This window comes from Gavia stellata, chromosome 22, assembly GCF_030936135.1.
Source record: "Gavia stellata isolate bGavSte3 chromosome 22, bGavSte3.hap2, whole genome shotgun sequence".
In the NCBI taxonomy this organism is placed as follows: domain Eukaryota; kingdom Metazoa; phylum Chordata; class Aves; order Gaviiformes; family Gaviidae; genus Gavia; species Gavia stellata.
In genome coordinates this window covers 6,147,670-6,284,690 of record NC_082615.1, presented here as the reverse complement: position 1 = coordinate 6,284,690, position 137,021 = coordinate 6,147,670, and the positions used below count along the sequence as shown (strand labels likewise).

At 51.0% G+C, this 137,021-nt stretch overlaps 10 protein-coding genes across 12 annotated transcripts in view; 2 read left to right on the top strand and 8 right to left on the bottom strand.

Moving 5' to 3' along the window:
• Positions 1-2,411: 2,411 nt before the first annotated feature.
• Positions 2,412-10,687, bottom strand: WBP2 (WW domain binding protein 2). Of its 2 annotated transcripts, XM_059828153.1 has the most exons (8): positions 10,629-10,687; positions 8,664-8,772; positions 7,977-8,112; positions 6,293-6,385; positions 5,875-5,991; positions 5,526-5,648; positions 4,225-4,301; positions 2,412-4,053 (listed from the first exon to the last, which is right to left on the bottom strand). In XM_059828153.1, exons 1-8 carry the CDS (start codon positions 10,685-10,687, stop codon positions 4,000-4,002), a joined length of 768 nt encoding a protein of 255 aa, XP_059684136.1. In that variant the 3' UTR covers positions 2,412-3,999. The 2 variants fall into 2 exon arrangements, with proteins under 2 accessions (XP_059684136.1, XP_059684137.1); XM_059828154.1 differs by lacking the exon at positions 5,875-5,991.
• A 5,065-nt stretch (positions 10,688-15,752) lies between these two features.
• TRIM47 (tripartite motif containing 47) lies at positions 15,753-23,345 on the bottom strand. Its single transcript, XM_059828130.1, has 6 exons — positions 22,638-23,345; positions 20,606-20,701; positions 19,816-20,046; positions 19,033-19,228; positions 18,259-18,333; positions 15,753-17,010 (listed from the first exon to the last, which is right to left on the bottom strand). The coding sequence occupies exons 1-6, from the start codon at positions 23,343-23,345 to the stop codon at positions 16,385-16,387; spliced, it is 1,932 nt and encodes a 643-aa protein (XP_059684113.1). The 3' UTR covers positions 15,753-16,384.
• Positions 23,346-25,348: 2,003 nt separating this feature from the next.
• TRIM65 (tripartite motif containing 65) lies at positions 25,349-29,777 on the bottom strand. Its single transcript, XM_059828131.1, has 6 exons — positions 29,321-29,777; positions 28,730-28,825; positions 28,422-28,655; positions 27,759-27,930; positions 27,350-27,430; positions 25,349-26,011 (listed from the first exon to the last, which is right to left on the bottom strand). Exons 1-6 carry the CDS (start codon positions 29,765-29,767, stop codon positions 25,479-25,481), a joined length of 1,563 nt encoding a protein of 520 aa, XP_059684114.1. The 5' UTR covers positions 29,768-29,777; the 3' UTR covers positions 25,349-25,478.
• Positions 29,778-31,726: 1,949 nt separating this feature from the next.
• On the bottom strand, positions 31,727-36,389 carry MRPL38 (mitochondrial ribosomal protein L38). Its single transcript, XM_059828227.1, has 9 exons — positions 36,323-36,389; positions 35,913-36,092; positions 35,157-35,285; positions 34,866-35,074; positions 34,421-34,493; positions 33,828-33,873; positions 33,288-33,446; positions 32,756-32,892; positions 31,727-32,388 (listed from the first exon to the last, which is right to left on the bottom strand). The coding sequence occupies exons 1-9, from the start codon at positions 36,387-36,389 to the stop codon at positions 32,252-32,254; spliced, it is 1,137 nt and encodes a 378-aa protein (XP_059684210.1). The 3' UTR covers positions 31,727-32,251.
• Positions 36,390-37,005: 616 nt separating this feature from the next.
• On the bottom strand, positions 37,006-53,771 carry FBF1 (Fas binding factor 1). Its single transcript, XM_059828020.1, has 31 exons — positions 53,744-53,771; positions 53,035-53,155; positions 52,530-52,557; positions 51,797-51,838; positions 51,375-51,465; positions 50,882-50,942; positions 50,295-50,339; positions 50,011-50,155; positions 49,357-49,437; positions 48,427-48,546; positions 47,406-47,553; positions 47,046-47,179; positions 46,504-46,606; positions 45,983-46,372; positions 45,211-45,288; positions 44,825-44,919; positions 44,054-44,112; positions 43,287-43,331; positions 43,061-43,195; positions 42,758-42,858; positions 42,099-42,305; positions 41,481-41,588; positions 41,027-41,166; positions 40,606-40,724; positions 40,352-40,474; positions 39,780-39,965; positions 38,861-39,037; positions 38,531-38,668; positions 38,295-38,427; positions 37,797-37,921; positions 37,006-37,207 (listed from the first exon to the last, which is right to left on the bottom strand). Exons 2-31 carry the CDS (start codon positions 53,035-53,037, stop codon positions 37,124-37,126), a joined length of 3,444 nt encoding a protein of 1,147 aa, XP_059684003.1. The 5' UTR covers positions 53,038-53,155; positions 53,744-53,771; the 3' UTR covers positions 37,006-37,123.
• Positions 53,772-55,763: 1,992 nt separating this feature from the next.
• ACOX1 (acyl-CoA oxidase 1) lies at positions 55,764-76,474 on the bottom strand. Of its 2 annotated transcripts, none has more exons than XM_059828183.1 (14): positions 76,360-76,474; positions 74,840-74,999; positions 65,779-65,939; positions 63,911-64,018; positions 63,263-63,382; positions 62,577-62,692; positions 62,218-62,387; positions 61,728-61,890; positions 60,822-61,012; positions 60,395-60,574; positions 59,650-59,755; positions 59,419-59,562; positions 58,353-58,559; positions 55,764-57,326 (listed from the first exon to the last, which is right to left on the bottom strand). In XM_059828183.1, the coding sequence occupies exons 1-14, from the start codon at positions 76,472-76,474 to the stop codon at positions 57,276-57,278; spliced, it is 1,992 nt and encodes a 663-aa protein (XP_059684166.1). In that variant the 3' UTR covers positions 55,764-57,275. The 2 variants fall into 2 exon arrangements, with proteins under 2 accessions (XP_059684166.1, XP_059684167.1); XM_059828184.1 differs by lacking the exon at positions 65,779-65,939 and adding an exon at positions 68,879-69,024 and having other exon boundaries at positions 74,825-74,999; positions 76,360-76,468.
• A 2,242-nt stretch (positions 76,475-78,716) lies between these two features.
• Positions 78,717-81,318, top strand: TEN1 (TEN1 subunit of CST complex). The gene is made up of 3 exons (XM_059828035.1): positions 78,717-78,805; positions 78,928-79,085; positions 80,412-81,318. The coding sequence occupies exons 1-3, from the start codon at positions 78,720-78,722 to the stop codon at positions 80,546-80,548; spliced, it is 381 nt and encodes a 126-aa protein (XP_059684018.1). The 5' UTR covers positions 78,717-78,719; the 3' UTR covers positions 80,549-81,318.
• A 1,984-nt stretch (positions 81,319-83,302) lies between these two features.
• Positions 83,303-87,778, top strand: CDK3 (cyclin dependent kinase 3). The gene is made up of 7 exons (XM_059828034.1): positions 83,303-83,430; positions 84,386-84,463; positions 84,907-85,027; positions 85,551-85,721; positions 86,152-86,253; positions 87,052-87,255; positions 87,653-87,778. The coding sequence occupies exons 1-7, from the start codon at positions 83,303-83,305 to the stop codon at positions 87,776-87,778; spliced, it is 930 nt and encodes a 309-aa protein (XP_059684017.1).
• A 4,921-nt stretch (positions 87,779-92,699) lies between these two features.
• Positions 92,700-117,883, bottom strand: EVPL (envoplakin). Its single transcript, XM_059828211.1, has 22 exons — positions 117,810-117,883; positions 111,560-111,659; positions 110,896-111,050; positions 110,107-110,230; positions 109,333-109,458; positions 108,993-109,031; positions 108,076-108,237; positions 107,373-107,480; positions 106,596-106,691; positions 106,020-106,145; positions 104,939-105,085; positions 104,639-104,793; positions 103,023-103,120; positions 101,987-102,168; positions 101,031-101,209; positions 100,450-100,588; positions 99,676-99,869; positions 99,009-99,159; positions 98,336-98,419; positions 98,140-98,250; positions 96,992-97,084; positions 92,700-96,149 (listed from the first exon to the last, which is right to left on the bottom strand). The coding sequence occupies exons 1-22, from the start codon at positions 117,881-117,883 to the stop codon at positions 92,700-92,702; spliced, it is 6,093 nt and encodes a 2,030-aa protein (XP_059684194.1).
• Positions 117,884-128,938: 11,055 nt separating this feature from the next.
• Positions 128,939-137,021, bottom strand: part of SRP68 (signal recognition particle 68) — a 12,682-nt gene continuing 4,599 nt past the window's right edge. The window contains exons 8-15 of the mRNA XM_059828297.1: positions 134,158-134,256; positions 133,775-133,839; positions 133,304-133,463; positions 132,508-132,602; positions 132,135-132,264; positions 131,626-131,701; positions 130,732-130,784; positions 128,939-130,262 (exon numbers count right to left, since the gene is read on the bottom strand). Coding sequence (XP_059684280.1) covers positions 130,035-130,262; positions 130,732-130,784; positions 131,626-131,701; positions 132,135-132,264; positions 132,508-132,602; positions 133,304-133,463; positions 133,775-133,839; positions 134,158-134,256 — 906 coding nt within the window. The 3' untranslated portion in view covers positions 128,939-130,034. The remainder of the gene's footprint in view (positions 130,263-130,731; positions 130,785-131,625; positions 131,702-132,134; positions 132,265-132,507; positions 132,603-133,303; positions 133,464-133,774; positions 133,840-134,157; positions 134,257-137,021) is intronic.

Sequence of the window (137,021 nt, the reverse complement as noted above, 5' to 3'; positions counted from 1 at the left end):
CAGTTTTTTTGCATAAGATCTCAAAACACTTTAGAAATACTTCGTTACACCACACTCCCGTGAAGGAGGGAAATAGCCGCATATTCAGGGTGGGGAAGCAGGCACAAGGTGCCGGGAGCCACTTCTCAAATGAAGAGCCTAAGTCACATCAAGGAGACAGAACTGTACACGGTGGCAGAAAAACTCCCTATGCCAAAAGGTTAACTGGATCCACCACTGTTCCCTATGCCCCCTCTTTTTCTTTGACAGTATAATACCATCCAAATATTGGAATTTAATGGTACTGATCTAGCTTTCACATGACAGCCTTTCTGCTGCACAGCTGATTAATCATTCAAGCAGGAACCAGATCTGGAGACATATTAATGCACAACATTTCCTCCTGCCCTACTCCCACCCCACTTCCAGAGCAGCAGCAGACTTTCAATTGTACTTCCCTGCCTTAACATTTAAAATGTTCTACGCGAGCAGCAGGACCAGCTGACCCTTCCACCCTCTCTAAGCCCTTTCCAAAGCGGAGCACAGCTCCCAGTTCCCATCAGGGCGATGGCAGCAAGTGCTGGGTATCTAAGCCAAATCTGGGTTTTCAGGTTTTAGTGAGCGAGGCAGTGATTCTCACTGGCATCTATCTGGCCAAAATCTGCTCCACTCAACCTAATACCTGCATGAGCCTTGCTGATTGTGTGACTTCTGCAGCCTTTTGGCCCCACAGCTTCAGCGTTCCCAAAACATGCTTTACTTCTCATCAGCGTGCTCCAAACGCACGGAGAAGACCGTGATCAATCTCTTTATTTTGGCTTGCTCCTTCTCGCCTTGCCATAGACCATGCCAAGCTCCAGCCTGGAGGAACAGGGACATTCACCAACAAACCAATGTAAAAAGCTCACAGCTCAAAAGCCACTGATTTAGCTCACTAATACCCATGTTGAGGAGGGGCATATTTCATTTATCCCAGCCTGACTCATCGTCTCAACATATTTTCCTTTTTCCAGGCAGCAAACCTCATAGTCTCTCTGCAGATTTTACCACTTTTCCGCACTAGCGGAAGAGACACTCAGCTTGAACCACAGAGCCAAGTTCTCATCAGAGCAGGTATCTAAATGTTTCTTCTCTCAAGCACACTTGGTTGCAGAAAGATTTAAAAAACTCGTGGGTTTGTGCTGATTGTTGGCATGAGAGCTGCACAGTGAGTGGTGCTGGGCAAGAGACTTGGAAACTTCGTGCAATCTGTGTTTTTTAGGATTATCTGCCTGGTAGTAGAGGGTAACTGGGAGGGAGCCATTTTAAAGCAGAAGGGAGTACAGAGAGGTTTCTGCAGCATCTTACAGTTGGACTGGTGTGATTGAGGAAACCTCGGTTTGAAGCAATTTAATTCGCAGAACAGGATTTATTAGGTTCCTACTCTGCTGTAACATTTTCTCTCTTAATACTTTCCTTCTCCACCCACCTCTTGCTACAGAAAAGAAACCCAAGTGGCTCAGCCAGCCTTAAAATGCAGTAAAACAGCCACGTGGGAGGACGCGAGAGTCAAAAGTGATGTAGGAGGAGAGCAGAACCTGGAAGATGTCCACCCCAGCTGATCAGGGAGCTCGAGAGAATTAACATGGCTAGTGGCAGCTGGGAAGAGGAACAAAGCCAAGCAAGGTTTGGATGTTACATGTGGAGCAGCGTCCGAATAACTTGTGTTTGACACATCAGTGCGAAGCGGAGGGACTCATCCTATCTCAGCAACCACAGGACCAGACCCCGCATGGAACGCCTCCTCTCCTGCCCTGCCGAACCACCCCGACACACCAAATTCTGCTCACGTGTAAGGAGTAACAGCTCTCGCACTGCTGCTGGAGCACAGCCGGGAGGAGCGCTTCGTGCTGCCGGAGTAACAACTCCTCACTTTTCCAGGGACAAGAGCTATGAGGTGGACCACACCACCTTGGAGAGTTCAGACCTAAGTGAGCAGAACTACCCAGGCATCTCAGCACACTTAAAATTATAAAAAACCACCAAAACATTATGGATTCCTTCTAATTAGAGACAGATTTTAGAGGCAACAACTACGCCGTGTACCTCAACTACTTCTTCTAACAATAGGTTGGAACTTTTACAAGGACAATTGGTCTGGAAAAACCACCTGGGTAACATATCTGGGTAAAGTGTTAAGCAGCCGCCTCACTGGTTTACAACAGAAATTGCGAAATGAGCGTTTGTTAAAAGGTTTTGACATCTTATTTTCATTTCAGAAAATCAGTCAAGAGAAATCAAGTGACTAATGTCACCAATGAATAGCCAAGAACAAAATCCAAGTGATTTTGCTGTTGTTTAATTCTCCCTCTCCCCATCCAAAGCTATTAAGTCACCATCAAGTTTGCCCACTCACACATAAATGCACAAACACCCTAAGTTTTGAGCTGATTTCTCTTTACTTCACAGTCTTGGCAAAACAAATCTGCATTCAAAAGTCATTTCACGTTAATATATTAATCAAACATTTTCAAAATAAATACTTTTTTCTTAAAATAACTATTTCATCACTGCAATAGCAATTCTAGAAAAGTCAGTGCACAGACAGTAGCAATTTGATTAATCAGCTAGACTCAAACAAAAAGAAAACAGGAGGTGGACCTTTTTTCTCTCCAAGCAGGCTGCATGCAGCAAGTCTCAGCAGTTTCCTAGCACACGATCTTTCTTCACACTTGCTGGGAAGGATTTTCTCTCTAACAGATGCTGTCAGAAGTCAGTGAAGTCTGATTTGTGCAAACCTTTGTACAATGCAAAGTTTTACCACCGGGTTACTGATCAGTCCTGCAGAGGTTCTGCATACTCGAGTCATCGCTAATGAAATCACTGAATCAATGCTACGGAAGGAAAACGCTTGAACCCTCAGTCCAAGGAGCCCACGTTCAAACTACTGGGAAGTAAATTCACAGCTGATCCAGGAACACTAACGGCATTAAACACCACTCAAATGAGCAGCTCAGTTATACCTAGAGGCTTATTCCAATGTTTTGCATATTCTCTCAAGTGCTTCCAGGGCAGAAGTAAAACAACTATTTTCTCCTCATTAGCTATTAATTCACCAGTTAAATCACAGCAGCGAGATGCTTCACTGGCCAAAAAGCATAACTTGTGTTACAGCAGAGTAATAAAAAAAGTGCATTACAGACTATGAAGGGAATATTCAGGACTTAGTGATCTCAAACCCACATATCTAACTGGAAAAAAAAGACAACAGAAAATTGATGTTCCCATATGATCTACAACTAGTTAGATGCTACTAATCAACCCTGTAAAGAGTAGTATGTTTTCTTAAGAAGGGAAGCTTGTCAGCATCATCATACACAGGGCACAGCAGGGAAATCTGGAGGGCTACGAGATTATTTGCTACAATTGTCAGGAATGACTTCACTAAAAAAACCAAGAAAGTTTAATAGCTATCTGGAAAATGTAATAGATATCTACTTCCTTTGAGATCCCAAAGGTTCCCTTTAAAGCCCTTTCTCAGTAGCAGAGGGAAAAGTTGGATGTGATACTCTGGGTTGAGAGGAATACCCAGAGACATCCCTGTGCCCAGAGATGCTCCTGGCTGCACACCAAGGTAAATTCAAGACACACCCCCATCCCCCAAAAGCCTTGGTTTCCATGTCAGGAGCATGTTAATGATCAGTTTGGAGTAGTTGCTTTCTCTAAAGAGGTATAATTTAAGTATCAAAAGAAACAGATGTAAGAGAAACAATCACAGATGAAGAGAACCTCCAGTTCTAGCGATGCCGCGCACAGGGAGAGGGGAATACTGCAGTAGGACAGCAAACCCTCAGAGCTCGGCAACGTAACCCAGGCTGCTGAAATCTCTCCCCTTGCTCTGCACTCATCTACCACTAGAGTCCATGAAAGCTATGTGCCTTGGGGGAAGGCTCTACTCCTTAGTGCTATGGACCATGCCCCAAGATTCTGCCAAAATGGGAAGTAAAAAAGCAATGAGTTGTGGAGAAGTTCTCTGTTAGCTTATTGGTTTTTCTTGTCCTCTGGTGGGAAGTATGGAGGAGGGGGTGGCTGGTCCTGAAATAAAGACAATAAAAGAATATAAATTCATGGCTAAGGGGAAAAAAAAAAAACAACAACAAAAAACCAAAATCAATTCAGACAAACTTTGCTGTGTCACTGAGAAAAAGAATTGCTAAATACACACTTGGGCTCACACTGCAAACCCAGAATGATACAGGAACTTACCGTGGGCATATAGACATTATGTGGGTTGACTGGGCTGTAGTAAGCACTGGCGGCGGCTTCGGCAGCCTTCGCTTCAGCTGTCACAGAAAGAAGTTACAGATTTGGTGACACACAGAGAACTTTAACAATCAAACAAAACCTCCACATATTCCTGGCCATCAAGCGTTACTAACAGAGCACTATTTGACGAACGCTTGAGTTGCAAAATAGCTACAACAAACACAGCAATTGAGCATTATCTCTGCCAAGTACTAAAGATTCAGTTGCCACAGGATTGTCAAGTCAGAAGTGAAACAGTCCCAATACTTAGTTTGGAAATGTCACCTGGGACTTGCCTGTTAGCCAACATAAATGCTAACAGCTCTTTTGCCTAAATACAGACAACAGCCCTTAAAAAGGCAGTCAACAAACCATCCTTCTTGGGAGAGAAAACACAAGACGAAACAGAAATCAGCCCAAGTTTATAGCAGCTCAGGGGATTCATAGCTTAAAGATGGTAATTTGTGAAGATAATCCAGATCCTCTATTTCTGCAGAATACAGAAATCTTGCACAACCATCTGGATCAGTGCCACTTTCCAGTTAATAGTTCAAAGACAATTGGTTGTTTATTTAAACAAAAGAGAGAAGTTAAGGATATTTGTCTGGATAAGAATTTATCTGTGAGAGTTCTATGGTTGTGTCCAACCACAAAAGCTCACCTTTTGTGGTTTTTTTCTTTGTTTTTTGGCTTCCCACACCCCCCCCCCGACACGCAGACCTTTTAAGACTATATTCAAAATAATTTTGATAAATCCCAAATGAGTGAAAACAAGACTGACTTTTCCCCAGCTTCTCTCCATTATCTATTCCTCTGTTCCATATTGTTTAAGCAAAACTAATCAGATTAGAGTGAAATGGGGGAAGGGGGAGCAAATATCAGCAAAGCCACATTTGCTAACTAAAATGGACTAGAAATGTATTTCACCATCAATTTCTTTTTATTCATCTAACAGAGCAAGATTACTACAACAGGAGAATCACAAACTGTATTTTTTCTGCCACAAGAAGAATAAATCCAGCTGCAAAATATCCGCTAATGGTATCCACCCTGGAGTGAATCAGGCTGACCTCCAGACTGAGACAGATATACAAGGCTGGAGATTAGGGGAGCTCCCTGATCCCTCTCCTAAACAATTTTAACTTCTAAGTGGAGCTTCTAAGTTGACTCTAAGTTCCCCAAGAGATAACAAACAAGAAACAATGTCTGTTTCATGGGAAACAAAACTGTTGCTAGCTAATTCACCTGAACACACTTCTTACCTGCGGGAGTGGCAGGCAGGTCTGGACCGCTGACAGGGGGTTCCATGGGTCCCGGGTATGGCGGGGGTGGAAGCTGCATGTAACCCATGTCTCCATCTACCACAGGAGGGCCAGGGTAAAACTCTGTCAGGAAAGAAAATAACACAGCAAAAGACTTAACTCCTTCGGGTGGGTCACAGCATACAGCCGAAACACGCCAAAGGCAAATATAATTAAGCTCAGAAACAAAAGTTGCACAAGGCATCAGATCCAATCTAAAAGACTATGTAAAATTTATGTTTCTTCCCCTTTTTACCTATTATAACTTTTGCTAACTAGAATGATCCCCATCCTTAATTCCCAGACTTACCAGAGGGAGGTGGTGGGTATGGATAGCCCCCATTAGCTGCAGCTGGTGCGAAAGCATAGGATCCATTTGGCATATAGGAATAGCCGTAAGCTCCATTGGGTATTTCACCTCTGGAGACTGGAAAAGTAAAGATAAAGTTGACCTCACCAAAACATCAAGCCTGCATCAAATGCAGCTGAAGACATCAAACAAACTTAAAAGAATCCTTATCTGAAAAACAAACAAGCCCCATCCCAATAAATCTGCTGTTCATCAGATGTGAAAAAAGTCTTTTTTAAAGCAAGCAAGTTCCAGATACAATCTGACATTCCCATGGATTTGAATCCAACGTGCTGCAACCTAAAACTGTCCTTACTGCGAGATGAAGGCCTCCTGAAACCTCAAAACAGTCTGGCAGACACTGCCAGACTCCCCATACCTTGCGATGCCACCTGCAGCATGCGCTGCCCAAACTCGATAGCACCCCCAGCTGAAAAGGTCATCTTGAACGTGGCAGATCCTTCCCAGCCGCCTGCAAGGAGGAAAGACAGAATTCAGAAGCAAGGAGAAGCCATTTTGATGCTATTTAGCTTCAATGCTTTATCTACAGATGCCCTGTATATAATTATTTAAAGAGCTTATCCCAAAAATCCAAGAAAAAAAATGCAGATAAAGTGGCAGAATTACCCTATTATCAGAAAAATTCACATTGGGGTATTTTCAGGTCAAGAGACACCTGAAAAAGAAACATCAGTGAGGGAGACCTTCAAAAGCTTTCTGAAGTTGTGCCTGTTTCCACACCAGCTGCTGACAGACCAAGCTATCAGAAGCGCTGGATTTGCTCTAGCTTTGTATAAGATTAGTGCAGAAGACAGGGATTTTGTTAATCCCGATTGCTAAAAAGCCTTTGCAACTATACCTAACTGTCAGCTATAAATTAGTTTGGGAGTTTGAGTGCCCAATGAAGCAAAGAGCTTAATGAAAAACATGGTCCACATAAATCCATTAGAGTCCATGGAAGATATTTCAAGTCAGGATAATAATAATAGAAAAAAAATTAGTGACATCTCATATTACAGGCTAAAAAAGAAAAACACGCACAGCCCAGAGTCCCAACAATGCATCAAAGCAGAAGCTGTGTCAGTGCTGAAACAGGGACACGTAGATTAAAGAGCCTTTTGAGCTAAACCAGACTCTCATGGCTGTTAAAGCAACATCCTCATTAAAGAGATGGCCTCTGGGGAAAATTCACAAAGATTTAGCTAAAGTCATTTGCCTTTCACACAGTTTACAGAGTTTGTCATTACTGCTCAAGCTTCCTCTCACACTGGATAGTCCCACTTTGCTCCCATATTGAAGCTACAATGCTGATTTCAGGATTATAGACTGAAGTCCCCTAAACATTGCACTGTGATTTCAGTGCCACAACTAATAAACTAAATCAAGCTGGGGATGAAAGAGTTTACTGAACTATGTGCCTTTTGTAAAAAGGGGAAGCATAAAACAGTGATTAAAAAAAATTCTTTTTGAAAATGTCTACCACAACCAGCTCATTGAACATAATATGAAACCGCCCCTTGAAGATTCCCTAATTTCAAGACAGTCCGTTCTCTTCTGAGTGTCATTTTTACTGCTGAGAAGCACTATAGCAACAGCATTCCTTTCCTTAAATTGCACAAGAAATTGATGATGGAGAACAGCGCTCTGGAGATCTGCACCTGCAAACCCAAACAGATCCAGAAAGGATCATGAGTCTTTGGCATAGGAGGACCTGGATGCAGAATTAACAGGTAACCCCAACTGACCAAAGCACAATGACATCCTCTCCCTTGCCGACTCTGCTCCAATGTTTACTCAGTGAGATCACTTGGCTGATTGAACTTAGTATTTTGCACAGAGGGCAGGAATGAGATTGGTTGCAGAACAGATCTGTTCATTGTAGCTGTACAGGGAGCAGACAAGGGGAGCATGTTTAGCTGCTAGTTTCAAGAAAGAAACACATTTTAGCAGTACTGTAAAAACCCATTTGGTCGGTATCCAGTTTTGGTTACACCGGATCCTTACTTTGCTATGAACTGTGTAGTTGAACTATGATACAGAACATACATCTGTACTATACCTACCTCCTGCCTCTGCTTTCACTGTACCCTTGATATAATTTGCTCCAAAGACAGGCTGCTTAATCTCACAATCTTTCAACAAATAAAAGGGCATCACGAAAGACTGCATAGCATCCTTTCCCTTCGATACAAAGATAACCTGAAAAGAAAATAGCATTACAAAGGGTATTTAAAACAAACAGGAAACACAGCCCCGATTCATTATCTGAAGAGACTTTGACAGACTGAAACTCCCTCCCACATCTGAAGCTCCTTGTCAGTTCTGCAAGCCAAAAGCTACACAGAACAGCCACAACGGTAAACTGGAGCCTCAAGGCAATAAAGCCTTCCAGGAAGACAGCCCTTGCTCAGATAATACTCCTCCCAGCTTCCAGAGAACTTGCTGCTCTGCACAGCTATGATTTAGTAGCTGTGCTGTTGCATTCAGCATTTCCAGACCATTGTTAGTTTCCAATCTTGAAAGTGCCTGATGGACTAAACAGCTGCCTGTATAAGAACTAATCAGATTTGTTATCTTTTGACAAATAGACAGGATATGCAATGAATTCATAATGCTCCCCAGAGGGAAAGGATGAGACATACTTCAAGGGGTAGTAGATTATCCTGACGTTCATGCATTGAGGACGTTTAAATACAGAATCGCAAAGAGCCCTTATCTCCTTACACAAGATAAAGCCTTTTACTACTTACTCGGTAGGGAGTCAAGAAAACACTCCCTTTCTTGGTCCCTTTGAAGGCATCTGGCATAGGTTCAATATCACTGAAGGTAATTTCTATGTGATCATAGGTCATCAAAACACTGCAAACAAGATGAGAGGAGAGACACGGTGTTACAGTGTTCCAGCTCAAGGCAGAAGTGCAATACGCATGTAAGTTTACTGACCTACCAAAACTGCCTTTAACCTCAGGCCAGTGCTTGGCAGACAAGATCAGCCTGGCTTTCATTTTTTTTTTGTTGCCAGTAGCAACTTAAGTAGTACTGGCTGCTTGTTCTCAGCCTTGTGTTCCCTCCTCAGTGTGCTGGCACAGCTACCACTGTCTACTTCGCCAGGCAGTGAATCTAGTCAATTGAACTGATCAAGACCTCAAGACATATATATATATACACACACACACATATACACATACATACACACACACACACTTTAGGGGTTTTTTAAGTTGTGTTGCATTTCTGCTGGATCAGTTCCCTAATTTGGTTCACCACAAGTAACACAACAGAGGAAGGACCACTGAAGCAGGAACTGCTCAGGCTGCCTTATGCAACACGGCTGTTGAAGGTCTAACCGCAGCTTAAGCACCTCTGTCACAAAAAACATGCTCAAGAGGAACTCCTCTTTCTTGTCACTAGACTTCATTAACCCATATTGTCTGCACTGACTCCTTAATTCCCAGTTAGAAACTGACCTGATTAAAACCAGGGCAATACCCTTGCATGGATACAGCAGGTAACTTGTATTAACATAACAACATCCACATTAGGGACTCTAATCCCTAAAGCTGGAGTAAACTCCACCACCTTTATCTTTGGCAGCTTACATGTTACCATACCCAGCCATTCGCCTTTCCCTTCTGCCAGCAAGTACCCGTCCCTCCAGCACAAGCTCCAGAAGGGCACAGGGGCCAGCAGCTCTGTTCAGGCTACAGCGCATCAGCTGAATCAACCACCGCAAGCAGCCTGGGCTGCCACGTGAGAGACAACCCCTCATCCAAGGCAGGCTGACAACTGGGAACAGCAACACGTTAAGCTGCCGCAGTTGTTTGCTTCAGTGAACGCAAATTTAAGCCCCAGAGTTGATCCTACTAAATTCTTTAAGAAGGGTCACATCCCAGATGGAAATCAGGAGCAGGATTCCTATACCAATGTTTATCCGGCCTCATGGCAAGAAGCCCCGAAGAATGAACCGTTCCTTTGTCCCAGAAGCAGGTGACTGCCACGTCAGAACAAAGCAGGCTGGCAGACACAGAGGGTGAGGACAGCCCATTACCATGCAGACAGAGGCAGCTCTGTGGAGGCTTTCAGTTTCCATGGTTATATTCCAGCACCTTTTTCCAACACTGTTGCTGCTTCCCGAACACACCGAGGGGGTGTGTGCGCAAGGAATCCAGCAAACCAAACCGGGCAAGTAGCTTAGCGTTTCCCAAGCGGGCAGCTCTTGAACAGAGGCACACTGCAGGTGCAGCATCCCAGCTCTCCAGCAGCACCGGGTGGCGAGAGAAGGATGAGGCTTGGGTCCAGGCCAGAATCACCTGGCTGGGGGCTGAGCTCTGCCAGCCCTCACTGAGCCCTCGGGAGAGAAGCTGGGGACAGCAGTAAGAGCCAGCAGCAGGCGGGGGAGCAGGCAGGCTGCAGAGGGGAGCGGGGCGGGGGTGGAAGGAGGGGGCGGCCCGGGGCTGAGGCCCAGCAGAGCTCCCCCCGGGGAGACGCAGGGGGATACGTACAGGAGCGGAGGACGAGCCCAGCCGCGCGGGCACCGGGAGGGTTAATCCACCCCCCCAACACCCCCCCAGCCCCTCGGCACCACAGGACCGGCGGCGCCCCACCCCCCTCCCCACACAACCGCTCCCGCTGAGGGGAAAAGAAGGGGGGACGCAGCTCCCCGCTATCCCCCGGCGACTGCGGCCGGAGGAGGGGAGAGGGGGATAGCACCTCACTTCTCGCTGTTGTTAACGATGACGCCGCCGCCCTCCGAGTGGTTCCTGTTCAGCGCCATGGCCGCCGCCGCCTCCTCACAGCGTCGAGCCAATCTGCACCTGCGCGGGAGAGGGGCTCTTAGCGTCACGGCGGGAGCGAGGCACGACGGGACGGGCCGCGCGGTGCGTGCTGGGAGTTGTAGTCGCCGGACGGCCCGCCGGCCGCCATGACACCCCCCTCCCCGCCTCAGCAACTGAGGCGGGACGGGGGGAGGGTGTGTGTCATGGCGGCCGGCGGGCGGCCCAGGGACTGCCCGGTTTGAGGGGCGCTTCCAACCCCGCTCACCACCTCCATCGCGCCCCCAAAGCCCAGGGGCAGCAGGCCCACCCGCTGTTGCGAGCTGCTATCCCAGGCCTGACGATCCCTGAGGAGACCCGCAGCCTCTGCTCCTGCCACCATTTATAATCAATACTCATTTACTGAGCTCAAGCCAGCTTAGGTTTTATTAAGCTTCCTCAGTTTTCTAATACATCAGAGTAGGGGTAAGCCAAAGAGCCAGTCTCCTTTTTGGGAGAGCTCTCTAATGTGTTTATAAACCCATAAATCATCTGTTTATGTGTCCTGCTGACCATATATAATGAAATAATTTAAGTTATTTAGAGCCGGCCTGACCTTGGCAGCGGTTTTTCTGGCTTTTCTGCTGGCAGGGGCGCTCCGGGGCAGCGGCGTTTCGCGGGTGGGAGCACCCCGGCGGCATTCACCTCGACGTTCCGTTTTACAACGCTGTATTTTGCTGCGGTTTGCACCTCATTTTTTACCCTGAAGACATTTCCCGGCCGGCTCACTAGCGGATAAAACATTTTCCCTAGGAGGCTGTCCAGTTTTACATGCAAGAAGGGGCCGTTTGCACATCCCATGCAACCACAAGTGATTTTTAACGCTGTTTGGCAGGATCTCCCAGGGAAAAGCCCAGAATTAAGTGAAATGGAGACAAAATTGGAGTTTCAGGAGGCGGGCAGGGTAGAATTCAGATGTTTGGTAGAGCAGAATAAAAATCATCCCACGTACCTGGTGGTACTGCACATAAAATGAGGCTTAGCCCCCTTAAACAGCGAGGGTGCTTGCTCCCTTTCCAACAACTTTTTATTCCATGTTTGAGGCACGTTTTGTGTTTCACACAGTTGCAAATGGATTTTGAGCCCGTCATTGGCTGCTCTCCATGCTAGAATCAATCACATCCTAAAATTACCCCTTTCAATTGGAGAGCGTTAAACTGGAAGGACTAACCAGTCACCCTATAAACAACTCGGGACCCTGTCTGTCTGCCTGTCTGTCTGGAGGGAATCTGGGAAAATACTTGCGGCATTTGCAGAGCTACTGTAAGGGTATAATCTCCTGCCTCCAGGTGCACACGCAGGAGGAACTCTTAAAAAATTAACGATCGCATAATTTCATTAAAAATAGGAGCCCTGCCAAACTAATCAACTGTTTTGAAGGGCTGCTCACATCAATAACTGACAACTGTCTATCAGTAATATACAAACATATATTAAGAGCATATATTGCCCTAAATTACATCTTTTTTTTACCCTGTATTATATATTTTTATATGGATTTGAGCTTTTCCTTGCAGCGTTTGCAGCCCAGCCCCGCCTGAGTGCCTGAGAACCAGATGGGGTGTGGGGGGGGAAAGCAGAAAAACTGCATGATGGAAACCAGATTTAAATAAATGCAGTGACATAATCTGTATGGTTCTTGGCAAGAAAAGAGCAAGTTTGTGCTTTTCATATCCGCTTTTTCAATAAGCTGTAAGTTTCCCTTTTAAGAAATGGTTATAACAAACAGTCCTGATTCCTCTCCTATTAAAGTCAGTAGCAGACACCCACTCGGCTTCCACCGAAGCACCCAGCTGAAGCATTGCCACCCCGCATGAACTAAGACTCGCCCAATAATGTTTTTCTCCTAGCTCCAGACGGTATTTGGTATTAACAAACTCAGCCTTCATTTAAAAAAATGTGCCGGTGTGAGTGCCAGCATGCGTGGGAAGCTCTAGACCTCCTCCACATAGAAAACCTTGGAAATTTATAGTCTAAAAACTGAAAACACTAAGGAAAGAGTGCCTAATCTGTTCATCTTTGTTATTTCTAAGCCGAGGACTGAGGTAGAAAAGAGAACTGAGACAATTCATTGTTTTGAATTGCCCAGGACTGACAATATTGTTATTGGATTTTAGAATTCTTCCGCTCCTTTTGCAGTCGAGCAATAAAAATGTGTATTTGGCACAATTCCCTTAGACACACTTGGAAAATAAAATCTGTGTTATTTTATGCCAGATGTACTGGACACAGAAAAATAAACATGAGATAATGGGGCAGCTCTAATGGTTTGGTATTTAAAGGAAAGACAACCCAAAGCAATGTCTGTAGAATATTTAATGGCAAATCGTAGTCTCTAACATCATTATATTATTCTGTTACAGTTTTTTCACACACTGTAAAATACTCTACAGTAACTATATTTAAAAAATCCTAATTAAAAAGAGGAACACTCTGTGACAGCAGAAATAACTCAAGGGAACATGGAAAGGTTGTTTAAATTGCCAAGTGCTATCTATCCATCTAAACTCACCACACACCGCATTTAGCCCTTCGTTTGCAGCAAAAGCAGCGATCCAGAGCTGGCTTAGTGCACATTTCTTAATCATTCCAGTTTACACCCCAAATTGTTGGCAACAGAGAGCAAACTCTGGTCCAATGCCCCAGGGGGATTGCTCCTGTCTTAAACGGGTCAGAATTTGCTTTATGCCCTAAACCGTGAGGATTTATAGCACTTCCAACCAGGATAAAAGCAAGCAGCAGGAAGGAGAGGGTTGGGTAGCACTTCCCAACTGCATTGCATCTACAGGAGCCCTCAAAACCCACCGTAAAGCCGTGTATCAGCATCCCAGCTCTTGGGGCAGAGATGAATTAAGCAAAAGCAGCAGCAGCACAACCAGAAGCAAAGCCTGAACACCAGATGTGTCCTCCTGAGCGGCTCCCATACGGTTACAGGACAGAAAGGGAAGGACATAGGATCACTCCGAACCATTCCAAACCCTGAAGGAGTTCAGAGACTTGCGTCTGTGCATTGGGCAACACGGAGAAGGGAGAGATGCGTGGCTCGAGCATGGGTTTCCCCACGGAGCAATCAATCTGCCTACGATGAAACGAAATGGGGCAAAGGCCCAGATCCACTGTATTTACTCTGGCAAAACTCCTCGCTGCGAACGGTAGGAATTTTGCCTGAATAAATGAGATTTAGGGCCCAGACAGAGCTGAGATGGGAGCCTGCATGTGAGATCTCTTCCTCCAGGCGTGCAACAGAGATCAAGGTTACCTTCCTCTTCCTCTCAGGACGTGACCACGCACGGGCTGTTGCACGTCTCTACCTTTCTTATCTGGCAAGGCATTTCTGATACCAAGTCCTCCCTGGGGATAAGAAAACAGCACCGACGCCTGCGCTATGTCACCGCTGACATCCCGCGCAAAGGCTGTTTTGCAGGAGAGCGACTGGCGTGAGTGAAACAAAGCGGTTTTGAGGTAGGAGCTCAGGGCATGGGGCGTGAATTCCCATCCGGACAGAAGTCCAGGCAGCATTCCCGCTGGCCGGCAAAGGCCAAGATTACATCCGAAGATTTCACTCTGGAAGCCCTACCTCCCCTTTTCCCACCGCCTGCAGTATTTTAGAGGTCGAGGCATGCGGAGGAGGAGGAAGAGGAGGCATTTACAGGCACATCCCAGCGGTCCCCCTCCCAGACCGACTCACCAGCCCTGCCCTGGAGAGGGGGCGGCTGCATTTGGACCCTTCAGCCCCTCCAACCACAGCCCACAGCAGCGGAGGTTTGCTGGGGACCGGCACCTCTTCCTGCGCCAACGGGAATTGGCAGCGCTGGCAAAGGAGTTACAGTAAAGGAGCTCTCTTTAAGCCTCAGTGTTTATGTAAACGTGGCTTTAACTTTAAACCTCTCAGCTTTGTGGCTGCCTTTTTATTCACATTCACTTTTTTCCCTTGGCTCCTCTTGAATATACCACTATGATTTCCAGCTTATCCTTTGAGGAATATATATATATTTTTCATATATTTAGCTAAATGGGCCATTTTCCATCCCTGCTGACCATTGATGCGTCATCACTGACTCACTCACGCCAGCGAAGAACCTGACCCAATATATTTTCTCTCTAGGTATATATTACAGAGCACTACGATTCTGTAAAGCAAGCTTCGGGAGGTAGGTAGCAAACTAATCTCAGAAAAAATAAACTTGTGGAAAAGCACGCTGCACTGAGACAGGGGCCGCACTGTGCTGCCCTTACAGGCGGTATTTCTGTACTTTTCTTCTGGAAAAGCTCCCTTAGGACACGTGAACTGGTGTTTTTGGCTCACAGCCTCAAGTTTCCACCTTTCCTGGAGGGGACACTTGCTTGAAAGTATTTTTTGTTAATTGTTACTTATTGCCAGAGTCTAAAGGGTCTCACTGACTGATGCTGCAACTTTTATCGATGCACTCACGGTTGTCCCTAAAACAGACCATTTGTCCCTGGGACATACAGCACCTCTTTGTCATTTAAAAAACTCTCTAAGCTAAGGGATACATTTACAGCTCAAGTGTGCCCAAGGTACTTTAAGAGTTAGGAGTTTAACAGTATTGAAATCCCCTAAAATGGTAGGGCCATCAAAAACGCAGGGGGAAATCTGGCTGTAAAGCTTCTGTAAGCAGTTCCCGAGGAACATGTTTACTAAAAGCACATCCTCAAAACTGTTTTGTGCTGTTCGCTTCACCATCTCAAGGCAGGAATGGTGCTACTGCTTCTCGGCAGGAGGTTTCTCCCCTTTCCCAGCTGGGATTTTTGGCTGTGGTGAGGAACAGCCCCGTGGTCATGGGGCTCCAACACACACCGGACCATGGCTTTTCCCAAATGATCCTGGCCACAGAGCAGCGTTCAAAATACCCACCGGCCGCAGCGTGAGGGAGGGCAAAGATCCTCGTTTCACATTTCCAGCACTAATGGGTGGTCACCCCTGCAGGGAGAGATACTGCATCGCCGCAGCATCACCCCTGCACCCAGCCGGGCTCCTCTGCATCCCACCCACCCCAGAGCACCCCGCTCACCCATCCCAAGGCACAACGGTGATGTGGGCACTGGGGAAGTGACCGCATCTGCTTTGGGGGTTCGCCTGGTCCATGCCGGACTTGCTACTTCAAAGGCACTTCATAAGGAGCAAGCGCAAGGTGTTGATGAGCCAGCGCTTTAAAAAAGCAGCAGCAGCGACACAGAGACTGAGCTAAGGCACAAAACGGCGCATCTATCCAAGTCACCAGGGCGGTGCGAGCAGATATTAAGAAGAGGGACTGGGCAGCCTGGCAGCTGGCCAAGATACAGCTTCAAATCTACATGGCACTTTTCCTGAGCAATGCGCTTTACCAAGAAAGGCTGTATTGCAGTCCCTGATGTCCAGAAAGGGAAACTGAGGGGCAGGGAGCAGCACAGAGACTTGCCCAAGTTCGCTCAGCAGCCCAGCGGCAGAGCCGGCACTCGGATCCAGCTCCCTCCTGGCTCCGAGCCCGCGGCTCTGCCCGCCAGACGGCTTCATCCACCCCTGGGTCACCAATAGCACAGAGCGAGGAGGGAGGGCTGCCACAGAGAAATACAACACTACCAAAGAGAAGCCGTGACAGTGGCAATATACTGCAGGAGACACTCTTCTGGGTCTTCCCGTGCTCCCGCTCTCCAGGCAGTTACCTACGCTTTAGCACCGAAACGCAATCTTTCTTCAGCGGCCCGATCTGCAGGTGGGCATCGACACTCTCCAAGAAGAAGGCTGGTTTCAGCTTGCACAAGAAAAGAGAGGCAAATTGGTGGTTGATCTTGTTCTGGAATGGGTCAAACTGACCCTTGGCAAAATGGGAGACCTTGAGCTGCTGCAGGCAGGTCATCTTGGAGTCCTTGACTCCGTAGAAGGTCAGGGCCTTCTCTGAATATTCCAGGAAGACCCCAATGGTGTGGAAAAATGGCTGCTGGATGACAGACTCAAAGCCACCAAACCACGCCACGTAGTTCTGTCCGTTCCACTGCAGGCAGCAGGACTTCTCGTTCCGCCCCAGGCGCCCACGGTTGTAGGACTCCCGGGGGTCGAAGTCCTCAGCGATGACGCCAATGCTGACCCAGCCGTCGATGAGCTCCACCTCCCAGTAGTAGTTGCCCCGGTTCATGAGGTTCACACCCAGCACCTGCTCGCAGTTGATGAACCGGGTTGGGCTTTCCGGGTAGGGGATGGGGCACAGCACCCGCTTGGCCCCTTTGGTGCCAAACAGCTGGATGAACTTGTCGGCCGTGTCACTGTCCAGGTCAATGATGAAGGCAACTGTGTGGGGCAAGAAGGAGACATGCGGATGAAGAGGGAAACAGGAGGAAATCCCCCGAGCCCTCCCCGCTCTGATCCCCTGCTCCAGCCTTCGGCGATTAGCATGATCCTTTCTGACTTCCACCATCACCCTGTCCCCTTGCTTTTAAATCCCACGGCCAGTTTCAGCCAGTGAGGATGAGAGGCTGAAAGAGTTGATACTCCCATAAGCAGGATGAATACAGGTAACCAGGCAGAGGAGAGAGCAGAGGGGCTGCTTGATGAGCTCAACCATGATACCAGACGTTGGAGAATGCAGGTAGAGTGCTAGCAGGAACATCCCATACAAAAGCAGGTTTCAGGCAACCACAGACAAACACAGCAGGGAGGGACCCCAGGAAGACAGAAGAACAGCCAGGCATGTCATGGCTACAAACCAACTGCTCCTTGCGGTCGGCTCTCACTGCACTACGGCTCCCATGGGAGCAGAGGCAGCCCCCAGCGCACGGAGCAGCATGAGAACCGCTGCTGGATCCCGAACAGAGGGGATGTCCAGCAGGAACAGCCCTGGACACGAATTGCTGCCAACTGCATTGCAAGTCTGAACCCACAGTGTGTCCAAACCCTACAGCAGTGGCACAGCACATCCCACTTGAGCCCAGGCTTTGCTGCCTGGCTCCCAGCGGGGTGCACCGGAGCCGCCGAGGCAAATCTTGTCCTCTGTGGACATCACAGTAGGTGACCCCACATCCCCTGCAAGGCTGTGGGGGGACGTGTGGGGTGTTGGAGCCCAAGCCCAGCCCTGCACGCTCCAGCCTCAGCCCCTTCTGCCCCACTGTCTCTGCTCAGTCACTGAACTGTCCCTCTGCTTGCTGCCGCTGAAGCTGACCCTCAGCAGTCCGCTGCTCTGCAGCAAACAAAGCAGGTGCACAAACTCTGATCTAATTTAACGGAGGATCCAATTCGTCAAGGGCTGGAAGGCAGCAGAAATTACACGGTACGCCTGCAGCCCCCCTGGCAGCTGGTCCAGCAGAACCACAGACAAGGGAAAAAAAAAATCACCTAAACAGATTATGACCGTTGTCAGGAAAGCAAGGAGGCTTCCTTGTTAGCTGAGCAGTATTTCCTCTGGCGGCGGCAGCGCTCCTGCCAGCCGTCAGCTTGGGACCAGCGCCGGCCAGGCACGCGGGAAGGAGCCGGCCAGCCGGGAGAGAGGAAAGGGAAGATGGACCTTAGCAACAACTGTCAAAGCAAAAGCCCTTCGCTTACATTTCAGGAAGTAATCACGGCTCTCCAGGCAGGCAGGATTGTTTGACTTGTCTGGAAATCGGGACTCGGCCAATGCTGCAGAGACAGGGACAGAAGGGTTTGCCATCAGCGAAGAAACCAATGCCACAAACGAGGGTGTTACTGGAGCATCACCCATCACCCTGATGGTACCCAGCTACTGTGACCCCCGAGTCCCAGCCGGCATCCCCAGGTCCCTCTGCACATCCCTGCCAGCTCAGACACGAGAAAGGACAGATGCCACCTCTGCCACCCCAGGGAGGTGGGTGGGGGGGCAAGGAACCGGCTGCAATTCCCCTGGGCATCTGAGAAAATAAGAGAGGAGAGAGCTCAGGCTAAATGAGAGAGCGCGGGAGAAAGCTGCAGCGGTGGCTTTCTAACCCTGGCAGGTTTGGGAGACCACAGCCTGCCCCATGAAGAGGATCCTCTATCCTGTGAAGAAAGATTCCCCTTTCATGGGAGGCCACTTTGGCCACTTGCCCCCTCCCGCAGGGCCCTGCCTAACTCCCAGGCTGTTTGTTGCCTCTCCAGCCTCTGGTCTCCGTGGAAAAATTCATAAAACCTCAGGGACAAGGCATAAGCCCAGACAGGGATTGTGCAATGTGCAGCACAACTGTGCCGGGCAGCTTCCAGGGCTGGAGTGAGAGGGGCCAGTGTTCGCAGGAGCCATCGAGCCTGCAGGCATCTCCCCCCTGTGCAGGGAGGATGGAGGGTGATGGGGTGACCTCCAGGCAGAGGGACTGGGTGAATACAAACCTTCCTCCATCTCCTGGAAACGCAGCCCATCAATTCCTTTCCCCTGCAAGTGGTCCCACTGGTTTTTGCAGGCAGCGGACAGCACATCCTTCACGGCACCCACAGCTTGAGTGCATTTGGTGAAGTTCAGCTCGTTCTGGAAGCTCGGAGACGGGGAGAGGTTTTCTTCCATGGCTACTTTTAAGGCCTGAAATTCCTGAGCCAAAAAGACAGTTTCAGGAGGTTTCAAACAAGCCGAAGTTGTCTCTTGTTCTGCAACCCCACCCTGCCCCGGAGGATTTGGGAACTGGCAGCTCGCAGGACTTGGCACAAGGACAGCCTTGCATAAGGGAGGAGCGCGCTTTCCCGGCCACGCGTTCCTGGCGCCTTTTCTTCGCTCCCTTTCAAACCTGGGCCCAGACTATGTCCACCTCACATGGAGCAGCACCTCCTCCCAAAAAGGTCTCCTCTTGCTGGGCTGCCGGGGAGGGGGTATGCTGGATGGGGTAGTGGGGCACCCCAACCTCTCACTCTCTGCCCCCCACACCTAGGCACCCAGCCCGGGCAGCACATCAGCTTCTCCCGATTCACGGCCAGGATGGGGGGTGAGGTGTGACGGAGGAGAAAGTCTTGGCCGCCCAGTCCCCCTGGGAGTGGGGAGGGGAGAGGACTGTGCCAACAGGAGTGAGACTCTGCAGCCCTCACATCCCAGGGCTCCTGGCACCCAGGTCCACGTGAAATGGGACAAAACCCCAAAAGACAACTTTATCGGCTCCTTCTCCTCGCCCCATCCCACCCAGGCACCTGGAGGAAGTAGATGGTGTCAGTGCTGGGGACGTTCTCCAGGTTTTGCTTGCACTGGGCCAGCTTTGCTCGCCTTTCCTCCTTCCAGCGGAGATCGGCCTCAGCTTCCCCCAGCATGGAGCGCTCCCCGTCCTCAATGAAACCAGCCACCTCCTTCTGGAAGGTCGCCAGGACCTCAGACGCTTCTGCAAAGAGCTTCTCGACTCTTTCCCTCTCCTTCGTGGCAGCACCCTGAGCACAGGGAGAGAGGGGTCGGGGTCACCTCCTGCAGCTGAGGGTGCGGGAGAGCACCCTTGTCCCCTGCCCAGCACCCAGTTCTCAGCTCTGTAGGGTCCCCCTGACACCCCACAATCCACTTCACCCAAGAGCTCAGAGCACTTTACAACCCAGGTGTCAAGGGACCTGGCTGGGCATGGCCGCTTACTGTTCCACCACATCTTGTGTCCCCAGGTGGAGAAGTGACATGTTTGCACAAGGGCCAAAGGGGACTAAAACCCACCGTGAAACTGGGGAAAGAAGGTGCAAGAGCCAGCGGATGCCCTGGCACGGTCCTTGCCCCGTTTCTCCTTCCAGGTTGCAAACGAAAGCAACCAGAGATGCTGCGAGGGTTAGCAGAGATGAGCAAGAATCCTCAGGGATCCTTGCCAGGGTCACCATTGCTTTACGAGTGCTTGCTCCCCTGTGAGCACCACCTCTACAACCCATGTGCCCCAAAAGCTCACGGCCCCTTCACCTCTGCTCCCCAGCCCACCAGAGCTGCGCTAACGGAGCAGAGCCATCACAGAGTCACCTTAATGAGCTCCACCATCTTCTTGGCCTGCGCGATGGTGACTGCCAGCTCCTCCAGTTCGTTCTCCACATCGCTGAGGAATTTGGCTTGTTGAGCCTGCGGATGCAAAGGACAAACACTAAGCTCTGCCCCCCGATCCCAGCGGCAGGGAGGCAAGGGGGGACCCAGCCTCTCCCTAAGTTCAACCCACAGCCCCCTCTCTGACCATGACCTTGCTATCAGGCTTTGGGTGAAGGGTGCAAGGGGAATTGCGAGTTGTTTTCCCGTTTTCCTCCCCTGCAACATCCAACCTGCAAACATCCTGTCTCACTCAACTGGAAAACTAAAGGAGCAGCTGGGCTGCAAAGGGTCGTGCCCAGCTCCACAGTCTCCACTCTGGTCCCAGCGAAAACGAAACAAAACAGGGATTTGAAAGCAAAACCATCGGGCAGCGTTTGCAGCAAGCACAGCTAAGCTTCATGCTCTTAGTGTGTATCCCAAGGCTAGGAAAAATCCGCCTGGGACTGGTGCGGAAGCTGAAAGGCAGACCTGGAGCACTCGGAAATGCAGCGCTGAGTCCCCTGGAGGTTTCTCGTTAGGAGCAAAGCAAACCAGCTCGGGAGCACGGGGTGCTGCATGGCTGCAAAGGAAGCACCGTCCGAATACGGCGTTTCCTGACACTATTGTTAGCGCCAGCCATTGCCTGTCATGAGGACGGGCTCCCTCGGGAGCCAGGAGGGCATTGCACTCCCCAACTGGGGCAGCTCCCCCGCCCCGATGCTCAGCCCCCCATCCCAGCTCTCTGTCGTGCTTGTGCCCGGTGAGGGGGGACAGGCGCTTTCCCCATCCATCCTTCCCACCCCGCAGCATGAGGGCGGTGGCAGAGAGCAGCCGCAGAGGTCCGAGAGCTCCTTGGGGCTGGGATCACACGCACTTTCTATTTTAAGGTGCCTGATGACTAATAACGCCAGTAAAAGGGTTTTCCTGCAATCCCAAGAGCCCATGAGGGAGCAGGAGCTGGCTCGGGGCTGCCGCTGTGCTCCCCACCAGCATATCTGCAGTCCCCAGGCTCTCCCCTGGAAAAAGCAAACCCCCCCAAGATCTCCAAATGCCCCATGCTGATGCGGGGATGCCACCATGCCGCAAGCCTCACAGGCTCCCATCTGCCTGCAGCCCCGCAGAGGCCCCACACACTCGAGGCAGCAGTGCCCAGGAAGGCAGCGATGCGTAGGGCTTGGAGCCCCGGCTCCCGGGGAGGCTCGTGGGTGCGAATCTGGGAGGTGACTCAGCCGCATCTGGGAATGGGAGTGATGGAAAAAACCGCGCTGCCAAAACGCCAGGACACAAAGGGCTGGCGGAGTGGGAACGGCGGCCGGGCAGGCTGCCAGCGCGCCGAGAAAAAAACGTCTTGACGAAGCTGTGGGAACGAGACAGAGAAGACGGGTGCCCCGTGACCGCGGGGGCGGCCACTGCCGGGTGTCCCAGGCACCCTTGCCCCCAGCCCTACACCCATGGGGACTGCGAGTTCGGCCCCGCTGTGGGACCAAACCCCACGGGCTGGACGGCAGCGGGTCTGCTCCTAATGTCTGTCCCTGTCTGCCTGTCCTGTCCCCACCCCACAGGGTGCCCTGATGGCACAGCACCCTGTCCCCCCATGCCAGGGTGGGGTCCCCTGTGGGGACAGGGCTGCAGCACCCACCCCGCACCGGGCGTCCCGCCAGTGCTGCACCTCCACACCTCCCACGTGGAGATGAGGTCCCCCGTGGGGATGTGGGTGCCACATGAACGCCTCCCAGGGGTGCCACACCTCACCTCACCCAGGGTGCCCCACCAGCGCTGCACCCCATATGGACGCCCCTATGGCAGGGTTAGGTCCCGCGTGGGGATACGGCAGAGCACCCTCCCCACCCAGGACACCCTGCCGGCACTGCGCCCCATACGGACGCCCTCACGCCGGGGTCCCACCAGCACAACGCCCGCCCCACCCCACCCGTCGGGGCAAGCCCCGCGTGGGGACCTCCGCGCACTGCACCCCCCGCCCCACCCCACGCACCTCCTTGTGCTCGCGCTCCCGCTCGAGGGGCACCACGTCGTGGGCGCGATGCTCGTGGGCGCGGCAGCGGGCGCAGACGCAGGTTTGCTCGGCGCGGCAGAAGCCGTCGAGGGGCTGGAGGTGGCGGGGGCAGAGCCCCTCCTCCAGCCGCCGCAGCGGGGCTACCAGGCGGTGGGCGCGGAAGGCGGCGGCGCGGCGGTGGGGCTCCAGGTGGGCCCCGCAGAAGGAGGCCAGGCAGACCAGGCACGATCGCGCCGCCGCCACCCGCGACCCCGCCGGGCACACGTCGCACAGCACGGCCGCTCCTTCCTCCCCCGCCGCATCCTCCTCCTCGGCTCCCGGTGCCATCGGGGACTCGGCGGCTGGGGACGGGGGGGACGAAGCGGCGGCGGCCGCCAGCAGCGGCAGCACCTCGCAGAGGGCGCGGTTCTTGCGGAGCCGCAGGGCTGCGGGGACGGGCTCCTGGCAGAGCGGGCAGCGGACAGCCCCGCCCGCCCCGCCGCTGCCGTCGGGGGGGCCCTGCCGCTGGCGGAGCGCCCCGAGGCAGCCCTGGCAGAAGTTGTGCCCGCACGGCACCGTCACCGGGTCCTTCAGGAGGTCGAGGCAGATGGGGCAGCCGAAGGGGCCGTCGGGCAGCCCCGGAGCCGCCAGCGCCAGCCGCAACGCCGCGGCGGAGGACGGCGGGGCGCTCCCGGGCGCGCTCTCCATCCCTCAACGCCCCGACCAGCCGGCCCCGCCGCCCGCCCCGGCCCCGGCCCCGGCCCCGGCCCCAGCGGGAGGCGGGCGGCCGCCGCGCCCCGCCCGCCCGCTCCGCCTCCCCGCGCTCGGAGCCGCTGCGGCTGCCGCCCCGCCGGGGCTCCGCTCCCCGCAGTTGCTGGGGGGGGGTCTGCTGCCTCCGGGGGGGCCTGACCCCCCCCACACCTCCCGGGATCTGGTCCCCAATCGCCCGCCCCCCTGGGGAGGGTCTCAGCCCCGGGATCTGCTCCTCCCGCCGGGCATCTGGTCCCTCTCCCCAGCGTCTGCTGCCCCCCCCGGGGGGATGCCACCCTCCTGAGGATGTGCTGCCTCCCAGCCAGGGCTTACTACCTCCTAAAGGACCGGCCCCGCTGGGATCTGGACCCTCCCCAGGGGTCTGCTGCCCCCAGAAGTAGCTGCTGCACACCCCCAAATCTCCTCCAGTCCAGGGAAGCTATTGCCGGCCCAGTCCAATCCCCCTCCCAGGGGTCTGCTGCCCCCCCACAAGCATCCCCTGTCCCCCGGGATCTGCTGCCCCAGACCCTGTTGCCACTCCACTGCCCCCCAGGAGCTGCTCCTCACCCTGGGGCCACAGGGAGGGTCCTGAGCCCCCCCACCCCATACACTGGTGCAGGTGCTTTCCTGCCCACCCTCGTGCCCATGGACCCACATCAGACATTCCCATGGCCAAAAAGAGGTGCAGTGCCCGGGTCCTGGCTTGGTCCCTGTCCCCTCTTCTTCTGGGGCCCGGCAGGAGCTGGCAGGCACCGGGCAGGGATGGGGCTGGGGAGTCACCAAAGTGCTTTCGGTCTGAGGATCTGCCGGGTAAACACGGGATCTCCGGACACCTCCTGTGCAGGGTGCACGCACAGTTTTTTGGCTTGGATAAGCTCCCAGGTCCATGCCGGCCCAAGGTCCCACCCAAGGTCAGGGCTGGGAGGAACAGGGAGGTGCGGAGTGAAGGAGGAAGCACGGCAAGACAAATCACATCTGTCTGCAAAGACAGGGATTGATCCTTTTAAGCCTTTTTCCCCAAAGGGAACAAGCTGATGTGATTCATTCCCCTGCACATCTCCAGCACCTTTGAACCCAGTGCCCAGTTTCGCCCCCTTAATCCTCACCAGCATCCCTGCAGGGGCAGCGGGAAGTGCCGGACCTGCAGCCTCGCCCTTGGAAAAGCTTCAATCAAAGTTTTGGATTTTCTTTTGTGCCAGATCAACCTCGGGGCAGAGCTGTAGGAAACCAGGTTTCCTTATCGCAGCGCTACTGTAAATAAAGCACCTTCTAGTTCTGCCGCCAGCTGGTCACTACATGGGGCTGCTCCCCACTGCCGGCCCCGCGAGGACGCGGAGGGGCAGGATGGGGCCCTGCAGGGACGGGTGCAGGAGCAGGGGCACCCAGCTCACCCCCCCCCAGTGCTGCTTGGTCCCATAGCTCCCACAGCACCCACCACCACTGAGGTCAAACCAGTAGGAAAGTAGAGCTTTATTGGGGAAAGCAGCTTTGTACAAAGAACGACTGCTGTGTGGCACCCCAAACATTTGCTCTGCCGTGTCCGAGAGTGGCAAGAGGGGACCGGGAGGGTCTGGGGGAGCAGGACCTGCCTGCATGTGGGGCTGGGGGAGCACAGGGCTCCCTCCACATTGCTCCACAGCATCCCGTGGCTGCAGCATCCCGCTCTGGGGTCCCCCTCGCCCCTAATCTTCTCCAGGCTCAGGAGGTTTGGCAAGGATAGGAGAAAGAGGAAAAACCTAATTCTTTTACACTCCCTACCCCCCTCCCTCTCCCCGTCTGCAGGGGCAAGCACCCGCACGTGCCCCCACGCACGGCAATGGTGGCTTCATCGCCACCGGCGAGTGCAGGACCCTTAGCCCTGCATCCCTGCCCCTGCCCTAAGTTCTGTCACCAGCATGGTATTTGCATATGCAAATCAGACAGGTTAATTTGCATGTCTGTCCTCATCAGCTCTCGTTAAAACACTGCACCCCACTCCTGCCTTGGCATCAGGGTCCCACCTGCACTGTGACAGCTCCCAGCTGCGGCTTGGCGATGGCACCAGCCTGGGGCTTGCTGGCTCGGCTAATGGAGCAGCATGGTGGCTCCGGCTCAGTCCCTCCGGCACAGCGTCACCGCTCGCCCCTCGCACAGCCAAAAGACAGGATAGAGCGGCTCAGTGAAGACATTGTGGAAGGAGTGGATGAGCTGTGTCCTCTCCCCGAGGCCATAGAAGGAGAGGAGCCCCTTGCCGTAATCCAGGCTGACCCCCAGGTTCTTATAGAGCCGCTCCCGGATTTTCTCCGCCTGGCCCTTGTGCCAGGCCAGGTAGCAATCCTCCCGCACCTGCAGCCCCCATGAGCCCCCATCCAGGCCGATGTTGAATTTGTGGCCCTGCTGCCATTCCCGGGGGAGGCTGCGGTAGGTCACCCCCAGGATGACGGAGTGGCTGGAGATCTTCACCTCCCAGTAGTGGTGGCCATGGCCGTAGCCCTGTGTGCACAGCACCTGCCAGGGCTCGAAGCGGGGTCCCTGCTCCTGCTGCCTGCAGACGGCACCAGGGCTGTGCTTGGCTTTCCGGTTACCTTTTGACAGCTCCAGGTACTTGTTGGCCGTCTCGGGATCGAAGGTCAGGTTGCGGTGGTCTGGGAAGAGCAACGGCATGGATGGGGCTGAAATGCTTCATCAGACCTTTACGCCCTTGGCGTGAGTCCCCCCAATGGTGATGAGGTTTAAACTGCGTTGGGCTGGCTCCCAAAATAGAAGGGAACAAGTTGTAGCATGTTTGGAGGGGAAGGGGAGTGGGGTGAGATGAGATACCTGCCCGTCTGCTAGAAGGAACAGAAACAGCCCAGAAAATAGCTGGCAAGGCACCAAGACGCGACGCTTCACGCAGTGCTTGCACAGCCCAGCTCACAGCCAGCAAGCAGCAGTGGCTCTGTGGTCATTTTGGAAGAGATGTGCTTGGTTTAAGAGCAAAAAATATGAGTGTGGGTGGGGAGAGGGGGAGAAAACTGGGCTTTAAGTGAGCAAATACGGTATTGCAGGGAGTTACTCTCTGCATGGGCTGTGATAACTCCTCCTGCCACAGGCAGTCGCCAGCTACCAGCACCTCACCTTCCTCCCGCAACAACCCGGACCGGCCGGCTACGCCAAGCTCATGCCTGCTGCTCATAAATAACATTTTTTTTTCCTGTTAATAACCCTGAGAACGTTCTGTGGGGCTTGATGGAAGGAATCCTTCCAGATCCCATAGGCATCGATCGCCTCCCTGGCAAGAGCAACGTGACCAACATGCCCTAAACATTATCCAACCCTCTTCCCAATAGGGAGGAGATGGGAAAAGGACAGTTGAGGAAATCCCTAAGGAATTGGAGTGGGATGGGCCCAGGCAGGGAAGAAGACATGAAGGACTGCGGCTGGGAGCACTGGGGCTATATCCCTGGATAGAGAGCAATGACTGCAGGCCGGGCTCTGGACGGGTGCTGTGCCGTGCAGGGCAGCTGGGGCAGCCCACGACACATCCCTGTGGGTGCTCACTTGCTAGCTGCTGACGTTGCCGGCCTGGGGGAAAGTGCTGTGTCTAAACAGGGGTCGTCAGGAACAGGCACATCGCTCCTGTCCAGGCGAGACGCCCGAGGTGGGTGAATAGGAGAGGATGGAGATGGGGCAAGATTCGGGGCAGCGCCTGACCCAATGCCGGGCACTGGCAGCCCCCGTTTCCACAGGAAAGTGTTCGCTGGTGCTGCTAATCCCCCTAACGAGCCCTTTTCTGGCTGCAAAGTATCCCCCAGCCCACCCACTCCGGCCCTACAACACCCTTCTCCGCACTTAGGGAGGGGGATTGGGAGAGCCAGGGAAGGAGCCCCCATCACTGCAGCCACGCCACCCTCCTCCCAGGGAAGAGCCCGGCTTGGTGAAATCTCTGCCTGCTGGGGACCCCGGCGGGGTGCTGTCCCCCCAGACCCCCACATGCTCCTCACCCTTCAGAAGCTCAGCTCGGAGCTGGCACTCAGGGAGAGGGGCCACCACCTTCACTGCTGGCTCCTCGGGCTGCATTGGACCTGTGGAGGATCGGAACAGGTATTTTGAGTGATGCCACCCAAAAACTTGTCCCTTCCCAGCTTTGATGGGAGGAGGAGAAAATACATCACATGCAAGCCTGGGAGCGGGCACGTGCCACCACGGCTCAGCATTGCCAGCAAGGAAGGACCACAGGGAAGCCACCCAGCTCATCCCACCCCATTGATACTCATCTGCTGAACAGTAGCTATGTGTCCCATCCCAAACCCCGTGCCCAGCAGCTGTGTCCCCAGCGCGGTGACACCGGCCAGGCTGTGGTTCAGGGTAACTTGGAGCCCTTCAGGGTGGCCCTGCGAGCGGAAGGGTTACCTTGGCCAACGGGGTCGGAGGCTTTGTGGGCCACAGAGCCAGGCAGGTCCTCCAGCAGGAGCCTGGAGAGGTCGGTGAGGATCTCGGTGATGGGCTTGACCATACTGGCTACATCAAACTCCACGGGGAGCTGTGCCTCCAGGCTCCCCGGAGATGGGAGCAGGGGGAACTCCTGCAGACAGATGCACAGACACCCGTGCACCAGGCTGGGAAGGATCAGCAGCTCTGGAACTCATCTGCACACACCGCATCTCCCCGGTGGGTGATGGGGAGATCCCCAAAACATCTGTCATTAGCTGCGGCTGGCACATGGGGTCAGGGGACAGTTGCAGAGGGAGCATGAGGCTGCAGGGAGCAGAGGCACTGCAGCACAGGACTTTGCTTTTTGCTGGTGGTGGAAGAGCCTTGCTGAGCAGTTTAGGGGTGGGAGACGCTGCTCGTGGCCCCGTGGGTAACACCATCCACTCCGATCCAGCATCATCCCCCCAGCTTTTCAGTAACCCCCCTGAAAGCAGCTCTTCCCCGCAGCCCCATGCCAGCCCTGAGCCAGGCTGAGGATGCATCCTCCCTGGGGAAGGGGTCGACCATGTCTCTGCCCTCACCGAAAGGGCGCAGAGCCAGCAGCACCCAGGCACGGGGAGGGACACGACGCTGGGATGGTACCTGGAGGAAGGTCCTGTGGTTGGGGCAGGCCAGCAGGCACTGAGCCCTCTCCCTGTGCTGGCCGAGGATGTCCAGGCGGTCCTTCAGGAGGCTCCAGTCCTCTCCCACGCGCCCCAGTGCCGCCGCTTGCTCTTGCTCAATCCTGGCCACTGTCCGCCACTGGCAATCCTCCAGGGCTTCCCTCAGGAGGGCAAATTTGCTCAGAATCACTGATTTGAGCCTCTCTGAGGAGTCCTGGGCAGGGAAGAGCCATGAGACCCAGTACACTCCCACCCACGTGCCTGGCACAGAGGTGGCCGCGGTGTTACCTTGATGCTGCGCGTTTGCTCCTCCAGTTCCTGCATCGCCCGCTCGATCCTCTCTGATTCCTCCTGGGCTTTGTCCAGGGACTCTTTCAAAAGGGCCTGTGACGGGAGGCACCAACACCCTGCAGTGCAGCACGCTGCTGCCCGCCGGGAGCCCTCTCAGGACTGCAGGACAAGGCTCACAGGGAAGGAGAAGGCTTGGGAAAGGGAAAGGCTGCATCCAGGGTCACTGAGAAGTGAAACCTGTGCTGTCTTTCACCCCTTTTTTGGCTGTTTCCTCTAGATCAGGGGGTCACAAACATATACGGCACTGTTCATCTGGTGCTGCTGGATTTACCCAGCTCTCTGCTGCTCCCAACAGCCCCCAGTTTCTCGGGGAGCAGCCAGGCACTGGTGGCATCTCCCTGGCCGGAGCGTGTGCCAGGCCCCTGTTCAGCTGAGGCTGGGCACAGCTCGGCACACGGAGGCACATCATGTCCCCACAGCAGGGCAGAGGACAGTGGAGGTGGATGTTGGGCAATGCCTGAGCTGCCGTGACTCCCCCTGCTCACCCCTCCCCTGCTGTCACCCCAGTCCTGCCACCCACGTCCCCACCTGCTTTTTAGAGCGCTCCTCCTCGAAGAGCACTCGCCGGTGCCGCTGGCACTGCCGGACGGTGCAGATGCAGCAGATGCACCGCCGCTCATCCTCACAGTACAGCTCCAGCGGGCGCCCGTGCTGCGGACACAGCTCGCCGTGGGCCACCTCACACTTCTCTGTACCAGAGACCCGTGCCTCGCCATCCCGCGCCAGCTCCACCACATTGCACAGGGTGACATTCTTCTCCAGGTCCGGGCACCGCTCAAAGCCCCGACGGCACTCGGGACATGTGTAGCCCTTCTCAGCCCCATCGGGTGCCTGCTCTTGCTTGTGCCAGTGGTCGCTGATGCAGCGCTTGCAGAAGTTGTGCCCACAGGGCAAAGTCACGGGCACCCTGAATAGCTCCAGGCAGATGGAGCACACAAGTTTCTCCTCCAGCTTCTGCGAGACTGCTGATGCCATCTTGCCTGTGCCAGGGATCGGGGCGATGGGGGAAAGAAGCCGGTGAAAGAAGCTGGGGAAATAGAAACTCAGCTGTTCAGAGGAGGAAGAGATGGTGACGCTAACTCAGAGGCGGGTCAGGGCTCCGAGCCAGGCATGTCCTTAAAGAGACACCCAACGGATGCCCCCTCTCAGCCCCTTGGCCACGCTGGCTGGGCCACATGCTGGTGAGATGATGGGGAGGGTTGGACCTGCTCCCCCCAGGGACAGGGAGTGCTGCGAGGTACACCAGGCGGCCCCGGAGATGATGAAACGCTGCAGCCACAGCACAGGGAGACACATACAAGAGGCTGACAAGGTTCAGAGCAATGTGTATTTCTGTGAGTGCATTTGCACGATGTATTAATTTGATTTGACTCCTTTTTTGCCCTTTGGGGGAACCTCCTGGAATCCTCACCTCTGCCAGGGCTAGGCCCCCAAGCAGAACATGGCAGTCCTCCCTGGCAGAGAGACCACAGTACAGTGCTCCTGGCATCTGCCAGCCTGGGAACCAGCACCCACCACCGCTGCAGCCATTTGTCACCTCCCTCTGCAGCAACGAGGGCTGTGACGCATGCCAGCAGCCAGCCAGGGCCACATCCCGCCCTTGCATCCTTCCATTTTAAACTACAGGTCCTGCTGTTTGCACATGCCCCCATGCACACCCACCACTCCTTTTCCTACTAAGTTCCTTGCAACACCCGTGAACATCAGTACTCCAAAACACAAGAAAGATGTCATCTGGGCAATCAGTCCCTGCTCAGGTGGCAGGTGGAATCTTCTGCCCAGAGGCAATTGCGGTGCCAACGCACTGCGTACCTTCACCTTGTCTTCATACAGTTCAGTTTCAGGAGAAAAAGCTCCCAACCTTCCAGTCCAAACCTTATCTCCTGACCCTCGCAGACGTGCTATCGCTATTGCGCACACTCCCAGGCAGCTGAACGCCGGCAGAATGACCGCGGTTTGCAACGGTTCTGCAGCCTCCCCACGAACGCAGCTTTACTTTCCCCCTGCACAGGCAAGGGTGAGCGGGAGGAGGTCTGTGCTGCAGCCGGGGCGCTCACGAGTCACCCCCCAGACCACCCCCGACCTCACGAGGTGACTTGGGATCTGTCACAACCCCTTGCATGTGCCAGCACAACTTCAGCTCCCAAAACATTTCTTTGGCCTGAATCTGCAAATTCCGACCAAATATTCAAAGCTCAGAGTGGGGTGTAACACGACTTGCATGTCTGCCTGGATCCACAGGACACCTACACTCCCACTGCAGTCACCTCACCAGCTAATTCACCCCGGCTTACACCAGACCCCAGAACCCTTCGGGGTGGGAGGAAAGTTCAGGGAGCCCAGGTGTAGCTGGTAATGGCCCTGAGCAACGGCAGTGAGGGGGCATTCAGCACAAGAGCCTCTAGCAAGCAAGTGAGGTTATTTCCTGAGGAAGGGGGGATGCTCAGATAAAATTACTGGGAACAGGCCACTGCAATTACGCGAACATGTTGGTAGTTGGGGTTTAAACACATGCACGAGGGTTACATGAAGAGCCTTGCAGAGCAGAGCAGAAAGCAGAGTCTCTCCACAGCTTGGGTACAGGACTGGCAGCAGCAAAGCGCCAGGCCACCACCGTGCATCTGCCCCAACCCCGGCAGCTCTGCAGATCTGCTTTTGCTCCACCTATCCACACCGGGTCCGTGGCATTCAGGGAGCAAGGGGAAGGAGACAGAGGTCCACGTGCTTGGCTAGCCATTGGGAGAATGTGGTGCAGGTTTACCATCTGCGTAGCTGCACTCTTCCCGCCCTACAACATCTAAGAAGGGAAAGAGACCTCAGCCAGGGCAAGGGCTGCCCTTCTCCCCGGCACCCTGCTGAACTCTCCAGCTCTGCACCAGCTGGCTGGGATACCAAGCTCTTCCCAATAAACAAGGCAGCGCCACCAGCATCGCTCAGAGTGTGTTTAATCAGACCCATGTCTTTAAGAGGACAGCACAAATGAAAGCTGACAGAGTCCTGAACCGCAGCGCTGTAAGAGGAGGAAATCCAGGATGGCCTGGCTCTGTTTGTTCCATAAACAGGCAAAAGGAGAACTGTGATCCTTGCAGAGCAGCAAGGCAGTGCATCTCTGGAGGGACTCTACCCTGCCACCCTTACTGATCACCTCTGCTACAGAATCAGTAGCAAGATTTCAGCCTGGCCATAGATTTGCTTTCATCTATGAATGTCCTCTTTAAGTAGCCTTTTGACCACACAGCTGCCAGCACTGCAAAGGCCTGTTGCCCCCAGCTGCATGCTTCCCAGCACTGCCAGCACAGGGGAACTGGGAGCCAAGGGGTCGAGACTTTGTCTTTTCTCTCCAGAGGTGCAGACAGCTCCCAGCCTGCTCAGCTGTGTGAATGCAGGGAAGCCGGCAGCCCCATCTGCCTGGCCAGCATCGCAGTGTACACCTGAGCACCTTGAGAGGAGGCCGAGCCCCTAGTAAATGCCGTAGGTGGGCTCCTCGGTGTCTCGGTATCTGTCCAGGTACCTCAGAGGCTGGTGTCGCGGGAATTTTAACTGTGGAGGATGGTAAACAGGCGGCCGGACAAATTCAAACACAGGTTCTCTCATATCTGTAAAGGGGCAATACAGAATGTTAGCAAGATGGCTCAGACCCAAACCCCAGGCCCTCTCCTTCACCAGCAAGGGCCCCCATGTGCACATGTGGTCAACCATGCCCTGGTGAAGGCTCTCTTGGTGGAATTTTAAAATGTTCGTTCAAAATGGCCTTTTAGAGGTTGTTTCCTCAGACTGCCGTTAGTTTGGTGGAGGACGGCTTGCTAAGCACGCGGTCTGTGCTGTTAACAGATCCTAGACAAGTGCCAGGACCAAGCAAGAGCCTACAGCCACAGCTTGCCCACTGACCCTGCGCGTTACCCGCAGGGCCATGTCCCAGCCCAGACGGGCCCCCTCCAGCATCCCACACGCTGCATTTCTTACTGAGAAGCTGATGGAAGACCCAAGTAACGGAGCTGTCCCACTGACACTGGAAAAACGCCAGCCCTGCCGGGGTCATTGCATCCTCGTGCTTTCTATAGAAGTCAAACGTGTTAAAGGTTCGCATCTTGAGGCTATGGCTGGAAACAAGACACAAGCACAAAAGCTGAGGTGAACCTCTTTTCCTGCAGCACCCTGGCAGGCAACTACTTCCCCACATCATCCCAGTCTATAAAATAGAGGTAGAAAGGAAGTCACTAAAAAAAATCTCCCAGCTTCTCCAGCTCTGCGCATATTTCTGCCCCAGGCAGGAAAAAACACTTTCTTAACAGCCTGGTTTAAAGCAACACGACTCCGCAACGCTTGCAGGGTTGGGATTGTGGCTTCAGGTGACACACAAACTCAAAGCAGCCCTGAACAACCCTGCAGATTAAAAGGAACTGCTCTCCTACAGCAGTAACAAACATGTCATCGTAACAAGCATTAAGAGCCTAGCCAAGCGAGCGCAAAACTGCCCACTGAAAGCCTGAATTACCATGGCATCGGCCGAACATCCTCACTGAAATCTATGGGGCTGTCTTGCTTGAAGAGGAGGAAGATGAACCGATGGTAGCCAGTTCCCATGGCAGGGAAGGGGGGCAAGTAATGGCAGATCTCCTTACCCGACTTTACATCGTTGCCTGGGATGTTTGTCCTGAACACAAAGAAATTTACTTCATTATATATCCATTCACTTCCCTCCATCGGGACCAGCAGATTCACCCAGGATTGCAAATCACCCTGTGCTACGTTTATTGTGACTTATACCCTGTTTGACAAGTAGAGGCTGTTTTCACTGGAAGAAAAATAACACCCCGTGTTTTGAATGCCAAACAACAGCAACACCTGGAACTACTGCATCTTTAGCAGGACCCAGAACACAGGGGTAGAGAAGCTAATGGCAGGAGCACCAGAGAAAGCCATGGAACTGTTTTAGCAAATGCTTATTCCTGAGCTCTGCTGGAGCAGTTTCTGCCCTCTCGGCCTGGGCTTTCCCTGAGCCACGCAGTGCATAGCTCTAATGTGCAGTACTCACACCAGCCAGTGGAGGTACTCCGAGTCCGTGTCTCTTAAATGTCCATCTGCAACAGAGAAAGGAGACATAGTGACAACCTGGTGTTTCCATCAATCCCAAAATGAGAACACCCAGACCCACTTTGAACAGAGGGGCTAGCTCGAGACCTCCCAGCAATCCTTTCCCAGCAGAAAAGTAACTTATTCTTATAGGATTGAGATTAAAATGAGAACTCTACACGTATAATTCCAAGATTAAAAGGACTTCTTGGTCAGCTGCTTCACTGTGCCTTGGTTTCCCAGAGTGAACAGCATCAGCCAACCTACCTCCCAGGCAGACTGCTGAGGGAGAGAGGAGTTTGGGGGTAAACAAAAGATGGGAGTCAGGGAATCGCTTCCACTACGCTGCAACGTATGTCCTGTTGCGTCACTGTCCCATCTCTCAACTGCTAGGGATTTGGGGAGGCTACAATCTTTCCTGCATACGTAAAACATCCCTACTTAGAAGATACCACATCATCTTTGACTGTGCAGCCAAAAGAAACAGGAGGTAACCAAAAGCAGAGTGAAACAACCCCGTTTAAACGTGTTCTTTTTACAGAATCTGCTACTCACCTGGATTTGTGAGCAACAAAGTCCAGAGAGAGCCTTTATCTGCCTCATATGACACTGCAGGGGGACTGGAAGCCTAAATGAACAACAGAAAGAGAACGTAAATCACTCGAACAACAGGTTCTATTAAGACCAGGTCATGATTTCCAAGGCAAAGAATATGAACTTGTCACGGGCACAGCACAGTCCAGCCACGGCCACGCCACTGAGTAAACCAGCTCCACCTGGAGAGCCCCCACAGCGTTAATAAACATCAGCCTGCTGACAGACAACAATCCTGTTGCAAAGATGTGTCTTTATCACATCCAAGAAACATATTTTGTTCATCACAGAGGAGATACCCTTCTAAAAGAAATCCCCCAGAACAGACAATGCCAATCAAAAGCATCTGTCAGAAACACAGAGCCTTCCCATGGGGTCAAGGTTGTTCCCAGATCTCCTCACACACCTCTGAAGGAGTCACCATGTTCCCACAGTAGACTGGCACGAGGTGCTCGTCTTCTTGGCTGTACTCCACCCTCAAGGTGACCCAGGGGGTGAACGTGGCCCCCTTGAACAAGTCACGAAATATCCCGCAGTGCTCTGCCACACGCTGCTTGTGGAACGGGCCGCTGGTCTTCTCCCACTCAGCTCTGACTTCGTCGAGGGGGATCAGCACTGCAAGGAGAGAGAAACGCTGCAGGAGGCAGCTGGGGACCCAGAGCAGCCGGGGCAGGGAGGGAGGCGGTGGGGCACAGACCAGTCCGGAGTCGCGCTGCTCTTTCCATCTCAGCATTCTGGCGGTTCTCCCTCAGAATCTTTTTTCTTTCCTTGATTTCCTTTGCTCGCAGCAGCTTTTCACGTGGCAGGCTGATGTTGGTCTTTGGCTCTTCAGAGCGGGGTGAAAAAATCACATGTGAAAAATGTGAATACCCCAAATACCCAAACACAAAACCCCTGCAAAATTGTTAAGAGCACATGAAAGAGATGCAAACCTCAAGACTTACAGGTCTTTTCCAACCTTAGTGATTCTGTGATCAGAGACTCGATTTTACCACCTCTGCCTTCCTTCTGCACCTCCACGCTTCTGCTCCCTCCTCCTCCCCCAACTCATCGCACCCCCAGACCCACAGGTTTGCCGGCTGGCGAGCAGGTCTGGTCTCTGCGGCTGCTCAGTGGAGCAGCCAAACTGTATTATTTGCTGCAGGTCTAAAGCTCTAGTTCCTGGTCTGCTTTCTCTGATACTACTGGGGTTCCAAGGAATCACTCCTTTACGCTGCTCCGTGTCTTTTGGCGGGTCCTGGCCAGCCTCCCGTCTCCCAGAAGACTGCTATCCATTTCCCCTGAAAACATTTGTGCTCTGCAAACTTTTACATTGGAGAAGGGCCCACCTCGTGCTGAAGCACCTCACCGGCTCTTTACAGCGCGGGTTTTGGGGCAAACCCGTGGCCCCAACAACAGCTTCCCTGACCTTCAGCAGCAAAACCCTGCACGGTGCAGCTCCTTCCATGAGTACCTGGCTGGGGGTTGGTGTGCTGCCGGTACGTCTTCCACCAGCGGGGCTTCCTGCTCTCCTTCTCTGCCAGCTTGAAGTAGCGAGTGAAACTGCGGTATTTTTCCAGCGCTTCCAAGTTGCTGACGTCAATATCCTCGTTGGGCATCGGCCCCAGCGGGGCTGCCCGCTTGCAGAGCGCAGCTGGAAGCGGAGAGAGTTTCCGTTTCATACGGAGAAGAAAAACGTTAAGGAACGAGGCCGAGAGAGCCCGGGCAGAGCGGGAGCGCGGTCCCGGGCCGGAGCCACCCCCGCCAGGCACGCCTGGGGAACCCAGGCGTCCGAGAGCGTCCCCGTACCACCCCCCCTCCGGCCCCAAACGGCTCCCACTGCCCACCCGTAGGGGAACCGGGGCTCGCCGGCCCCTGTCTCACCGGCCGTGCCGAAGGCCCGCCCGCCCCGGACGCCGCACAGCGCCGCGCTCAGCAAGGGCGCCGCCATGGTGCGCGCCTCCCTCAGTGTAAGGCCCCCGTTACCATAGCGACAGGGGCTGCGCCGCGCAAGGCCCGGCTTGGAAGGCCCCTGCTGCCATAGCAACGGGGCTGACTCACGCAGGGCCTGACTAGAAACGTCCCCCCCGGCCCCAGAGGGACTGCCTCTTCCCTCGCCCCGGGCTACCCCTCCCCATCTCCGCCATCGCTCCTCTGTCCCCAGGGCAGAGCCCGCTGCAGGGAGCGAAGCGGCCCTGCTGTCACCCCGGGGCAGCAGGGAGGGGAGGTGAAGCCCAGCACACCAGCCAGGTTTCTTCAGAAAAAGGCCCAAAAAGGAAAAGCTGGAGCTGCCGGTGAGCTGTGGAACATCCTCGGGGTGCTGGTGAACCTCAGCGCAGAGCTGTGTCAGCTCGGCCTTGCAGCTCAGCCAAACCCCGGTGATTCCCGCCTGACGCCTTTGGGTGCCCAGGAGCCCGGGACAACTGCCGCCCAGCAGTGCCTGCCGGGGGGCCAGGGGCACTGGCCCTGAGGGGTGGAGGCCAGACAAACTGTGGCTTCACAGCCCGCGGGGATGGATTTCACACTCTGAACACTCCAAGATTGGTTTTAAAGAGAAGGACAGTTCCTCAAGTAAGAACTGGGATTATTTATTGTTTGTTCTCCTCCCCCCTGGGGAGGGCACAGCAGCCTCTTGCGAGGACAGACACAGCCACCCCTTGGGTAGTGCGTAGGGATGCCACCTCCTCAGTAGGACAGAGATGAAGTGTTGTAGGATGCTCTCTTCAGGGTCTCCAGGAAGAACTGCTCATCTTCTAAGAAATCGCGGTCCTGAGAAGAGAGGGAGGGATACCAGAGAGTGCCACAGAAATGCGGTCACAGTCCAGGAGGTCGCTCGTGAGCGAGGAAAGTATCCCAAATCCTCCTTCATGCAGTCAGCAGTAGGCAGGTACCCCTCCGTGGTAGCCTCTGGGGTGTATGGGCTCCCCCCCAGAGCCCATAATCTCACACTCTGAGCGAGACCCACAGAGGAAGCCTCAAAGAGCATCCCCGCCTGGGGAAGGACCCAGCAGGGAAGCAGGGGGCTGACGGGAGAGGATGGGGACATCACAAAGGCAGAGCCCAGCAGAGCTGGCTTCGCCCACCCAGGGATGGGGTGAGGAGAGGTGCAACCCCATCAAGCCAAGGATGTTATTGATGAACCTGAGACAAGCTGTGACGATCCACCCGTCCTTGCTTCTGGTATCACTCCTCTAGGTGCCCATGGCTTCTGCAAGCCCACCCAGCCCAAGCGGCTCAGTAATGATCTTAGGAGACACCCCACCCTGTGGCTATCAGGCTCAAATCAGGCTTCACCCAGCCCTTCTCCCACCCAGCTAGTTCGAAGCCCCTTCCAGCCCCAGTCTCCTCACTGCCTTACCTGCTGGGCCCTGTGCTTCAGCAGCAGCAGTTTGGTGTAGAACTCGGTGGGGCTGGCCATGGCCAGGGTTTCCCTGCTACTCCCTGGGCTGTGTTGAGGGAGCACCCTGACGGGAGGCGGAAAGCCTGGAACAAAAGCCTGACTGTGTGGTGCCGCCGCCATTAGAGGAACTGCAGATGGAGACAACAGAGCATCCCTTTTTTTTTTTACTGCCTGCATGTCCCTGCAGCAGGGTCCCTCCCCAACCTCCCAGTGCAAATGGGCTTTAACCCACCTGCCTCTCCCTTCCTGCTCCCTCTACCCCTTCCTGGCACTGCCCCAGCTCAGAGCTCTGCTGAGCTCCTTCAGAGGACAAGGAGGCCAACTCACATCTGAGGCTCGTATACAGGAGAACTAAAACAGCCCCCAGGAACATCCCAGGCCTCCTGAGAAGTGGAGTACAAGTGCAGCTGCCCCTCAGCATGTCCCTTCCCATCAGCAGCATGCAGGAAGCCTTACACAGTGTGCTGGAGAGGCCTTTCATAGGGGCACTGAGGTCCTGGTCTGCGGTCAGCAGCATCATGGGGCTGTTGGGCAGCTCCTGACATAGCTGTTCAAGCTGTCTCCTCTGGTGAGCCATGCTCAGCCGCTCCTGCCCCGTCCCCGGGAGAAAGGGAGACAGAAGCTGTTGGCAAAGGTTCAGGCCCTTGGCACAGCAGCCCCAGGCCGAGCAGGGAAGGCGAGGGGGTATTTGCCTGGTGCAGACGCTGCTCCTGCTGCTTCAGCTGCTTCAAGTGCTGCTGCATGACCTGCAGCCTGGTCTGATGCTTGGACTCCATCCTGCATACCTCCTGCAGGGCTCGCTCCCCTTCGTCATACTTCTGGGATGAGAGCTGCAAGGCAGAGCAGCTGGGGAGGCTGGGGACAGGGACGCTTGCTGCCCCGGGGCAGGGGCTCTTTTGTGCATCCCCTTATTCCCCTCTGGGGTCAGGATTAGGATTCACAACTTTGGAAGGGGTGTGAAACCCCGGCTTTGCTGCTGGCCTGCGTACAGCAGTGGATTGCAGCGCAGATGCTCCACTTACCTTGGTCATGCTTTTAATCTCCTCCTCCTGCTGCCGGATGCGCAGCGCAGCCCCTTTCACCTTCTCCTTCTCCAGCCTCAGCTCCTGCCAAGCCTCATCCAGCAGCTCCCTATCCCTCGCCAGCTGCTCCTCCTTGGCATTCAGCTCGCGGCCCCGGATCTTCAGCTCTGCCTGCTCCTAGGATGGGCACAAGGGAAAACGATGCATTACCTGCCCTGTCCTGGACACTATCTCATGCCTTCCCAAGTGATGGGAGAGATCTGCCCCTGTTGAGCTCCTCACGTGTGCCAGTTTGGGGTGCAGAGCAACACCACCAGGTACTCAAGCAGTGCCCTCATCCACCCACACTTGGGGACCAGGGCTGGCAGAGCTGGGATTGTACAGACACACCCACACTCCTTTCCCAGAAAGGACGGAGCCCCTCACCATGCTGCACGCTCTAAAACATGCTCAAGGCACAGTAGTTTGTCAGCAGTGGAAATACCCAGCCCGACTGTTTATTTTCCAGCCTGGCAGCCCTTAAAAATGCAGCTCTGCCACACTGTCTGTACCACATATCCCCTCTGGACAGCCCCAGGGGGGAGCAAAACTGGCTCTGGACTTGTCCCCCTGGCATAGGGAGGTTTTCCTTAACCCACCATGGGGGTTTTCTCTCACCAGACTTACAACAGAGGCGGCTGTGCCTGGTCCGGCTGCCCAAACTCATCACGGGCAAAGGGGAGAGACAGAGGCGACTGATGCTTCAGTCAACATCTAAAACAGGCTGGTGGAGGCTGTTCCTGGAACAGCCTGATTCTCGCCACCCCAAGTGACATCTCTGTCTTAAACACCTGAAGGCAGTGCTGAACTGTGGGCAGGACCCATCCGTGAGCCTGCCAGGTGGTGCTGGAGGCCCTGGGAAGGGGCTCCGCTGCGGTACCTTGGCCAGGCTCATGATGGTGACCTCTCTCCGGGAGTCCATCTGCAGGGCTCGGTCCATGTCACGCTCCATCCGCTCCTTGCTCAGCTGCTGCTGGGTGTGAAATTCAGCCCACTCGGCCGCCAGCTTCCGTCGCTCCTCTGAGCACTTCTGCATCACCGACTTCTGCTCCTCCAGCAAAGCGGTCTGGAGAGCACCGCAAGAGAAAGAGAAAGCACTAAGTCCCATTCACCATAGGATTTTTCTCCTTTAACCCATCTCTGCCACTAAATCCCATGCAACATCTAGAAGCTAGTTCAAGCCGTGGTGCCTCTCCTGCATGGAGAGCTCTGACCCCATGCTCCTCGAGAACCAACATGCATCATGCACGCACACAGCAGCCTCTTGCATTCGTGTGCCAGAGGGTTGGTCTGATTGCGATTCACTGTGCAACTGGGTGTGGGATTAAGGAGGCAGATGAAGGATGCTGCAAGCCAGCACCCAGCTCTTTCCTCCACCACACGCCGCAGTGCAGCCCCGGTCAGATTCACAGCACATGTGAAAAGCACCTGGAAATGTCCGCCCCACCTCACCTTCGCCCTCTCCAGCTCTGCTCGCTCCATGGAGAGCTGCTGGGTCATGACTCGCCGCTGCTCCTCCAGCGAGTGCTGCAGCAATTCCACTTTGGATTGCTCTGCTGTTGCCCTCCATCGCTCCTGGGTCCGGACACAGAGGAGAGACAGATGCCATTCACAGGCTCCAGGCCAGGGACCTCCAGTGGGCAAGATATACGCCCCATACCCAGACAAGAGGGCTGACCCGGGGAGAGGACTCAGTGTGGGCTCACCTGCTCCAGCAGCCGAGTCTGCTCGCCCAGCCTGGCCTCCATTTTGGCAATCATCTCCTGGAGTCGGCTCCGCTCCTCCTCCATGTCCCTCTGCTGCACCGACAGCCTGTCCTGGAGCACTGGGGAGAGACAGCAGCTGGGCCATGAGCAGCATGAGGTGGGAAACCCCCTCTTGTCCACACCATATTCATGGAAAAGCTGCATGCATTGGTGCTCATCACCTTCTGCACATCCCCAGGACATCAATTTATAAGAGGGAGAGCCTGAGACGTCCAGTGACCAAGGCAGGCAGGGCTTTGCCAGCCTGGGGGCTCCCTGCCTCCGGCTGACTTGGAGCCCAACTTTCTCCCTGTTTTCTGGGTGTCCCCAGCCTCGGTGGGGATCCCGCAGCCGTTTCAGCACAGAGGAATAGCAGACGTACCCTTGAGCTCCTTGTCCTGCTGCCGTGCCCCCATGGCCAGCTCCTGGGAGGTGATGTGGTGCATGGCCTCCACCTTGTGTGAGAGGTCATGCAGGTCGCTGGAGACCTTCTCCATCTGCTCAATGACGCCATTCAGAGACCTGCGGAAAGGAGCGAGGGGAGGGTCACCCCTCTGGGACACGCTTCATCTCACCGCGAAGGAGAGGGGGATGTGTGGTGGGCCAAAGGCTGGGCAGCCCTGCCCCGAACCTCTCTGGGTCATAGCAGACCAGTAGGAAGATGTAGCTGCTGCTTAGGGGAGTACTGACAGATATTAAACAGCTCAGCATCCCTGGAGGCAGCGGGTGGGAGAGAAGATGACCCCTCGTTGTCATGGTCTGAGGCTGGTTCCTCGTAGGACAGGGAACACCACGGCCAGGGACCAATTTGGGCTTATGACATTGGCCATTGGTACCTGGTGTGCGAAGTGGCGCTGGTCACCGCATCGATCTCCTGGTCTTTCAGCCGCTTGAGCCACTGGAGCTGCTCTTCGTGGTCTTTGCGCATCTCCTGGACAGATGTCCTATGGGACATAGGGAAAGGAGCCCATCAGGGGCTGTTACAAACTGGTGCTCCCCATGATGGGCACCGTGGATGAAGTTTGGTCGTGGGGTTGAAAAACAGGTCCCAGGAGCTGAGCTGGAATGGTGGTCTATCATAGGGCATCCCACTGACAGGCATCCACGTTTGGGATGGACCACATTTGTGGCTTCTCTACCAAAAAATGATTTCTCATTGACCCAAACTATGTGGACATCAGTGACTCACTAACCTGAATAAAAGGGATTTGGGAAAGATAAAACACTGAGTTCAGCATCTTTCAAAATACAACACATTCACTCTGAAATGATGGCTCCAGCCAGCTCTCCCTGTGTCCACCTACAAAGCAAATCCCCATCCCAAAAGCCACCAAGCTGCTCACAACCCAGTGATTCTAGAGTCTGATTTCTCCTTTCACCATGTCCCCTTCCCTGGTTCCTTTGCCAAAAAAGGGGAAGTAGCCCCAAACATGTGCCACTCATGCTGCTCTCACCTCTGCAGCTTTCGCAGCCGCTCCAGCTCCAGCGTGCTCTGCTGCTCCAGTGTGGCCAGGCGCTGCTGGTGCTGCGCCAGCAGCTCTGCCCGTGCCTGCTCCGCGTCCTGGCTCTGTGACAGCAGCTGAGCCAGCAGCTGCTCCTTCTCCTGCCGCAGCCTCTCCTCCCGCTGCCTGTAGGTCTCCTCCACCACCTTCACCCGGGTCCTGCCCAGAGAGGTCACAGCAAGGAAGAAGTGTTGCTTTGATGGCAATACCAGGCACTCTCCACCCAAAGCGCACGTGGGGATTTAGGAGCAGATCGGTGTTGCTGTGTGCATGGGGAAACCGAGGCACAGGGTGCTTCACTCTCCACAGTCTGAGCCCTGAACGCTCCTACTACTGCCCAGTGTGGTGCCCTGGTTGGGGACGTGCTGGCAATGGGACTGCCCCCTCCTCCTTGTCACCCATGGGACAGTGTTGGTGAGAGTGGACCCCCACCTTGGCCCACCTGCAGGGCTGCTTTCTGCCCCCACCAGGTCCACATCAACATGGCTCTGTGCCTGCCTGCCCCAGGGATGGATTTGGGAAGCACCCCAGCACTTCCACCCCAGGCAAGATGGACAGGGCTGTAAGCAAGGACCTGACAGAGGAGGGGAGCACAGGCGAGAGCCTGGTACCTGTGGGTGCTCTCGAGGAGACGCAGGTCCTCCTGGTGCCGCTGCTCAAGACTCTCCAGCAACAGTCTGTGCTGCGTCTGTTCCAGCTCCAGCATCCGGACCTGCCGGGCATGTGGGGAGAAGGTCCTTGTGCCGCCCCGGGAACAGAGCTCCCACAGCAGCATTTGGTGGCAGTAGGCATCTCTGGACAGGGAGGTTTTTCCTTTCTCCCCTGTCACCCTCATGCTACTTGAAGCAGACATGGCTTCTTCTCCCCTGCCTGGGTCACCCATGGTCCCCCATCCAGCACGCGATGGGGCTCACCTGGCTCTCCAGCTCTGCCACACGGGCCTGGGCAGTGAGAAGCGCTGCCCGACAGCCTGATGCATCCTCGTAGAGCTGGGCTGCGGGAGTCCCCAGCCTCCTCTCATGCAGCAAGCCCAGGGCTGGGGGCTCTGCCTATGGGGATGGAGAGAGAAGATCGAGGCCCTTCAGGATCAGTGGCTCTGTGGTGTGGCCATCAGCCCCCAAAGGAAGGCACATGCCTCACCTGCAGCTGCGGGGCAGTCTGGAGATGGGCCCTGGGTGTAGTAACCTGCAGAGACACAGGGATGCTCTCAGAGAGGTGAAGCCCTTGGGAGAACACCTCCCAACCTGGGAATGGCAATCTATCCCCACCCTACTGGGGTCCCCCCCTCTACCCTTCTCCAGCCCAACTCCATTGCTGGCCTGGGTCCCTTCTCCCCAGGTGACACTCAGCAGCCCCTACCCCAGACACAAGCGTGCTGGGAGACAGCATGTGTCCTGCCACCCGGGCAGGGCGAGGAGGCCCAGCTAGATGAGAAATGGAGGCTTGAAAGACCAAGCAAGAGCTGCCCTCTCTGCCAAGAGGCTCCAATTCCCCTTCAGTTGTCTAGAAACAATCTCAGAGCATCTTCACCACTATACTGGGAAAAAACAGTTGAAGAAAAAGTCCTTTATCAACTGGAGTCTCTGTTGTCTAATTAATATAATATATATATGCCCAGGGAACTATGTAAATGCTGCTCAGGCAGTGCAGGGTTTTAAATGCACATGATTTACAAAGCATCCATAGCACATGTGCTTTGGCCTGATTTTTACAACTTATGGCATCTTGGGGCTCTCCAAACACTTTGCATCCATGAACACGGGCTCCCAGAGATGCAAAGCAGGGCACGTCCTTCCTCCTGCCAAGGAAGCATGGGCAGAGTTGGATGCCAGCAAGTTGGCAGGGGAGGGCTTGCGATCATCACCCTGACCCCACATCTCCTGGGGACATGGGACCAGCAGACCTACCTGAGGGAGCGGGGCAGGGCCCTGCGGCTCCTGCTGTCCTGCGAACAAGGCTGTGGGGACTGAAAATTGAACAAGTCGGTGATTCAGACATGGTAATGGGAACCATCCCCTCCCAGAAGGACGAGGGCCTGGGTCTCCTGGGCAGAGCGAGAAGGGTCCTGCTCCACTCCAGCGGCTGGTGATGGGGACGGAGGGTCAGACAGCCTTGTCCATCCCTGCACCCTTACCCCACCCCATGCACAATGGTGGGACTCTGCTCTGCAGAGTAAGTCTGAGGGTAAAGCACAGCTCCTCCTCCATCTCCATCACCTAGGGAAGAGGCTGGGTCCCCTAAACCACTTTCAATGGCTTCTGAACTGGTGCACAGCCTCAGCCCAGGGCAGGAGGGGGTTTCCAGTACACAGCACGAAGTGGGATGAGTGTGGGGGCAGCAGGAGAGAAGGGGGAAGAGAGAAGGGACAGCATGAACTTAGGCCCACCCACTGCTCAGAGAGAGCAAGTCCATTGCAGCCCTCTGAAACCCCAAAGGCAGCACTGCAGAGCTCAGCGCGCCCCAGCCCTATGTCCCCACCACACCACGGAATGGGGATGGTGGGATCCTGCAGCTCGGCAGCTCGCTCCAACAACGGCCGCTCAAAGCCTGGGCAGCATTCTCATGGCCAAGGGCGATGCTGTGGCTCCTGCCTTTTTTTTTTTTCTTTTTTTTTTTGCAGGGCAGGAGGACCCTCTCTGCATACTGCTGCCCAAACTGTACAACCACATGAAACGCACCCAGGGCACTAGCGTCTCCGGAGGGATCCCCCTTCACAGACTCCGATGGGTGAGCTGAGGCTTGTTTCGCGGTGCTGAGCCAGGGGACCGGCTGCCTGCATGGGCACAGAGACATGAGTGACGCACAGCAGTGTCACAGCTCAGGGAGAGGCACACAGACATTATCTGGCTTGGCATTTCTTTAAGTTTAAAGATTGGCTGTCCCACTGTGATCAAAGAGGCAAGAGCCCGAGGATCCTTCAGAGCTGCCTTCCCTCCCAGTTACAGAGGTCCCAGACCAAAGTGATCACTGCTGGCTACCAGTCCTCCCCATTCCCCCATCTCACACTGCTTTCTGCAGGACATCTCTCCTGTGGAGGATGCCTGACAGGCAAAGGAGGCCCTACCTGGAGCTGTCTGCGCTCGCTGCCTTGTCCTGCAGGGCAGCTGCCTGCTGTGGTGCTCCTGTGGAGGCGGCTGGCTGGCTGCAAGCAAAAAGCATCCTATGTGGGAGAGCCGCAGAGGCAATGAAAGACAAGATCCTTTCCCCTAACACCAGCTCCTGCCTTGCAGGTGAAAGCCTCTGTCCCACTCAGCTGCGGCAGGATTCAGCCTTTTGGCTGCAAGGGGAGCAAAGACACCTCAAAACCTCCATCACTGGTGTTCTTCCTTGCTGCATCCACCCCCTTTCCCTGGGCAGCAGCAGCCCTAGCTAACACACCCCTGCCCATGACACACGGCTGTGTATCTGCAATGACACACGGCTGTTTATCTGCAATTCACTTCTGAATCCTATTCGAATGGCACAAGGCTGAACCTGTGTCTGTGTAAATTCCACGGGAGGAGCTGGTTTGCCTGGAACTAGGAGGAATGAAGGGGAATGAAGGCAGGAACAAGGAGTACGGCAAGAGCTTGTGGGGGTGTGCTGATCCAGGACAGCTTCGTGGGACCCAGGGCAGTGTGTGCAACCTTGGCCACAACTGGAAGGAGAGCCCAGAGGTGTGATGGGACTGCAGGCTGGATCAGTGGGAGAAAGTCCTGCGTTATTACCCCAACCTGAGACAAGATAGTGCTTAAAATTAATTTCTTAAACCTGAGCCAAAGGTTTCTGAGAGGCCCTGCTGGAGCAGCTACATGTGGAGCAGATGGGAGCGCTGAGGCCATCAACCGTGCCTTTACCTGACGGGAGAGCGGGGATCCAGCCCTTCGCCTGGGGCCTCTGAGGGCTTGGCACTTCTTTCCTGGGCCTTCGCCTGTGCTTGGGCTTTCTTGCGAGACAAGGCAGCGCTCAGCCAGTTCTCCTCCTCCAGCGGGTCGCCTTTAGCCGCTGCCTCCCCTGCAGCCGGCGGCTGGCTGGCGGGGCTGGGCCGCCCGGCTGTGGCAGGGCTGGGGTGGCTCACTGCAGGACTGGCCTTCACTGGAGACGACGGCTCCGAATCCATAAAATCCTCATCTTTTAAACCCAGCCAGTCGCCTCCAGCCCTCCTGCCCCGCACAGGGCTCTGCCTGGCTGGCTGAGGTTTGGAGTGGGGTTCTGGTTTCGGTTCGCTGCTGTTCTCGGCTGAAAACCTGTTGCAAGGAGAAGCAGTCATATACCTGCCTGTGAGAGGACCCCAGGGACCCTGCCTGCGAGGGGACCCTGCCTGCTCCGTGGCAGGGGCAGCGTGGCTGGAACAACAGACACACACGGAGCACCATACCTCACTGACGGCCTTCTCGACAGCTGGCCCTTGGGCGTGGAGGCCACCGTGGGCTGGTAAGCTCCAAAGACAAAATCCTCCTTGTCCCAACCCTCTTCCTTCTCTGTTCAGACAAGCAGCATTGAGTCAGCGCCCAGAGGAGCAGCCGGCTGCAAAGACACCAGCCCTCCTCCTCCCCTGCAATTCCCACTGGGATCACTGCCTCTGGGAAAACACAGTTGGAAACCTCTTCCCTGGAAACCCGCGAGCAACGTGCCTCCTCAGTGTGGCTGGGAAAAGCGTCTTTGTTGGGAATCAGCCCACGTCGGAAGGCAACTGAGTTATGGCTACTGTGCAAATGCTCCCAGGCTGCCTTGAGGGCAGAGTACATCACTTTTGCATTAGCCACCTTGCCCCCTGCACTGAATGACAGCCTATTAGCAGCCCTGCTCACCACTACAGAAAGGGTATTTCCCCTGCAAGGGCATTAGAAATCAATCTCACTCTCCCAAACCAATGCTGTCACTGCTGCAGACCTTCCCAGCGTCCCTGGCTGTGCTCACCTGGCTGCTTTTGGTACTTCTTATCCAGTTTGAACTCCCTGTGCTCTCCCATGCCTGGCTGTTCCAGGATTTTGGCCACAGAGCCTCGTCCCAGCAACTCGTCCAGCTTGGAGCGGGCTGGTCGGAGCTCCTCTCTGTTGGGGACACAGTGGCAGATGGGTTTCTCCAAGAGTCAGGGCTGTTCCTCGCCACACAGCCTTGCCAGGGTGCTCTGGCTCTTCTCTGTGAAACAAGGCTGCTCTTGCCCATTTCTGGTACCCTCAGGCAGAAGCTCCAGCATCCCCCACCCAGCACGGTGGCACCATCTCAATGCACAAACCATCTCCTGCTTTCCTCCCACTGCCTTTTCATTGTCCTTACTCTTCTGCCTTCTTTCCCTGCTTCTCATCTCCTTTTGGGCCATTGCCAAATCCCAGTGCATCCATCAGGTCGTCACCATCATCTTCAAATGTGAGCTGCTCCCTCCTCCGGACCGGGACCACAGTGTGCAGGGGTGTCTGGGGTGGCTCTGTGGATGGGATCACACGTGGTAGGAGGTTTGATCAGGGCTTTTTTTTTTTTTTTTTTTAACAAGAGATCAAAGCAGCCCTGCCTGCTCTTACCTCTCAAGACCATTTACAAAGTCACTTTTAAATAACTCTTTTCAGTGACCAAATCTCACATCAAGCGACAAAGTGGCAACACACTCCTGCCTGGTCTGTGGCCATGCATCCACTGACGGGACATTGCTGGGTGTCACTAACACTGGGGTTTCCAGCTCTGGCTAACGTCAGGAGCTTTTTTAGCTTTGCAGGTTTCCAATCAGGTAATTCCTGTCCCCCTTCGTCCAAAGTCCCCACTCCACCAGTGCAGCTTAGTCCTTGCCCTAACCTACCAGCTGCTACTTGTGTCCAGAGTGGATTTATTGGGGTGAAAGGTGATTTTAGGGGACTATCAGAGCCATCAGCATCCCTCCTGCAGGAACAAGAGGGATGAGTGCCTGTAACACAGCCAGAGTGCAACTGGATCCCACCCAGAGGTGCCCCAACTGTGGTTTGGCATGGGCCTGTGATGCTCTCAGCCACTCAAATCCTGACCCACAAAACTTTTTCTCATTTGGCAACGTGTAAAACAGGCTGGATGAGATCGAAGGTAAGATCTGAGCCTCCATTCCCAGAAAGGAAAGGTCAGTTCTGTAACGTGTGGCACACTGGAAATATTAAGGCACTCGCTAAGCTGTGTCACAGTTAACCCTGTTACCAAGTTGGTCTATAAATGAACATACTGGTTAATAAAAGATGGGACCAGGTGGCTTTCAATTTAATGTTTCGACATCACATAAGCTAATCGAGGCTGCTGATTCACTTAATACAAAGAGGATGCATCGAACAACCCTGCTTACCTTTCTCTTTGCTCAGTTCTGTTTTTTTCTCAGAGCTGCTTTCAGTGCGTGTCGGAGCTGGCTTCTTAGAAGCATCCTTCTCCTCATCAGATAAAAGCCCTGCCAAAGGATCATCTGAATCTGGGAATTACCCCATAGGGGCAGGAGAGGAGAATAATAATAAAAACAAACAAAACAAAAAAACCAATGTTCTTTAGAAGAACAGTTCTGTGCTAGGCCAAGCACGATCCCCCACCACGTGCACGTGGGGATAGGAGATCATATCTGCCCAAAGCCATGAATGCATGCAGATTCTGCAGGGACCTGGGATACCCTTGAGTATCCCTGAACTTCAAACACTCAATAGCTACATTTCTGTTCATTTTTTCCATATTTTCTTTCTCCTAGAAGAAAATAACTCAAAATTTGGGTGCTTTAATGCTTGGCCACTGTTTAGGCAATGGAAAAGGGGAGAAGAAAGCCCACGTTGGAAAAGGGGAGAAGAAAGCCCACCTAAATCACTTAAAGTCAATTAGTGATTTTAACACTTGGTTAAAGCACAGGCTTTGACAACCAGATCTCAACTGTGCCAGGAACCCAGTCTCCCTGTTTGGAACTTGGACAGAATCCCCCCCCTCCCCAATACACGGGTCTCCAAGTGCTACAGACAGTCACTAAAAACCAAAGCACAGGTGAAAAAGCAAATGCCCTCAGGACTCATCTCCCAGCCCCGTCCTGGGGAGGGCCTCAAACACTGCGCAGTCATTTTCTTTTCCTTTGGTCACCTCTAAGGGATTAGTTTGCACCAGCATCGTAGCAGTGAAGGACTTTGTATGTCATTAACCAACGATGCCTTCAGTTAACAGAAGAGGCAAGCTATGGGCAAAGAGCAAGAACAGAGTCCTCAGCTGCCCCCACGCAACTATGTGCTGAAGTGAAGCGAGATCCTACCTTCAAAGTTAAATTTCTTGTACTGTCGGGGAGCAGGGGAGGAGGATGAGAGCGACTTCTCCATCGCAGGTACGGACTCTCCTAGAAAGAGAGGCCACAGCTCTCAGAGAAAAGGTGCTGTAGAGATGTCTCTGTCCCACCCTGGCTGAAGGTCACTTTTCTGGTGGCCACCCCCTAAAAGCACATATTGTGATACACAGTCTCCCCACAGCCCTACAGGGTGGGAATCTCTCTGGAGGGGTATCCTTGCAAGTAGAGAAGGAGAAATGGGCCTGGGGAAGAGCAGGACAGTTTGGGGACCGGCATATCTTAAATGCAACACCTCTGGCTCTCCTTCCACACAGATCAGGCAGATCCCTGGTCTTCGACCTGCACCAGGGCACGGCCAAATGGTGTCGGGTGGGAGGTGGCAGTGTGGCGGTTGTTGCTGCTGACGTTAGCGATGTTACCACACCACAACAAGAGGCTGGGCCAGGGATCTCCCAAGGGAGAACATATGGCCAGAATAACACTCTGTGTCTGGGACAGCCCCAAAAAGGACCAGGAAAAGGATTTTAGGGAACAAATCTACTTATTGTTCCCTATCCTGGAAGAAAATACCCCCTGCTCATTTGGAACCAGGCTATGAAAAGAGCAGCAGAATCGCCTTTTTACCTTCCTCAGGAGCTAGCAGCTTCCCTGTGGTTTTTACTGCTCCTCCCGAGGAGTTACATTTCCCAGGACCTTTCACAGTTGTCTTCCCTGGCCCAGAACTGGGTTTCGGTATTCCCAGGAGTTCAGCTTCCATGTCGTCCATGTCCTGGAAAGCAAGAGGACAAGGGTGGGAGCAGGGTGAGTGCTGCTAATGCCTCAGTGCTGCTTCTCCCTTTGGAGGCTGGTGCTGGAGGCCATGGCTGCAGCACATGTGAGGCTGAGATGAAGGATATTTATGCACTTACCTTCAGGGTCTGCAGCTGAGCTTGTGCATCAGAGGCACTAGATCTCTGCATGCCAAGGAGGGCAGAGATCAGAGACAAGCAGACTTTGGAAACTCCTCACCCCTTGCTTCCATGCTCTGGCCCCTGGTTCTCCTCATTTTGTGGAATGGAAGAATACATGCCCAACTCCTCCTGGTGTCCCCCTCACTGGAAACCCCCTGCACCTTGATTCCTTTACTGAGATCCTGCTGCCTCAGAAGAAGTGTCAGGAACACCCAAGGCCATTGCTTTGCGTGAGGGTTCTTCCTATGACCCTTTATCCAAAGCGCACCCAGGAAGGCTGGGCTGCAGCACAACACGCCCCGCTGACTTCGCTCCATCTCATCCAGGGCACCTGGAAGCCCTTCTCCCACAATCCACACACGCCCCTGTCCTGTCTTCCTCACCCCACAGTGATGCTGGAAAGGGGATACCTCTTCAGCCAAACATCACAGTTCATCCCTGATATCCCACTGCTGACTTGGATGGAGTGACACCAGGAGCAAGCTTGGCTTGGCTCAGCCCCAGCCCTCAGGACACCCAGGCTCTCTCCCAAAATTTGGGCTCACCTCAGCAGCTTCCATGTCCTTTGCAGGGAGTTTGCTGAAGAAATCATCCTCTAAAAAGGACCTGTGACACAAGCCCAGGCGTTAGCAGCACCACACATGAGCTCGGCAAGGGCGCAGGGAGACGCAGCGGTGGAAGGAGGAGGGAACCACACAGGCACACACCGCAGTAGCCATATCATACAACACAGAAAATGAGGCTAAAATAGCACCGGGATAAAAGATGGTAGTGCTGGGACTGCTGTATTTAGGCAAGCAACTGTTATAAGGGAGATTTACAGAAGAGGTACAGGGCTGGGGGCACCCAACTCTTGCTGGAAAGCTTCAGGCTCTGGGCTCCCAGTTCCCAAAAACATCACAGGTAACTCACTTTCCCAGGCAATCATTATCGGGGCAGGGAGCAAGGTGGAGAAGCCAAGGATGGGGCAGGTCAGAAGGACTTGGAGAGCACAGAGAGATCTCAAAGCAGGGGAGGCTGTGTCTGAAAGGCACTCACTTCTTGCTGGCCTGCAAGCTGGTGCCCCGGGCTCTCCCACTGCTGCTCCCGGCTGGCTGGGAAGCTCTGGCAGATTTAACAGGGATTTCATCTGGAAACAAGACAGGGAGAGATTAGGATAATGGACACAGGCATATTCCTGTCCCAGGCACTCCAAAGGGGGATTTGCTGTCTTCTCATGGACCACAGAGGCTTTTAATCAGAGACAAACTTCACCTCGCCTCCCCAAACCGATGTCCAACCTATTCAATGGCCTCTGACTCTGGGAAACCCTGCTCTCCCCTCTGCTCCCTGCTTCACCCCCCCTCACAACTGGAGCCCCTCGGAGATCAATGGCTGTTGCACCAGCACCTCTTGCTCCCAGGAAGGGAGTAAGAGTACGAGGATGCTGCCCTTTCAGCTGCAAAGAAGGTTCATTTTACCATCGTATCCCAGGAGGTCACCAAGCACATCATCAATAGAGCCTGAAATGAGACAAATTAAAGGTGTTGAGGCAGGTGAGCTCACCAAGCAGGTGTAGAAAAGCTCCTCATTTCAATATGGCTTATTCTTTTGAAATCCCCAGAGAATAAAGGTTTGGTCCCAAGCATCATCAGTGTAAGGCCTTCCTTGCTGGTCTAGAGACAACTGCCAGAACTTGATCCGGTATTTTGTGGATAAAAGATTTGGCTTCACTTAGTCAGAAATGGAATCTCTATCAAGTGAACCAGCTGCTTTCTATTCAGTTAGTCACTGGCCACAGGCAGCACTTAATCTGCAAGCTCTCACCCTGCAGTATCTCAGAGCCCCTGGGCAACCCCAAAAGCACTGCTTCAGTATTAGGGGCTCGAGGAGGCCTCTAAACAAGCAGTTAGGGAGTAGGTGAGGGGAGGAACTGAAATAAATGCATATATTCTCCCCTGGACTTAGGAAAGCCCACAAGAAAGGAATATAGGACCCCAATAAGCAAATCCACTTGATGTGCGAGGCAGGTGAATATCTCTGGTTCAGGAATGACACGATGCACTCAACTGCATCTTTCAGACAAGGATCATGAAACATTTCAGTAGCCAGGACTGCCACCTGATCCCAGTGTCCCCCCTCCTCTGTCCCACACGTTCTCAGCAGATCAAAACACCTACGGACAGCGAAAGGAAAGCACAGGAGCGTACGTACCTCTTAAACTTTTGTTGGATTTTGTAGCCTATGGAGAAAGACAAATTCCCTCGTTAGAAAACAAAGCAAGTCTGATCTGGACCCTCTCAAAACACTAAAGCCAAAGGCAGGTTTCTCCAGAGAATCCCACAAGCAACAGCGAAGCCCTCCTCCCACCCACACTGTTTGGGAAACGGCACGTGGAACACAGGGGAACCACGGAGACATTTACAACTTCTGAGACACCAGTGAGCACAGCCCCTCCTGACTGCCAGCTGGGGAGAAGCCTCCAGCCCTTGGGATCACTTCTGCCTTCGAGCAGAGGTGCCGGAGCATCAAATTTGGATTTCTCAGACCTGCCTTCGAGCAGAGGTGCCGGAGCATCAAATTTGGATTTCTCAGACCCGCCTTTGAGCAGAGGTGCTGGAGCATCAAATTTGGATTTCTCAGACCCGCCTTTGAGCAGAGGTGCCGGAGCATCAAATTTGGATTTCCCAGGCCTGCCTTCGTACCGTATCGCACTCACCATCGCAGGATCCCAGCCTTCCCCTGCTCCAACGAGCCCGTTTACAGATTCAGCCTATCTCCACCTCCACGTTGCGGGGGGGGATCTAACACCGTTGATCACATCCACACCAACCTCCTACCTGCGGGGAGAGGAGGATTTCCCGACCTGCTGTTAAACGGACATCCCTCTCCTGCTCTCCAGCCTGCCAGGCTGGCTCCCTGCCGCTCTAAACAAGGCTCAACCCCAGTCTTAAAACAACCCCCTGTTCCCCAGAACAGTTTTGAGCTTCTGCAGCGGCGCCCATGGGGAGCATCTCACCCACACCAAGGAACGGCTCTGCAAAACACCCGGAGAGGGAGCAAATACCCCCCGCGCCGCCCCCGGCGCGCTGACCCGAGCAGAGAGCCCAAGGGGGGGGTCCCGCTCCGCCCAAAGCCTGGGAAACACCCCGGGGGCCCAGAGGGGACGGCGGGGAGGAAACGGCCTCTCTCTGGGTCCGGGGTACCCAGGCGGGGGGGGAACGGCTGCTGCCGCGGGGCCCAGGCAGAAAACAAAGCGGAGGGGCGCACGCACCTCTCGGGGTGCGAGCAGGACGAAGGGACCCCCCCGGGTTTGCGACCAGCAAGGCGGCCACCCTCCGCGCCCTGTTGCCATGGCAGCCGGTGCCCTCCTCACTCCCAGCATCTCCCCCGGTCCTCGTGCTCACCGCACCCGCAGCGTCCCGCACCTGTAGCACCGCAAGCCCCTGCCCGCAGCAGCCCCCCCGCCCGCCCCGGGGAGGCCGCAGGCCCCGGCTCCCGCCGGCCCGGGAAGGCCCGGGCCTGCCCTTCCTCTCGCGGGGCGATGGGAAATGTAGTCCCCGCCGGGACGGGAACTACAGCCCCCGGCAGCCGCGGCCCTGCTCCCCCCGCAGCTCGCAGGAGGGGCTCGGGCGGTGCGAGGTGCCCGACGGCTGCAACAGCTCCCCCCGGACACCTTCACCCCCGCCGCCGGGCAGGAAGGGCTGAGAGCGGCGGTAGGATTGTCCCGTTTCCCCACGGGGCCTCGGGAGGCTCCTGGTGCCCGAGGACACCGGGGGACGGGGGGGTTCGCTGCCCCCGGGCGGTACCTGCTGGCTTTGGCACAAATAATCAGCCTCACTGGGCTTTAAAGCCCTGTCTTGGTGTTTAATTGATAAAGAGTAATCACAGTCCTCCTTTCGAGACACCCAGAAACCTGTTCAAGCACAAGGTGCCAGCCAGAGGCCAGGCACGGGGCGGGGGTTACGGATCCCCTGCGCCAGGGAAGCGCGGCAGCCACCCCTTCCAGCTTGGCCGGAGGAGACACAGGCTGGGAGAACTCAGCAGATGAGTTAGCGACTATTGCTCCAAAGGGGCAAGATTCAGCAAATCCATCCACAGCAGCAAGGTGCGCTGGCACTGCTGGAAACAGCTAATTGGAAACATTAATTGGTCTCTTCTCCCAAGTGACTAGCGACAGGACAAGAGGAAATGGCCTCAAGTTGTGCCAAGGGAGGTTCAGGCTGGATATTAGGACAATTCCTTTACGGAGAGAGTGGTGAAGCACTGGAAGAGGCTGCCCAGGGAGGTGGTGTGTGGAGGAATGGCTTAGTAACAAGGGACACGATCTGATTCCCATGAGCAACCCAGTCTCTGATGAGAGGGAAGGCTCGGAGGAAACCGTTAACTGTCCTTGAAAGCCTGTTGTGATAAGAGACAGTGGAATGGTAAACAAGAAGAAGGAGCTACATCGATGAAGAGCAGAAGTGCTCCTGTGCGTGCACAAGAGCACTGTACCAATCTCACTCGCCGCCTTGGCGCGTGAACAGAGGCTGTAAGCCAATCATACAACTGTTGCGGACGCGTGTTCTTGGCATCTGTCTATATATACTCTGTAAGCTTGAATAAAGGGGAGAACGACTATACTCACATTGAGATTTCATCGTTACTCCGGGTGGTTCTCCCACTCCAACAGTGGTGGAATCACCATCACTGGAGGTGTTCAAGGAACATGTGGACGAGGCACTGTGGGACATGGTTTAGCGGCCATGGTGGTGTTCGGGCAATGGTTGGACTTGATGATCTTACAGGTCTCTTCCAACCTTAGTGATTCTGTGATTAGAAGTTCAGGTTAAAAAAAAAGCAGCTCACACTTACCAAAGCCAAGTACAGGACAAAACCAGCCCTGCTCCTGCCTTGTTTGCTTGTACTTGAGTTGTTACTTCCAGAAAATCCTTGGGGAAATGTCTGCCTTTGAGATTTTATAACCTGTGGATCCATCTACCAGCAGCTTTCACCATGCATGCTGCCAGTCCATGTGAGAACACAGGCTCCTTCTAAAGTCTTCAACAAAAGGTGGCATTTTTAAAGAGTCCATTGTTCAAATCAGACTGGAAACCATGGCCGCACACTGCTCATTTCCGTACTCTTCATGCAGAACCATGTAGCTTACAAGTTTAATTACTTGATGCAGAAATCACTTCTACTTTGTTACTTTAAATGACAGCCACTGAATGCAATGCACAAAAGACATTTTGTCTGAAAACACATTTTTGTAATTTATTAAATCTGTACATACAGTTAGCTAGTACTGTTGTCATTAACATATTTTTAACCTGCTCCTCCATCATCCCTCCCCAGGTCAACAGTTTGCTCTACTGAATAAACAGAAGGCAGAGCCGTTTGCCTCCTTTGGTAGCCTGAACAGCAGTGGTTCCATTCAACCTGAAAGACTCAGCAGCCAAAAGGCAAGTTTGATTATTTTATTTAAAATTAAACATTTCTTTCTGTTCAGCTACTGCACGTGGAGCCAAACATTGTGTCTGATCATTGTTAGTGCCAGGAAAAACTCCTCCACGAAAACTGATCTGAAATTTAAAGAGACTTTAAGAGATACCAAAGTTGTCAGAGAAACAGCTTCTCAGATGTTGCCTCAGAACTGCAGGATTTGAGTTTATGCTGAAGCTTTTTACCATTTTAAGCTCAAAGTTGCTCTTATCTGTTGTGAAGGGGTTTTATTGTACTGGACACAGTTATTGGTGTTGAAAAACAGCAATGATTTTGCATAGTTGTAGTTGGACTGATTTCACTGGGCATCAGGAGGTTCTGTTAAAAGCTAAATCTTTCATCTGTTAATCCATACAGCACTGTGCAAGTCCCAAGTCAATATAAAAACAAAATTAAGCAAATCAGAGAAAGCTCCTTGGAAATGCATGGGTAGGAAAAAAAAAAATCTAGACACTTCACTTGGGATTGTCGTTTTCTTGAAGAATGCCTTTAAAAACCAGAAGAACATCCCAGAACAATCTGAAGACCCAAGGAACATGGTCAACTGATTTCTGCCCTCAAACACTGGCTTCATCATTCCAGGTAAAATTTGCGGTTTCTACCACTACATGTGGTTTTTCACAACAAATCACCATAATTAACATTCGTAAAGTGCTTTGAGATAGTGCTACAAAAATACTAACAGTTAAAAGAAGGGCAGAACATTTATTATCAGCACCTAGCTGATTTTTACTACTTGGTTTTTTTCCTCAGAGCAGCATCATTATATTCTCCTTTGACTTCCTATTAACAAAGAGTAAGGTGCCAGTGTTGGAGATGGCACACAGGCAAAAGGAGTTTCTGCAGGGCAGTGAAAGGAGGATGTATTGGAAAACATGAAGATGTCTTCCGGAAAGATGAAGGAAGCAGAGCTCCTGAGAAGGATGGGTATTTACTTCCCAGCAACATCAGGAAAGAAGTGCCACATGCAGATTCATGTGCACAAAACTATGCAGGATGCTTTAGACAGCATAAATATTTGCCAAACAAGGAGAGAGGTGGTGCTTATCTTATATAAAAAAAAATTAAGACATTGATGCTTTTTGGGGGGACGACATAACTGCTCATTAGAAGCTATTGCCTGAGGGCTGTTAACTACTTAGTAGTAAAATCCTGCTACCTTTCCAGTTGACAGTAACTTCTCTCTAGTTAGCAGCTTCACAAAAGCAATCCTTGTATGAATCCATAAAGCTTTCCCAGGTTTTTAAAAGGTTAATTTTACCATTATAATTGCACTTTAAAAACAGACATCAATCCCTAAGCACTCGCTCCAAACACCACCTCAATTTATAAAAGTGGAAAGAAAGGCTACAATTATTCACTGTCCTACAGCTACCAGGATTCGAAAGGTTTGATTTTAGGTGCCTGAAGAAAGGATGCAAACACTCAGTTTTCACATCAGGAAAAGTGTGCATTTTAAAAAAACATCAGACTTCACAGCTTGGCTTGCATCGGCTTCAGGTGTTTGTGGAAAGACTCATGAACCTGTAAGAGGACAAGACAGTGATTACAACAAGGTCAGGCCTAAGCTTTAAAATAGTTTTAGCTCTTTACATCTTGCAGTGTGTTTTTATACTAAGTAAATTTGAATCAGAGGCACTTTGGGGATTTAAGAACAGCCAGCTAAGTCCTGTATTTGAGTGTCTATACGACACAAAGGATGAGAATATAAGCCAACGCAAATAGCTTCCCCACTACTGTTCCTGTAAGAAAAAAGAATGCAAGACATCTTATAGCCATACAGGTAAATTTTTGGCATTTCAATTCAAAGAAAACTGGTAGAGGTCTCCTAAGGGGACTGTAATGAAGCTCCTAAGCCCCACTGACTTCAGAAGCACAAGAAATTGAGCACTTTCTGGCAGGATTTAACTACAGTCACAGTCTCTGGCAGCCCATCGTAGCAGATAGTCTGTCCAAATCAAATAAAGGCAGTAAAGGCCACCGAGACAGGATTTAGAGTTCTGTTTTGGCTGATGGAAGAGGGACACTGACTGTTCTCAGCTCAGTTTCTTTTATTAGCTCAGCTGTAGCTACAGCCTTAGGGCAGATATGCAACACCTGACACTTAAGTAATACATGAGAGCAATTTATTTTCTTCTCCAGTCACTACTACTGCCTGAAGGCACTGAAAGATTTGCCAGAAAACTGGTAAGGCTTTCACAGCTACTGTCACTAAGCAGAATTATCAGCAAGTGATAGTTTCTTTTAAATTCAATGAGATTATTCAATTGGTTCTCTAGGGAGAGTATGATTTCCTCCCTTAACTGAGAAACTCAATAGTATCCCAATAGGGATGCACGTGAGGTACACATGGGAGAGTAATGGAAAAGAGTATGGTGAAAGCAGAGGAGCAGAAGTAGGCTGCTAGTTTTGGTCTATTACCACTAGTGACTTTTCTCCCCAATTCATCAATTACATGCTGAGATCACTGCATCAAAATTAAAAATCCCTAAATTGGGTTATTTCTCTGGACACACATGACCTAAAGATGAAGAAATAAAGTTTCTTTACCTCTGTTTTGTTCAGTGGCGATTTCTTTGCCCACTCAAACATGTTCTCGTAGACATTGCCGTCATACCGGCCAAGCACAGATCCAAGATGAACGTCATGGAAGTCAAAGGAGTCTACCAGCGCTACTGCGTTGGGACGAATTATAGCTAAGAGCTCTTTCACACGCTGGTTCACTTGAGTAATTTGGGCATCAGTCAGAATACCCGCCTTAGAAAAAAAAATAAAAACGAGACTCTCAGAAGAGTATGCAAGTCGCAAGAACCTTCCCTTCCCCTACGGTCTAACATAAGTCAGCCTTCCCCCACACAAAAATGCAGCAGTTCATAAAACACTAGGGTTTTTTTTCTAAGTGCTAAGTAATCAAATTGGCAATTTGCTATAGTGTACAAGCAAAAGGATATGCCTAGTATAGCCCACCATACTGCCTAGCTATTTAATCTTTGATGGGAGACTCATTCTTTAGAGTGCCTGTATGTTAACTTCAGTAGTAAGTTTTCTTGAAGAATGTGTATACTAAATTCTTTCTGGTTTCAGGGAACTTTCTGGTAAGCAGCAAAGAGGAAAATGGGAAGACAAAACATACCACATCTGCCTGAAGACAAAATAAAACACTGCTGCACAAACACATTCTCAAAGAAAGAATGAAGAGTAGAAAAGTAATGCCTAACAATTTAAACCCATTCACTGAAGGATGGGTTAAGATTTGGAGTACAATATCCCCCTTTTGTGCACTAATTTACAAATGCATACAGCTCTCAGAGCATGTCTAACTTACATCTCCTTTATTAACTCCTTGGTTTTTAGCAAACAACACCTCGTCACCAACTGGAAAACACTTAAGCTAACCTAGACAGATGCCATGTTGCCATTCATCATCCAACTCTGCTTCTGGCAGATCACAAGGGAAACTTGACAAGAGCCTTCCAGACCTGCACCGCTAACGGCCTTCTGGAAGTCACCAGTCAAGACCTTACGCCTAAGCATTCGTGCAGCTTTGCATTTAAAGGATCTTTGCAAACAATGACTCCGGCTCTAGAGATTTGAAGTGTTGGAGAAAGACACCAACCTGCAAGAAATCTCCTGTGTTCTTACTGATCCCATACAGTGCATACAGAAGACACAGCTCAGTCATGACAGCACGGACAGCTGCATTACTGATCTCAGACAGCTTTGATGTGAAAAGCTTCACTATCACATAGTGACAGTGTGCCTACAAGAAATGAAAGGGAGGTGAATCAGGTTCATGAAGAGATGAGAAGCTCTTATAACCTACTTCTTTATCAGGCACATCACTGACCTCAGATGCTCGCACAAGATCAACAGAAGTTCTGTTCCAGGCATCCTCCTTGCTCTTCCTGTGGTTCAGTTCAGCTTGCAAATTCTTTGCTGCAGCTTCTACAAGCCTATTTCATAAGAGGAAGAAAAACAGGTTATGCGGTAACACCCCATTAACAAGATTATGTACACTGAATTCATATGAATTTCAGTCTAACACATCAGAAGAACTCGGAGGTCATGTGCCACAACTGAATACATTGCCTGGAGTGAGCAGTTGTGGCTCTAAATCCCCTATCATCACTGCTGCAGCTAGAACACAGCTACAGAGAGGTAAGACATTTGACAGCACAGATGTGGTGGCTGAATACTTACGTGTAGGTTCTGTTCTACTCTCACACTTCCTTCACAACAGACTTTAATACCAGGATTGTTTCCTTCCAGATAGGTCTCTGAGCAGTTTGAACAATGTTGGTGTTTGTATGCTCGAATATACTTTACATTTAAATAAGAAAAAGATATTTCAAAAAGGAACAGAGCAGAGTAACTAGGCTATGCGTAGGCTGTATGTAGCCTCTGGTAACCTCAAACCACTTAACACTGACCCAACCTAGTAAAGCATGTCACTTCTTGAAAGCAACACATGGAGCGAAGCTTCGCAAACCACATCTTCAGAATCTAATATGAACAGGGCAGCACATCACTACCATCTCCCAGGACACTCAATTTTATTGGTGCTTGGATCAGTCTAGTAAGTGTGAACTCACCGGGCAGCACGTGCTTTGTAGGCGTCTACCAAGCTGACTGGATCGTTGATCCGCACAGTCACAGTCCTAGCAGCCACGTGCTGTGGCTGAATGCGTTGCCTGGAGAGATCGTTAAGGTAGGACACCATGCCAGTAACCTGCTGCCCAGAACTAACTTGGGTGTAGCTTTTGACAAGGAACCTGAAAATAGAGACAACAAATAGCAACTCTTGCTCATGAGTTGTTTGAATTGAGAGAAGTCATCTTACCTAGGGTCAGAATAGCGAAGAACAGTTGTCGGCATATATTCTTCTGTCAAAAATAGGGCAAGGGACAGAAACATGAGACACCAGTTTCATGGTAATATGGGATACTCTTCTGCTCATCGCTTCAGCTACAAAGATCGTAATGCCAAGGCAAGAGCGTCTCTGGACAGAAGCTACCATACCTAGCTGTCTGCAGCATCATGACTGTGTTTTCTCCCTCATAGGTGCAGGATGGGGTGAATGTGACATAGATGTCAGGAATGCCGCTGCAGCGAGAGTAGCCATGCCCACCACATGCCATCCGACATTCCTCAATGCCAGCATTGGCAGTCCAGGAAGTGAACGCCTTCAGCCCTGCTGTCAGTGCATGGAGCTGATGGACAAAAGCAAAGCCAGTTTAGATGTTTTATTTTCCATTCTTAGCTTGCACACATACATGCTACGTTCTGCAGCTCCCAGGAAAAAAAGTAGAGTCAACACCATCCTTCCAGTGCCCCACAGGGTCTTGTTTTTCTTGTAAGGACTCTTTTCTGAGCCAAACTATTTATATGAAAGCCTCTATACATGTAAAGATTTCTTTTGAGTACCCCATCCTTTCTGTCTCTACACATTACATCCAAGGCGGTTTTCAATTGCCTATTGTCACATTAGGTTCTCAGACAGAATCCCTAACTGAAAACTGACATTTTGCAACCCTAACCCCTCAGTATAGTACTGGTACCTTTGATCAACACACCAGTTTTACCCTCATGACTTGGAAGAACAATCAAGAAACTACAGCACGAGCATAAGACCAGTCTTAACTCCGCTCCCAAGCGATATGCCACCACTTCTGGAAAGTCGCCTTTTTAAAAAAAAAATATATTCACAGGAGCTTTCTCCCTGTGCATTACTCCCTATTTTTTTATAAAGGGCTGCTAAATGAATAGTGCAAATAAAGAAATAAAAGTCACCAGCACATACTGAGCTTGGGATCTCTGAATCTATAAAGAATTACAAGACATCTCATGAGTGAAAGGCAAAAAGCCTTGATGCTTTTTCTCCCATGCTGTAAAGAAACCTTACATAAAATCAACAGAGGACACTACCTCTGGAAGCTCGCTCAGATCCCCTTCATTGATGTCTCCACTAATACGACGATAGGTGTCTTTTATGTAGGCTCCCACAAAGTGAAAAGCATATGCTGTTGCCAGGAGAGGAAAGAGTTTGTATTGTTGGGTCTGATAATCCAAGATCTGGGGTTCTGGTTCCCTAGAGCAAAATACAGATGAGTTAGTACGCCAGTGGCTAGCAAACTGCCGTGAAGTCCTATTCAACGCTAAGTAGCTTCTCCACTTGGATAGTACAAGCTGCATCCGTATCAAGTCAGACTATCCAAGACCTTACAGCAAGAGCCTCTGGCAGGGGGAAGGCATTTTGGCAGTCAAGGATGAAAGATTACTCACTTCCCACAGTGAAACAGTGTTTCGAAACTATCAAGCGCCAAATCAAACAACATCAACCACAGTCCCTCTTCCCTCCAGTATTTGGGAATCTTCCCTCAGCACTTAGGCTGCTCTTTTATTTCACTGCACTTACCCTGGCTTTAGCTCAGACTGGTGTCTCACTGCGCTATAGCGGATGGCAATGGTACAAGCCCGGGACAGGGAGCGAGCTGAATCGCCCACAATGAGAGATCGGATGAACACCATGGTCCCGTAGGTTAGCTTGTCACTAAGTGGTTTCACATAGGTGCCATCTGGTTCAACCTACCAAAAAAAAAATGTAGCCTGTTGATTTTTAAAGTTTCCTCCCTTTTACATGTTCACATCTCAAGCTCTAAACTCGTCAAGTAGCACTTACAAGCAACCTACAATCTTGTTGATACGCTATTCAACCACACAAGAGCATTTGAAGTGTCCATTTCCAACAGTATTTGCTCAAATTTACTGCTTTACCTGGGCATATTTCATCAGCATGTTTTCCCGAGGAATTCTGAAGTTCTCCATTTTCAGGTAGCCATTATCCATTTCATCATAACCAAATTTTGGCCCAATGTCACCCACTGTAATACCTGCCACAGAAAAAGCCGCTTGCAGTAAGAAGTAGGAACTAAACACCACATGAGAGGTTCAAACCTTCTCCAGTAAAGAGACTAATTAGTTTTCTAGCAAGTCCTGGCATTGCTACGAGTAACAGCTAATGAAGACCTTAATCTCTTTGATGGAAAAGTGGACATCAGAACATAGGGATCTTCATAATTTACATGCAGTCCTACTATCCTGTCCCCAGGGGAGCTGCCTCTAAAGATCATCCAGTTCACTTCTAGCTAGAGGATGATGAAAGGTATTATTTCCCCTTCAGAAAGCAGAAGGACATGCTGCCTCACAGAATGCATAGCTGGGAAACACTGGGATGGAATCAAATCCAAACCAACCTTCACACTGAAAGTGTGACATGAAAGATGACTTAGTGGTAGTTCAGTCATAAAAGACTCCTTTAAGCCCTGTGACCTACCATCTACTCACTGAAATCAGCTAGTGAAATAAGCCATGTACATTAACAAGACACATGGCAGCTGTATATAGCTGGGGACAGATCTAATGTATTCCATGAGTGCTAAACCCTTAACATTAATTTTTACCTGGCAAAGGTTCGTGGGTGCCCAGCTGCCGTATGGGAACAATGAAGGCATGCAGCCCTTTGCACTGGCCCTGAGTGTAGAGCTGAGCCAGAACAATGGCATGGTTCGACGTCTTTCCAACTGCAAAAGGAGTGGGAGTCAGAAGGAAAAAAAAAAAAAAAATCAGTCAACATACTCATATACACAGAGTGTCCTTCCTTAAAGCAGGATCTGAGATTATCTAAACCAGATCATGTGTTAGAAAAAGAGATTTACAACGCTGGTTATCATCCAAATTCCACAGCTAGACAAACAATATTGCTCAAGTCAATGAAAGCTGTACAATACGATTCTCTTGACTATACAATACCAAGTCCTTGGCAAATCTGCCAGTGGAGCTGAAGGAATTATAAAGATTTTGATACGACCAATCAAAAATTGCACCAAATTCATACAGTGAGAATGATTCTGAGAAACAATTCAGAGTACACAGAAAATTAAAAGTTTTAGTAGGCTCTGCTAAGTCTGTTACTTGTGCAAGAGTAACTGCCTTTCAGCCAACTCTTCGGATCAACTTTCAATCATCGTTCTGTAGATACAATACACAACATCACCTCCCTAAGTTTTTCCATATATCTTCCAGATTTAGACACACAGTGATGCACTTACGTCCACCTGGCCACCACTTAATGGAGGTCACAGTGGGGCTGTTGAGAATGAATTCCTGGGTAGCAGGGTCATAAGTAGCTGTAGTTTCTAGACCCCGAAGATGAGTTCCTGAAAATATGCAAACACATTGTTGTGGCAGAAAGTCAGTCACAGAACAGAGACAAGGACAGAACTGGACAATGAAAAGTTGAACTCCAGTAGTAATGTACAAATTTTAACTTGGCTTTTAGTCTATATAAAGGACTAAATATCAGCCAATTAGGGAAGAATAAGTGAGAGTGAGACCACATTCTGGGACCTGAAGCCAATTCTCAGAAAGCATGTTGGGTTTTTTTCCCCAGTGGTCTAGGACTAGTTTTCCAAGCACCTCCAATCTGACACCTTTTTGCTATTACACGTCAGAAGCCCCTTCTCAGTTAAAAAGGTCCACAAAAACACGGTCACCTGGATTTCACTAAAACTGCAATCTGATTAAATTGCAAAATAAATATACTTTTCAGCCACAAGATGAAATAAGCAGTGCCAACCATCTCTGCATTCCCTCATCAGGCCTACATTTTCCTCACTTGATGGAGCAGTCTCTCCCAAATGAGATCATCCATAGCTCCAAGACATCAAGTAATGGCATGCATATGCTAGGGTACTGATGCAGGTAGATGAAGAGACTGCAAAAAGATGAAGGTAACAATTCCAGGAACAGTCTTTGTCTTCTGCCCCCAACTCTGTACTTCACACCTATCTCAGCAGTGGCACTGTCCCTGCATGCATTAAAAAAAATAAAATAATCACCTGGCCTACGCTTAAACTAGACAAGCTGTGAACACTCCTGATAGACTGACAGAGCAAGACAGAGCCAGTGACTCTACACAAGAGCTCCAACATGAAAAAGGATATCACCTCGATGCAACCACGTTTCCAAAGCGTGGAGTTAATAGCAGACTTCCACAGGCAGCTTAACACAGACTTACTTTGCTGGTAAAGGATCTTCAAACCTCACTAGTTGCAAGATATTCTCCACAGACTTGCAGTTACTTTATGCTTCATACAGTCTCTACATTTCACTTCAGCACAAAGGTGAATGCTGCTCATTTTTAGAAAATAATTCTCATCTGCAACTCTCGGATGTCAAAATTAAAGTTTCCCAAGGCATAATATCCTCCCTTTGAAACGCGGATTAAAAGTGTTGCAATCACAATACTGCTGGAGTTATCAAAATCCATTTCAAAGCTTGAAAGCAAAGGAATAGCAACAAAGAACAAGTCTACTTGAGACAGAGAATTAAAAAAAAAAAAAAAAAACAACATTTCATGGTCCAATTAAGAACACCACATGGGAGTGAACCGGGGGACTAAAGCTCCCCACAAAACATGAGCATTGGAACCAAATAATCCACATAATCTCTGATCCAAGGTCAGTCCCAAGGTGACAAGCAGCTCTTACTTTTTTTGGCATCTCTTTCAGTACCTTAAAGCTCTCTCCTTTTGTCTTCACACTGAATGTTAAGTGGAGCAAAGCAGAAATCACACTGGAAAGAATGGTTAAGTGTAGCAACAAACAGATGTCATCAAACTGACATCACCATAGCCACATGCAATAACCTATATTGCTTTGAGTGGCACAACAGGAGCACTCAGTATGCTTAGATATAGAACTACAGCATCAAACTCTCCCAAAGGAGAAAAAAAAAAAGAACAAGGAGCATGTAGCATAATGATCTATTAAAAATTTCAGAGGCAGTCTGCTTTTCCCTATAGCCACAACTGTACGCGTAAAGACTGTGGGGTAAACACGCACCATTTTTCCCAGGCAGGGGAATCCTTTGTACACAAAGCCATTCTTAGAAATAGCATTTAGTGAATGTACTGTACCATGGCCCATTTCAGTCTGTGCATAAGTGCCAATGATCTCCAGGTTCCAGGCAGGCATGAAGAAGCGATCCTGCTGCTCTGGGGTTGCCTGGGTGAGAAGGGTGGGGAGGAACATGCCCAGATGAAGGTCCAGAGGCTCAGGCCGTCCACGATGAACAAAGCTGTGAAGAAGTGTCATGGGATGGGAGTGTGAAGGGAATGTTATGGGAGGGAAGCAAGCATGAGGAATCATGGTGGAGATTCAGGAAGAGACAAAAAAGAAAAAAAAATGATTCATGTGTAAATCAGAATTCAGCAAGTGTATTTTAGAAAGCCAGAGCACTGTCCTTTTCTTAGGCCTGAATAACAAGAAATTACACTTACTCTGAAATAAACATGCTGCAATGCATTTCCTTCTAATCACACATAAAATGCATTTGCAACATTCCAATATTTTTGATACACCATGATTGATAAAAAAACGATTAACCCAAACCAAAAGACAGACCAGACCTCCACCATGGTTTGGAAACCAGAGCATCCCTAAGTTAAACGGACTGAGTCAGAATGTCAGTTTGTTGAAGATGTGATCTGGCTGGATGAAGCGAGCCTTCACCTAAAGATATAAAGTCCACTTTTCCCCCCCCCCCCCCATGGTTTGAGGGTAGAAGCTGGTAGAAGTCCCAGTTTATCCAGCTGAATGAGCTAGGTTTTCACTGAACTTTCTTTTTTTAAAAAAGGGAAGTACTCACTGTCTGTACTATCTACTTCACTTCTTTTTTACTAAAGATCAGACACAACTAGCGTATATTATATTCCAACTCAACTCTCTTCAACTTTTGCTATTTTTAAAAGCTCTTTTAAAAGGACAGTGCTCTGCATGTGTAAGTCAAAGTCGTGAACATAAACAACTTGGCAAGAAAGCCAACATTTTTCAACCTGTAAACCACCAGCACAAAGTCTCTCCGATTAAACTTGTTTCATTAGAACTACTCTTCCTCCAAGTTCTGTCAAACGCCACTGTTAGGTAGTTAAGTAGTCTATTAAGTTTTTTGATATAAATAATTAAATGCTCATTAAATTTTAAAATATTGATAGCTTTGAGTTTTAAAATAGTTGGGATATAGATTGAGGATCAATACCTTCTGTACAAAGGTTGTCCATCTGGCACATTTATGTACGAAATAATGTAATTGGTCTTTAACAGGAATATATATATTTAAATGAGATATGCATTACAGAAAGAGCACTGATCTGAGCTTATTTCAAACTCAGTTGGCCTTCTTATCAAAGTGGGAAGAATGCATTCTTGTGTTACCTCTAAACACACATTAATATGAACTAGCTCTATCCCTAGAGCTCCCTAAGAACTGTAGTTCTTTTCTTTGATATTCTCAGGCACCTACAAATAAATTCAACCATCTAATAAACCCAGTAGCATGTTTTCTAAGCTTTTTGACTGAACAGTGACCAAGCTCAACAGGGGGCTAATGCGTTATCAGGAATACCAGATTTTAAGTGAGTTCAGTACTGGTGAGAAGTACACAGCTGACAGTCAAAGACTGAAAGAAAATCCTTACTTACTAGCAGTAGCTATAAACAAGGTAGAAACAGTACAGTATTTTCATTACTCCTTTTTGGTTCCTTTTCAGCCCTGTGCTATTTGTGCTTTTTCTTTCTTTTATTTTTTCAAGACATTCACTAGGGAATAGGTTAAAATCAACACAGGCTATCAAGTAGGTACTCACTAAGATAAAACTGAGTAACTACCCATCCAGGCTAGGATTCAATTCAATAATCCAGAGGTCTCTTTCTCCATCACCAGTCTCTAAACACCAGGATTAATTTAAGCAGAGCTCAGTGACAATTACTGCAGAAGCTTTACTGATGAAGTAGTTAGACACTCAGCATTCACAGCAGGAATGCCAAATGGTTGCATTTTAATTATTCAGCATGGAAAGTATATTTACTTTACCATACTGTCACCATATTAGTTCTATTAAGTGTCAAAATACTAATTTTACCATTAAACAACATGAGAACTATAAGCAAACCAGACCATCACCAGGCAAGAAAGTGCAATGATCTAATGTGAAACAGCAAGCAAACCAAATTACTTTGGTGTGGGTGTGTGTCTGATTTAAAGAAGTTGGTCCGAAAAAGCAAACAAGGTCAGCAGGCATTTATTGTTGCCATCCGGTTGTCTCTCAGCTTCCCGTGTTGAGCTAGGTTTGCTTGCTCCAACTGTCCCAAGCAGAACAGATGACACGATTTCCTCTGTTGCATCTTCTACAAACGGTTCGGCTAGCATGAGCAGCTGTAACTGAACAGCCAGGCAATTGGCACTACCATCTAACTTTTGCAATTGTCCAGACTTGTACAGATCATGCTTTCCAAGTTTAGATGCCAGCACAAGCATTGGAGTCTTTGATTTGTTAAACTATTCTTGCTGGTATTTAGCAGTTGTAATTCCAGGTTCTAGGCTAAAAGACTGTTTTCTGATCCATTAAATGTTCTTCCATTTGAAGAAGTAAAAGTAATTTTCAACAATAGTAGGGATAAGATGTTTTTCTTCTTTGAGAGCAAGATCTTTCCATGAAGTTGTACAGCTGTAATGGAGTAGCATCTGGAAAAAAAGTGCTTGGGGCAAAGCGCACCTTACTTTCAAAAACAAAAACGTGCAATCTCACCCTGCTACTTTGCATCTAAAGGCATACTTCTGACCTGTTTACACAGGCTGATTATGAACTAAGAAGTGAGACACACATACCCCGAATTCAGGCAAAAATAAAAACCACAGTACTGTTGGCAGACATGTTCCAACCAGTTCAAGTGAAATTCAGACTCCCAGGGCTTAGAACAACCTCATCATCTTAAAACAAAGGTAAACGGCTACGAAGTCAGTGATCAGCTAAGAGGTGCATTTTGGAAAAGACCAAAACTAACACTGTGATTGTTAGGACGTGAAATGAAGCAGCTGTCTGGCTATAGGACAGGAAACATTAACGGTTAACCAAACTATGTGACCTTTCCCCTTTTAGATTTACCTAGAGAGCATCATCAATTTACAAACTGGAGTTACAGAAAAGAGGTTACCCATCAATCCCTGAAGGGAACTAACCATGTCCCATTTCGGTTTGGGCGTAGGTGCCAATTATCTTGACTCCATGGACCAGAGGCAGCCATTTCTCCTTCTGAGCATCAGTCGTTTGGGTCTCTAAGGTTTTTTGAAACATGCTGAAGTGGAGACCGAAAGGTTCATGAAAACTGCCCAAGCATGTTCTACAGGAGAGAAACAGAGGGATCTGGATCTCAGTCTTACTGATACTGTGATCCTGAAAGGCTTTTCTCCAACTGTAGCATAAGATAAATAACCTCTTTGCCTATTTCAATGTTTTTGTCCCACAAGCAACCTCCAAATATGGAGGCATCAGAGGCAATGCTAATGGGAAAATAAATGTTTCTTTCAGACACTGTATTCACCCTATGAATCCTGCTGTTGCTATGTAACTGAAAAAAATACTGTTCTACAAAGATTCATGGGGAACTTAAAACTGAGGACATGAAAACCAAATTTTCTCCCCCATCTCTCAGGCTTGGGGAGAATAAATCCCGCTACTGCTAGTAGCCTAGAACTAGGCCATATCAGCTAGAAGCACTATGTATTGAAAAAGAAAAGGCTTCTTAGGTGACCAAGTGCTTTTCAGAAGAGCTCGGTATTACCTGTAGCTGCTTCTATCAGCTGTGAGATCAGGAACTCACCTTCAATTAAAATTACTGTTACAGGCTAGTGCTGCAGGGAATGGAAGGAAAATCAGACATTTTAGATGTGTTTCATCAAAACAGAAGTTACTTCATAAGACAAAGCTCTATTAATTTAGTAGCCACAATGGCAGGCAAAGTACATTCCCCATTAAAACAAGCTCCATAACACAAATGGGCTAGAAAGTTTCACTGTGTAAAAGCTATGTAGTAAATGACAGCACCCTCCCTTCAACATTCTGCAGTCTGAACAGTTTTTTCATCTTCCATCTACTGTACACGAATGCTTACTCCATCCAAATTCAAAGATAGAGGAACAAATGAGTGCTCTGCACGAATACCTACATACCTCTCCCACCCCCTCAAGATACCTACAAGGAAAATATATCCTTCCATCTCGAGGTATTAATACCTGTCCAGTGAGCACATTAAAGTTTGTTGCCAACACAAATCCACACTACACAGTGGATGTTACGCATATAGTTTTTCAAATTGCAGCAGCATTTCTGACTGGCATTTTATACCATGCCTGGGAACAGAGGATAAATAATTGATAATTCAAAACCAGATCCCCACACAAACTGTGAAAATCAGCCTTAGGGTGAGAGGAAGCAGGACAAAGCTTCTTCAGCACCACTGAACTACATGTTGAAGACACTTATTTTTAATGGAACAGTTTTTAAACAGACAAGATTGAATGAGCCTTGGATTCTTCCAGAAGCAAAACTATTGTCATCAGGTAATCTAAAACTCGTGATTAATGTATTAACTGTGCTTTAAGCTGGTGTGCATGCAGGTAGCATCTAGAGTTCTTGGGATGAGGGCAGTCAGTCCTCTTACCAGAAAATACTCTATTGCCTACAGCAGCACATATTTACAAAGCAGAAGTTATCAGGGCGACCAAGGGCTTAAAAAACGCTACAAGGGCAGGGAGACAGAATATTTTTCACCATTCTTGTAGTTTCCTACATGGGTTCTTCTTTTACTCCAGGACCCATATAGCAATAGCAGCACCCTCTACTTCTTGCTGCCTACAACACAATTACTGTGCATCTATTCCTTGGGCCCAAAAGGACAAACCAAACAGGAAGAAAAGGAGTGCTGACTTTGAAATACACTGAAACAGTGCAGCTTGGGAGGAGACTGAACAGTTCTTTGTGTATTTTCAGGAGCCATTGAATGAACTTGTGAAAAAGTTGCAGCACATGCTTTGCTGTCAGAAAAATCAGGTCAGACACTGCTGCTTTGAAGGTAACGCTCCAGAAAGAAAAAAAAAATCTTCTTAAAGGTCACACTAGCAACTTTCACTGCCTATCAGTAAGTTTAATTGCAAGTGCCAGGTATTTTATGCTTAACTAGCACCTTCTCTGATAGGAGTAAAAAGAATGACGTTTTACAAGCAGATACTTTAACATCCCTGTGTCAGAAGGTCATACTATTTCACTGACTAAACATGCAGCTTTTTAACAGCTTCTTGCATTAACAAAGCTGAAAGCAGAACTGAAAGCTAACTAATTTACAGCAGAAACTTTTCATCTCTGCATACTCCACGCTGAATGATTAGGATTTTCTTAACATGCCTTTTAACAACTTGAATAAGAAGGAGAGAGAATCCAATTTTCCTCATGCCACAGGGCAAACAGAAGAGGTACTAGCTGTGAAGGGAAAGAAAACCTGTTCTTCCTCCTTTTTCTTTCTCCAAACTCTTACGCCTTCCTCTCCCGATTTCTACATTCCCACTTCCTACACAGCTTGTTGTCCAAAGGCTGCATTGTGTAACTGTTCAAGTACTTTGCTACATCAAGACTGAAAGCAGCTAGCTGCATCTAGCACTAGCAATTTGATCCATCACCAAAGATCGCCTCATTGGTCTGAAGTCAGATTTGCTACAATCAGTGAGTCAAGAGGAGGGCTGCAGTTCCAAATCCACTTATGGGAGAAGGATGTGTAGTAATACACTCCTTTGGCAATATAGATCTTTCCAGATTTCACTGTAACCAATGCCACCCACATAGTAAAAGGCACTCGTATTTGACAAATGAGTTTGATAGCCTATCTATCAGTGAACAGATGACAACGGAAGCAAAGTCTGTGCTTTCAGAGACTCCAAAGCTAAACGAACAATTGCAAAGATATTCTCAGGCTGCAGAACTGGGTCACAGAATAGGGTCATTTACTTTAAAGCAAAATTCGCAAGCAAACTTTTCTCGCTTCTTGCGGTTCTTGAGGTAATTCTCTCAAGGAAGAGCATGAAGGATCCCCTCAGTGGAGAAGGAGCCAGGGGTATGTCTGACCTGTGCTTACTGGGCTTCAGAGTTAACAAATACTATGGTAATAAACTCCTTTTCTAGCTGTATCAAAAAAACCAAGTCAGACTCATCCACTCCAAATTAATTTAGCAGTGGCTAGTAGGGCCCCTACTACAGTTTTTCTGGTTTGATTTGCTGAAAGCTACTCTGTCCTAACTTTAGTGTCAAAATGAGAAGTAGGGACAAATTCTTACAGGGAAAGCACACGTTCATGCAACTCTTCTGAACACAGGAATCATCTGTTGACTTGCAGCTCTCAGATCTTCTCTTCTGTGCCCCAGTTTCTCCCAACTGTTTTTCACCACTTCATTTAATTTTCCTCAATGAAGGTTATTTAAATTTGAAGGCAAATTAAAACTGACCAGATCGCTCTCTTCAAAGAGCTGAATAGCATTACACATCAGAACAATTTTCCATTTTTCACGCTGACTTACATCTTGCTGCAATTAGACTGTACAAGAAATCTTAAATATTGGCACTTTAAGGCTGCTGGCCTTCATAAGCTATAGTCACAGCAGCAGCTGCAGTGCTGACACATGTTAGGACACAAGAAGAATTGACTAGACCAGAAGTAAAATGGCTTCTAAATATATTTAATGGATCGTCTTATGTTTTGGAGTCCACCAAAGCCCTTGTGGAAACAGGAAGGAGGAGCATTCAGTTTGACATGCCACAGCAGCAACACCTGTTTAAGCATATCTCCAGGGCAGCTGAAGGAAGAAGCATTTCTCCTCACCTAGTCATAAATCAAGCTATAAAGTTGGTCAGTCAGAATACAAAGCTACCTAGTGACGTTCTGGTAGTATACAAAAGCTACAGGAAAACAACTAGCTCAAAATTCTCAGAAATTGCATATGTAAATAAATCTGTCCCAGCTGTTTGTGGATAATCACAAGGTGTAAGGGATTACTGGCAAAATATCTTAAGCTTCCATGTGTAAAAATCTGATGGTCAATCACAATGAATACAACTTGACATCTGAATCAAGGACTTCAATCTATTTCAAACTCCATTCAAGGCATGTCACAACACCATATCCATTCAATTTTCCAGTTTCGAAAAACAAACAAACCCAAATACAGTTTCTCCAGGTCAGCTTTTACACAAATGAAGTCCCTTCTAGTTAGCACCATTTAGCATGGTTGGATATGTGATAGAAGTAAACTTAATTTTGCAAGTTGGGTGGAGTTCGCTAAGTTTAAAAAAAATCTTTGACACTCAGCAGGTGAGAATGTGGGGACAGATGTTAAAATGCAAATGAAATCAAAGGATGAACAATAATCCTTTCACTTCTTCCATTTATTAAGAAGCAGTGAGCCAATATCCTCCCTTGAAAACACCAGGCATTAGAGAATTCAAATCAAGAATACTAACAGTATGCAGTTCTTAGAGCAAACAAACTTCACTTGTAGGTGAGAAGTGTACGTACTGTTCTTCATTCTTCTACATGTTATTACAGATGACACTGGAAAATACAGTCAGTCTATAGTAATTGCAATTATCTGTTGAAATCCAGAATGTCTGCAATGAGAATTGACTCTGAAAAAAGCAAGCCTTCCTCATTGTTTCAGTTGATTTGGGATCATGAATTGTGACTAGTCACACCTGACTATTCATATCACACAAGATATGGATGTATTATTTGGTACCTATATGAAAAACTAAGCTTTCATCCATTTAAAGTTAATAATTACTGACTCCCAAATAAGTTTATGGAAAGACAAAACTAGAATATATCATTTGACTATTTCAGAAAAGTCCTCTATTTTTGTAAAATATTGTCAGTAATGCTACCAAAAGACAGCATTTACATTGCAAACTTTGTTGAAGTTTGCCAGCTGGTATACTGGATAGACTTGTCTGAATTTTCTCCATAAAAATAACTGAAGAAACTTCCCTATCACCTCCAACAATCCTTGTGTAGGAAAAATTAATGATTAACTTTTGCCATGCAGTACCTGAATAATTTAACACAGTCACTGAACTTTTTTCATGCTATCATTGTCCACCAATGCCAATTTTCAAAATAACATTTACATTACTCCCACGAAAACTTTCATCACACAGGTCAGCATAGACCAATTTCTTTGAAATTAAAACTACAGCAGACAAGATGATTTCAACTAGTCCCCATATTCATGCTCTGAGGCCAATGACAGCTTTTCTACAAATCCAGTCAGAGGGAGCTTGTGATTCTACCAGTGTATTATTTAAAGCGCAATGTTCATTTAATGTGCCAGAGGATACATTCATGGTATTATGTCCAAGTTTCTAGAGCTGTGCAATCTCTCTGTTAAGCAGTTTCTCTCTGATTATAGTGGAATAAGTTTAATAGAACTAAGGGGAGAAATACATCGAAGTCAGGAACTAAGTTCCCTGCAAGCTAGAAGGAACAAAACTCAGATGTAAAGACAATTTTATTTTTATTAACTTAATCCAAGGGTAATACTATCAGATAAACAAAAGGTCAGATACAACAAAAAGCCTCTAGGTCAAAGGCAACCACTATAGCACCAGGAGCTTGCAGGAGGGAGACAGGACAGATAGCTATAAACAAGAACTTATAAGCTATCCTGGAACATTTTCAAGTATGCCTGTAATGCAACTTTATTAGGTCTAAGTGCAAAGTGAAGTAATCAGCTTAAGAGATTTCATTAGAAGCCACAACCTCATCAGACCTATTCGGATTCCAAATATTTCAGTATGTCTTTTTTACTCCTTTTGGAAAAAAATAATCAGACTACAAGTTCCATTTTTTACTTTCTGCACCATATATGATAAAAAGGGTGTCATTATTAATGGTGCATTTCTAGTCAAAAATCTAAGAAAACACAATATTCAGGAAATCAGGGTTTCATCTGAAATTCACTGAAGCCAATACTTCAATGGGCTTTTGCACAGGTCTTTAGAGTTGTGCTTTTTTTCCCCCCCCATGTTTGCTGTCCAAAGGAAGCTAATGTCCTTGGTGATGATCAAAGTACATACAAGAAGCAAACTCTACAGCTAGGTACCTTTTAAACCAGTAGATCTCCTCTGGATCTGCAATTCCATACTCTCTTAACTTCATCACCATCAGAGAGCTCTTCCTGATGGCTTGCTCATAGCGTTGGCTACGGGACAGGAAGTTCAAATCCTCGTGCTGGAAGTCAGGGTCATTAATAACTAAGGCCTCTGGGGACAGAGCAGAAGAGGAAAACAAACTCAGTTTCCACAAACCTCAACAGACAGTGAGTGAGAAACAATTCAGCATTTTACTTGCTGTACCTGAAGGTACAGATATCAGAAAATTGAAAATAAAATTAAAAGATAGTGAAATCAGAAAGAAGTCAAAGCTCTTGGAGAAAGGGACTCTAGCAACAGGGCACCCTCCCGTTCCACACATAAGCCACATTTTCAGTTAAGAGCACTCTGGACTTGGCAGGAGGTTAATTCACCAATGTGAGACCTGCAGGCCCCTCAATAACAAACAGCCATCGTTACTGCTGGATCAGGCCGCCTCATGAACTTTGATCCCCACACAACTCCTTGCAGAAGAGTACAGCTACTATTCCCACTGTGCTGATTGGAAACCAAGGTACCCAGAGGCCACTGACTTTCTGTGTCCCCTTTGGCACACAAGTTACACAACCATCAGCCCCTGACAGTCCCACCCCAGCGTGGGCTGGGAAAAGAAAGAGGATGGAGGTATTTCATTAATCTCACATATCATGGTAGTGGTGGGTAAGAAACAGGTCATGTTCCTGCTGTTGGGCAAGAGTGTACTAGGAAGGAAAAGGGAGGGGAGAGGGCCCAAGAGAAATGCCCATGGGAAGTGGCCTCTCACCCTTTGCCGGAAGGGGTGAGACAGGGGTAACAGGACACTGCCCTATCAGGGCAACCCCAAATCCTTTCTGGGAAGGGAAGCAGAGGGGGATCAGGGACATAACACTGCTTCTGCTCCCCTCTAACCTATCAGACAAAAATCCCTTCCTTCAGGCAGCCCCCTTCACCCAAAAGCCCTCCCATCACAGCTCTCCCCTCTCCCCAAAAGCCCTCCCATCACAGCTCTCCCCTCAAGCCCTCCCATCACAGCTCTCAGCTCTCCCCAAAAGCCCTCCCATCACAGCTCTCCCCTCTCCCCTCAAGCCCTCCCATCACAGCTCTCCCCTCAAGCCCTCCCTCCTCTACAGTCTGCCTCTCCCTCTCCCCACAGCCTCCCGCCCCAGGACCTCCTTCCCCCCCGGGCCTCCCTCTCCCCACAGCTTCCTCCCCCGGGGCTTCCCACCTTCAGCGTCGTCCCTGCAACTCTCCCCCGCTCTCCCTCAAGGCCCCCTCTTGGGTCTCCCTCTCTCCCCGCAGCCTCTCCCGTCCCCACACAGCCCCGTTTCCCTCTCCTAAAACCTCCTCCTCCCTCACAGCCTCCCCCGAGCCCCACCCTGGGCTGTCTCCCCCTCCTCACAGCCCCCCGACCCGGACAGGCCGCACTCCCCTCAGCGCGGGGGGGGGGGCACCGGGCCGGGGGAGGCGGCGGCACGCCCGGGGCCTCCCTCACCGATCTCCTTGCGGCGGCGGGTGCGCTCGGCGCCGCCGTCCAGGATGTGGGTGAGCAGCTCGGGCTGGAAAGTGGCGGCGGCGCGCTCCCTCCGCAGGTCCGCGTTCATCATCATCGCGGCGGCGGCAGCTCCGCTCAGCTTCGGCCCCGCCACTACCCGCACCGTCCTACCGCCCCGCCGGCCACGCCCCCGCGTGACGTCACGCCCCCGCGACCGGCCACGTGACAGCCGCAGCCTCCCGCGGGAAGCGGCGGCGGAGCGGTGAGCGGCGGGGTGAGCTGCAGCTGGGGCCGGGCCAGGCTTAAATGGCGCTTTAACCATGCATGCAACGGGCTGCAGCTGGGGAGGGCGCGCGTGGCAGCCTGCTTTAGATTGTGCAGTAAACTCCGCCTGCGACGAGCTGCCCCTCTGGCTGCGCCTGCCTTAAAGCGTGCACTAAAGGCATATAACGTGCCGCATCTGCAGCTGGGCATGCCGTGTGCGCTGGGTGTGCGTACAGCCTTTTGCATTGGAGGCTGTGGGTGTGCGTTAAACGGGGCGCGAAGGGGTGTACTCAACAGGCAGACCATGTGCTGCAGCTGGGGCTGGGCATGCACTAAGCAGCGTGCTTAGTGTGCGTATAACGGGCAGCGTTTGGGGCTAGGCATGCGTTAAATTGTGCATTAAATAGCACGTTGAGAGTGCGCATAACATGCTGCATCTGCAGCCAGGCGTTTCGTAGTTAATTAAATAAATAGTTCATTTAATAGAGCATGCTGCATTTGCTCACACATTAAATACTGCATTAGTGCACTAAATCTGCATATAACATGCAGCACTTGGGGCCGAGCGTGCATCAAACGTGCATGTAACGTGCTGAAGTTGCGGTTGTGCATGCGTTAAATAGTGCATTGAATGGGCACATAGTATATTGCAGCTGGGGTTGGGCATGTGTTAAAAAGTGCATTAAATGCACATTTAGCATCTTGCGCTCCTGGCTGATCCCATCCTGCTGCACGGAGTGATTCAGGAGCAAAACTTGAGTGGGGTGGTGCAGAATTGAACCTGCTTTTTTAAATCAGGGTTAGGTGAGGCGGAGATGCAGGGAGCTGCAGAGTGCATGGAGGTGGATTTCCACCTCCGTCGCTGCTGGCTGGGACCCTGCCAAGGGGGTTTCACAGCTCGCCGTGGGCTTGCAGAGCCTTGCACGGGGCCGCGGGGCAGCCAGACCTGGGGTTCAGGCATGTGCAGAGGAGAGGTGACCCAGGATCGCCCTGGTTTTAGTGGCTTCCCGTGGCAGTCCTCCATGGGATGGCGGTGGGGCATTTTGCAAGGTTGCAACCCCCTGAGCGATGCATGGAGTGCCCAAGGGGGACCAAGCATTAAAGCCACAGGCTTGCAGCTCAGCGTGTCCACACTATTGCATAATCAGTATTGGGGGTCCTCGAACCTGTTGGGGTGGCCCCACGTGTCTGAATTGCAGGAGTCTCTGCCGGGGCCATTGTGCAGCTCTTGGGGTACCCCCCAGCAGGGCAAGAAACCAGAGAGAAAAGCAGTAAACGGAGCATGGAAACGCGCCGAACACAGGCATCCTGCAAGGGAGATCGGAGGGAAAATGATGTCAAAAGAAACCACTTTGGGGCACAGCCAACAGCCTCGCTATGGCACTGGCTGGGCAGAATTAAAATCTTGTCAAAGCTCCTCTCCATTCCTGCTTTTCTGTGTGCTTTGCACTGTGGCTGGCCTGCCTGTGCCAGCCCTGCTCCACCACTGGAGCTACCAGGAGGTCCTGGTCCCACCTGAGTCTTGTCTTGGGGTGAATCGTTGTCACTCATTGCTGTCTTCTAAACCCTACTAGACTACCAGGCTGGCTTGTATCCAAGTAATTGTTCTCCAGCTGCAGGATCAGACACTGCCAGAATTTCTTATCCTGCAGGTTACGAACAGACTTGGGATCATACCTTAAATCTTGCTGCATGGTACCCCACCCCAGCAGCTGGGTCTATTCCTGCATCTCAGTCCCTCACACTTTCTGAACTTCTCAATCACCATTTTTCCCACTTGCTTAACCTTTCTCAACCCATCCATAGCCTGGGGGAGACCTGGAGGATCTGGTGGGGCTGCCTGTTGCTGTTCAGGCTGGATTGTGGTAGGGGAAGGTAGCCCCTCCTTATGCCAGGATGCCCAGGGCTTGGCACCTGCACTGAACTGCAAACAGGACTCAGCAGGGAAGCTATGAAGCTCCTGCAGCCCCCTGGATGGGGGACCCTGGGCAACAAAGGTGTTTTGGGGCAGTGTCACCTAATATCTGGATCAGGTACTGGGATGGCATGAACTCAGAGCTTTTGCTTTACTGCAGGCCCAGCGGCGGTTGTGTGAGATGCTGCCAAGTGCTGGTGTCTATTACTTCCCATGGGAGATCAACAGCTCTGTCCCAGATGGGGAGGTGCTGAGGACGTTTGGCAGGTGAGAAGGGTATCCTGGTCTCCTTGCAGGCCAGGCCTTGCCTTCGCTGGCTGACCCCCCTCCCTTTCTTTGTAATTGTTGTATCTCTGCACCGCTGAGCTCCTCAAATCGATCTTTCCCAGGTTATGCTGCTATGACCTGGCCCGGTCCGAAGCCATCCTCATTGCTCAGCACAGCTCAGCTCAGTACCGGGTCTATGTCGACACCAAGTTTGTAGAGCCATTCCAAGCCCAGCTGGGGTCTCGCTACATGGTCCTGGGAGAGGCTGAACACAGGGAAGGTAAATGCTCCAGGAACCAGTGTTCTTTGCTGCTGTTCATGGTTCACCAGCTCCTTCATGGCTCCCCAGGTGCACAGTGAGACAGTACTGAGGCTAGCGTTGGCCAAGGCAGGCTCATCTCATGCGGCTGCCTCCAGTCACATGAGCCTGTGATTTAAGGAGGAGCAGCCTGTCTCTCCCCTCAATGAGAAGAGGCACCCTTATGTTGGTGAAAATCTGGTGCTCTGGCACAGATTTTGTTAGAAACAAGAAGCGCCTCAGCAGCATCGCTGAGCTTGTGAAACCTGTGCTAAAGCCCTCTGGCATCATTGCCAGCCACCACATCGCCTTCGCTCCGAACATGGCTGATTGCAGCAATACCTCATTGTGAGCTGGCCGGGTTGGTCTTTGCCATCCTTGAAAGGCTCTAATTATATCCCTGCCCTCAGACACGGGGCGTGAGGAATGCAGGCAGGCTCTGTCACGCAGGGCACCCTGTTGTCCTTTCCTGGGGTGCCCTGAGCGTTACTCCAGCTGCATGGTGCTTTGCGTGGGGAGTTGATCTGGGCTGGGCCATGGGGTTGTGAAGCAAATCCCAAGTGTTTTCTTGGCCACACCTGATAACAAGCATTTGCATTTGTGCCATTGAAATCCTTGGTGGCATGTGGAATGCCACACTGCACGTGGCATCTAGTGAGTGTCCTGCTAAGCCTCTGCTGCAAAATTCCTTTAGAAAGACATGTTATTTTGGGTCATCACAGCTTAGGAGTGAGTTGTCCCTGTTTTGCAGGGGTGGAAGGGGAGCAGGCTGAGATGGTGGCTGTGTCACCAAGGTTTGGCCTCGTCTGTGCAGCTCTGTGGTACCATTTGAATGCCGCCAATGAACTGTTGGTTATAGTCAGCATCGAGCCTCTTCTAAGCCCAGCTTTGTTCTGTCCTCTTCTTGTCAGCACAGAGGCATTCAGAAATGAGCTTAGACCCATCCCTGATGCTTTTTAAACAGGGAAAATCAAACTTCATCCAGCCACGAAGTAGACATATGCTGCATGACAGGCACTGGCACTGACACGTCTGGTGCTCAGTGTTCCCTAGTGCAAGGAGAGCACAGTGTCAGTCACCAGCATTTTGTAGCCAACAGGGCAGAGGGAAAGCATGTCACTGAATTAACCTGCTCACGGGCCTGCTGCTCACGTCAGTGGAGGCACGTGTCCGGTCCGGTCTCCTGCAAGTTCTCAGGCTACGATTATTTGGCCAGCTGGAGCCATATGCTGACTGAGGGAACCTCTCTGCCTCCGAGCGGCTCCATCTGTTTTTCTTTCTACAGAAACTTCCTGTTTATATTCCCAGGTGAGGGTCCCGTGGTAAAGGCGCGAATATTGACCTGCGTGGAAGGGATGAATGTGCCCTTGCTGGAACAAGCCATACAGGAGCAGAGGAAATACTTCAGCGAGAGGCAGGAGCGAATGGGAAACAGCACGTCCTGACAGCAGCTCTGAGACCAGCCATACGCTGGTCCTTGCACTGCCATTTGCAACAAATATGTTAAAAGTAAATTTAGAAGGTGGGTTTGCAACATACTGTTTTTTGCTGTGGCAAATAGCAAAGTCAAGTCACTAAGCAGGGAAACACTTGAAGACTGTGAGTCAGTATGTGCCTGTGGGTTGTCCATTCATGCCAGGTGTCATCACTGAAAATAGCTTTGGGAAGCAGGTTTGGTTTTTGTTTAAAAGGGTGGTTAAGGAAAGGGAGTGCTTTGTTATATTGGTCCTTTTGTAATGCAAGGCTTGGAGACGTCAGAAGAAGAAGTCTCTGAATCTCAAGTTAAACAGCTCTCATGCACTGCCAAAGCGCAGCGGGTTACCGAGCTGTTGGCAGATTGGAGGTAAAGGGCATTAGCGCAAAGTTCGTTAGCCCTGTGTGGCTGCGGGTCCATGAGTGCATGCGTTCGGTTACTGTGACTCAGCTGCCACACAGGAGCATTCCTGGCAAAACACTCACATATCTGGACTGACTAACAAAGAAACAAGAAGAACAAAGAGTCACTATTTTCAGTAGAACCTGCCTCTTCAGGAGCTGGTGTCCACGGTGGGGGATTGACTTTAGCTCTAAAATAAATATTTGCAGTGCCCTCAGAACCACCACTTGACTTTCTTCCTTGACACAAGTAAGTGTAGGAGACCTTAAATCACTATTTTTTGAAGCATCTAAAGGTTTTGATTGATATTTTCCTAAATAAAGATGAAAAGAGAAGACAGCCTGTCTTTTATTGATTAAAAACCTCTTTCTTGCTAAGACAAATGCATTAGGCCCTGCAGAAACCCCATGGATGATGTAAGAACATTTAGCGATAAACAATTTTCCTCCTTCTCCTAAGTACTCGGCGTGTAAGGAAGTGCTTGGCTTTGAAAAAATTGCAAGAAGAGGAGATGAAGTTACATCAGAGACACTCTGGTTTAAGAAGATGGTGCCAGGCCCACCTAGCAGAATTAAACAGTCAACAAAGAAAATCACTAATGTGAGATGAGAATAAAATGTTACTGCAAGAGAGACAAGACTTTCCTGTGCTATAGGAATCCCTGGACCAGGAGTGAGCTGGGTCTGTGGTTTGTGGGGGAAGTTCAGCCACCTGCACCCTTTTCTGCTTTTTGCTCAGATGCTCTGGTGAAATGTTCAGAAAATAAGGACCGAAGCCATACAATGCACAGCAGCAGATCAAAATGCAACAGGTATTGGCAAAAAGTCCCCTGTTACCAGCAGGCTTGATCCAAGGGCCTGGAGGTGCCTCAGTAATTACAGTGCTTGCTATAATCTTTAATCATAGTTTAGCCTTATGTTTTTCTTCAGTTATGGAGACCCAAAAGCCCTGCCTCAGCACACTGTTCAGCTGAAGTCCAAAAACGTGATCTCAAGAGGCAAGATTTTAACCTGGTTTTGTAAGAGATAACGATGAGTCTGTCATGTTGTGTTTATGTTTACACCTCATCTCCTGTCTGTTCTCCTACCTTCCTCCCTGTGCTTAAATTTTATCCAAATGGCCAGGTTTGCTAGAGATGTTGGGAATATCCAAGGTGCCAGGACTTGGAATATACAAGATACCAGGACTGGAAATATCCAAAATACCAGGTTCCTACCAGCTTTATGAAAAAAACCCACAAACCTAACCAGCCAGGAAGAGGAGAGCAAATTTGGCAATGACTCCAGATGGAGACGTCAGTGCAAACTCAACCTTCACAAGCCACCAGAGAACCCACACAGGAGTTTGCCCTGGCCATATGGATCCCTCTTCAGCCACAGAGCAACCACGCTTTGGTTCTTTTCAAATTGGCAAAATCAGGATCAATTTAAAAAAGGTTTTGAGCTGGTGGCTCAGCAATGGGCTAAATCAGTCTATTTTAGGTCACCTAAAAGTTGGGGTCTACACTGTGGACCCCCACAGCCAGTGGGGTGCTGTGTCCTGCTGTGCCCATGCAGAGACATGGAGCCCACAAGCCCTCCAGAAGACAGTCCCTGTGGCTCTACCTTTCCCGGTGCCACGATGCATAATATTTTTTTAATCTTGTCTTCTGTCAGCTGTCATGTCAATGATTAATCCCGCCCCCCAAGGACATCTTCCAAAAGGCCGACCGAGTGGCGCAGCCCATGGTGGGGAGGGTCAAGGGACAATTGCACAAGACAAAACCAACCAAACAAAACAACAACAACAAAAAACCCCAAAAAACCCCAAACATTTCTGCTGTGTGTTTGACCTGAGTGTGTCCCAGGGAACCCTAATTATGCACCACATCCCCTTGACAACACGCACTGCACAAACGGAGCTGCAGAGCTTCCCTTGGCCCTGTGCAGTCCCTGCTGCCTTTCCCGCAGGCCCAAAGCACCTCTTTACATCCATTTTGCTCGATTTTTGCTTTAGCCAACACACTCCATAACCTTGGTCACAAGCAACTGGTCCCGGGCAGGTGGTGCACTGTGTGTTTGGCTCTTTGGGTCTGCCTGAAGACCCCCAGACACTCACCCCTGTGCCCAGGCAGCCCTGCCTGCCTGCAGCTGCCCCAGGTCAAGGCAGTTCCCTGTGCTGGGGGAGCAGCAAAGGGGGACCAAGACCCCGAAAGCAGCTCAGGGGACACACAGGGAGAGCAAACACCTTCTGCACATTAGGGGTTTTTTTTTTCCCCTTCTTTTTTTTCCCTCAGAAAGCAGTGCAGCCACCCCTGCTGCCATTGCAAGGCTGAGGCAGCGCCATGGAGGCCTTCCAGGAGGTGTTTCAGAAGGTGGAGAAGATCGGGGAGGGTACCTACGGCGTGGTGTACAAGGCTCGCAACAAGCGCACGGGGCAGCTGGTGGCCCTCAAGAAGATCCGCTTGGACTCGTGAGTGGGGCAAAGCCCCGGCCCTGGGTGCTGCCATGGCTCTGCCCAGCCCTGTGCCCACCTGGCCCGCCATGGTGCCAGGCCGGCTGCCTTCTCAGCGCAGCGGCAATAGGGTGCTGAGGCGAGAGGGGGGCGAGGAAGGCAAATGGCTCCTCTGGGGCTGGCAGTGCCATCTGCGGGGAGGCCGACAGCTGAGCCCAGCAGTGCCCCAGCCCCGCCATGGGAGTGATCAGCAGGCCCTTGAGCCCAGCCCAGTGTCCAAAATGGTGCGAGAGGCTCCACAAAGCCTGACATGAGGGAAAACAATGTCTCTATCAGCTCATGCAAGCAGCTAGGGCCTGGCCCGGTGCTACCTGGCCCTGGCACTACGGCCCAGGGCAGGGTGAAGTAGCCGCCATTTTGGGATGTGGCCTCTCCCTCAGGGGTGCGGTGCCGGGGCCTGGTGAGGCTCAGCCTCCTGGCAGGGCCACTTCCACCCCTCCAGGGTGGGGACTGAGCAGATAAAAGCTTATTACTGTTCCCCTGAGTCGGCCCTGGGGTTTCTCCACAATGAGGGGTGTCAGTGTGGACCAGGGGCCATGGTGGTGGGACTGCACCCCATGGCAGCCCCTCAGGATGGTGGAGGCGGCTCTTTCATCTCCCCCACCTCGAAAAAGTGCGGCTTGGGCATTTAAACCGTTGCTTCTCCAAATGTGCCCCCAGGTGCTCCCAAACAAGCTCTACCCCACAGCTTGCACTGTCACTCCCTTCCCTCTCCCCCACGGCTCCATTTCCCCCTGCCTCGCCCCAGCCCGCCCCACGCGCAACTCCATCCCAAACCCGGGGCGGCCGGTGTGAGAGACCCTCCCCTGGGCAGGCAGCGGGGTACAAGGGAAGGAAGAAGGGACACAGGACCCCGATGGGCTGCGGGATCCCGCTGAGGGACAGGGTGCCGTACAGCCCGTCTCTGCCGCAGGGAGACGGAGGGCGTCCCCAGCACCGCGATCCGAGAAATCTCACTGCTGAAGGAGCTGAAGCACCCCAACATAGTCAGGTGAGACCTGGATGAACCCTCCCCACCAGCATATTGATGAGCTCCTGCTCATCCCTGTGGGGAGCTCTGGGTACAGGCAGCAAGAGCGGCCTTCCAGTCCTTCCCTGACTGCACAGAAAGGGGCAAAATAAAGAGGAAAATGCAGGAATCATTTGCACTTCCCTGGTTTGCAGCAATAGCCCACAGCACTGCCACTTTACTCCAGCAACACAGGCTGGTCCAAGCTGCTGCTGCCCCATACCAGGTGCTGCTTTTACATCTGCCTCTCTCTGCTCCAAAGGACTCACAGAGCAGAGACATCTGTGGGAGGAGGGATGTTTGGGTATGCTTGGGTAAAGGTCTGGAGAAGGTCTTCACACACACTCTGTAAGAGACTAACACTCCTGCATAGCATGGATTTGCACACAAAGGTACTGAAGAGAGTGTTTGCACTTCTTTTGCAGGCTCCTGGATGTCATACACAGCCAGAAGAAGCTCTATCTGGTGTTTGAGTATCTGAATCAGGACCTGAAGAAATACATGGACTCATCCCAAACTGGAGAGCTTCCTTTAAGCTTGGTCAAGGTACAGTGTGGAAGGAGCACAGAGAGCCTGTGTCCTTGCTGCCTTCTGCTGGGCAGAGCCAGCACTGAGCTGCTCTTACCCAGACTGCATGTGGAAGAGATTCATCCTTGGCTGGAGGCATTCAACCTCTCAGATCTCAAACATTTCAGCTGGGAAAACCTTCTGGCACTGTTGCTGAGCACATTTGTTTCCCAGCTGTTTCCAGGCTCTTCAGCCCATCTCACTGCAGAACAAATTGCTGTTACGAGGACAACTGAGGGATCTATTGCTAATTGCCTTTGTACAGAGTAATGGATGGGTAGAAAGGACTGCCACTTCTTGGATTGGAGTCTCTCTGTCCCCATGTAGGGTGGGAGCAGTTTGTGTGCATCTCTGAGTAGTGGCCCGTAAGCCTAGTGTTGCCTTATAGCGAGGTCTTTGTTCCTATTCAGGTCTGTAGATGATCCCAAGTGTGTTGGTTCACATGATCCAGCCTTCAAAGTGGTTTCATTGTGGCCTTGTCTGAAATACCTTCTCTCCTTAGAACTACCTTTTCCAGCTGCTGCAGGGTGTGAGCTTCTGCCACTCGCACAGAGTCATCCACAGGGACTTGAAGCCACAGAACTTGCTCATTAACGAAGCAGGAGCAATCAAGCTGGCTGATTTTGGACTGGCAAGAGCTTTTGGAGTCCCCCTGCGCACATACACTCACGAGGTATTGTTGAGACTCCCTGCCACCTGAGAGTGGGGTACACAATCTGTTGTGGGTGAACAACAGCAGCATCACAAGTTACTCATCCATAGCTGAGGCACCGCTGTGCCCAGGCACATGCTCTTAACCTAACCCACAGCTAAGGGGTTACCTTAGGTCCCCACAAAGTGTGCTGACTGCTTCTATCCTAGCCTGCCTGCAAGCTGGGTTCCCACCTTCTCTACATAGGGTATATTTATTTGTTCCAGAGTGTCCTATTGAAGAATGATCTGTTAATCCCAATCTGGCTGTCACTAAGGTGCCTGTTAATTCAGCATAGCCTTGGCACACTCTGATTTGTACAGTTGCTGCATTACAGCTGAGAAGAGAGGACCCCATGCCTCTAGTTTCACCCAGGGAAACTAAACAAAGCTTGTTTGTTGTTCCTTAACAGGTGGTGACTCTGTGGTACCGAGCCCCTGAAATACTGCTGGGATGCAAATACTATTCGACTGCTGTGGACATCTGGAGCATTGGCTGCATCTTTGCAGAAATGGTAGAATGGGTTTAAATAGTCTCTTTAATGAGCAGGGAGGACGCAGCTGCAATGGGAAGTGGGGAAGGAGGGACAGGATGCAGAACATCTGTGATACTGTGGTCCAACCCTGTGCTGGGGTGTGTATTATGGCAAGTCCACCCTGAGGTTTAGCTGATCCTTAGCTGTGGGCTCAGAAGGAAATCTGCTACCTTCTGGGGCCTGGCAGAAGGCAAAGAAGCCTCTGTAGTCAGGCTGCAATTCCAGGTATGTGGGAATGTGATGCCTCTCTTTGCAGAAGGGGTAACTTCAGTCTTGTTGCTGCAGCATTTTGATCCTGGGAGGAGATGATTCTCTTGCAGATGTCCCCACAGTGGGCTGCAGAGAACTAGCACTCTCATAGCATAGCAGAGTGGATCTCCTAGGGATCCATACCCCGCTTTGAAGAGCTCTTGTTATCCCTGCAGTTGTAACAGCACTCTCCCCAGCTCCCAAAGCCCCGGAGCTGCAGATCAGCAGAGCCTGGGCAAATAGGTGGGGAGGGACCTAGCCTGCAAGAGTGGGTGTTAGGAAACTGGAGACAGAGGGATAAGGGACTGGCTGAAAGAGGACAGCCTCAGGGGAGCACAGATCCATGGAGAGGAGCTGGAGACAAGCAGACAGACACCCGTGACTTTCCAACCATTGCTTGGCAGAATTGCTGCATTGTAACTGCCCTGCTCTGTGGAGTTGTTTGCATCTGCCAGGACAAAGGGTTGCTTGCAGCAGGGAATAGGGCACACAGCTGAACTGGCCCTTTTTTTTTTTTTCCCCCCTCAGGTGACCAGGAAGGCCCTGTTTCCAGGGGACTCCGAGATCGACCAGCTTTTCCGGATCTTTCGCACCCTGGGCACTCCCACCGAGGTGACCTGGCCTGGGGTGACCCAGCTGCCTGACTTCAAGGGGGACTTTCCCCGCTGGGCAAGGAAGAAGATGAAGGAAATTGTTCCCAACTTAGATCAAGACGGTAGAGACTTACTAGTGGTGAGTGAGGGCTCAGAACAAGACCTGGGGACAGACAGGACCTTTTCAAACTGGGCAAAGAATAGGGATATTTGGGACTGATCTACCCAGAAATGCATTAGCTGGTCTAGCTCTAACGCTCATCTCTGCTCTTGCAGAAACACCGAATCATTGAATAGGGCTCAGTCCTGGCTCTGAGTGGGGCTGTCAGTGCAGGTTCCTCAAGGAAACCACTGCATCGAGGGTCAAGAAACCCCTCTAGTCTAATCCCCGTGGTGATTTCAGCTGTGGATTACTCCTGAAACCCAGAGAGGGGAAAAGGCAGGACCAACATCTGCATCTGGGCCCAGCCACGTGCAGGTGCAATTGATCATTTGTTTTTTAAAAGCCTAAATCTGCTGGGTTTTTCTCTTGGCAGCAACTGCTCCTGTATGACCCCAGCAGGCGCATCTCTGCCAAGGCAGCCCTTAGTCACCGGTACTTCTTCTGGAGAAGCCCTCGGAGCCCTGAAGAGCGACGTGTGCTGCAGAGACACTGCAGATGAGAAGACGCATCTCTCCCCGTGCACTTGCACCTCTGGGTAGCAGTGCAGGTCTGGTTTTGGGCACTTAGCAGGGGGCTGGCTGGAACCCAGGGTCTCACTTCTGAGCAGCCTGGAGAGGGACATTCTTGCATTTGGACACTCTCAGCCTGTTGCTGGGGGAAAGTTTGTCTGGGTTGCAGCTAGTAGAGCTGTTTTGAAGAGGTCAGGTGCAAAAGGGTGGGGGTATTTATCAGCATAAAACACTGAAATGTAGATGAGAGAGCATCTTTCAGAAGTTTGTCCTTGCATTAGTCAGGGAGCTAAGGTGACACACAGTGATTTCTGTTTCGCCAGCACTGGAGCAGCCCCAGGTCTGTCGGTGGCAGTTTCTGACACCAGGGCGTGCTGGAGCTCCACTTTGGGTAGGGGAGCGCTTCTCTGCTCAGCCCTTTGCTGCTGTTACTAAAGACTGGGCTTGTCAGCACTGGACAAGTCGTTTAACAGAGTTGACATTCTGCTGTTTCACAAGCTGAAGAGCGCTATCAGGTGTCTTAATTTGTGCCTTAGCTGGGACCAAGAAGCTGAAAGATCCAGTTAGCATAAAGCACGTGTTGCATTGTGGCTGGAACCAGTAACAGCTAAAACACTGGCTTTCCATCATGGATCCAGATGTACTGCTGTTTCCTTCACTTTATTGTCTTGGAAATGGTTTTGCTGTTCAAATGTTTGGAGAATTGTCACTAACTTTTGATGTGGTTTTGACATCTTCAATTTTTTTCTTTCAGTACCAAAAAAAAATAAAGGTTTGTAATTTGCTGAGAAACCTCGGTGTTTATTGTTTGGCGCGGCCCATCGGGCTAGTGACGCAGGACAGTCTGGCTGATCCCTTTTTCCACAGAGCTCTTCTCCTTTCATCATCTCCTGCACGCTTTCTTTCATCCCTTCCAGCCCAAATCCTTCGCAGGTGCAGAGATGAGCTCTCAATTCTGTTTTGGAACAAGGGGCTGACGGTTCTGCAGTCCAGTGCTGTCTCGGTATGGTAAGATGGGCTCTCTTTCTATCAGAGGTTACCACAAAAAGTTTAGAGTTATATTCTACTTATTTAAATTCTCCAAAGATTTTTAACTTAGGGAAGCCAAACTTCTGCACTCCTGTTTTTCAAGCATGTGCACACACACGTGCCCTCCTAATAACTGTGATCCTAAGAAGTGATTTCAGCACAACGTGACAGCTCTCCAAAGCTATCACATTCCTAGAGTTTCATGACAGATAAACAATGCACTAAAGGAGAGAGGCGGCCGCACACACATCTGTGGCACAAACCTCCCTCCCCACCTACTAGATACCAGAGAATTGGCACAGAGGAGAGAAACCCTTAGAGTCCCTCCTGAAAAAGCCCCTCTCAGCCCAAGACCTGCCTGTCTAAAGCCGAGCTCTGTTGTCCTTTGGCTTCCTCCATCATTCATTCCTTCTCCCCACCCAACAAAAGGCAGCGGGTGGCTCTGCTTAATTCCTGACATCAAAAAGACTTTTGTCATCTCTACTGTAGCAGCCGCACCTCCTGACAGATCCCCGACAGGGCAACCCTGGGACCTGTTGCTCACCTTCCTCCGGGCCCTGCCACACCGCCGGGCTGTACTCCCCCTGAAGGTTCAGAAGCCGCCAGGACCTGGGGAGTTCACTCACCTCTGCAATTTGCACAAATTGGGTTTTTGGGGCAGGTTGCTTTGCTTTTGAAGCTGTTGTTAGGAGTCATGCTGGAGTGGCTGCCTGGAAAAAGCTGCTCGTGTTCAGGAAGTGATGGTTGTCTGATTGAGCAGGGGAGAGCGGGCAGCTGGGCACACGCAGCAGCCTCAAGAGCTGTGTGGCAGGAAAATTGAAGCCTTGCTGTGCTCCTGCAGCATGTCATGGCCCCTGTATGGTAACACCCAGCTCACAGGGGCACGTTTCTGAGACATGGATGAATTCTGCTGTGGGAATCATTTCCCTGCCTTTGCATACATGTTTTAAAGTCAATTCTTTTTGTACAGACAGTGCTCTGTTGTTTGCTCTCTGCAAACAAATGCTCGTGTTGTACCAGGCAAACTGTTTGCAAAAGAGTTGTTTTCTTTTTAAAGAGACCTGCATTAAGAGATAAGTACCAAGGACATTCATCCAGTCCAGAAACATAAATAAAAATACTACAGCTCATCTAGCCTGACAAAATGAAGCAATAAGCTGAACTTCAAACATTTATGGCCCAACCCCACTGCCAGCAAAGGGAACCAACAACAGCTGTGTCAAAATGACCGCTCTGGGAAAGCCACGATGCAGCACCATCATCCCATATCCAAGAAGGGAGGAAAAGCACCAGCTGCCTCCTCCCGAGCGACTCACAACCCTGCCAGGCAGCTGGGCTCTGGGGAGGCCCCATGGCTGCGTGGTGCTTCCTACGGACACATCAAGAGGACATGAGGTGAGCTGCTTTCTGCAGATGACGACCACTTGATAGCAAAGAAAAGGATTTTTTAGTGGGTTGGGGTGTTTTTTTTTCGGAAACGAAAGGCAGACCAGCCTGCAAGGGAGACTGCTCAGCCAGCCAGACTGCCTCTTAACGCCTTCATCCAGCCCTAGGTAAATACCTCCCACCACGCAGTTAGGGAGCACTTTATCCAAAATGATTAACTGACTGCCTAATTACCAGAACTCCAAGTTCCTTAGTTACAAAGCATTCCTCAAAACTATTTAATCAGCACTTCAGGAAAGAGTCACCACATGAACATCATACTGCTTTAAAAACAAGCACGGTTTTATCTCATTTGCAAGGGGAGCAGCCTTGATGAAGGCAGCCCTACAGCCCAGCACCCTGCCCCACGGAGCCGGGCGAGAGGAAGTCTCACAGCAGACTCACCTGTGGAGCAGAGCCAAGCTGCAGGAAAGGCAACAGCCCCGTTGCTGATGGATCCTCCCTGCTTTCAGCCAGCCGAGGGGAGCAAAGCCAAAGCACAGCAAGGCTGCTCCCAGCAGCTTTAAAGAGCTGGGACCCACACTGCTCCAGGGCTCCTTCGTTGCACTGGAACGTGATCCTCACCAGGCTGTGCTCCTGTGCTCCGAGGGCTGTTGGGCTTGCCCTGGCAGGAGACCAGGACAGGGTTTCTCTCCTGATGTGTCCCCTGGTCCATCACAGCCCAGCTCCAGCCCTTGCTGCTGTGCAGACCAGCCAGGAGGGGGATGCACAGTGCCCCATGTGCCAGCAGTTCTCTACCAAGAAGAAACAGGCTGGGAACGGATGCTCTAGGGTGTGTGGAACAGTATTCCCCATTGAACCAAGAAATTGCCCCATATTGATCATGGCAGCTGAGACGGCCACGGACACCAGCTATAGGCCTGGTAATAAACACAGACCCTGCAGAGCATGGGACAGAGTCTGGGCAGATCTTGGACTAGAAACTTGGCGTTTTCGTAACAGGACTCAGATTTTTAATGCTGAGCACTACCTACCAGCAGGAAGGTAATGGGACCCATGATTGTGCTGAGCTTACCAGCATGGGAAGAATTTCTTCTTGGAGCCCAGACCTCTAATGCCAGCTAGGCTGTATGGAAATAGAGGCTATGCTGCTGCTCTGATGAGGGAGAGGGGGAGAAAACCTCTACCCTTATGGATTATTTTGGGTATGATGGATTTCCCAAGCAGTGGCAGCTAAAAGAGCCCTTGAGAGACAGGGAAGAGCAGCTCATGTCAACAGAAAGCCATTTTTCTCATTCCACAAAGCCAGGGGACTCTCCAGAATAAGGTAGAGACTAGGGAAGAACATTTCATCTCTCATCTCAACAGGGCCATGTGGGATTTAGGACTTGCTCATTTCAGCAAGGGCTGAGCACTGGAAGTGACACAGAGGAGTGAAAGCTTGCCTAAAGAAATAGCAAGTGCAGATTTTCAGGCACTGCTGGGTGGATCCTGCAGCCAAGGCCAAGGGCTGTAGAAAGCAATTTCACATCACCGTTGACTGCAAGCATCATCAATCTGCTACTGAAGGTCATCCCTTCCCTTGCAACACACCTGCCTCTGTACAGGTACAGGACAAGCCCCAAAAATCATCTACTTCAACAGAGTTTGGTATAGTTTTGCTTGGGGCTTGGCTTCCTCTGCCAGCAGCTCAGTGAAGTGACCCAAGTCATCGTAGAGCCAACATCATCACTGCTCTGCAGCCAGAGAAGTACCAGGGACAGGCAGCTGAAGGGGGTAGGGGGGCTGCTGCATTCAGTAGCTGCCTGCACTTAGACTCGATCAAACGTAACATGGAACTGCACCCTTTGGTGACCAAGTCCCTCCTTCAGAGGTGTCCAAATGACGAGGGAGCAAAGTCCCATTGGTTTTCAGTTTTAAAGACAAATAGAACAAAATCTTTTAAAATTTGGACTGACATGCAGAAGTAAGTTTAGGGGGTTCAGTGCTGTGAGACCAGGGGGAGAAAGAGTCTGCAAACCCTTTGTAGGCTGCAGGGCATAGAATTGCATGGGGGGAGGACTAGTCATGCCTGAGGCCACTTTGCAGCCTCAGCCTGCAGAGAAAATACAGCCACAGAGATGCACTTTCTATGTTTATTGCATGCAGAAGAATGACCCAACTGGAAAACACTCTGGCTCTCCCCCCTTTCTGGGCATAACCATGTTTTAACCTACTGCCAGTGGAGTTCTCTCAATCAACCCCCCTTTGCTGTCACAGCAGCACCCAGGGGACTGCGGGGACCCCCGTGTGTCGGGCCCTTACACGCTCACGATCACACTTTCTTCCTCGCAAGACCAAGCTGCGTCGGGAAGCAGAGATAGCTAAGATAGAAGAGTATGCAGCCCTAAATGCTAGACGCTCCATTCCTGTGATCGCTGCTGCCTCCATGTGGAGAAGTGTTTTGAAGGGATGAACTCCTGGAAGGAACCAGATCCAGTACGTGCCTGAACCCATTCAATGCCTGAACCGGGAGAGCCTGGGGGAACGGCTTGCCTGGTGGTACCGCTGATACCCCTCGGACGTGGCTGGGAGCAGCAGGAGGCTGCTCAGTGAATCCTTCTGGCAGAGAGCCATGGCCTCCTTGTAATTTATCTTCTCTTTAGTGATGGGGTCAATGAGATCTTTCTCATAGTTGGACTCATCCTGGAGCCTGTTGGCCAGGTCACCCGTTATCATCCCTGTCTGGGCAGCTTCCAGCACAGGGATGCGACCAGTTTTCTTGGGATCGATGAGCCCTCCAGTTAGATGCTGGACTTCCAGATAGGGGAAAGCGCTGTCCTTGGTCATCCATCCCTTCTGAACTGCTTCCCCCACAGACAGCCTTCGCTTGGTCACTGGGTCCTCAATCCCTGTGAAAGCTTTCTGGGCATTGAGCAGTCTCTGCATGTAGGTCCTGTCAATCAGCCCCCTCTCGATCGCCTTGTGGACTGAGAAACGGTCCCGAGAAATGAGGTCTATGATGCCCCCCGTGGCAGCCTGGGCTTCCAGGAGCTTCTGAGCCGTCATGGGATCAAGCAGCTTCTTTGCAACAGCAGTCTTGATGTTGTACTTGGTGTCAGTGGTGGTGTCGTACACCCCGGCGATGGGGGACGTGTCATCACAGAAGCCCTTCTGCGAGGCTGTGGGGAAGAAGCTTTGGGTTTGGTGGGTGGTGGGTGATGAGACCGGGGATTTAGAGATGATGGAGCCAATAGAGAGGGACGGGGAAGGCTTGGATTCCCCAGCCACCAGCAAGGCGAATTCGGAGATGGGAATCTTGCCATCCCGGTACAGCTGGTACTCCTCCTTTGTGATCCTCCTCAGCCTTAGTGCATCATCGATGGAGTACTGCTTCCCACTTTTCTTGTCAAGGAGAACTGAGACTTCCCCGTTTGGGCCCAGGGTGGTGACTTCCTCCCAGTCACACTCCAGCTCTTGCAGCTGGATGTACTGGCCTCTGTCTATGATACCTCTCTTATAGGCCTCATAAGGGGACATATCCTTCCCTGTCTCAGGGTCCAATATAGAGATCTTGGTGGAGAGGTTTGTCTCTCTCATCTGGGTCTCATGATTGATTTCTTCCCGGTTGACCCTTGACTGGAGATCTCGAATGAACCTCTCCTTGTTGTAGATCTGGTCCTTCTCCCTAAGGATGTCTGCCTCCAGCAGGGAAAACTCATGTTCCAGCTGCTTCTTCTTCTGCCTGTCATTCTCAGTCCGTTGGTTGAGAAGTTTGGACTCCTCCCGAAGGAAGAGGACTTTCTGCTGCTTCTGCCTCTCCAGCTCCCGCAGTTCACTCTCCAAGTTGGCTCTCTCCTGGATGGCCAGGTTCCTGGCTTTCTGCAGTTCCGTCTCTTCACGAGCCCATGTCCTCTTCATGCCTTCAGCTCTCTCGATCTTCTCCCTGAGCCGCCGTACCTCCTCTTCTGCCTTTTGCTTCGACCCTCTCTCCCTGTTCAGCAGCTCCCAGATGCGTGCACGTTCACTCTCCAGTGCTCTGTCCTTTTCCACTCGAATCACCTCCTTGTAGATGGTCTTCTCCTGGGATTTTGTTTTCTGCAGGACATCAACTTGCATGTGCAGGTTCTTACATTCTCTCTGCAAGTTCAGCACCTCCATCTTCTCACGGTCCAGCTCCAAGCGCAGGTTGCTGGCAGACTGTGCGAGGACTGGATCCTTCTCCAACTTGACCACTTCTTCCATAATGATCTTTTCTTGCACTGGGGCTGGGCTCTCCTCCAGCTCCTTTATTTTCAACGTAATTTGTCTCATCTCCTTCTCCAGTGCAAGCCTCTTGCTTCGATCCTCCTGAAAGTTGAGCAACTTCTCTTGCTCTTCCACCAGTGCACGAACCTGTTGCACATCACGTTCCAGACGACGCCTGTTGCTCACCTCCTCGTCCAGACTCCGACTCAGCCTGTTGTGCTCATCTCGGAGCTTTGGATCCTTTTGAGTCAGTATCACCTCTTGGACAACTACCTTTTCCTCTGGCTTTCGCCTCTCCAGTAGCATGTATTTATTCTGCAAGTCATAAATTGCATCCTCTGCAGCTCTCCTCTTTTGAGACATGTTACGCACCTCTTGACGGAGGCGATCAGCTTCTTTTTCCAAGAGTGGATCGTTCTCATATCGGATGACTTCCTTGTTGACCAGCTTGGTTTCCACCTTGGATCTCTCCCTCTTCCATTCATCCCTTTCACCCTGCAGCCTAATGAGCTGCTCTTGGGTCCTGCCGTTGGTGTTCACTAGTTCATTGAGCTGTTGTTTCAGCCTGTCAATTTCTCTAAGAATCTCTGGACTCTTCTCATGTTTTACCACCTCCTCTATAACCTCCTTAAGCTCCACCACTGGTTTCTGTGACCTGAGGACATTGAGCTCTGCTAAGGCCTCTTCCACTTCACTGTCAATCTTTGTCCTTTTCAGAGTAACTTCCTGCAGCTCCCTTTTCAGGTGTGCAATTTGCCGCTCCGTTTCAGGATCCACCAGGAAAATCTCATTGACTCTCTCTTTGACTTCTATCCTTGGTTTTTGCTTCTCTGCAATACTGTACTGGCTCTGCAGCTCTCCCAGCTCTCCTGTAAGCATCAAGTTCTTGCTCCTCTCTTCTTCAATTAGAGTTTTAAGCTTGGAAGACTCTCTCAATAACTCTGGGTCCTGCTCTACCTGCTTCACCTCCTTAACAATAATTTTGGGTTCTGCTGTTTCAATTAGTCTTTCCACATCCTCAATCTTGTTCTTCACCTTCAATATTGCTTCTTCTGCAGATTTCCTCTTGAAGGATTCCTCATCAATTTGTAGCTGCAGGGTCCTAACAGACTTCAGCATCTCTGGGTTTTTCTCCAGTTTGATCAGCTCCTTCACCACCACTTTCTCTCGGATATTTGGCTGCTTTCGCTCCAGCATGTGCAGCTCTCTCTTACGCTGCTCAAGTTCAGAAGCAGCGGCCAAGCTTTCCTGCTGGAGACGTTTGATCTCCTGACGAAGACTGGCTGCTTGGCTATCCAGGCTTGGATCTTTCTCAATTTTTGTGACCTCTTTGGTGAGGAGTTGGGCAGGGACAACCTTCTTCTCACTCTCCATTTGGGCAAGCTTCCGGCTCATCACTTCAATGTCTTCTTGCAGGCTCTGCCTCTTTTTGCCTTCCTCTTCAATCTGCTGCGCCATCTTAGACACGTTGCTCTCCACCTGTGGGTCTCTGTAATATTCTATCACCTCCTTTTCTTCCACTCTTTCAATGGGCTTCTGAGTCTTCAACATTAGCAGCTTCTTTCTGTGTTCCTCCAGGTCCTCTTCAATCTTGGCCACTTTCCTCCTTTCCTCCTCCAGCTGTGATTTCAACCCTTCAGATTCCGTGCTTGTTGTGGCTTTGTTTTCAGACTGCTGGTTTTGCTCATGTACAGCTTCAATGTCCTCATGCACTTCCTTCTGCAAGGGAAAAACAAAAAAGAATTTAAAAAAAAGGCAGGGAAACTGAGTCACTCTTTGAATGTGGTGCGGAGGCCTTTTCCATGACAAGGCAGGGTAGAAGACAGAACTGGTACAGAAACCCCAGGGAGTGTCCAAATAAGGCTGCTTGTAAATGGCAAACGAGAACACATTCCCACCATCTCAAGCAACTGACTTGGTGGGTCTTCCCCTTGTCAGGGAGGTGCTGCAGCAGCCCGCAAAGGTGCTTTGTGCTGTTGTATCTGCAGCTAAGGGAGGGTAACATGGCCAGTCCCTGTTCGTGGTAGCATCACAGAGCTCTCCAGCTTAACGTCTTGTCCTTGCTGAGCCCACTGAATGAAAGCCATCCAGACCAGAGACCTTTCCTACAGGTGAATCCAGCCCTAGAAAGGCATAAAAGTCCTATTGCTTTGAAGTGTTTCCAGAAGGCTGTGAGCACTAAATTCCAACCACAAATCTAGAATTCTCAGTCTGTGAACATTGATTAGATATAGCTGAGAACCGGACTTAAGAGCCCTAATTCGAATTTTTTTCCTAGCGTAAACATTCCCACCAGCTGATGCTTACAGCTTCAGTAAACAGTTGAGGGCCCACAGAGGTGACGAATGCCACAACCTAAGATCAGTGTCAGTGAAACTGTGGTTACTCATGGTCTTTTTCTCACAGGGGTTTCCATTCCTGCCCTTCCTCACACCTGGATGTGGAGTTCCAGGGAGGGGAGGGGGGATCCCAGGCTTAGCAGATTGCTTACAGCTTTAGAAAGATCATTTCAAACACCAATCTGGAGAACTCCAATCTTGCCATGAGCTGTTAGCCCGTACCTTCTCAACAATCTTCTTGGCAAACTCCAGCCGGCTGAGCTGCTGTTTATTTTCTGCTGCCAGCTCCATGTAGAGCTTGGTTACATCATTTTCCTGAAAAAGAAACAGCGTTGAGAGGCTTGTCCCCCTCACCCTGCCACAGCTCTGTTGGGTGGCACACTCTCCCACCCCTCCTTTCACCTGGACGCACTTAGTGTACTGCACTATTCCAGGGATTAGTGTCTTCACATCTGACTTTCTAGAGACACCGAGACACAGAGTCTAAGGATTCACGTAGGAGATCCTGTCCCCTTTATCTGAATGCCTGTTAGATGCCTGCTAGCCTACACAGGGTCCAGACTTCCAAATTCACCTTGGGCCACACATGGATGGCAGCTGGCAAATAGCCCAAGATGATGCACAGGAACTGGGATGTAACTGGGAAGAGCACACAGGAGCTCTGGCTCAGTCCTGTCCCCAGTACCTGCTCACCTGTTCTGCCCAGGCAGATGGAAGTCAGTCTTTAATGCACTACTAAAACAGGTCCCCAGATTTGGAGAAAAGGTGACACAACAAACACTATTTAGCAGTAATACTCAGAAAGGTGGAAAATGACCTGCTCTTTGCCATGCTTCTGCAGGGCTGAGACAAAGGTTTGAGGGCCTCCTCTAAACCCACTCCCAGAAAAAGCATTGGACTCCTCTGGAAATAGAGCTGTTTCTACAGAGACCTGTTATATATTTAAATACCAAGTCATACTCAAATCTCAAGGGAGATCTGCCAAAACACTAACAACCTACATTATACTTGTTGATCCCAAATGCAGAAAATGGGTAAATAAGAGGGTTTGGAGGAGAACATCAAATTCACCTACATCAAGGGATGCCTGTGCAAGCGCACACACACCTAACCTGTAAGTTTTATCTTCACAGACAATATGGTAAGGAGGCATCATCAGCAATCTCAACCAAAGGTACCAGACACAGCCCTAATTCTGGATCTCACGTGCTGCTTTGCCCCATAGACAAAGAGATCACGGATGACATCTGTCCTTGGGATTACAACCATGATCAGCTGTGGCTTTAAAAGTGGATTAAGGCCTTGCAGAGCACATGGGGCTTGGGTAAGAGCTAGGCAACAGTTTCCATGCCTTTGTCTTAACATTTTACCTGGGCCTGGATGCTTTCTTGTAGGGGGGTCACACGCAGCCTCTTTGCAGCAAAGTCAGTCAGGGTAGGGTCCAGAGAAGAGCTGTATTTGCCTGCTTGGAGTTCATAGTCCTGTTCAGAGCAGAAACAGAAGACTCAGTTGGGATCTCTCAAGTGAGACGCTAAGGGTGTGCTACATGGGAAAACCCAGCCGTACATTGAGGGTGGACTGCACGTTCCGGGATAGTCTGACCACTGCGTTCTTCTCGGGCTCCTTGCTTTTGATCTCCTCCAACAGCCTCTGCAGGAGAGACACATGATGTTAAGGACAGATTGAGATACAGCAATCCAGCAATACCCTTGCAGGCAAGAGTGGTAGCTCAGCCTGGTACCGAAGGAAAGGTGGAAAGAGCAAGACATTTAGGAAAGCCTCCTGGGCTTTAAAGGATCTCAGCAGCACTCACTGGCCCAGGACCTGCCTCACTGATTTATCATGAGATAAATACCAGCCAACACAGAGACCTTCACATCTCATCACCTGAGCTAGTCAGTTTAGGATCTGCTCAAGGAGAGAAAGATGCAGGACCCAGATGCAACATCTCAGCCCAAGGTACAATCTTTCAGGATCTGGGTGTGCCCTCTCCGTGGAGAGGATATCAACCTAGGGGTGACTAGCATAGATGACGACAACAGCGCTGCAGATGAACACAGTTGGGCAAGATACATAATCTGTGGGCTGCAATCCATAGTCTCCTTGTTCTAGTTCATTCACCGTGATGGGTGGAGTGCACAACTAGGAGCTGGTTGGTACTATTTTGCATACCATTCACACGCAAATTCCCCCATCCCTGTAAACCGTTACAGATTATAACGCTTGCCCTGGAACATACCTTCTGTGCCTGCAGCTTGTAATTGATCTGGCTTGGCCCATCGGTGGTCTTCACTTGGTGCTTGGGTAGGTTGTTCATCCAGAACATCAGGTTCTCATTGGAGTTTTGGAACTGCTGGTAGGTGAGGCTGATATTTCTGAGGGTCTTCTCTCTGCACAGCACAAAGGTGAACAGGAACATTAAGGGCAAAGGTAAAGATTCATGTGCAAGTTCCTAAAAAGACACTATGATGAAAATATCACTATAACAAACACCAAGATAATAAAAACAAGGGGGTGACAACTGGTCCCTGGGTAGGGAACACAACACTGCGCACATCAGGTTTGCTACTGCAGAGTGAACACAACTTGCGAGTTGAGAGAAGGAAAAAGGCAGGCAACCAGCAGCAATTGTTGTGAGAAGTGTTAAGCACCAGGGTCTCTCTGGGCAGGGTCACTGCGTCAGGCAGAGGCCAGCAGACAGCTACTTCAGACTGCCTTCCTGCAGCCATCTGGAAGCTCAAAGCCTGTGCTATGCATCGGAATGTGGCAACTGCACAGCAGGACAGATGTGGTCCCTAGATGTGGTCAGGATCAGGGTCCCGCAATGAAGAACATACTCTTGGGACTCTGACTAATGCTGGTCTGTGTTAGCTAAGAGGAGAAGGGATGATGCCATAGCTCCTCACCGCTGATCCAGCTGGTCCGCAACAGCATGGTAGCGATCATTGAGGAGCTGCACCTCCCGCTTCTGCCGGGGCAGGTCAGGGCAGTACTCCTGGAAATTGTTCTGCACGGCGCTGCAGCTGTGCTCAGCATCCTTGAGCCCCCGGTTCAGCTTCAGCACACAGTCCTCTTGGGCCACCAGGTCCCGCTTCATCTTCTGCAGGGGAGCAAGACACCTCCAGGTTTGCACCAGTCGATGCACCAACCAGAAATACCCTCCATAACACTGTTACTAACTGTGCAGCACCTGGGGGCTAGTCAGGCTCTCCAAGATAGACATGCAACATGGAAGAGATGGAGCAGTGAGACTTATGCAGTAAAGAAGGTGGGAAGCGAGGTGGGTTGGACGGTGCATGGAGCAGAAGGCAGAAGTTTTGGGGAAGGCAAAAAAGGATCACGGTGAGTCAAGGGTGAGAGCTAATGATGGGGCAGGGAGAATGGGAGCAGGAAAGAATAGGGATGGGTGTGTGGCAGAGCACCAGAGGTTAGATGCTAAGGAGTTCATCATGTATTTTAGGGACCCCAAAGGTAACCTGAGAGGGACAGAGCTTTCTGCTAGCCAGTGAGTGCAGGTCAGCCTGCAACACCAACGTCAAGCCTCCAAGGAACAAGTCCTTAGAAAGGCTTCATCGTTGGCACCTTGAGGTTCTCAAATAAGTTAAGTCCAATTCTCCCCACCATTGCTACCTGAGCTCAGAGATCTCCTTTCCCGAACAAAGAGCCTGATGTTCTCCTACCTGCAGATCGTTGGCCCGATCCTGCAGGGCATTGGGGGATGCAGGAATGATGCTATCCTGAGCCAGCTTGGCCTCAAACGTGCTGACAATCTTGTCTGTGTTCTCAATCTGAGTCTCCAGGTTCAGGGCAGCCTTAGCCCTGGGGAAGGGAAAAACGACAGCACAAGGTTAGCTACAGAAGACCCCATTCTTCTCTTTTTCTCTCCAATCTTGCATGTCTAAGCTTATTTAACATCAGAGCTTCTACAGCATAGCAGAGAACAAGCCATATGCACTCAGAACCCTGTCTTGCTGCCCAGAAGTCAGATGTATTGCATTTCACTGCACACAGCAGAGCCAGGAGACACACCCATCGTGGTGGACTTTCCACAGTGGGGGGATCTGACCACAGATTAAATACAGGAACTCCTTCAGAGGTGCCTTTGATGATGGACGGAAGGTTTCCAACCTGCCCTGGGCTAGATGGACCTCAACCAATGCCCACATAGACCAAACACATTTTCTCTCATGCTTTTGTGTTGACACCTCTGTGCAAGGACTTCCACGCCTCATCCCCATCAGGCCTTGCCATCACCACTCACTTCTCGTTGTACAGGCTGGAGAGCATATTGACATCATTGTATTTGCTCCTGAGGGCATTCAACGTGACAGGGAGCTGGGAAGCTGAGGTGCCGGTGGGTTTCTTGGAAAGGTAGGTCTCACACTCCTTCTGCAAGGCATCCTTGGCTGCCCCCAGGTTCTCAAGTTTCTTTGTTGTTTCCTAGCACATCAGATGGGAGCAGAGTCACTGAACAGAGTCATAACAGTGCTGTTGCGAAAATGTATCTCCCTCAGGGGCGGATTTTGCTGTGGGGCTAAGGGTGCGGTAGCCCTCTTATAAGGTGTTGGCCCTTGGGGCACAGCCCCGTCCAGACTGTGGCTGTCTGGCAATGGCAGGCTGTGGGAAAGAGATCAAAACAGACAAAGATGGAAGAAGCCTATCTGCCTGAGTCCATCCTTCTGCCAGGGCCAGATAAATACCCACAGATGAAGACGTAACAAGCTGAACTACTATAGACCCAGACCTTATCCCAGAGGAAAGGAGGGGGGCTCCAGGACACTGCCTCTTTTCCTGTCCCCCTCACATCTACCAGTCTGTACTCCCCATCAGGTGAGTCAAAGCTGGTCCTTGGATTAATTCCTTCTATCCCTTTTTTTTTTTTTATGCTACAGACTTGAGAGTGAAGGGTGACAGCATCCCCATGACAAGGCTGAGGAGTCCCCAAGACTGGCGTCTGGTCCACAGCTCTGAAATGAATGGACCATATTGCTACAGAGCTGAGCCATGGGAAGGACTCCCATTTCTCTAGGGTTTGGCTTAACCTGTCCCATTTCAAGGGCTCGAGCCAGCCTGAAACCCTTACAACTGCAGCACAGGTTTCTCCTTCAAAGCACTGGCTGTCATCTCCTGTGTAATTCCTACGTCACTTCTGTTTTGGGCCAAGGACACAGTGCTACCAAACTCATCCTGCTCCAACCCGCCCGCAGCAGCACACACCTGCTGGTGTTTGATCCTCCTGGCAAGGTCATCTGTGGGATCACTGTAGTTCACTGGAGACCTCACTCGGTTCAAGACCTCCTTCTCTACCTGGACCAGGTCCTTGCCAACACAATCCAGGCTACCGAGAAGCTGGTCAGCTTGCGGATCATCCTGGATTACAGGGGGGGTCCTGGACAGAGCTGCAGTGAGACACAGCTTAGGTTAATCCCCGTTTCTCATCTGCCACTCCAGCCTTGGTTCACAGCCCTTTCCCTGAGCTCTCCCATACGTGGTCCCTAAAGCTCCAACTCCGTCTCATGCCAGTCCTGCTGCAAAGCTCTGCCCTTTATGTTCTGCAGCTCTGAAGCACACAGGCTTCTCCTGAGCATGTGATTTTGATGCAACCATGAACAAGTTCACATTTCTAATCCACAGAGCATCATGCACATGCACATGCCTGCCCATGGCAAAGGCTTAGGAAAACGGTTTTAGCTCTGCCCCGGCCAGCCAGAGCTCAAGTCCAAAGGAGGACAAAGACAGCCATGTGCTGCCATGCACATACATCTCTGCTCAGCTTTGCTGGGAGCTTTTTGAACTACAGCGGTGGGAGTAACGCAGCCAGCCAGGGAACAGGATTTAGCCATGGCTGCCTGCTTATTCCACAGCCCCCAGCTAGGGAAGAGAACTGTGAGGGACTCAGATTCCAAAGAAGGTTTAATTAAAGCTTCTGGATAGGCACATCCCCCTGCAACCCTGAATACTGCTAAATACCTCAACTGTTGATGGAGCTGGAGGGTTGATCTCAAAGGTCTGAGAAGGGCAACATAGAGTTTAAGTGAATTGCCAGAGATCACGCAGTGAGTCCTTGGCAGCGCCAGGAGTCAGGTTATCCCATCGGCTGCTCTTTTCCATAGAGCAGAAGGCATCCGCACGCCAACCCACAGGTGCCTCTGCCTGCCTGGGTGGGTGCTCTGCTTCCAGCCAGGTCTGGGAGCTCTGCAAGGGAGGTGCATGGGCTTGCTTTGGAGAGGGCTTGACTAACCAGCTGACATACCTTGCTGGCTGGGTTGAACCTGCTCCTTGTGGCTGCGTCTCAGGGTGCTCTGAACCACCGCTCGCTTCTGCTTCACCGCGTTCAGTTCCCCTTCCAGCCTGTGAGCAGAGAGGAGCATCGTCAGCCACCGGCACGGGAAACTGCTGCGCTGAGCAAGCCCCGGCAGAGCCCAACCCGGGAGCTGCTTCGTGCCTCTGCCGGGGAAGTGTTCCCAAACACCGGGGAAGGTGTTCCCAAAGGCCAGAGCAGGCTGAGACCCTGCAGCCTGTTGTAACTCAGAGATGTCCCTTAGGAAAGGGGACAACAGCAAGCTCAGCTGGATGGTTCGAGCAGCTGGCTTCTCCCAATGGAGCCAGTGTTTCCCAGCTCTTGCCAGATGCTAACAAAGCTGGAAATTTATTTCATATCTCTGCAGTGCTTCACAAGAAGTGAGTACAAGTAGCTGCTTCTGTGGCTGCAGCCCTGAAAACACCAACTCTCATTTGTAAGGATGGTTCCCTTCTAATGAAACTAGAGCTGGGATCAGCAGCAGCTGGAAGGACCAAAAAAACTTCTGGGTGGGAGAAGACTGATGGAACCAGGAGGAGCGGCCTTTGAAGGCCCAGGCTAGTTCACATCCCTGCTGTAGACTGCTCCAGCTAAACACCATGCTCTAAAACCAGCAAGTCCCAGCTTGCCCGGTTGTTGTCAGATGAGGGCTGTCCCTCTGCAGGGCCAGGACATAGCTCCATGCAGAGGGACTGAATGGTGGAACAGGCTGGGAAATGAAACAAAGACAAATATTTTGCGTGTTGGAAGGGAAGCAAACACTGGGAAATTAAACAAGCTGCCAGATGTGGCATGAAAAGGGGAAGAGTTTTCCAGGCAAAACCTGCAGAGCTGTTATCCAGGAGGATGTTGCAAACTTTTTCTTTCCTGTTTGAAAACACACGTGAAAACCATAAATCCAAAGGATTCAGTATATGTGGGATGTGTGAAGGGGGATACGCACTCAGAAAGAGCAACACAATGAAGTAATCCCGCCCCTGTCACGGACATATCCAAGTAACTCTGAATCTGGGCTATGAGCCTTTCCACAGCACTTGAGCAGCCCTGATTTATCCAAGCACCCGGGGACATGACTAAAAAGGTAATGCCAAAGCTCCCTGCACCACCACCCCATCCTGTGGGAACCACAGAAGCTGGCTGAGCAAACAGCAGTAGACTCCACAGTGGTTCAAGGAACATTTCTCAGTCTCCAGCTGGGGCTGGCTGAGAGGAGATACCACAGATAACTCTGTCCTGTTTGGCAAGTCCCAAGCTCCAGACTGATTCTGCAATGAATTTAGTCAAACCTATGCGAGTCACATGTTTGGGTGAAGAAATCAAGCCTGACTGCCAGAAAACTCTTCGACAGCAAGGTCCATGCAGCGTGCAGTGCTGTCGAAGAATGGCAGGAACCTGGATGAGATACTTGGGTGCAGGGAACAATCCTTCTCCTGGAGGGATTTCGTGCTAGACAGTCAAGAGGTCTGTTCCCAGCTGCTATTTCTCTGCAGTTGAGGCAGTCATGCTGGCTATGACCTAAGAGCAAGTCTGAACATCTCTCTGGGTCAAGCTCTCCACTGCACACTCACCTATTGACCTTGTCTATGGACTCAGGGTCTGGTGGAGGGATGGAGAAGCAAGCAGAAGGTGCCTCCTGGACCACACCAGTGCTGCTCTGCACCACCCACATCTCTGGGTTGCTGTTGTCCTTCAAAGTGTACTTGTCACCTCTTGCCAGCTGTACCTGGGACAAAGACACAAAATCCAGTGAAAGGCTTGGCTTTCCGGCACTAGGCCAGTTCCTCCCACCGTGGAGCCAAGATCTGGAGCAACGGAAGAACCACCCAGTTGCCTGCCTCTTCTGAAGATACTGCTAGTCAAGCCCTCACCTCCCCAGCATCCCAGTCACAGAGGGTGTCCAAGGTGAGGGGCTGGGAGGGACGCATCCTGCGCAGTTTCAGTGGGCTGATCTCTTTGCTCCTTCTCTTCAGGTCAGTGATGCTCTTCTCTGCCTGCTTCACCACCTTCTCCTCGTTCTAGACAAAACAGGGAAGACAGTGGTTGTGAACAGGTTTGGATGAGAAGAAAAGGGGGGGTTGTCACACTACAGTGGGTACACTGAGGCCAGTTGTCCATCATGTGTGGTCACTGCTGGGATGGAGTCAGAAGTATCTCCATTCTTGACCCCTCCATGTCCCTTCTTCCCCTTTTCATTATCAACGCTCTCCTAGGTTTCCTTCGCTCGCAGCAGATCTGCTCTTGAAGGCACAGCCTGAGTTAACCTTAGGTTATCCCACACCGTCATATTAAATCTTCTGAAGAAGTTTTTCTTCTCAGAAATGGAACAGAACAAGATGTGGCCACATTCCAGTGTTAGAAGGTACCAAGATCCCAGGCACATCTTGGGAGCACAATGTATTAAATGCATGGGAAGATACCACGTTGAATGTGTCCCCTCCCTCTCTCCCAGGCAAATGTTCCTTCCTTATCTGCATCTCACCCCTGAGATCAGATTTCTTTATTCCCTCCCTTGCCCTTGGCTCATGAGAGTGCTGAGGAGATGGGAGAACCTTTCCCCTCTGCTTGGATGCCGGCAGCTCACGCTCTCTGCAGGCCCTCTAATCCAAGAGTCTCACGTTTAGGAGAACGCACAGCTCCTCCCTGCACTTCTCCGTTACTCTGATGGTGACCTGAAGCCTGGCTGTGTGCCACTGATGGGGACCAGTGCCTTCCCAGGGGTCACTGCCCCACAGCATGAGCAGCGTAGACCTTCTGGGGCTATAGGGACTCAGCATCCAGATCACAGTATTACCATGGGCTTCCCCCTCTCTAGCACAGAGCTGGGGTGAGCTGTCCCGGTAGGGTTATATGCCCATGTCTTCCCCTTCCCCGCTGTTATTTACTGGGGAGGTTGTAATGTTTTGTCTGCCCCTCGGGTCTGGCTAGTGCCACCAGCCCCGAAGACCTCACCTCCAGCTGAAGCAGCAGATCTGACACCACTCCAGGGCTGTCTTTGTTGAACTTGCTGTATTTGGTGTCCAGGTCAGAGTTCATCTTCTTCAGGGAGCAGCTCACAGCCTCAGCATCATCCTGGAACTGGAGGTGTGGGTAGGAAAACAGTCAAGGATGGGAGGACATTAATATCTCCAAGTCCAGTGGGGGGTATCTGTTCCCAGCGTCTCTCCTACAACCCGTCTGGCGCTCACAAGACCCTACAGACCACCCCAGAGCGTGTGCTTGGACAAGGACCCTCCATCTCCTGAGCCACAGGCAAATAATCCCAAACAAAGTCCCAGGTAACGACAGCAAGCAAACCCTCCTCTGCCCCTCGTCTCCAAGCCAGCGCACTAACACAACAGGGCTGATGAGACGAGCTGGGAACCAGTCCTTCACTGCAGCACTAAAGGACTGTGTTTTGAGGGGTGTTTTCTCAAAATACCCTGATTAGGTGCAAGCAAAGGATCTCCCATCCTCATCCCTTTGCTGTCTCCCTTCCCAGCCTGACCCTGCAGCCCCACGGCCCGTGCTCTGCTCATTGCTTTTTACCTTCTTATAGCTCTCCACGCTTTTCAGTTGACTCTCCTGGCAAATGCAGAGATTCAGGAAATTCTGCCACTCGTTCTTCAAGGCTTCCTGGTGAGCCTGTGGTGGGACAGAGCACAACTCAGTGGGCTCCAGCTAGTCCTACGTCCCCCACCAGCGGTCTCCTTTCCCCAGAAGTCCCAGAGATCAGAGGAAGAGTAAAGACCACTGTTGAGCGGAGGCAAAACTATGCCCAGGCATTGCCTGATGCTGAACCTGAGCAAGCGTATTGCTCCACAAGGACCTGGCCCATACAGAGCAGCCACCATTTCTCAAGGGGTCTCAGCTCCAGTGGTGCGGGTGGCCGTGAGCCCACCTCGGCTTGCCACTGCATCTGCAGGCTTGGAAATACAACCTTGGAGGCTGGGAGCTGGTTTCACCTGGTAGAGGTCATGCTGTGCCATAGCTGGAGTTTCACAGCAGTGTGAACGTGGCTGCATTGACCACATGTCCGAGCACCAGACCAGGAGCTGGTCCCAGCACACAGATGTTAGCCACTATCTCCTGGAGGTTTCTGAAGGGGTGAAGACCCTGCACTGCCCCCAGCCTCCCCATAGGGCTGGAGCAGGCGGAAAGATGCTGCAGTACAGTTGGCACAGTGTGGGAGGGAAGAGTAACATAGCGGCTCTGCAGAAGAGGTGAAGAGGTCTCTTCCAACCTGTCTCCTGGCTCTTGATCCACAAGTTATGGAAAGCAATCTCATTCTTTTATAGGGTTTGAGAGGAGACGCCCTTTCCCTACCTGGATAGGCTTGACAGCTGGGTGCTTTAGCTCAATCATCCTGTCCCCATCATCCTGAAGATGGTTCACAAACTCCTCCTGGCTGAGCAGCTCATTGGACTTGAAGTCCTGAAGGGGAAGAGAAATTTCATGACAGTGGGAGCACGCAGGGAGCACAGAGCGGTCTCCTGGGGCACCAAATCCCATGTAGCAGAGAAAAGGCTCCCAAAGCATAGACATCCTTGTTTGTTTGTTTGTTTTTAAAAAAAGAAGGGGCTAGGCAAAGCTAAAACAAACTAGGCACGCTTGGGCCTCAGAAAGCATCAGGGCATTCATTCAAAGAGCATTTTCCTAAGCAATTATCCCTCTCTCCTTCCTGGTCCCAGCATGTAGTAGTCACGGGATGTTGTACTTTGGATGTTGAGGCTGACGTGACGCTGAGCCCTTCCCTCCCCTCTGACCGGTGAGCCTCACCGACAGCTCTGTAATGTATGATCCCACGTGCCAGCTCAGGGGACGGGAGGGGACACACAGAGTCGTTCATCCTTAACTCCAGCGTGGACCCAGAGCGTGTCTTCCACCTCTGTTTCTGTGCCCAGCGCTATCAGGCTGCCCTGGGAAAGCACCAGGCTCAGCGCTGGTGGTGGATGTCTAGGAGGCTGGGATCCACCCTGCAAATTTCCTGCCCCAATGGCAGGACAAGCTACCAACCCCAAGAGCTCACCTCATACTCCCGACGCACGCTCTGGACGTCCATCATTTGGTCACTCCAGTCCTGCTTCAGGATCCTGGTCTGCTGGTCTGTCAGGTAGCCCAGCTCCTTGGTGCAGCCCTGGAGGTGGTGGTACAGGCTGCCCAGGCTCTGCCCTCGCCAGATGGAGGCTTTCTGCCCATGCACAGAGAGAGACAGCATTGGTGCTCGGGCTGAAGAGCCCCTTTCCCCTCCTCCTCCTCCTCCCCAGGACCCCACTCGCGTTGCACATCCACCAGGAGATTCCCAGAGACCTCGGTGAGACATCTGCCGCTGCTTGCTCTTATCTCATGGGGCTGCCATTCCCTTTCCCTCCTTCACAGACAGGATATGTTTGTCTAACCAGAATCTCAGGTGTGGGCTGATGCCTCGGGCAGTCTGAGAGCTGGCCCAGTTCTGCTATATTTCTCACAAATGCCATTCTTCAGCGTTAACCTTTACGGGCCCAGCTGGCTAAACCCAGGACCTTCTTCCTGGCCACCTCCTTTGCTCCAGCTGCTTGTTTCCTCTCTGAAGCCCTTGTCAGGGATCAGTGCAAGCCTCAACATTTGCAATCCTGATTTGGAACAGCCCATGGGCTGGGACAGGGTTTCCCGCTGTCACATCCGTAACCCTGCGCTCACAGACACACAGGCAACTCCAGATCAATGATCCACGAAGAGGAGAGACACAGATCTCCCCCACAGCATTCCCCTGAGGGTAGCAAGCGTGCACTCAATTTACACCCATTCCAAGGTGGGGAGGAAATGGGGAAAGAAAATGAGGGACACAACTTCACTGTGTAAGACCAGAGGTGGCTCCTGCCCTGAGCTGGACATTCCCAGTCCATTGGGGAAGGTGTTACTCTGCTGTATGACCCCATCTGTCCAGAAAACCACTGGGAAGCTTACCAGCAAGTCCTTGTACTGGCTCTTTAAATCTGCCACATCCTGGGTTACAACATGGCCAAAACCAAGGGAAAAAAAAGAGAAAACAGCAGTTACCAAAATACCATCAGCAGTAGATACTGATGAGCTGTTTTATGGACGATGCTTTAGAAACCATTCAGGAACCACCTCCCTGGCCCCTACATGGCTTGATCTGTCCGAGCTCAGGTCTCCTCTGTGCAGAACAAGGGTGGATTTTCACCATGAAGAGAAGCAGATGGGACACGCAGCCAGACAGCGAGCAGAGCCCGCAGGGTGCCAAGCGAAGCCAATAGGAACAAGGAGGGGACGGAGGGTGCCTTACCCCGGAGCGGAGGTTCTTGATCTGGAGGCCATAGGCTTCAATCTCCTTCTGGAGGATGTTGTGCTCAGCTATTTGCTTTTCCAGCTCTGACATGCCAGGGCCATACTGTCCCGCATTGACTTGTTTCTGTGCAAGAGGAGTTAGGCAGAGACTAAAGCAAAAGACTTTATTTCAGGGAGAAACCCCAGTGAGTGCTGGCAGGGTATGAAAAGTTCTGGTATCTGATAGCAGTTGAGGAGGAAGGGAAGGGATCTTCTTGTTCTTTACCGTGATTGCTGTTGGTTGCCATTTCCCCAGCTATACACAGGGGCAAAGATAACCAGGCTATACAACCCTGGTGTACAAACCTAAGCTGAACCAGCCACCCATGGTGACATGCACTGGATGCACATAGTTACCATCCAACTTTCAAGGGAATCCAAGTTGACTCCAAACTGGGCACTCCACATACATACCCAAGACCTTGCAGCGTGAAACCCTAGAATGTAGGGCTATAAAGTCCTTGAAGACTTCTCTTTCATCCCACAGCAGGGCATCTCTACCTGATCCCCCTCTCCAGTAGCTCTTAATCTGAAAGGGTCAATCAAGAAGGTCCTCCAGAGGGTTTTAAGAGGTGGAAGGAGAGTTCTTCCCCTACCCAGAGTTACTTCCATCACCCCCAACATCCCTGCATGATGCTGAGCACATGACGGCTGACAGAGCCCTACAGGCTATAGCGGACATGATCTGGCCTTGCAGGAGCTGGGAGATACATCTAAAACCACGTGCTGTTACCATCTTTTCGTCCAGGATCCTGGCCCAGTCTACCCTGGGCCCCACATCAGGGATGTTCAGTTGTTCGTAGAGGGCCCGGTACTCTGCACACAGCTGTGTCACGCGGTCATGGAGCTGCTGGATGCTGCCAAGGAGAAAAGGCACACGTGTCTCTGTCAGTTTGGAAGGGGGAGAACGAAGTTGGGTTTGTGAAGCCCAGATTTCACTCATAAGGCCCAGGTTACTTCGTTGTCCCTTTATGACACCAGCCTCCTTCAGCAGTGGAGGCATTTGTCCTGGTGCTCTCCATCTCCAGGGATGTCTCAGGAATTACAACCCAAGAGGAAGCTGTAGGGAGATCAGGGCTGTCGCTTCCCAGCTAGAAAACAACTCTTTTGCCTCCTGATTTTCACCTAGAAGGGCTGGACAGAGACGGGGAGCAAAACCCCAGAGGCCAACTGAAGCTCTTCTCCCATTCAAACACCCAACTTTGCTTAACTGAAAGGCATTAATTTTAGGAAAGGCAGAGAAAAACGAGATTTGCCCTGGGATTGGGACCACATTTTAGCTCTGCATTTTTCTGGTACCTTTTACAAGAGCTCCCAAATAAGACTGGGTGATCACTCTGGCATCCACCCTGCACACCACATCTTCACAATATATTGGCAGAAGCCCTGATTTGAAGGCTAAAGTCTGTAGGAAGGGTGAAACTCTACCTCTCACGGCAACAACTGGAGCTCAGTCTAGATCCTAGGGGTGTTCCCAATTGCTCGGTGCCCCCATCACACCAGTCTCCCACTCTGTACTCACTCTTTCTCTATCTCAGTAGCCTGAGGGTGTTTCAGCCGCTTGGCGCGGTCCACGTCCAGAAAGAGGTCCTTCAGAAGGGTCTCTGCTTCCTTCAGGTTCCTGGCGTTCTCCGGCTGAAACTCAAAAGCCTTGCTCTTCTGGTGATTGCTGACATCCTGGAGACCAGCGATGACAGAGAAAAAAACCTGGTTGGACTACTCAGACCTCACAACCCTCTCCTTGGCCAACACAGTGGACCCGATGCTCAACACACCAACCACAGAGAAACCCCGGTGCGAGGGTGCAGCTGGGGAGCGTATGCCCTGCCAAGCTGCCTGCTTCAGCATCTCTCCCACCCAGAGGACCAGTACGGGTCAGGCTGGCTGCCTGCCTCTGGGGTTGCTGAGAGGCACAGGGCTGTGCTGCTGTAGGTGAGACAGCCTTGGCTGTGGGAAGCATGAGGCACTGAGCAGAAAGCACTGAGGGTAGAATTTGGGAGGCCCCGGTATGCAGCCCCAGGGCCTGGGAGGCTCTGCGGGGTGCTCTGTTCCTCCCCAGCCTTGAGTCAGCCCCCAAACTTGCACCAGCAAGCTGATGCACAGAGCAGACACCTGACCTGTTATCCTAGACACTGCATTTCTAGACAAAGCCTTTCACCTTCCCACCACACTCTGCCACAGCTCACCTGCTTGAGTCTGGACTGTGTCTCCAGGATGTCCTTCTCCACCTGGTCAGCATTTGTCTGCATGCGGGAGATGAGCATGGCCAGCTCATTTGTTGAGGACCTGAGAGATGAAGCAGCAAAGCAGAGGAGTGGGTGAAGGCAATTCTCACCCTCTTCATCACTGCCCAGCACCTGACACAGGTGTGGTTCTTCAGGCCTTTCCGCCATGTCCTCCTGGTCTCCAGAGAAAGTCTAAGCTGTGGCCAAAGGCAAGGATACATACAAGTGGTGGATGCCCAGCTGTTGCCTTCAGCCAAGTGAAGGTAAAAGGTGGTGCGTTCAGAGGGTGCGGGCGGTGGCTTTTTGCACACCACGCAGCTCATCCGCACAACTCCTTGCCACAGGACACCGCAGATGCTCAAAAGTTTGTGTGAATTCAAAAAGCATTGAAGGAGAAATAAAAAAAAAAGAAAAGAAAAACAAAATCACTGTAGGGCTCTGAAATGCACCGACACCACATCTGGGTTGGGAAGACCCGAAGCCACAGACAGCCGGAAGCCAGGAGAGCACCCTGCAGAGGCAGCACAACATGCTCTCCCTGTTCGGAGGAGCTTCCCTGGGTGCCTGCCCTTGGCTGCTGGTAGAGGTGGGCGAGATGGCCCTTCAGACTAACCTAGAACAACCATCCCACGGTCTCGTTTCATGCAAAGTGCTCTGCAGTTCAGCCCACTGAGATGCTGGAGCGCCCAGTGCCACCCCAAGACTGGGCTGCAGTGGACAAGGACTTGCTATGCAGACTACAAGTGCCTCTGGGCACTGTGTAGGCTGTTGCAGTCATGCTGCTTTCAGGGCTTGGGGACAAATTTCCCAATGCCATAGCACAACTACCAGTCCTCCTCGCCCCAGTGAAGACTCACTGAAGGTCCCCAGCAGACCATTCCCTATTGTCTCTCACCTTGGTGCCATCACACAACCAATGGGTACCATCATGGCCCTTATTCCATCACTGCTATTGTGAATGAGCACCCAGAGCCCTGCTGAAAGAGCTGGATCCAGAGCCCGCAGCAAGGCACAGGATGGTTCCCAAAACTCCCTGCAGACAAGGAAGCACAAACCTTGGTGCCACCTTTATCCTCGTGTCCTGTTGTTTCTAATAGCACCTGCCCCTGAGGACAGTGCCGGCCCTACCCTCCAGGCAGGGCGAGTGCAGCGCTGCCAGGATGTGGGCGAGCAGATGCGGGAGGGTGTGGACCGATAGCACCATCCAGGCACTCCAGCCCTTGGATGACTGCTGATGGGACAAAGTTCAGCAGAGGCTCAGCTCGGTTACATGCCCACTCTGTGGCCTGAGACCAGAAGGAAGGAGTTTGAGCAGCAACAATGCTATGTTGCACAGGGGTCAGTTGGTACAACCTGCCCTGTGCCTTTGGTGGAGGAAGAAGGTAGGAGAAAGGTGATGTCCTGCAGCAGAGCCATCCACATCTGCCCTCCAGCCATGTGGTTTCCTTCCTAGCCCCTGAATCCAGCAAAGGACAGAGGGAAGCGGTTCCCTTAATGGCTCCGTCATTGTTCCAGCTATTCCACGGTTCATACCAAAGGCTAGCACGGATGCTGGGATGTTCATTCACTACAGCCCCAAGTGACTGTAAAGTGCCAGTGAGTGTTACGGTCACCCCAAGCCAAGCACTTGGATGCCACAGACAGAGCCTGTGTTTCAAGTCAGCTCAGCCCACACCGACCGCAGCTGAGCCCATGTAACTCCAGAGGCACAGCCCCAGCACTCCTGCTCACAGCATCCTCCTGTCCCCTTTCTCCGACTCCTCCCTTGGTTTTGATTTCCCAAGAGGGCGGCGTGGGCCTGCGACGCAGCAGCTCCCAGCTGCCTCGGGGGGGGGCTTTGGGTTGGCAGCATCTCCTGGCCATGCCTCAGCTTCCCTGCCTGCAAAATGCATGTCAGCAAAGTAAACGGGGGATTGCTGCACTCTGGCAGTGCCCTCTTCTACAGGGTCTAATTCCAGGGATCATAGAGCCAAAGAGCCCAAGCAGGGCATTCATCACCATCAAAGCATCACTGCCTGCTACAACCTGTCTTTTATATCTCATTTAAACATCCCTCCTACCCCATCTGTGCCCCACAGATGCCTTTCCTGGGGTAAGCTGCGGCACTCAGGGAGACGAAGGGCGGTCCCAAGTCCCGGCACAACAGGGTGGATGGGAGCGGCGCAGAGCTAGGTCTCGGTCCCCGTGAGCCTGAGCCTGCAGCAGGCTGGAAGCCCTAGGAGGTACCCCCTCCCCAAGAGGTTACACAATCTCCCACTCATCCCTGACACGCCTGGAATGAGGTGGTGTTGTCCCATGAGCAAATACTTGAGCACCACCCAAATTTCCTGCCTGGGCTCTCTGTGCAGGGAGGAGAGAGTGAGTCACGGGCTGGCTGCCATCCCAGGGGATGGATGCCTCTCCCCATGCGCCGGGGAGAGCACCATCCACCCGAGAGGTCTGGCTGAATTCAGCTCCCCCCTGGGAATAGCGTGAATGGGGTGTCCAGTTTGAGCCCAGTTGTGATGTGACCACAGATACATCTGCGCCATTCCAAGAGGGGAAGAGTGAGGCTCTGTCCTTCCCAGGGAGGGTAGACTGCCAATAAAATCCTGCTGATTCCTGATGGCATTCCCTTCCTGGCTGAAGGAAAGGCTGGGACACCCCATCTCTTGGTTCGCAAGGCTGGATACACGAATCAGCTTGGTTTAGGCCAAGCCACAACAAAACTATGGACTGAAAAGACCTCAACGATCTCCCAGTCGCAGGAGCTCAGCATTGCCCATCCCCAGCCTGCACTGCCTTCGCACTGCACGGGGCACCTGAGGTTAGAAACAAAGATCAGGTTGTTTGCAACAACGTCCTCAGGGAAGAAGTGATGATTCTTGGAGAGCATCTTCTCAGGAGCAGAGGGGGTCTCCCCTGAGTGTCCTGGAGCGAGGAGCCAAGAGGTCTCCGTGCCAGCCAAGGGAGGAAGCCTGGCAGAGGAGGAGACAGACCTTGTAGCCAGCAGCTGGTGGAAAGGGGCTTCTCCAGCCCTGCAAGCAGCTAAACCACTTCAGTCTGCAAAAGAGCAGTCTGGATGCTTGAGGAGTGCTGAAGCCAGGTAAGGGATGTCCCGGGAGAAGAGGGATGTCTACATGCTATCCTGGGAGCCTGAGGAAGGCCCAATTCATGAGTGGAGAAGCCATCTGTCCTCAGCTGAGCCTCCCACCCTCGTCATGCTCCTTGGTCAAGGTGGGAGTGATGCTGGGGAACCTGCTCGGTCTGCGCACACTCGGAGAAGGGCCCAAACCACCACAGACTCTCCTATCCCAACCACGGACCGTGCCGAGAGGAGAGCGAGCTTCTCCTGTCCGTGCCAACACCCATCCACACAGCCTGCGGTGACAGGGATGCTTCACCATCCTTCCTCAGGTCTGTCCCTCCTGCCCCATCCCTGCTGCCCCCAGGAGAAGCCCTCGCTCAACGAGAGCTGGCCACAGCCAGGCCCCATGTTTTAGGGTGAAGATAGTGACACTTGGGCTGCAGAGAGGCAGCCTGGCATCAGCTGGGATATGAGGAGCCACAAGCTCACCCATGCTCATGTCGGGCATCCCTCGGCCTCCCGGGGCTCAGGTCCGACTCCATGCACAGCGCGTGCATACAGCCGCAGCCCCGGGCTGGCTGAGATGGCTGAGGGCAACGCTCAGCAGAGCTCCTCCTGCTCCTCCTCCTCAAGAGCCAGGACAGGCCTCCTCCCTACGGCTATCTCATGCCTAGAAGAGGGAGAGCACTATTATTATCATTATTAATTAGTTCATTTCTCATACCACTTTCTGCCTCCTAGACAGTCCAACAGCACGCAAGGGACAGTGTCTCATAGCAGGAGCAGGACCGTCCCCCACTCCTGCCAGAGCACATTTGGGCAGGATCACAGCACCCATCCCCTTCAGTCCCTGACCCCCTCCGTCCCTTCCTTCCAGGGAACTTTGCTTTGTGGCCACAAGGCAGACCCCAAAGCTGTTCTCCCCAACATGCAGAAGTCCTTGCACACTCTGATCTGCCAGCCTGAGCCGCTCACAGCAGACCACCAACAACCTCCTGCCAGCGTTGGGTTAGTCTCCTGAGCTCATGCCTGTCTCCCCAGGGACCACACTGCTCTAGGCTGATCGGGGAGAAGCAGAGAGAGGCAGTGGCAGAAACAGCAATGCCAGGAGACAATTAAACCAGGAGGTGACTTGCCATCCACTTCCAAAACCACCCACGGCCTTTGTCAAGATTGCACCCGGGCAGCCAGTCCAGTCAGATCTCATTCAGTTCCACCTTCTCCTGAATTTTCCCTTTCAGCCCCACAGTGTGCCTCCTCCTAGAGCAGGGCACAGCGAGGATGCTCCTCGGGGACAAACCTGTGCTTGCTACTGCCTCCCTGGGATGCATCCACCAAGTGGAGACAGCAAAGGCCCCTGCGAGTCGGGATGCTCAACCCCACGGTCCCAAGGACCAAGATGAGGTACCTCTCTAGGGGTCCGTGCCAGCAGCGGCACCCGCTAATCGGGAACCCCCGAAGGCAGGGAACCTTGACTGCTGCTGAGGTTCTGGCCTCGGGGCCACCAGGAGCAGCTATGGGCCACCAACATTTTCTTGGGGCCATCTGCAGAGTGTGTGCCGGCAGCTGGTCCTGAGACAACTCATTCACCTTCATTTTCTCAGCTAATATGGGCGCTGACCAAGCCCCGGGCCATGGCCAAGCCAATTAGCCTTTGTCTGATGGTCGGTGCCTCCTAAAACAAGCACAACTAGCCCAGTAATTGCCACGCTTCTGGCTCCAGCCTCCATCCTGCACAGGGAAGAGGTGTGAGGTCTCGCTGGGATGCATTGCGACCGCAGTTATCCCGAGAGGCTCACGCCGGGGGAGAACCTGGCCCAAACCCTCCCGCGGCACCACGTGGGCTGCTGCGAGCTGTCCCCAGGAAGCCTCACGCGAAATCCCCAGCCCAGGTTTAGAAGCCAGCATGCAGCACAGGCTGGGGAGGTGGACAGATTGCATTAGCAAGACCAAAACCAGAGGCTGACACAGCTCCGGAGCTTCCAGGGAGGTGTCTCACTGCAGTCAGGCCCCAACAAAGGCTTGGTGTTTCGTAGGGCCCCAAATCTGTCTTCACGATGAGTTTGTGAGTGCTCAGCAGAAGCTTCCTATGGTGGGGCAGAGGGCCGGCTCCTGACATCCACACCCTCCTCAGGGGCTGTTTGCTAACGTTGGGTTTGGCCCCCATAAACGGCGCGGTTGGGTGCCAGCACCGTGTTGTGTCCACCCAGGCGTCTGTACGCACACCACGCCAGGCTGCTGCCCTCGGTGGTCCCAAGTGACGGGGCCAGCACCCCCTTCTCCCTGCAGGTCCCCTCCTCTTCCAAACAAGCCCCTTTGCAATTTCCTCAGCCTCTAACCCTGGCTGGGGACAGGGATTCCCGCAGAATCAGTCCACTAACACCAGGAAATGCAAAATTGCTGAGGGAGGGTGGAAAAAACCCCGGAGTTAGCAGCTGCAGCTTAAGGGAGGGATGAGCACTCTCTCTGCAGGAGCACCCCCTGCTCCTAGGGAAGCATCCTGGTCCCACGCCACATCTCGCTCCCCAGAGCTTAGGGAATATCTTCAGAGGAGGACATGGCTGTCAGATCCTTTTGGTGCTGCCTTGTACAGGTCTGAAAGAGGCAACCTCAGCTATTCGATAACCCAGCCTGTCACCAGGATGCATTAGAGCAGACACCAGCAAACCCACTCCTCACCCATCTTCACCACCTGAGCAGCACCAAACTGAGCACCCTTCTCCAGGGATCCCAGGTCCCAGGGCAGCATCATACCAACCTTACACAACTGGGATCTCAAATCCAGGCTGGTATCTGCTTCATCATCAAGCAGATCTTTGCTCCACCCAAGCAAAGAGACTGCGTTTATTTTCCCTAGTCATACCTGCCCAAAAGGGGCTTTGCACCTCCCTGCTCAATTAACGCAGCTCCGAGCACATCTTCAGGCACTGCACAAATACTTCTGGGCTGGAGCACAAAGCCCACCGAAGACAAGGACGACAGCTGGGGCAGCACTTTTGGGCATCTCCCAGCGAGCCCCAACTTTCTGGCTGCTCCACAAAGACTGATGGTTCTTAGGGTGGCTTAGGAGACATCAAGCGAGTTCCCTCGTCTTCCCCCAGGGTGCACAGGACAGCTTAGAGAGAGGAGAGGAGTCACACTTACTTGCTAGGCTTGGCGGGGGAACCTCTGTTGGGGGAACTTCTGCTCGGGGAGCCTTTGCCCACCCCCTTGAACATGTTGGCGAGGTCCCAGCTGGTCTCCCAGAGTCTGCAAAGTCGTCGTGGGCGCCGGCTCTCTGCTCCAGTCTGTCGGGATGGAATGACAAGACTCAGCGAGGGAAGGTCGGCGGCACGCTAAAGAGCAGTTTCTGGGAGGCTCCTCCCCAAACACGGGTGAGCAGCAGCAGAGATGGAGGCACATATGAAAAAATGACTCGAAAAACCAGTTTGGGGTGGAAAGAGCAGAGCCCCAGAGGGAGAACGGGAGACCTCGCCCTGGCTTGGAGAGTGTTTTGGCACACACAGCCACAACCGTGCAGCAGTTTCCCAGCAGAGGGGCAGAGAGCACGGCCTTTGCAGGGAGGAAAAGTCTGCGAACGCGACTTCGAGGGAGTGCACTGCGACTACTGAAACACATTTTAAAGCATCTTCTTGCATTAGCTGTTTAAAATACTAGAGGAGTAGCAGAAGCCCTACGGATGAAGCCAACCAAGAGTTTTCCAAGGCAGCAGCAGCAGTTTGGGAGCCAACAATTCGCAGAACATGATGTTATTTTGCAGTTCAGTAAACTCGTGGCCCAGGCTCAGCACAAAGTGGCCCCGGCTCCCAGCAAAACACCGAGGCCTCATGGCAGAACGAGGGTCAGCAGCTCAAGGGCAGCATCACAGGAGCCTCAGCCAGCGGGACTCAGGCTCTAGGACAAACTTGGGTACCAAAGCCCCAAAGACCTGAGTCTGAGGCTCTACCTAAACACCCTGTCTACACAAGACCTTAGAGCAGGCTTTGCCTCCGGGCAGCTCTTTCCCCTGTGAAACAAAGGTTCAGGGTCCCAACTGGTTCCCAGTACAGCCCAACAACACCCTGGCATCTCCGTGGCTCCCGGGGATGCCTGTCCAGGCTGCGCAGCACGATGGGGCTGCCCAGTTCCATGGCTCTCCTAAGCCACAGCAAGGGCTGGCCTGTTGTCTACATCCTGTTGGTTGCAGATAAAGCAAAGTTCAAAGTTTCCCACAAACCAGGAACCCTGTGTTTCAGGCTGATCCAGCACAGATCCTGCAGCAACATGGGATCCTTATCCAGTGCAGGACCAGGGAGGGAGGGCAGAGGATGGAGGAGGAATGGGACCGGAGCTGATGCAGACCACAGCCCCCTCGTAAGCATCAGCCACCCGTGACGCTGACACAGGTTTGTGGCTGCTCTTCCCCTTTTCCTGTAGCCCAAGGACAGCCCAGGGCCAGAGGCAAAGGCCTGGGGTCCATCGTCACTTCCTGGGTGACCTCTCGGTCCCCTTTAAATTGGCACAAAACAAATCACACTAATCTCAGGAGAGAGGGAAAGACACACATGGGCCAAGGCTCCTTTGCAAGGGGCTTGCTTTCTGCTATGGTTTTGCTCTTCTACAGGCTGCAAAGCCCAACCCTTTCACGGTGGTATCATAGCTTGGGCCCTGCTTCTCACACCAGGATCTCAGAAGCATGAAGACAGCAGATCCCCCCTGCTCAAAGCACTGGCAGGCAGCTGGTGTGGACCTTAGCAGGAGGGATAACCTCTCCTCCAAGGGGGCTGGAGTCAACGGAGACCTGCTTCAGGGCCTGTCTTTGCTGTGTAGAAGTCTACAGACAGAGTGGAAAGCGGTTGTGAGAGATCACCCCTTTGCCATTAACATCCAGTTGACCAACGGCAGCAGCGACGCTCTTTGACCGGAGCTGCTGGAGGGCCCCAGAGAGGAGGAACCAGCGCAGCACATCACCTGTAGCCCACAGGACCAGACCCTGCTGCATTTGCATTCAAAGGCTTAAAGCAAGCTGAAGCCTTGCCAGGGACGAGAGTTGAGAGCATTTAAGGCCAAGCAGACCTCAGTATGTACCCACACAAAACAGGAGCATGCAGGAGCCCATGGCCGCGCGGGACAGCCCCTCCTCTGCAGGGCTCTTTGCACAAGCCAGGAGGGGATCAATCCCCTGTGAATTCGAAGAAAACCAAATTGAACAAGATCGACTGCCTGTAATCCCCTGGAAGACAGCGTGCTCGCACGTGGAGGAAGTTCTAAGAATTAACACAAAAAGCAAAGCAGGCACATACCAACACACACCCCCCCGGACAACCTGCTTCCCAAGCCATCCATCACCCGCAGCCTGGAGCCAAGGGCTGGAGCTCCTCACCTGCAAAACTTTAAACCAGCACCTTCCTCTCCTCTCTTTAACAAGATAGAGGTGTGATCCTTCCCCCAGCCAAGTCCCCACTTGGCAAGGATCCCTTGGAAAGACAGAGCATTTTAAAACTTAATACCCTTTGATCTCACCCCTGCACACACACAGACGCACGCTCTGGCAGGCAGCGGCAACCTCTGTGCCGTACGCAGCCAGGACAGATAAACACGGGGCTAATCTCAGGGCTGGTGTGAGGAGAGGCAGCGTCCTTGGCAGAGGAGCACCCATCGCTCGCAGACACCAGCTGCCTGGAAAGAGCCAGGCCAGATCCTGCTGCTTTTGAGCTCTGGTCCAGCAGCAATGCTGAGCATCCAGCCTGCCTCACCGTGGCGAAGGGACCTGCCTCTTCCTCACTCAGGAAGACGTGGTGGGAGGAGAGGAGGCAGAGGCAGGCTGCTCTTCCCGCACAGAGCCCATGCGAGGGGGCAGCTCTTTGCCGCCTGCTCACTTGCGAGGGGAGCAGGGCTCGCCCAGCCCTCAGCAAAGCCCCAGGGGGTCTGTCACCACCCCAGCCGCAGGAAACAAGAGTGGGAAACCATAGGTAGAGAGCCAAGGACAGCTCTGGGGTGACAGGTCTTGCCAGCCCAGCGCCCTTGCCACCACATCCAGCCCAGAACAAGTTTCGGCTGCAGCCCAACGCCTGCTGCGAGAGGAGGGACGCTCTCCCTGCTGCCAGCCCAGCCTCCCCCACGCTGCGACGGCCACCGCCACCTGCGCAGGTGAAGGGGATGCCGCTGCAAGAATCCCCGGGGGGGAACACTTGCGACAGGCACTGCTTGCTTCAGCCCAGGTCACTTCCAGATCTTCAGCGGGTTTTGTTCAGACCAGCCTCAGCCGTGCCAGAGCAGAGTACCATGGTTAACCCAGACCCTGCAAGAAGCAACAGGCAAGGAGACCAGTTCAACCAGTTCTCCACCACAGCCACCCACACAGCTGTGCCTGACACTTGGACCTGAGCCCCAAAACCCTGGGCAGGACTGCCCCATGACATACTTGCTCCTCGGCAGCTGGAAGCCCAACCACAGATCTCCAAGAAGACCATCCGAAACGGGTGCTTCCCACCTCCCGGCCACCCCCCATCCCAGGCAGGCACCCCCCACCCCACCCCAGCTATATTTCTAACAGGATTACTCTGCACTGCAACGGGGACAAAGCTCCCTGCTGCCGCAGCCGGCAGAGCTGCCTTGCCCAGGCAGGATCATCCATGGGGAGAGGGGTCAGGGGTGGGCAGCCTTCCTTTCACTGCAGGCGGACCAGCCTTGAAACACTGCCGTTGATCTACGGACAAAGCCAATCCAAGAAGAGGTTGTGCCTTGCCCAGGCAGGTTCCCAACTAGACTACAGCTCACTTTGGGGGCTGAGACGTATCTCCCGGGGGTACAAACCTGGGGCTGGCTGCTCTGGCAGGGCTCCAGGCACAGCAGGAGATGGTACGGCAAGTCACATCTTAAATCATTTTATTCACTTTCCAGAACAGGATCTGGGGATTCGTGCCAGTAGCCCGGAGCTGTGCCAGGATGCAGATACCTGGTTTGACAGAGCAGTCACATAACCAGATGCTTCTTGCTGCTTACACGGATGAGTAGGTCACCCGTAGGGACAGATAGCAGGTACAGCTGTGTGGAGGACCTTGGTCTGCAGGTGGCATTTCAAGGAAGGAAGATTTCAGGAACAATCCTGGACTAATCTTTCACACGGATCTCCTCAAGGATTGGCCAGAGGAGGAGCTTAGATCAGGGAGGCCTCTCTGTTAAGTTTTTACAGAGGAGATGACGGCTTAATACAACCCATAAATGATTTACTACTACCTGCTAAGACCATTCGGCCTTTGGATGACAACATACTTGCCTCCTTTGCACCTCTCCTCCCCACCCTCTGCACACCAGTCCTCTGGCTGAGTTTTCTTCCCACTTCACTTCCTTGCTTTTGAACTTCTTAATTCTCGAAATCATTCTCCTGGGAAGCGACGTGCTGAAATCAAAGCAACGCGCAGAGCCCTCACGCTGCATATGCCTCCCGTGTCGCACCACGAAGAGCTGTTCCTGGCCAGACACCGCAGGGAAAACTCCACTGTTACAGACTTAAATGACCCTGTAGAAGTGGTGGGTGCCTGCAGTGGAGCAATGAAAGGACCTTTACAACAAACTGAACAGTTGGGAGGTGGGAGGAGAAAAGCAGGAAGCATCAGTGAGCACAGATGCAGGAGGGTGGTTGGGGTTTAGTCTTCGATACATCTAGAAACCACCTTGATTTGTTCATAAAACACCACCTACGGAAGACCAACTAATGCACCTCCTCACCCCTGTAAAGCCCCTGCTAACGCTCACCCATTTTTTCACCAAGTAAAACCAAGGGCCCATCTCTCCAACCACCCCGTCCAGCAGCACTCACCCCCACGGCCCCAAGGACAAAGTTAGGAAGAGTTTCGTGGCAGCATGGCCAGAGAAGCAGCGCCCAGCGGCTGGAGAACGGTTCCCTGCTCTCTCATCTCACCTCTCATCTTGGTTCCCATGAAAAAGCAGAGGTAGGTCACAGACATTCCTGCCCACACTCAGCATCCAATTTTTATTTCTAATAGTTTGAGAGGTGCACGAGGCTGCACACTGTAACAGCGACAGACGCTTTGCTACGCAGAGATGCTGCTTGTTTGGCAACAGGAGCGGCAGCTACAGCCAGCCCAGACCAAGACTTGTTACAAAGGATACGTGGTCTTTGCAACTGGAGACAGAGGCTGTAAGACTTGGGCTTCCTCAGCAAGAGGCAAATCCTTCTAAGAGTCTCCAAAGCCATGGAGAAGAGCGAAGCATGAAGAGCAGCCATGGGAGTCAGGAGCCACATGCCCCTGGATGCTCACCACGGTGGGAGGTATCAGAGCATGTTCCCACCGTGCACAAGTCAGCCTCCTTTTTCCTTGCAGATGCCAGGGACAGGAGCTTTTCATATCATTTTTTTCCTCTTTGTTGAACGGCTTTCATATGAGCCAAAGTGAACCTTCAGAGCCAGCATAGCCTGCCTATTTTAAAAAATTGCTGCCCCACTGGGAAAATAGGACACTTGATTTTCTTAAGTCTAAAATTACTCAGTCCTCAAACCTTGCTTTGCTTTGCTTTATCTTTACCAATCGATAAGCAGAGGGGAAGAGCAAAGGCCCCGGCACTTCTCCCTGCAGGTCTGATTAAGACCTATTAAAAAGCCTTCTGGGACGGGGCTGGGCTCAGCACCCTGCCAGAGCCAGCAGAGAAAAGCAGGCTTTGGCTTCAGGGCGGCTCAGCTCTCCAAGGACCTTTCCCCAGAAGACCAGAGGAGGCCAAATCCAGCACGGCTCCCCTGGCACGAACGGGAAGTCCCGGTCCTGCCCCTTTGTATCTCTCTAAATACAGAGGACGTTTGCACCACGCCATCTCCTAACAGCTCAGTCCCAGGGCTTTTATGGACTACTCATCCCTAGACCCTTCAGACATCAAAAGGAGCTGCCTGCTTCCCATCCCATCGCCTCTCCAGGCTCATTACAGCATCCCACAGCTTCTTCTGAGTTTAAGCCCTAGAGCTAACGAGCAGGACATCATGGCAATTCCCTACAGTAGCTAATGTGTTAGCCTAATTTTCCTTTCCCCAGAGGAGTAGCAAGGCTGTAATAGCACGAAATAAATTCGCTAATGGCAGATTCTCAAGACACTTTGTCTGGAAAACTTGTTTATAACTTAGAGTATGCAGCCTGCAAATTTGGCTTTATTATCCAGTGACACTGCTGAAGGGAGCTGCTCCCCAAACACAGCGATTGGATCTGAACAAGATGTGTCCTAGATCATTAATTACCTCTCATTGCCTGGTTAAACACCTGCCTGGAAAGGCAACCTTCACACACACAGCACAACTGGAGAAGCACCCTGTGAAATCAGGGTGGGAGATCAGAGGTTTTGGGGTAGGTTTCTTTCCTGTCTCCCAGAAAAGCTGCTTTGCTCAAACAGCAGCGCCCTGGAGAAGGGACCATCCTGCACAAACGCTGGGCTAAAGCACCAGGCAATCGGCCCACGTCGGGGTGATGGAAAGTTAAATGTGAGGACAGGTTTGCTCTCCTCTGTGCCTCCACACTCAAGTGCAACGCAAAGGCCCTGTAATGTGCAAAAATACCTGCAGGATGTTGCGCTGCAGGTGGTGGCCAGCTGAAACACGTATACCTGGAACAGCTCAAAGGCATACCTGCTTGGGAGAAAAACTTCTGGCCTCCGTACAGAGAGCTGACTGGAGGAGAAGGCATTCGGAAGAGAGGGGTCCAAGCTGGAGCACCCCATTTGGCAAGGCCTGAAGGGCATTAGGAAGAAGGATGCTCACACACCCTAGCACACACCAGCTAGGAGGGCTCATGCTTTCAGACTCCCTCCAGACCAAACCAAGCCCACCGAAGGGCTCTGCCTGCAGCGCAGGGCTAGCGGGGAGAGGAGACAAATCCCTCCGGGGCGACCAAGGCAAGGAGCCGGGGGCAGAGAGCGGTGCCAGCCCCTACAAACCACTTCCCAGGTGGGAGGGCAGCGCTGGAGCCCACCCCGTCTTCGGGGGCAGAGGGATCCCGGAGCATCACCGGAGCCCCAACCACAGCCTGCCAGCTCAGAAGCCCTGAGTGCTTTTCACACGGGATGTGAATCTCCTGCAAAGCTCCATTTCTGAGCTGCTATTGCCCGATTCAGCGGCGAGTGCTTCTGTGTCACAGGCAGGGACCAGAGCGGGATGAATCTGTCTGCCACAACTAATTCTGCGCGGCCAGACTTCGCCTTCTCCGACTTAATTTGGTGCTCTGAGAAAATTAGATGTTTTCCCGCTTCGGTGGAAAAAGGCAAGCACTGAAGGTAATTCAGAGGCTTTGATGCTGCTCTTTAGTCATTCGGGCACCACAGCCACGGCATCGCTCCCTGGACTGACCACGGGCTGGGGATGAGAGTCACTAATCCTCAAGCACAGCGTGTGAGCCTCGGGCAAACTGCCGTGTCTGTTCTGTGCACGGACACCACCGTCCCACAGCCCAGCAAGGGAGGGACAAGAAGACTATTTCCAGAGTAAGAATTTTAAAGTTAAGAACGCCAACACCACGGGTGCCCAGCAGTGGAGGAGCTTGCCAAAGATGAGGGTATGGCGGTGCCTGGAAATACGAAGTACACACCAGTACCTGGGTCCGAATTTGAATTCGATGGCACTGGAGCACATGAAAGCTGCGCCCAAGGCCACATGTGCACAACAGACATGCAAACTACACCCTTTGAAAGTGGTTTTAAACCTCCCCCTCTGAGACATTACTGCTTTTTAGGCCAGAGGTGGGAAGGTTTTCACCCCAGGTTACTCGCAGCAGCCCAGAGCAGGGCTGGGGACGCGGGTGGGGGGACGGACACAGCCACCTCCCTCCCACGCAGGAATCTGCGCTTGGGCTTAGCTCTAACCCAAACGCTGTAATCCGGCGCTCAGCACAGAGGAAGGCGCTCATCATTCATTCCCCTGTGCAAAAAGTAAATCCCCAATGCAAACAAAACCAAAGAGTGAGCACACTCCAGGTATTTGGGCTGGAGGGTCTGGAGCAAGGGCCCCCCCATCCCCATCTCTGTCCCCGCCCAAATCCCGCATTGATCCACTTCCACAAGAGGTGGGATTTTTGCAGCAACAGCAGCAGTTACCCGATCGGCAGTTCAGGCGGCTTTGCAGCAGGATAGCGAAGGACAGAGCCTCTCCTCCTCAGGCACAAAGCAGCACACTCAGGCCGAGGAGACCTCACCCAAAGGGAGAGGGTCAGGGAGCGGCCGCGTTTCCCAAACCTGTTCACCCTCAGCGCGGTTTGGGTGAGCCCGAGAAGCGAAAGCCCAGCATGAACCTTTGCTGTAGGTGTGTCCCTCCGAACCGCTGCGTGATCAACTCCCGGAGCACCGAGTCGCTCCACACCGAACCCCCCGAGTGCCAGGGCCGAAGGGGGGGCCGAGGCAGGTCCCGGGAAGAAGAGAGGCTTGAGCAGTGACCCAGGTTTGAGCTGGGCTGGACAGGCAGCGGCAGCCCGCAGCGCTGCCCTGCACTTCCTCAATTGGGAGCAGGGGAGGGAGCAGAAGGCAAAGCAGCCACCGAGAGCTGCTGCTGCTCCTGCCTCAGCCCCAGGAGAGCTCAGAGCACACAGGCTGCTGCTAGCCCACCTCTGCCGAGCAGCTTTTGGGATCACTGTCTGCTTCCTATTCTATTATATCCTTCCTCTTGGAGATTCCCGTTATACGCTGGGAGCACCCACCATGCATTCCTCCCACCCAGATCAGGAAGGGCTCCTCTTTGGCAGGCAAACCGACCTCCAGCTGTTCTTACGCTTGCAAATAGCAATCCAGTCCTGAAGAAAAAGAGAGGCAGCCATATACAATCAAGATCACATCAAATCACTCCTTTGAGTGAGCAAACTCCCAATTTACATCCCCAGCTGAACACCATGGGGTATTTGTGCTTGCAGCTCTAACGGGGCAGTTGGGAAGAGCTATGCGGGAGCACAGACATCTCTCAGCAGATGCATCTTCTCTCAAGAACCAGTTCTACTCACTCCCACTGTAGCTGGACAAGGACTTCCCACTCCTAAATACCAGGACTGCAGCCCTTCATCGCCAGGTGCATGCGATAGAGGCTGCCAGCCCAACCTGCCACCAGCTCATCAAGGTAACGCAGCCACAAAAGCCCCAGAGAACCCGCTGCCAGCGCTCAGCGGGGATGCTGTCTATCTGAAGCAGCTTGGATTAGACAGCAATGATTTTCTCTAGTAACACAATACCTTCCGTTTAAAATACCCCCAATTCCTCGTTTTAAAGGAGGCAGAGACTCTTACTTAGTGATAGGCTGGCCTGGGAGCTCCTATCTCATTTGTCACCTCTCACTTCTCTTTAAACTGCCTGGTTTGTCTCATGCTAATAATTTCTTGCAACTATGTCCCATTAGTCCCTCAAGACCTACCCGTTGTCACTAGACCCCTCGGAGCGCATGACCAGAAGCGAACATTGCCCCAGACACAGGTGCTATCACCGATGGTGGGGCTGAGGGCCATCACATACATTTCATTCCTATTTTGATTGATGGAATGGTACCAGGCATGGCTAGCTCAGCCTGTAATTAAAATTCCAGTGCTAAGCCCAAAGAGACAGCACTCCACAGGAAAAGTTGACTGAAGAATCTTGACCATTCTCCTGGAGCTTCCTGTTTGAAGGCAATCACATGGCCTACTTGCCAATTAATTCATGGAAAGAGAGCAAACACTTTAAAGCAAACAGTGCAGCTTAATGAAAGAACAGAGCAATAAGGAAGCAGGTTTCTAAGCACCATAACCCAGTGCTCTGCATCTTGCTCTGGCTGTTACAGGCACAGCTAGCACTTGCCGCTTCCAGGGGAATCGATTTTCTGTGTGTGTCACATCAGACACTTCACTCGCCTGCGCTGCTCCCTTGTAACTGTGGCTGTCAAAGCCTCACCTTTGCCATTCCACGCTCCACTGCAGGGCTAAAAGCTTCAGTAAACTTTGTGAGTCTGGTTTTCATCATACAGGTTACTTGAATAACAGTATTACTTTTTTTTTTTTCCCCCTTTTACATCTTTCCCTGGTGCCTCATCAGTGCTTTCCGCATTACTTAAGTCACAACGCTGCTTAAAAAGCCCACTCTACTCACTTTCCGTTAACGTTACATGAAAACAAATAAGCCAAGTTACCTCTGAGAGTGGTGCACGCTGTTATCTGAGCCTTCAGGCAGAAGATCTTCCTCCAGAACTAAGTGGCCATTCTCCAGGGGTTAAGTAGCCCCAGGTGATGGTGTGACCTTGATCCTCTGAATGCTTCGGAGGCAAAGAGTGCTTGGTGTTCTCAATGCTCAACATAAACTACACGCCTCAGAAGTCAGAAATAAAACTTTATTGTTTTCAGATTTCTTATCTGCGTTCAACTAATCAGTTATCTGTCAAAAGATGTTTGACATGAAACCAATTGCTCTTAGCTTTTTGTAACAGTAGCCAATTAGAAAGTGGCCGCAGTACAAGTTTCCCTGGAATCAATCCAGGCACCACATAGATTTGTGGTAGGAAAGCAAAAAGGAGTTTGGTGTGCAAACCAAACAGGAGAACAGTTCTCAAAGTGATTTGATATAAAAGCTGAAAAGGAGAGAGAAGCTCAGATTAATGTACACAGAAGGAGGTACCATGAAGCAGATCAGCCTATGCCAGTTATTGCGTGACCTTTCCTTGCCTAAAAGGAAACAGGCTTTATGGGGAAGAGAAATCTGCCATTCAAGGCCATGTTTTCTAGAAATTGTCACCTGATGAATAGTGTTCGATGTTTCTTTCAGCTCTACACTTCCCCTTTCTCTTGTAAAATCCCCCGGCGCATCGAGAGGCAAATGGAATTACCAGAAATTCCCATTTTGTTTCCATGTTGCAAAAATTAAACACAAACAAGAAGTTCCTCCTCCTTCTCTTACCTCCTTCTGAGCACAGAGTCCTCTTGAAAATTGCTTTGTACTTTGAGAACTCACAAATCAGACCAACTTGGAACAAAGAAACAAACATTCATATTAAAATAATGGGAATTGTGAATTCCCCCCATTCATCTGACATGCACCTTGCATGGAAAATTCCCACGACAACAACAATCCGATCATTTTAAACAGTTCTGTTTCCACCCCCTATTAACTCCAATGCCTAAAAACGGAGAAACAACGCGAAGTCAAGACAACTGGCGCAGAAGAGTTAAGGCAGCTAGAACAAACTGCTGTTTCAGCTTCCAGCTACAGACCGAGTGAAAACCCAAACATTGCTGGTGGAAACTTCTGAATGCTTTATTTAGCAACAGTTCTGCCCATGTGCTGTGGGCTTTTTTCCTGTTTAATTGATCATGATTATGAAATTACCCGCATTTTGAAGTGCCTACCACCACAGCACCTGGGCGCTTTATAAAAAAAGCTGTCTGACATGACAGAGATCTATCACTCAAGAACCTACTGGTCTCCTGTTGCTTATTCCTCGACTCCCGAGACCGAGGATGAGGAAAAAAAGCAACAGATGAACTCCAGAAAAAGGTCATCTTGTTTTCAGGCAAGGTTTAGATCAGAGACAAAACGAACACAGAGAGACCCAACTTCCCATAAAGAGCAAGTAGCTATTTCTAAAGCCACCCATGAAGCTAGTTTCCCAGGAAAAGCCTTGTAGGAATAGGTTCTATACTGTATTTAGGTATTTAACAAAACGTGTTATCGATAAAGAAGGATCCTATCGGCCCAGAGTACAAATTCAGGTTATACTCCACCACACCTGGGGTAACCATTAACATTTAGTAAGGTATTTGCCATCCTTATCGAGAAGGAAAGAGGCTCTTGTTTTGTCATTTCTGAATGTCACATTTTTAAAAAATACAGAGACTTCTCTTTACATAAGTATATACGCTTCTCAGTGAGGACTGGGAGTCAAAAGGGAAGAGAAGTTAGCCCCCTTGGCTACTGCTTCATAGCCTTTGTGCAGACAGCCTCACCTCGCTGGTTTAGTTCTGCATCTACTTTTGCCTCTGTTTCCCCATCACACCCAGATTTCTAAACCAAAATACCGAATTATAGTGTCAAATAATGGGGTGGGGAGAGGAATCAACTTATGCCTATGCCCTGGTCCATGGAAAGTAGACGTGTACCCGCCCTGAACAGGCCACTGGTCACAAAGCAAGCTCCAACTTCTCTGAGCAGAATGGAATTTCTCTGTGCTCCAGATTATTTTCAGCTATTTATAGTGTACATGTTTCTGAATAGATTGTTTGTCTTTAATACACTGGGAGAGAATGTAAGTGCACAGACATATACACAGAACACAGGGAAGAAGATGGTAAAACCTCCCTCTGTTGGTTTCAGGTGCAGATATTTGTGTCCTAGAACCTCTTGGAGCTTTTCCTTCAATACAGAATAAAACCTCTGTTCCTCAGGGGGTCCTGGTTAACTTTTGAATCCAAAGATGCCCTTTATATATCCTGTGAGGCCACTCTTGGCCTTCTGCTCCACCTTGTCCTCCAGAGGTGGGAAAGCAACATGATTAAGGGCCAGGTCAAAGAACAAGGGTTTGCATGGAATGGGCTGGAAGCCCGGAGGGAAGTGGACGAGGCTGACTTGCTTGCTGACAAGAGAAGGATCCAGACAGAACGTCTCAAACCGTTCTGAGAGTGGCTGAAAGAGACCAATGCAGAAACACAAATCAGACACATGTCCAATCAAAGCTGACAAGGGTCAAACAAGCAAAGAGGATTACACGGCAACTGAGACAACAGAAGCTGAAGTTCCCTTGTGTGACATCTGGGGCCCTTGGAAATTATTCAAAACCCTGTCAAAGCACTGCTGCAGGATCTCTGGAAAACCTTCCCATGTGCAGGGAGAAAACGAAATTTAAAAAAATGAAGACGCCACACTATAAGCTGCAAGCAGCAGCCTAGTTTCTACCCAAGGAACCCCTCCCTGTCAGCCACCTTTAGGACTTGCAGATGGAAAACAAACCTAATAAAATCTCTGAAAAACACCAGCCATGACCAAACTCCAATCAACATGACATTTCTTGAGTTGCAAGAGACACTCAGCTAACAGGTTAAAGTAATACTCATTAAGCACACTAGCAGAATTCACCTGAGCTCTCAGCTCTTACCTTGCCATCCTTGACCTGAGATGGAGACTCAGTCTCATGAGTATCATTTGCATCTGCAAAATTGAAGAAGTGGTAAGAATAACAGGCTAGATCTTGGTGTAAATTAAGACCATCTCAGGAGTCAGCTGTCCTCTAAGCTTAGCTATGAACCTTGCTTTCTGGGATACGAGAGACAGTATTTTCAGTAGAATCAACTTGCTTTCTAGACTAAGAGGATCGCACATACTCATCTACAGCCAACACAGCTCTCCAGTGATGGAGAGCTTCTCCTTCACATTGTTGTGAGAAGCTCCTGAAAGAAGCACAGATTTTGAATTCAGCACAAAGCAGCAGATGATGAGAAGACCCCAGGGGGGTCTGTTAAAGCACCAGCAAGGCAATAAAAGAGAAGGCAATCCATTACTTATCTTGGGTTTCCAGCAGCAGGCACAGCAAAAACAGCAGCCCAAGAAATTACAAAGTTCATCCAGCCCCCCAAAGTTCCCCTAACCTGGTCGACACTGACAAAAAGCAGAACATCACTGCTCTCCCCTTCCTCAGCAGTTCTCCCAGCTAGGCAAAACTGGGATGAGTAAGGCCAACTTGTTTGCAGCAAAAAACACACTAAACAGAATGTTCTGTGCAGGTTACCAAAATAGGTGCGCATCCTCATGACACGTTTTCGCATCTCTGGGCAGGGAGCAAGATGCCAAATGTCTAGTCATTCGTTGCCTATCTGCACTACACACAGCTAGAAGCAGCTAGAACTGGGGAAAAAAAAATTTCCAGAGCCTACATAGATCAAAGTGAAGTGGAAAAACATTTGGAACTTCAGAAATGAAATAAAAGGAATGAAATAGCTGCAGGGGCATTATTCAAGAGACATTAGAGCTTTAGTATAATTGTGCAACTCACCTAATATAGCTGCTGCTTGCAAGGAGTATTTCTCTGCATTGACTTGAGTGATCAGATCCTGAACATCAGGCAGCTCCTAGGTCATGAAAGAAAATTATTTGAGAGCCTGAAATGTGCCAGAGTTAGGGCAAAGGTAAAACCTGACCAAGTAAGAATTAAGAAATTAAGTCCTAGTGCTGATAAGTCTTACCAGAAGAGAAAAAGCTACAGTACAGTCCTTCAGGCACTACAGAAGTAGTGTGACGGAAACTGCAGATGTGAGAAAGCGCGATAAATTGTTACAGCGTTGTTACAGCAAGTTACAACTGACAAGCAAGGGGCCAGTTGAAGCATTTTCACATCACTAGAAAGTCTCTAATGTGCCAAGGAGTCACACTTGTATTACTCTTCTCCCTACTTAAAGATCAGTCTTGAATTGCAATGGCCTGGCACCTAACTGACAATAAATACAGGGACAGAGCTTCTTCATAAACTTCAGCTCCCTTCTACACAGAGGACTGGGCTCCTACCTTCAAGCTGTTTGTATAAGCTCCAGCTCCTGACTGAACTTCGCGGGCATATTTCAGCACTCTCTCATACAAAACAAGAGCTTCACTCCATTTCTTTACCAGGACATAGGACTGCGCAATGAAGAAACACCTGCAACAGTAAAGAGCGGCTCATTGACAATGTTTGTCATCCATACCTTTTGCTAACTCAAATGACTGATAAGAGAAGGTATTATTAAGAAGCACTGGCCAGTTTCCCCTTAGCATCCCGTATTCATTTCACAAAAGGGCAGAGGAAACTGCATTAAAGCCCTGTACAGCACACAGAGCCTTGGAATAATAACCTTTGAAGATGTAGTGCCTGCTAAAGAAAACCTGACTGTTTCTCAGTCACCTGTAAGCTTTGTACACAAGTGTCTTCAATCCAATCTCTTTTTGGAAGTTCTTGTCCTCTTCTAGGCCAGGAAGCTGTGTCAGTTCCACAAGGTTCTGTGCAAAAGAGAGTCAGAGTAACAAATGCAGATGTCGCTTTCCTCTGGAATCTGCTGGAGTAAGAGAAAGCTGCCCCTTTTAACAAGTCAACAGTACACTCCCATGGAAATAGTTTCCAGTTTTCTAATTATCAGTATGCTAACCTTGTGAAGGACACTCATTGAAACTTGTGCAAGTCTGCCCTCAGGACAGATTTCCTGACACAAACAGGAATTAGGACAAAAGACTCCTCAATTTCACATGAAGTAATTCTTTCATAAGGCATTTTCCTTTCCTATTCACAACTGCTTCAGCCACAGGCTCCCACAGTTAATTGAAAAGTTATGTGAGAAATTGAGAAACTGCTTATGAAGAACAAGTACATTTTAAGTATTTTTAGCTGCTACTTTCTCTGGCCAGCAGAAACTAAGGCAGCTACCAGGGTGCTGCATAAAATAGTCAGAAAAACTATTTTAAAACTGCATTAGAGTGTACAACCGAGGGCATCTATCCTAGCAGCATTTTCTGTTCACAACTAGAAGGGAGTTTTTTGTGTTTCATGTAGATGTTGAACATCTTCAACAAGATTACTGTAGGTACTCAGTTGCTCTTCCGACTTCACAGGCAGGTCACTTGCACTGCTCTATTTTCTACAATAACTTCTTGTACCAAAGTTCTCCAGTTAGTATGAAGAGTTAGATTTGTTTTCCCAGCATTACCTGCAAAATGATATCGTAAAGACGGATCAGGTCCTGAGGCCGTGGTGTGCGCTTGCCATCCTCTTCTGACCGCTGCTGCTGCAGCAGTGCCTTCTGCAAAGACTTTGCCATGCTCTCATTACGCTTGATGGCTGTTGACAGCTTGATGTAAGTCAAATAACTAAAAAAGATAAAATATCATTAGCAGACTGTCAGAACTACTCAGACATTAATCTTTGTTCTGAAAAATACTCCTCCCCCCCATCTAAGCCGATACTAGTAGGGGAAAAAACATCTGAAAGGTCAACACGAGAGTCTTAAGTAAAATGTTTTCAAAGCTGCATGAATCAGATCCTTAACCATACAGTCATCCTTTGAGATCTGAGAGGCCCAGAACAAAAAACCCGTAAAACAAAACCAAACAAAAATAAAATCTTGACATAAGAACATGACTTCTTCACACTAGTCCAGGCAGCAATGTTTGCCTCTTACCTGTGTAAGTACTGGATGTTGGACACCCTCCCAGAATCATTTTCCAGAGAGTGCTCCCGCTGCTTCTGCAGAAATTGAGGACAAAACACTGCATGATTTACTTAAAACTTGCAGCAAAGGGAAGAAAACATCAGAAACAAGTCAAGGTTTCGGTAAACCAGGGAAGTTATAACAGACTTCCGGCAAAAGCATGAGGGCTTTTACATTGCTATTCACCCTCTCCAGTTTTGAAGAGAATAAAATCAAAGGTGACAGGCTCTTTTGCAGCCTTTTATTAAAGAAACCCCAGCCACTTTTACTGTTAAGCAAGTTTAACAATAATAAATCAGTCCCAAAGAAGTGCTATGTTGTTGAAAGTAGAAACACTGATGTTTGCTGCTTACCTGGTCTGGTTTCAGATCTTCCCGAACAGCCTGAATGGCATCTCTACACTCACTGAGTAAGGATTCAAACAAACGTTCCTTTGTCTCCTCATTTTCTGCCTAAGAACGAAGGAAAGTTAAAACATATCTATTAGAAATTTTTGTATATTGCATCCCATGATGCAAGACTTAACCGAGGAGATTAAACAAAGTTTCTCCCCAGTTATGGCTTTAAGATCCACGGGTAGCTAGAACTCCGATCTGTACCTGTCCACAGTACGTTCTAGGGGTCAAACTGCCAGAAATTGTGGGGAACGTGGTCAGTGCTGAGAATTTCGCAGCACTGAAGGCCTAGCACGCACAGCTCTGATTGCCTCATCCCTGCAACAGCTGCCTCCCCAGCAGCTCCCTTCCCTTCCAGGATGGCACCCACATTGCTCCGAGAACAGCTGAGGTTGGACTGCACTGTGGGAAAGGCCCAGCAACAGAAGAAGAACTGAGCATTACTGAACTGGCAAAATACCAATGTAGACTGTTCTTGTTATGCTGATTTAACTCTTCTCATGTGGTAAGAACACGTAGATGATTATCTTTTCTACACTCCCACTCTAGTAATGCTCACTGCAGCAATAATTTGCTTGTTTGAAGCATTTTTACAGTAACCCTGTATTTTAGTAGCAGGAGTGACTGAGTGCTTTTCTGCTGTCACAAGTTTTGTCAAAAAAAATGAAGCAGCTTTTGGCCTTCTGCCCCAAAATCAAAATTTGAAAACAACTTTTAAAAAACAAGTTGAAGCCTGACCTCTGCCTAATGGACTGGCATATCATATACCCAATTAAACAACGCACCTAAAACCAACCTCAACTTCCATTCAGGTGACCAAGAAAGTAACCTAATGGGGATCGCAAGACCCTTTCTGATTCAGCAAGAGAAAACTGCCCAGAAACAAACCTCAACCTTAGCAATCGAAGGAGGGATTAAAGTGTATCAGCACTGTGTTATGTCACTTCCACATCATGTAACAGCATAAGATGAACATCGATGCAACAAATTTGCAACTGTCCAAATGAATAAAAAAACATCTAAAAACATGCTTGCTTGTTTATCTTCAGTAGAGCTCTACAGTCTCTGCCTCTCCTCTTTTCAGGTTTGCAAACCCATTAAGGAAGGTTATTTTTACTCCCTCACAAAGCCTCAGGTATTTTGACCTGAGATGAAGGTGGTTTTTTGGGGTTTGGTTTGTTGTTTTTTTTTTTGAGATTTGCTGCAAGAATTTTTAAGGTGGGACTAACTACTGAGAATAACCAGAGACAAGTCTGACAGCATTCTCAACCTCACCCAGAGGAGCACAGCAATTTCACTCTATGCACAAAAATGAAAACAGACATAGCTAAATCATCAGTCAGGCACAAACAGGGAAAGGGCTGGGCCGTGCAGTGAAACAATGGCTTTCCTTTCTAAGCAAAAACTCGTAAGGTTAAACCGATTCTATGCATAAATACACGTATGTTCCGATTTGGGAGATACCAGATCATAAAACTGAGATACCAGTGCTACAGCTTGTGATTCAAATGCCCTGATAGAACAGCACAGGTTCAGTCTTAAAGGGATCCAGGGAACCGATCCCACTGAACCCACTTCTGAAAGTCTAGTAGTGCTCACTTCTAATTTTTCATTTGTTCTAAAACATTGTGTATCATCTCTGAAAGTTATTACCACCCATTTTTGCTACAGTCCTAGTTACCAGAGATGACCACACAATCCTTGAGGTAATACCAGATAGGAGCGCACTTCCATCACTCTACCCTTTAGCCTTCTCACTTCTACCTGGTTGGAGTCAACGGGCCATTGGAGTCACAGGCATTCAAGTCTACAAAAGGGCTGACGTAAGTGATTTTAAATTTGGATTTGTATGTCAGTTTGGCTTATTTGTTCTGTTTCTCCCGTTACCAATAAGACACTGAAGGCAATGATACAATTGTGCTGAGAATCTCCATTTTTACACAAAAAACACATTTGTGTTTGCTTCGAATCAAACGCTGAAGAGCACTGCTGTTATGTTAGGGTTTCAACTTAGTGAAGACTAGCAGAAAGGTGCCAAAGATGCCAGGAACCACCACAACACATTTAGCTGAAGCTGGACTGCTCATCACAGCTGCCACAGCAACTGCAGAACTGCTTTCAAAAGGCCAAGTTTTAGCCCTCTGGGAATGTAAATACTGCTGCTGGGCGCTCAGCTCTCATCATTACTAGTTGTGATCCGGTACCACAAAACCCTCTGTTTAGTCAGAGCTTCCAAGGAACACAAAGCAAGATGTAAAGAAATTCAGATCACTGTTCTGCCACAGCTTTAAGGAACAAAGAAGGCAACTAAACTGCAAAGGTCCAACTGCTAGCCTGGCAGCATGGAAATTAAGTGAGGGAACATTGAACTCCAAGCTGCACTTCCACCTGCTGGCCACACTAATGTACTACCTACAAAAAAATAAATTCAGCAACACACAATTCATAACATTATGACAAAACTGGTAACGCTAACATTTCCTACCCAGCCATATCCTGTTTATCCTACTGATGCTATCTTCTATCTCCTGCTCTTGCCCGCTTCCTTTATACCTTTTTAGGGTTTTCATTTATTGTCATTATTGTCCTGGTGATAAATGTTTTTTGATGCTGCAAAAAGCCCATCTTTATCAGCAACAATTGTTACTAAAGACCCTTTCACTGCCTTTTCAAATGGCAAGGTTGCTGTCTGCAGCCATCGGATAGAAGAATACACCACCTGGACACCATTTCCAAGGAAAAAGCTCCATATGGAAAAGTTGGCTGCAATACTAAAGACATGCATAGTGTGTGCCACTGCAAGTGTTTCAGAACTGTTACGT

Bases quoted from the DNA above. Each gene is read 5' to 3' on its own strand.
- ACOX1 (XM_059828183.1), bottom strand. From the start codon at position 76,474: ATGATGATGAACGCGGACCTGCGGAGGGAGCGCGCCGCCGCCACTTTC. The intron at 62,693-63,262 runs GTAAAAATTAAT...TTTCTGTGGCAG, and splicing joins CACCCACGAACCTTTGCCAG to GTATTACAGTGGGTGACATT. The intron at 58,560-59,418 runs GTTGGTGTCTTT...TTTTTTTCTAAG, and splicing joins ACACAGGAGATTTCTTGCAG to GCGGGTATTCTGACTGATGC.
- EVPL (XM_059828211.1), bottom strand. From the start codon at position 117,883: ATGTTCAAGGGGGTGGGCAAAGGCTCCCCGAGCAGAAGTTCCCCCAAC. The intron at 107,481-108,075 runs GTGAGCTCTTGG...CTTCCCCTTCAG, and splicing joins GCGTGCGTCGGGAGTATGAG to GACTTCAAGTCCAATGAGCT. The intron at 99,870-100,449 runs GTAGGAGAACAT...GCTCCCCTGCAG, and splicing joins ATCGGGCCAACGATCTGCAG to AAGATGAAGCGGGACCTGGT.
- CDK3 (XM_059828034.1), top strand. From the start codon at position 83,303: ATGGAGGCCTTCCAGGAGGTGTTTCAGAAGGTGGAGAAGATCGGGGAG. The intron at 85,028-85,550 runs GTACAGTGTGGA...TTCTCTCCTTAG, and splicing joins TTCCTTTAAGCTTGGTCAAG to AACTACCTTTTCCAGCTGCT. The intron at 86,254-87,051 runs GTAGAATGGGTT...TTCCCCCCTCAG, and splicing joins GCTGCATCTTTGCAGAAATG to GTGACCAGGAAGGCCCTGTT.
- MRPL38 (XM_059828227.1), bottom strand. From the start codon at position 36,389: ATGGCGGCGCCCTTGCTGAGCGCGGCGCTGTGCGGCGTCCGGGGCGGG. The intron at 33,874-34,420 runs GTGAGTAGCAGA...TCTCTGTTGCAG, and splicing joins TTTGTTGCTCACAAATCCAG to ATGGACATTTAAGAGACACG. The intron at 32,893-33,287 runs GTAATTCAGGCT...TCTTGTTTCCAG, and splicing joins GATGTTCGGCCGATGCCATG to CCATAGCCTCAAGATGCGAA.
- TRIM47 (XM_059828130.1), bottom strand. From the start codon at position 23,345: ATGGAGAGCGCGCCCGGGAGCGCCCCGCCGTCCTCCGCCGCGGCGTTG. The intron at 20,047-20,605 runs GTGACTCTGTGA...CCCTGTGCTCAG, and splicing joins AGATGGTGGAGCTCATTAAG to GGTGCTGCCACGAAGGAGAG. The intron at 19,229-19,815 runs GTGCCTGGGTGG...TTTTTGGCTCAG, and splicing joins ACACCATCTACTTCCTCCAG to GAATTTCAGGCCTTAAAAGT.
- TEN1 (XM_059828035.1), top strand. From the start codon at position 78,720: ATGCTGCCAAGTGCTGGTGTCTATTACTTCCCATGGGAGATCAACAGC. The intron at 78,806-78,927 runs GTGAGAAGGGTA...GATCTTTCCCAG, and splicing joins GTGCTGAGGACGTTTGGCAG to GTTATGCTGCTATGACCTGG. The intron at 79,086-80,411 runs GTAAATGCTCCA...TTATATTCCCAG, and splicing joins AGAGGCTGAACACAGGGAAG to GTGAGGGTCCCGTGGTAAAG.
- WBP2 (XM_059828153.1), bottom strand. From the start codon at position 10,687: ATGGCGCTGAACAGGAACCACTCGGAGGGCGGCGGCGTCATCGTTAAC. The intron at 6,386-7,976 runs GTAGGTATAGTA...TCCTCCTTGCAG, and splicing joins AGTGAAAGCAGAGGCAGGAG to GCGGCTGGGAAGGATCTGCC. The intron at 5,992-6,292 runs GTATGGGGAGTC...TTACTTTTCCAG, and splicing joins GCTGCAGGTGGCATCGCAAG to TCTCCAGAGGTGAAATACCC.
- TRIM65 (XM_059828131.1), bottom strand. From the start codon at position 29,767: ATGGCATCAGCAGTCTCGCAGAAGCTGGAGGAGAAACTTGTGTGCTCC. The intron at 28,656-28,729 runs GTAACACCGCGG...TTCCCTGCCCAG, and splicing joins AGCAAACGCGCAGCATCAAG to GACTCCTCAGAGAGGCTCAA. The intron at 26,012-27,349 runs GTGAGGAGCATG...TGCTCTTCCCAG, and splicing joins CCGAGCTGAGCTTCTGAAGG to ACCACCGCAACCTGACCTTC.
- FBF1 (XM_059828020.1), bottom strand. The intron at 48,547-49,356 runs GTAGGATCTCGC...GGTAATTCCCAG, and splicing joins CAAGAAATTTAACTTTGAAG to ATTCAGATGATCCTTTGGCA. The intron at 38,428-38,530 runs GCAAATACCCCC...GGGACGGGGCAG, and splicing joins AGGAGCAGCGTCTGCACCAG to GAGCGGCTGAGCATGGCTCA.